Source organism: Quercus lobata, chromosome 3 (assembly GCF_001633185.2).
Source record: "Quercus lobata isolate SW786 chromosome 3, ValleyOak3.0 Primary Assembly, whole genome shotgun sequence".
NCBI classification, from domain to species: domain Eukaryota; kingdom Viridiplantae; phylum Streptophyta; class Magnoliopsida; order Fagales; family Fagaceae; genus Quercus; species Quercus lobata.
In genome coordinates, this window is record NC_044906.1 from 6183244 (window position 1) to 6327422 (window position 144179).

At 38.9% G+C, this 144179-nt stretch overlaps 4 protein-coding genes and 1 long non-coding RNA gene across 5 annotated transcripts; 3 read left to right on the forward strand and 2 right to left on the reverse strand.

Moving 5' to 3' along the window:
* The first annotated feature begins 13079 nt into the window (after positions 1-13079).
* LOC115979397 (alpha-crystallin domain-containing protein 22.3-like) lies at positions 13080-19629 on the forward strand. The gene is made up of 3 exons (XM_031101423.1): positions 13080-13216; positions 18375-18745; positions 19204-19629. Exons 1-3 carry the CDS (start codon positions 13200-13202, stop codon positions 19437-19439), a joined length of 624 nt encoding a protein of 207 aa, XP_030957283.1. The 5' UTR covers positions 13080-13199; the 3' UTR covers positions 19440-19629.
* A 29016-nt stretch (positions 19630-48645) lies between these two features.
* Positions 48646-74591, reverse strand: LOC115980194. The gene is made up of 2 exons (XM_031102472.1): positions 74405-74591; positions 48646-50684 (listed from the first exon to the last, which is right to left on the reverse strand). The coding sequence occupies exons 1-2, from the start codon at positions 74589-74591 to the stop codon at positions 48646-48648; spliced, it is 2226 nt and encodes a 741-aa protein (XP_030958332.1).
* An 11075-nt stretch (positions 74592-85666) lies between these two features.
* LOC115980195 lies at positions 85667-86194 on the forward strand. Its single transcript, XM_031102474.1, has one exon. The coding sequence runs from the start codon at positions 85667-85669 to the stop codon at positions 86192-86194; it is 528 nt and encodes a 175-aa protein (XP_030958334.1).
* Positions 86195-92231: 6037 nt separating this feature from the next.
* LOC115979820 lies at positions 92232-93320 on the reverse strand. Its single transcript, XR_004089203.1, has 4 exons — positions 93262-93320; positions 93074-93104; positions 92422-92471; positions 92232-92251 (listed from the first exon to the last, which is right to left on the reverse strand). It is a non-coding gene; the product is annotated as an uncharacterized LOC115979820 (long non-coding RNA).
* Positions 93321-108572: 15252 nt separating this feature from the next.
* LOC115980196 lies at positions 108573-109667 on the forward strand. The gene has a single exon (XM_031102475.1). The coding sequence runs from the start codon at positions 108573-108575 to the stop codon at positions 109665-109667; it is 1095 nt and encodes a 364-aa protein (XP_030958335.1).
* The last annotated feature ends 34512 nt before the right edge of the window (positions 109668-144179 follow it).

A 144179-nucleotide genomic window follows, 5' to 3' on the forward strand; every position in this document is an offset into this window, starting at 1 on the left:
TCTTTTTTGTCAATATTTCTAACTATTAAAATAACATTAAATATTAACATAGCTATAACTATGCAAAATTTTTAAACTTTTCCACATCTAAACAATTACTTATCTTGAAACAATGGGGAAAAAAAAATATGATCATGCATGTAGCACATATGATGAGACTAATTATTAATTACTTGAGTTATTTTATTATTTATACTACTATTTAAGGGTTTTTCTTCATTGGATCCTTACTTTTTAATGCTCAAAATATCATAAAATTCACATGTTTAAAAAGTTTAAATTGTAGGTGTAAGGTTGAAATTATTCAACCATCTAATTGGCTTTATTCCGTGCCAAATTTGCTTGTAATTCAGCATTTAATAACCCTGTATTTAGGTGGGTTTGATGTAAGGGTAGTGAGTGAGATATAGTGAAGTTTGCTCAAGAGTGTGCAAGAAAACAGAGTGTCGCGGCTGGGACTCGCGGGTGACTCGCGGCTGCAAGCCGCCAGAAGCTGCACACGTGCCAAGCATGCTGGAAGATGAACAGTCATGCTAGCTGGAGCACTACAGGACAAAACAGGACAACTGGCCATACGGTTATCTCGCGACTGGATCTCGCGACTAAGTCAAGCCGCGAGGTCAAGCCGCGAGCCACCCCTGTTTTGTAGAAAACCTGACGTTTCCCATTCCTCTCCACTCCAGTATAAATACCCCTATTACCCACGATTGAAAGAGAGCTTCCAGAGAGAATTTTGAGAGAGAAACCCTAAAGAAAACCTAGATTGATTCACACACAATCTATACCTTAGAGACTCTTCAAATTCCTCAACTCTCTTCCTCTCCATTGTCAAATCCTTGAGAGGCTTTATACCAAACCAGGTTCTCACTCTCATCATCATTGTGAGACTGCTGTTTGGATTTCTGGGAAGCAGTTAGGAAGGAGCCAATCTTCATTGGTTGATGCTACGGTCTAGTAGCGGAATCCGGGAAGCTAGAAAAGACAAAGGTTCGGCGCAACCTCGTTGGAGCAAGAAGCTTGGAGGGCTTAGGTGCACTAGGTAGATTAGGCTTGGAGGGTCTATTGCTGTCCTTGTATCCCAACTATATTTTCTAGTGGATTGATTACCGCTTGGAGGGCGGCGGAGAGGTTTTTCGCCGAGGGCTTCGGTTTCCTCTTCGATAACACATCGCGTGTTGTCTTTGTGTTTGCATCTTCCTTCCTCTCTATCTTTGCCTTTATATTTATCTGCTGTGGATTTTAATCTGTTATGGCTTAGATAGTATTTAATCAATTTCGTGTGATAGCATATGTTAAGTTTCCGCACACAAGTTGTTTGACATATTGCTTGAATTGATTAAGTTGTTATTTGGGGGTCTAAACGTTCAAAGGTGCTTTTACACGTTTTTGAACTTTCAATTGGTATCAAAGCAGGTACACTTGTTGTGGTTTTATTACCTAAGTGTGATCCTAGACCCCTGTGTTGTGTTTGATTGTTTTGGTTTATACCATGCTGAATTGTAGCTTAACTCTTTGTGAAAATGACTCGATGCATATGTCTGAAAGGTGTCTTACTGATGTGTTTGTAGAGTTGTTAAAAACTAAGAAACATGTTAGAGCTTTTCTTCACATGCTGAAAAGTCTTGAAAAACAGAATTATGCCTTACACAGTAGCATATCTGAATCTAAATCATTGATTAAGAAATATAAAAGAAAGAATAGAGTGTTGTGTGAGATGTTTGAGAATCTGAAAATGAAGAATCAAACTGAAAGAAGCATGAAAACAGATGATGAATATGTGCTTGAAGGTCAAGAATGTCTATCACATGTGAATCTATTCGTGCATACCTCATTGAAGGTGTTTAATGCGTGTTTGTGGTATCTTGACAGTGGGTGTTCTCGCCATATGACCGGGGATAAGTCTCTGTTCAAGACACTCAAAGAAAAGGTCGGTGACTATGTGACCTTTGGTGATGGAAGTCATGCTCAAGTCCTAGGCAAAGGAACCATTGAGATACCTGGTTTGCCGCTGTTGAAAGATGTGCTGTACATAAAAGGACTGAAGGCGAACTTGCTGAGCATCACTCAAATTTGTGATGATGATTTTCTGGTACAATTCTCTAAGAAGGGATGTTTGATCATCAATGAAGAGGGGATTCAGGTTTTGGAAGGAAATCGGACTACTGATAACTGTTATGGAATTGTTCCCACGGCACCAATATCGTGTAGAAGTGCTCGTGTGGATACGTTGGAGTTGTGGCATCACAGATTTGGGCATGCCAACTTCAAACAAGTAGCGAAAGTTTCAAAACTTGAAGCAGTCGAGGGACTTCCTAAGTTTGGAAAAGTGAAGAAGACCGTTTGTGGTGCGTGTCAAATTGGGAAGCAAACTAAGGCAAGTCATCACAAGGTGAATGTGATAGCCACCTCTCGGTGCTTGGAGTTACTTCATGTTGATCTTATGGGGCCTACCAGAACAGAAAGCCTAGGTGGTAAGAGATACATTATGGTTGTTGTGGACGACTACTCAAGATACACTTGGGTTGATTTCCTTAGAGAAAAATCAGAGGCTTGTGAGAGGTTGGTGATTTTGTGCAAGAAACTACAAAACGAAAAAGGGATTCCAATAGCCAAAGTTAGAAGTGATCATGGGAGGGAATTTGAGAATGCGAGATTCGAGTCCTTCTGTGAGAAGAATGGAATTAAGAGAGAATTTTCAGCTCCCAAAACTCCACAACAAAACGGAGTGGTAGAGAGAAAAAATCGTGTGATTCAAGAGATGGCAAGAGTCATGATGCTTAACAAGCAAATACCTCAAAGTTTTTGGGGAGAAGCTGTCAACACCTCGTGTCACATTGGCAATAGGATTTACTTTCGAGTTGGTACAAAGAAGACTGCCTATGAGATATGGAATGGGAAGAAGCCAAAAGTGAAGTATTTCCGGGTGTTTAGAAGTAAATGCTATATCCTAAATGATCGAGAGAATCTTGGGAAGTTTGATGCGAGAAGTGATGAGGGTATTTTTCTTGGCTACTCTACTACAAGTCGAGCGTATAGAGTGTTTAACAAGAGAACAAAAACTGTGATGGAGTCCATAAATGTCAAGATTGATGATGCCTTACCTAAAGTGGAAATGATTGATGATGTAGAAGGGCCGAGCACCAAAGAGGCAGAAGTTGAGGTAGAAGCTTTGGATATAGAAGGTGAAGAACCTATACCAGAAGTAGAATCGACTCCCGTCAACCCAAGAATGGAAACGAGATTGATGTCTAGAACATCAAGCCCTCTTACTCCTCCGGAAGTCCATCCTCCTATCTCTCGTAGTGATGAAGTTTCCACTTCAAAAAGGCCATCTTCAAGAGTTATCAAGAATCATCCGGAAAGTAATATCATAGGATCTCTTGATGACGGTCTTCGCCTCAGGAAAGGAAACGTTCTACTTGCCAATCATGTGACATATCACTGTTATCTTGCACAATTTGAACCAAAAAGAGTTGAAGAGGCTCTTCAAGATGAGAATTGGGTCGAGTCAATGCATGAAGAGCTGAATCAGTTTGTGAGGAATGATGTGTGGGAACTTGCTCCACGGCCCGAGAACGTTCATGTTATAGGCACAAAATGGATTTTTAAAAACAAAACTGATGAAGATGGAGAAATAATTCGAAACAAATCTCGGTTAGTAGCCCAAGGATATACTCAAGTTGAAGGAGTGGATTTTGATGAATCGTTTGCTCCGGTGGCAAGACTCGAATCCATTCGTATCCTCATGTCCATTGCGTGCACCTTGAATTTCAAACTTTATCAAATGGATGTAAAGTGCGCGTTCCTGAATGGATATCTAAATGAAGAAGTATTTGTTGAGCAACCAAAAGGATTTGAAGATCCTCATTTTCCAGATCATGTACTAAGATTGAAGAAAGCCCTTTATGGCTTAAAACAAGCGCCTAGAGCCTGGTACGATCGTCTTACACATTATCTTCTAGACAGAGGTTTCAAGAGAGGGTATGCAGATCGAACTCTGTTTGTCAAAAATGATGAAGATTATCTCCTTGTGGCACAAGTCTATGTTGATGACATAGTGTTTGGGGCAACCATCGAAGATCGTGCTACTGAATTTTCTGAAGAGATGAAGAAGGAGTTTGAGATGAGTATGGTGGGGGAGCTCACATTTTTCTTGGGTCTTCAAGTCAAACAACAGAAGGAGGGTATTTTTGTATCTCAAGAAAAGTATGCCAGAAACATTGTCAAGAAGTTTGGACTAGACTCCAAAAAACACGCCTCCACCCCCATGAGCTCTTCCACAAAACTGAATGTGGATTCGTCGGGAGTTGAAGTAAATCCTACATTGTATAGGAGCATCATAGGAAGTTTGCTCTACCTTACAGCCAGTAGACCGGACATAACCTTCAATGTAGGCGTATGTGCCAGGTACCAAGCTAATCCGAAGGAATCTCATCTTACTGCTGCTAAGAGAATCATTCGATATGTGAATGGTACTGCAAACTATGGTCTGTGGTATTCAAAAGACTCAAATGATTGTCTTGCTGGGTATTCAGATGCTGATTGGGCTGGCAGTGTAGACGATCGGAAAAGCACTTCAGGCGGATGTTTTTATCTTGGTAACAACCTTGTCTCGTGGATGAGCAAGAAGCAGAATTCAGTGTCTTTATCTACTGCAGAAGCAGAATACATCGCTGCTGGAAGTTGCTGCACTCAGCTTCTTTGGATGAAGAAATTACTTCATGACTATGGAATTCCTCAAGAAACGATGTGTGTCTTTTGTGACAACACCAGTGCCATCAATCTTTCCAAGAATCCTGTCCAGCATTCAAAGTCTAAACACATAGAGATACGCTATCATTTCATTCGTGATTTGGTAGAGGAAAAAGTTGTGTGTCTTGAGTTCATACATACCGACAATCAAAAGGCGGATATCTTCACCAAGCCTCTCGATGGTCCACGGTTTGAATCACTCCGTAAGACCATTGGTGTCGGTACAATTCCTTGACCCTCTTGTGTGTTGTGTGCTTCACATATTTATAATTTGATATGTTTGCTTGTGATGTGGCACACACTTCTTTGTTAGCCTTTGTGCTACTTGTTTATTGTTTGTATGTCCTTTTGTTAATACTGTTGGTTCTTTCTTTGATTGTTAAATCATTTATTTTGTGTCAAAAATCCAAAAAGCACATAAAAAATAGAAAATCAAAAAGCTTGATTGACTTTGTTGAGCTATTGTCTCAAAACTTGTTTTGCCTTGTACCTTTGTGCTAATGGCTTTGTGCATTTTCGAGCATTACTTGTTTTCATGCACCTATATCACTGTGGGAAAAATCTTGAAATCTTTGTGATTGTTGTAAATAGATCTTCAAACTTGTCATGGATGATTAGTGAATGGTTTTGTTGATCTTGAGACTTGCATAGACTTATGTCTATATATCTTCCCACTCTTTATTTTTTTGCTAAAAAGAGCTCACCAAATGTAAATCTCCAAATGAAAAGAGATATTGAGCTGCAAAAGCCTGTCGCACACTCTAGTATTTGACTAGGAAAAAGGGTAAGCGACCTTATATTGAAATGAATGTTTATTCAAAAAGGGCCAAAGGCTTATTCATTGTAGTGAAATTTCATACATCACTCTCACAATGAGAGGTGATTGACTCAAAAGATCAATTATGTTTGAAAATGGAGTCAAATGTAAAGCTCCAAATCAAGTTATCAAGTTTTGTGGGAGGTCATATATACATATTTCTATAATTGAGATGGGTCACATGATCTAGTGCTAATTGTGTATGCCTTGGTTGAATTGATCATTGAAGCTTCACATTAGACGAAGGACTATCTCATTGTTGATATCCACACACAACACACAAGTTTATGTTCAATAAATGCCATACTCATTTGTGTGATTGTACTTGATAAAATGTGTTTTCACATACTCAATCTTTGTTAATTCAAGCACAAAAAGATTTTTGAGTGTTTTAGGTGATTTTGGAAAGTATTTTGATTTAAAAATCTGAAAATTTCAAAATTCCAGTTTTGCCCTGTTTTGGCGGCTCAGTCGCGGGTATGGCAAGTCGCGAGACTCAGTCGCATCTTCGCTGGTCATTTTTGGAGACTTGTTCGCGAGTGGAAGGTCCAGTCGCGAGGTTCACTCAGAGATTTTCGCGACTCAGCTCGCGACTTACTCGCGGGTAGACCTTCCAGTCGCGAAAAACACTTAGAAAAATTTTTCAAATTTTCATCCTAGGGTGTTTTGGCGGCTTGATCTGGCGGCTTTTTGGCGACTCGTCACAGTCGCGAAAATCGCGTGTTTCAGACATACAGGGGCAGTTTTTAAACTTTTTGCTTTTTCCCTCGATCTTTTTGTGACTGTTCATTGTCTTTCTCATTTGATATTACCCTTTCTCACCGTGCCTCCATTTTCGATCTCCACTGTTTGTCTCTTGTCAGCTCAAAATCGTCGACTAACAGGTATGTTTGTTCTGTCTTGAACTCTTTTTACTTGTTGTTATGGTTTTCCCTCTGGAGTGTACTCAACTGTTTGTGATTTTGTGATGGGTTTTTGAGCTCAACATTTTCTCTTTGTCCATGTCTAGCCTTTGGAAGCTTGTGTTTCTGTTTTTGAGCTCAACATTTTCTGGGTGTTTTTTGGTTATTCATCTTGTACTTAGCTAGGATTAGCTAATTTTTGTCTGTTCTGCTGATTGATATCATTTTTTCACTATGACCTTGTGTGGTATCCTGTTGATGTGTTGTTGAATGTGGGTCCTTTTTCAGTTGATTATGTGGTCCCTTGTGGACTCCCTTTTCTGTGTAGTTCAATTTGAGAAATTTGTGTCCCTCATTGCTACTTTCTGACAATTTTCATCCAGCTTTTAGGGTTTCTTCATTGTCCCTATTTTTCCACTAACCCACTGCTACTAAAGTTTGTTGGATTGTGCTCTGTCGTTTCCCTTGATTCCCAATGCAGACTAGACATGTCGCCAGTCAAAACGGCTGCTGTAAAAGGAGGTAGTTCCAAAGGGAAGGAACCAGTAATAGATGTTGATGACTTCTCTCCTCAACCAAAAGGGACTCGATCTTCATCAAAGAGATTCGATCCCGACAAGTTCAGATCATATGCAGCTTATCAGTCTTATGAGAATTTCTTTCTTCATGCCAAACCATTACTAGAGAGAGCTGTGGATCAGCCATCACTTCATAACACTGACATTCCGAAGTGGTTTGCTCACAAGGATTGGAATTACCTTCTCTCCGATCCGGATGACGCATATGAAGAGTTGGTCAAAGAATTTTATGCCAACGCAATTGTGGAAGGAGATGAACTGAAGTGCTGGGTTCGGAAAAAGAGCTTCTCTGTCTCTCCGGCATATCTAGCAGAAATTCTTCACATCAACAGACCCATTTTCCGACATTCGCCGGTTTACGATGATCTCTGTCCTGATGAGGAGCTTCTTAAAGAAAGTCTTGGTCAAGATTTGGAGTTCTCGCCAAATGGCAAATCCATCAGTGTTTCCTCTCTCTCTCCAAAGCTGAGAGTGCTCACAATTGTAATGTTTCACAATTTGTACCCTTTGTCAAGCACCGGGTACATGAACCTTGGACGGGCTTTGTTTCTTCACGATCTGATCTCTGATGTGGAAATAGACATCTGTGCTCATATCTTTCATGTTCTGCGCAAAACGGTTCTTCGACATGAATCTCGGATATGCGTTCCTTTTTGCAGTCTCATTTCCCGGATCTTGAAGCTCAAGGGAATATATCCAATGGCTGATGAATCCCCTATGCCCAAACCAAGTCCAATCAACATGCGTACATTCAATGCAAGCATTGGACATAGTCGGAAGAGAGCCAAACCAGAAACTTCTGCATCTCACAATGACTCTCAGTTTAGCACCCTCTCCCTGGATGAGAAACTTGATCGTATTGTCTCCTCTGTCCACGAATTGAATACAAAAATGTCTGGAATCACAGCTTCTCTACATCATCACAACACTCGGTGGGATATGAAGTTTACTTCCCTTCAAACTCAACTGGATCAAATTCAGAGAAAGCTGGAAGAGGATGACTAGCCTATTCCATGACAAAAAGGGGGAGAGATAAGCATGATCAAAGGGGGAGTATCTTTATCTAAGGGGGAGTGTCTTTAGTCTTTACATTCTTCTTCTCTTTAAGTTGATATATTGTGTTTTGTAAACTGTTTTTTTTCAGGATATTTTGTGTTTTGTACCCCTTGTGCTTATGTAAGCTTTTAGGGTTTATGTTTATGCATAGTTTGTAGGCTTTATGGTATGTACCTTGCCTTGTGCAGCCTTTATGCTATGTTGAAATCAGTACTTTAATCTAAATGGTATGCATTTTGGTTTATGTACTGTCACTCTTGTGCCCTTGTAGGATTGTTCCTAGATGCATATGCCTTGTGTGCTATGCATTGGTTGAGTGTTGTGCATACAAGTGTCTTGCCTTGTGCTTGATAACTTGTATGTCCTTGTGTTCATTCCAAGTGTGAATGAGCACTGTGATCACTATCTTGTGATGGTCACTTGGTTGATCAAGCCATGGTTTGTTTCATAACTCCATCTATGCTTGATCACATATTGCCTGTTTCATATGCATTCTATAGTTTTCTGCTTACAATGATCATGGTGTATTGTTGTGTTTCAGGAGTATTATGTTCATATGATTCAAGTGCTACACAGCTTCTAGAGTTAGGTGTGAGTGAGTTTTGTTCAACTGTTCCCAACTCACATGTTAAGTCTAGAGTCTGTTTTAGGGTTTTGTCACGGAATAGCCAAAGGGGGAGATTGTAAGGTTGAAATTATTCAACCATCTAATTGGCTTTATTCCGTGCCAAATTTGCTTGTAATTCAGCATTTAATAACCCTGTATTTAGGTGGGTTTGATGTAAGGGTAGTGAGTGAGATAGAGTGAAGTTTGCTCAAGAGTGTGCAAGAAAACAGAGTGTCGCGGCTGGGACTCGCGGGTGACTCGCGGCTGCAAGCCGCCAGAAGCTGCACACGTGCCAAGCATGCTGGAAGATGAACAGTCATGCTAGCTGGAGCACTACAGGACAAAACAGGACAACTGGCCATACGGTTATCTCGCGACTGGATCTCGCGACTAAGTCAAGCCGCGAGGTCAAGCCGCGAGCCACCCCTGTTTTGTAGAAAACCTGACGTTTCCCATTCCTCTCCACTCCAGTATAAATACCCCTATTACCCACGATTGAAAGAGAGCTTCCAGAGAGAATTTTGAGAGAGAAACCCTAAAGAAAACCTAGATTGATTCACACACAATCTATACCTTAGAGACTCTTCAAATTCCTCAACTCTCTTCCTCTCCATTGTCAAATCCTTGAGAGGCTTTATACCAAACCAGGTTCTCACTCTCATCATCATTGTGAGACTGCTGTTTGGATTTCTGGGAAGCAGTTAGGAAGGAGCCAATCTTCATTGGTTGATGCTACGGTCTAGTAGCGGAATCCGGGAAGCTAGAAAAGACAAAGGTTCGGCGCAACCTCGTTGGAGCAAGAAGCTTGGAGGGCTTAGGTGCACTGGGTAGATTAGGCTTGGAGGGTCTATTGCTGTCCTTGTATCCCAACTATATTTTCTAGTGGATTGATTACCGCTTGGAGGGCGGCGGAGAGGTTTTTCGTCGAGGGCTTCGGTTTCCTCTTCGATAACACATCGCGTGTTGTCTTTGTGTTTGCATCTTCCTTCCTCTCTATCTTTGCCTTTATATTTATCTGCTGTGGATTTTAATCTGTTATGGCTTAGATAGTATTTAATCAATTTCGTGTGATAGCATATGTTAAGTTTCCGCACACAAGTTGTTTGACATATTGCTTGAATTGATTAAGTTGTTATTTGGGGGTCTAAACGTTCAAAGGTGTTTTTACACGTTTTTGAACTTTCAGTAGGGTTAAATATGTAAAATTACTGATTTTAAAACTCCAAAATTTTAGATAATTTGAAAAAATAGTTTTTCCATCCATGTTTCTCCTATCCACATTTCAAATTTAAATTCCTAAATTTTGGCCTCTTTTATATCTCCCTTTTTAATACTAAAATTTATGGGGTTTTTTTTCCCTAATTACCAAAACAAATTGGCCAAAAGTTTTGGTTAACTAATTAAAACTTGTTTTTTTTTTTTTTTTTTTAATAATTATAAACGGTTAGAAACAATTTTAAAGTGCCAATAACTACGTTTCACATATCTTTTTTCTAAAAATTAGTTCACCCCATCTCTATTTAGATATATTTCACACATTTCTTTACATACGCTTTTGGATTGCCTTAATATTTTACTCACTTCATCACCATCTCCAATTTCAAAAAGGTTTGTTTCCTTTTACATTGTTGAAATGATTGTTTTTTAAGTTTGTGTATTTTTTTTTCCGCAATTTTCTACTGATTTCACTTTTTTGAATCTCTTTCAACTTTTCCTTTGATTTCCTCAAATTTTATCTCACTTCGAAAAGTTATGACACTAATCTCAAAAAAAAAAAGAAAAAAAAAAAAGCCTTATTGCACGCGCTTGTGATGAGACTAGTATTGTCTAATAAGTTTAAAGCTATCTTACCTTTATCACCTTGTATTGAATTTCTTATTTTTGTTTTGGAAGATTTATATAAAAGAGTTTTTTTTTTTCTTTTTTTTTTTTTTTCTATATATAAATTTTTTGGGGTTAGAAGTTCTAATACTGCTACTCAAACCCTACTCCTCCTAATACCCCAAGCATTTATGTGCTCGAGAGGTAGCAATATGCCTAAGAGGTGGTTGGTTTAGATTTATTTAGAAGAGTTTGAAGACGCATTTCAATTTTACCTGTCACACTCTTTGGGCTGTCAAAAGCTCTTTAGTAGAGTTTGCCATGTTTAGCAATTTTGATAAAGGCATTAAACCATTTCAACTTTTAATAAAAATAATAAATTGAGCCAAGAGTTTTGTAACTCAATTGACATTTTTGAGTGTTTCAAACAAAAATGTTCATGGTTTAAATCTCTTCTCCCCTAACTATCAAATTATAAAAATATAAGAAAAAAGACTTAAACCTCCATTCTTATTTTCAAATTAACACACAACGTGTAACAAATTTTTAGAGAAAGAGTTAATAATACTATTAATTGATGATGCACAAGATTAATGACAACATGTTTTGCACTAACTCATGAGAACTTGCATGAGTAAATACTGTACCGCTCAAGATAGCATCATTGTGGTATTGGCTAAAACTTCTCCTTTTTTTATGAAAAGACAAGTAACTTTATTAAGATGGAAATAAATTCAATATATCTTGAGCCAAACCCAACTTAAGATGGATTCTCTTTTACCCAAGTTATAAAACTACCAATCCTAATGACATATTTTGCTAAAATATGCACTGGTTTATTACCTCCCCACTTAACATGTAACATTTGCATAGACCGAAAAACTTGTAATTTATGACAGATCCCATATACAATATTAGAAATGGCCACCGGTGGATTACTCAACTCTCGCACAGCATCAGAGAGTAAAAGTACCAACATTTCAAGCAAAATCAATAGATTTCTTAAATTAGCAATACAAATTTTTTCTTACTTGTAACTAGAAGTGTTTTAGGCGTGTCTTTCATACCTCTCAAATTCATCAGCCCGATAGTATTTGTAGGATTCCCACATGACCTTTGAGATTGCAACCACACAAATGATTTGATCATGGGGCATGTCAAAGATGTTGGAATCATGGACAAAATGTTCGGAAACATGCATATATAATGGTCTAGTGTAAATTCATGTGAATGTCAATCTGTTTCATGTATTAAGTTCCTGTGCTCTAAAAATCCCCTTTGAATTGGGGTCATCCATCCTTTCTACCAAGCATCCTGATGATATTAATAGTCTGCGCTGATTATGGATAAAGATACTTGATGACCTTATTTCCCATTAGTTGCACCCATTTCCGTTAGGGCATTTTGTAATTGCATGCAACCTCGAATTTCCAATCGTGACGTTTATTGTGAAGATGGTTCAACAACTGTTTTCGCCACATACTGTTTTCCTATTGGGTCCATGAATCACCTCATGTTGTTTCTCTAATGGAATTCACATGCCGTGAGAGGGTAGATACATGCACTTGTTGCATGATATACATTTACAAAAAAGGGGTTATATTGAATTGAAAGTATTTTCAAAAGGGTAAAACTAATATACAATATTTTAGATATCATTCCTTGAGTTTCTTGCTTAAATTTCAGTCATTTTTATTTGCTTTTTAGTGTTTTATATTTTGGCCTGTGAAAAAAGTCCAGTTGGGTATCTCTCCAACCCCGAGATTTTCTCACTAAAAATCTCAGAAGAAAGAAATTTGGCCTCAATTAAACTATAATTCAGATTTTCCTTCTCAAATCAATGTTGATCATAATTATAAAATAGTTCCATACTTTCATCTACAACTTTCTCACTATGCCATTCAAAAAGCAAGGCATCCCTTTGGCAAAATATTATAATGGGCTAGGTCAACCCATCAGGTGTGCAAACAAACTATGGCCTATGGTCACCATGATTTCCTTAGAAGAAATTTGGCTTAACCAACAATACACACTCCTTCTCTCTAAAATTTTCTCTCTTTAAAAGATTTCATTCTCGTTGTTATTTCTTTCTTCTTCTTCCCCACCCCACCCCCCTAAATTCGCCATTTAATATTGTTTGTTGAATTATATAATTCATATAGCTAGCTAAAATTTAAGAACACAACCTAAAGTACATTATCTAAGTTTTACTTTTTTCCAAATCACATTAGATATAATTATTAATTAGTATGATTTTAATAATTAATTTTAAAAAAGAAGAAGATAAGATTACTTTCTTTTTTAAACTCTAAAAATTAAATTAACATAACCAATCATTTAAAGAAATTTTTTAAAAATATTAAAAAAAAAACTTAAATACTAAAATCGAAATTTGTCCCTTTTTTTTTTCCTCCTAATCTCTCCAACTCTTTCTTCTCTCTTATTACACACACCCTTTAAACCCCAGGAGAATACGATACTTCTGAAGCACCCGATTCCACCCCCAAGGTCTACTCCATCTATATAAGACCTTGACCAAACAGTAAAGGAAAAAAAGAAAACAATAGCCATTTGATTTTCTCAGCCCAAAATCTTACAGAGCTCCCAAAAAACTCGCCTCTGCAACCACTCCCCACCAAAAAAAAACTCAGTTCTCTGCTCCAACTATGGCTTCCTCTATCAGGTAAATTAGTAAATACATTCATAAATATGTAAACATCTTCATCATACATGCATGCATAGATTCATATCTTTATTCATATATACAAACTTAGATTAATGCATGTCCTTTTGAATGCCCAACTTTCTTTGTGTAATTTGGTATTTGGTCTTTTTTGGGTCTTCTTGGTAAATGCCATGCTTTGTGATGTTGATACAGTAATGGGTATTTTTTTTTTTTTTCCTTTTAGAGTAATGATTGTCAATGCTTGATGTTAATTTTTGTTGTTTAATTAGACTCCATTTACTGTGTAATGGTTGTGAAGAAAGTTTCTTAATGTTACAAAGATCTCATTTTTATTATTGTTAATTGTTATTAGTGTTGGTCTTGTTGATTGCATAGAGCAATTTGCAAGGAAATGTAATGATTGGAAAAGAAAAAAGGAATTAGTTGGTGTTGTTTCTCTAAAGAGTTGTTCAGTTTAATGGTTGATTTTTGAATCTGATTTTTCCATTATAGTACAAGTAGTGGCTGATTTGTTTTGGGAGGGTTAGGGCCTGTTTGGTAGTGTGAATGAAAATTAGTTTTATTCAAGTATTGTTTTGTAACAGATGGGAATGAACTTCGTTTTTGTTTTATTGTTGTTTTTGGGTCTCATGCAGTAGTTAGTAGGGCGCAATCCTGCTAAAGAAATACAATCTTTAAATCCTGCTAAAGAAATACAATCTTTAAATGTCCTGAAAATTGCCTGTAATGTGGAAATTAATTTGGAAACAATTTTTGATGGTGTCTTACACTTACTAATTGGGTTTCCCGCGAATTTTTGAAGTCTTCTATTTGGGGAAACATTGAAAATTTTTGTTTTTTGACGCCAGATGGGCCGATAAAGATATGTTTCCCATCATTGGAAGCCTAAAATTGTTGTACTTTTGTTACCAAATGGACCACTCAATATATTCTCTTGCATTATCAAGAACGACACGTCATTACATATTTCTCTCCTAGTTTTGTAACCTATATTGGTAGTTTTTGTGACCAAACAGGTCAATTAGGATCCCTTTTTTTTCTTTGAATTATCATTTTGTCAGCAAATGCCCTGAAAAAGATTTGCTTTTGCTGTTGTAAAATTTTCATCATTTTAGTTTGGAAAAGATGATAGATTGTACAAAGTTGCTTAGGAAATATGAACCAAATAGGGAAGTCTGATTAAGTTTTGGGAAAAAAAAAAAAAAACCTCCACAGGGCAGTCAGCCCCGTTTCATTTAAGCCATTTCAATGACAACAAAACATAAGGCTATACATTGTGGGATTTCCCTACCACTAGGTGATAAGATGTTGAACAAACTCATAATTATTCTGTAGAAAATTAACTTAAGCATAAGATTGTAGGAACAGGTGTTCTCCATATTTGTATTTCCACAAAACTTTTTCGCAACTAATTAAAAAGTGCCAACCGAGGTCCTGTTTGGAAACATGAGTCACTTCCATGGCCTCCTAAGTTAAATATGCATTTAAAGGAAATTGCCACATCATGATCAAAGTGAAACCTTGAAGAAGAAAGCACTAGTTGCTTTTTGGTATAAGTTGAAAGGCTCCAACTCCATCTTAGGGATTGAAGGAATCATGTCCTTGGAGGTATATTTTCAGCACTATAGTTTTGAAGTCGTACTTCTCCTTATAAAGTTAATAAAAATGGGAATCATCTTATGATTTGACATTTTCCTTTTTTTCCTATAATTTTAGCTGTTTGGGGAGAGTGGAATGTAGGTTCTTTCCTTTGTGAATAGCGCATGTGCTCACAGGCATGCCAATGTGCTCTATCCCAAATGGCACCTCCTCCCTTGTAAGAGCAAATTGGAGGTGGAGGTTGTGGATTCAAGATCCACCGGGAGCATGTGTTCACATGCGGGCAGCAAAGACATGTACAAGAAAGTGGAGGTTCTTGCACCTACCTAGTCATTCATCTGTGCAAGAACACACTCCTCACACACATATCAACAACTTTAACTTCCAGACATGGATTATAGGCAATTACTGTCTATACACTTCTGGCTTCAATATGATTATCTGTCACTAATGTGAACGCTCTCCTAAATATTCATTACATAAATTGGCACTTCTGTTTTAGGAAAAAAATTCATCATCTGATCAGAAGGGTGAATTTGTGGAAAACAAATAAATGATGCATGAGTAATTTGGAAAGGAAATAGTAAGTTGAAGTGATCAGAAAATTGCCTCTTGATAACATGAATTGTTTTAAAGTCAAGCTTATAGGTTTTAGCCCTAGAAAACCTCTAGTCGATGTTAAATATACTTGGGCATAATTTGCCCAAGGAAAGCATATCTCACCTGCAATGGGAAATGTGATTGAATTGGGTTCTCAATATGCAAGAAGAAGATAGAGATGAAGATGAAGACTGTGAATTCATTAGGATAATGTGATTGAATCGGGTCTACAATTTACCAGAAAACCAGCCTTCCTGATTATGACCAGAAGGTGTTTTAGGTTTCGATGGGAAACCATCCTCTTGAAGTGTTTGTATGATACGCGATATTGTCAAATGATATTTCTTGTTGTGTGGTCTGCATGAGTAGTAAACTGAGTATCTCTGTGTGTGTGAAGGTTGATAAGGAACATCCTTTACAAAATAGATTGATTTTGTAATGCAGTACAACTTCAGTTGGATGATTTATCTTGTCGCAATATCACCTGGGTAGTTTTTTGGTTTATTTGTAGGTCTTTTAGGTTTTTGTCCATAAATAGTTCTCATTTTAAGATTTTCTATTGATGCATCGTTGAATGAGATAGATTTTGTCGGAGATATTAAAGAATCTCACTGTTTATAAATTAAGTGCATTACTCCAGGCAATTGTTTTTCATTCTTTAGTTTTTGTCCTAGGCACATATATTGTAAGAATTATCTTAAGTTGTGGAAAGTGACTTTAAGAATGTGGGGGAGGGTGAGGTTGTGGCATGAAGACCTACTAGGCATGTGTAACTTATCAAAAGAAAAAAAGGTGCTTTTTTTTTTTTTTGGATTCAGAAAAAATGTGATGTTTCAACAATGTGATTAGTAGAAATCATATATTTGGAAATGGAGGAAATCAATGTTCTTGATTTGCAGATATGGTATGTGATTTACATTAAAAGGAGAACATTCTGTTCTCTATGGAGAAATGGTTACTAAACAGAATTCACCATGTAACCAAAGATTTGGCACGGCACCATTAACTTATGTAGGGGATCTAAGACTATAAAAATAGCAAAGTTGTGGTGCCCATGAGTTATAACTTAAATGGAATCTCCTCGCCATGTAAGAGCAATGTGGAGGGTGAGGTTGTGGGTTTAAAATCCACTGGATGCTGGTGTAATTATCAATTTTTTTAAAAAATCCTAATTAAAATTCCAACTTCATTGAATCAGGACAAGGATCAGTATGAATATATACAATTAGTTAGTCATATTATAGTGGAAACATTTTTAGTAAACTGCCAGCACCAATTGTTCCGTTCCAAAGTTACCTTCCACTGTGAGCTGCTACACTAAACTGTTTGTCTGAATATGTTACAGCCAATTTCTCGATCTTTTTCCTCCATTATTGTATTATGTATATAAGGGTTTTTCGTTTTTGGCACGGTGAGTTGGTGACAGTAGTGTATACAGTGGGGGCCATCTTAAGGATGGAACTAATACCTCTCCCTTTATATGGATAGCCTTGTTCAGCTAATATAAGGTGATATCTTTTATTAATCAAGAAAGGAAAACATTATCCATATTACTTGCAGATAGTTAAGCTAGGACTTCAGTTAAATAGGCTGGTAGTGATCCACATTATCTGAATTAAGCCTCCACGAGGTGATCTTTGAAGGTGATTCAGAGGTAGTGATCCAAGCTATCAAAGCTGATACAGCAGACCAATCCATGTATGGGCATATTGTTGACGATATTCTTCATCAAACAGCCCAGTTGAGGTTCTCTGATTTTTGTCATGTTAAACATATTTGTAACAAAGTTGCTGATGCTTTGGCAAAAAAAGTCAATGTTGGTTTAGATTTTCAAGTGTGGTTAGAAGACATTCTGAGGGACATTATTCACTTGGCTCTTGCTGATGTTACTTAAGGTTTTTGTTGGTTTAATAAAAGCCCAGGCTGGGTTTCCAGTCTGGTTTCTCAAAAAAAAAATCTTCTTAGAGTTTTTTTTTTTAATCATCGAAGGGACATTATTAAAATCACTTCCACCTGCTGACATTGGGATGCAATTTTGTGCAAAATTTATTTGATATCTGTTATTTGAGAAAAGACTAAGACTTTTATATTTATGTAAACTGTCAATCGTATTGCAAACATATTATGGTACGAACTAAATTTTTTGAATTGTTTAATTTCAGTCTTTGGTGTTTATGCCAAGGTTAAATTGGTTGATGTGATATAAGAATTATTATGCGTGTTGCAAACTAAAGAGTCACAGATGATGCTGGTGGTTAACTTATTGATGCAGGGAACCAAGATTTTATGTTTTAATTTGCAATTAATTTTGTTTTTGAATTTAAATTTGGTTGTTAATGTTGACGGCTTTTAGGGATTTGATTAGATGTTTTCCATATTAGTATAATCCCTAAAAACTATTTAACTGGTACTCATGTAATCGTGAAAGACAATTAAATTTGAATAAAAATTAATTATGATGAGTTGAGAATGTCTTTTCCTTTGTCCCCTTTGTTTGGTGGTGATGCCAAATCCCCTTAGGTGGTGATGCCAAACCCCCTTAGGTGGTGAATGGTGATGCCTAGGGTTTGTTCTATTGCTCTTTTTGTTCCTCGTTTCTCTCTATTTTCCTATTTTGTGATGCATCACTTATTGCACAAGCTTATTTATTACAAGATAATGATACCAACTTGAACAAATCAGGGATTATTATTGACACAATTCAGGTAGGGATAACAAATACTGATAAATATAGTTATTCACTTATTCTAAAATGCAATTCCTATGTTAATTATTTTCAGAACTTAGGTTTATCTAGACAATTCATGTGATGTGAACATCATTGTTTCTGGAACACCAAAATTTTTTTAGCACAAAATTTGAAATTATTAATGCATTCTTAAATCATGCTACAATTTTAACGGGATCATATTACACCATATTTGCAATCCCTGATGGACTTAAGATCTTCTTGCAGGGGTGGGAGATCTAGAAGTGACAACATTGAGCCAGACCCTTTAAATCCTAGGCAAACTGTTCTTCATGTGGCACCTCTCAATAGTGTGCCATACATTGGTCCACCTACACCACACAGCTATACTGCTTCATCAACAACCAAAAAGAATAGTGAGACTGTGGAAAAAGTTGGGCCAGCTATGATATTTCTCCCTTCTCTTTCAACTCGAGAAGAGTGGAACAATGCTGTAGCTGCCACTAAAGTTGGGGTTGCACTGACTGGGAGTGCAGCTATGGGAAAGATAGGACCAGTTGTAGGACCAATGGACATTGGTGAATCTGATGATTCTTACTTTTTTCGTGTCTCCCTTCCGGGTGTAACAAGGGATGAGAGTAAGTTTCATTCAACCTGTAAACTATGTTCAATTATTGAATTTTGAAATTCTTGCTAATAAAATGTTGTTAAGGCAATTTTTATTTTTAAATAATGTTGTATGAACTTTAGTTTATTGTTTGGCCTTTTATGCGTTATTTTATATAGATGAGGAACACGGGTATTGATCGTGTGATATGGTCATTAGCTTGCTGGCATAACTGCATACCTCTTGACATTGGTTTGGTTTGGACTCGCTACAAATTAGAATTGTTCTTACATCTGATCTCTGTACATTAATTCATTTCTGTCTATAATCCTTTACTTTAGACTTTCACAAATTATCTAATTTACTTGTTCTGAACATTTGAGTTTCATATGCTTGGAAAATCATGATCGGGTTATCTCATTCCTACTGCTAGCTTCTAATATTCATCTTTCTGTGGTTATTGAGTCTGGCCATCATTTCTGACTGCAGAGGATTTCAGTTGTGAGGTTGAACCTGATGGAAAGATAGTTATAAAGGGAGTAACAACAACTGGTGAAAAAATAGTGTGCAAGAACTCCCAAATTTTTCAGATGCAATCACAGAATCTATGCCCACCAGGGCACTTCTCTATCTCATTCCAGCTGCCTGGTCCAGTTGACAACCAACAATTTTCTGGTTCTTTTGGAATTGATGGGATTTTGGAAGGTATTGTGAAGAAAAGGTGACTAAGAAGTCTTCAATTGTTGGTGAACATATATACCTACTGATTTTGAAGACCAATGAATTTATCCGTATGGACTAATCTAGTTTTAGTCGAGGGCTTAACATAGATAAGAGAAGCTCTAGGAAAAATGTGGTTCAGGTTGCTGTTTAGTGACTTTGCAGATATATGTTTCTATATATAACTGAATGGCAAAATATATCTCTGTAGATTGCTCCAAATAAATATATTTTAAGACTGTTGAGTTCAGTCAAGTCTATTCTAATTTTGGCAAGTTTAAAACTTGAAATTGCTTCTCGTTTGAGGGAATACTCTCTACCTTTTAAGATCCATTTTTAAGTAATTTTAGTCTGTTTGTGAAACATGTTCAGTTCTAAAATCTAAGATATGGTGCACATTTAGAAGAATGTTTTTGTTCATGAATTAAGACTGTTGCATATATCAGCCACATATTAATGCTGGAGCAGGGGCTTAAGGAACATTGAAAATGACTATGTAATTAAGGTTGGTGCAGGTTTTAATTGCTAAGATATGCACTTTTCTCCAACTGGTTTAGAATTTATGCTACAGAGTTGTGTCTTAGGACAAGGATCGTATTCTCTTCATATGTAGAAGAAATTTTCATCAGAAGCGAGAGTGCAAGTGAATCTGATTTCAATTATAGTCATAGATTTATGTTGTCCGCTAGGTTGCTTCAAAATCATTTAGAAGGATTCTCTAAAAAAAAAAAAACATATCATTTAGAAGGTTTTTCTACATTTTATGACTCAAATGACTCTTTGGGAAAGGCTGATACACAATTAAGACTAAGAGGCTTCAAATGAAGTCTTGGAATAGAAGACTTACAAAACCTTGACCTTATGTCTCAAACAGAGAAAAGTAATAAGAAAAATAACTCTTATAACTAGTGACCATTAAACCGCATATACTTTTTCTTACTCTGAAATCATTTATTGATAACCTATCATCGTTAAACAATTCATTTTCTCCCTTACACCTAAACTTACTCCCCTGGGTCATAAATTGGTCATAAATAAGACAATAAGTTATTATTATATATTATGCTTTAAATAATGAATTTTACAAATCATATTCTAGCTTTACTTTGTTTTAATTTTGATAGTTAAGATTTATTTTTAAGAAATAAAGTTTTATAAGAAGTGTTACAAATAGGGAAAAGAAAATCCAAATTACATACTAGATTATAATGAAACGGTAGATTCTTGGTCAGACGCATGTATTACTACATACTTATTAACAATACCTATTAAAGTGACTTTTGCCAAAGAAGTGTTCCAAAATAATCATATCTAAAAATCAATCAATTATGTAAGAAGAAATATTAAGAAAATTTTGTCATATTATTAAGACATCACAGCCCCTCTTTCCTTATTTTTTATTTTGCTTAGGGGAAAAAATGGTATATAAGCTGGATCCTTTATTTAACTACTAGGGGGAAAAGAAGTACATAAGCTGGATATATTTATTGAGTCATTTACCAACAATCAACTTTGTGCCGAAACGGGTCTCAACCCAAGACTCTCTCAAGCCAAATTGGGCCATCAATAACCAAACAAAAGTACGAAGCTCACCACCACGGCACCACTACTTAGTTGTTGGACATGGCCATTTCCTCTGCTACGACTTGCAACCACCAAGGAAAAAGTTCAGATTCATGATCATTCATTGACCCTCTTATGGAAGTTAATCACGTTCACTTGTGATGCTTGTGGCAAAGAAGGCAAGGACATGCCCTACTTATGTATCACATGTGCATTTTGGGTTCATCCAATATGTGCTTCTTTACATCACACCGTCAAACATGTATGTCACGAACACATTCTCAAACTCACTTATTCTCTTCAGGTCCAACCCGACCATCAGATTTGTCAACTTTGTGTTGAAAAGGTGGACACAAATTATGGGTTTTACTATTGCTCGAGCTGCACTTATGTTGCCCACCTCAATTACGCAGCAGATGGTGAAATCGAGGATAACATAAATGTGTTGAAAGATGAAGATAAGGAGTCCATTGAGCCAACAACTACGCTTAAACATGATAATCTTGAGTTCCATGAATCCACTGACTCAGTAGCTTATGAAGTTAAGAAGAAAATCATGGGAGAAGCAGGAATTGAAATAGCTACAGAAATTAAACATTTTTTTCATGAACATGAATTAACCCTCACCCATGAGCTCAAAAGCAACAAGAAGTGTGACGGGTGCATAAGGCCCATCTCGACTCCATTTTACAGTTGTACGCAATGTTGTGCCTTCAATCTCCATAAATTTTGTGTTGAGTTACCTACAAAGAAGTGGCACCCACTTCATCAACACCCACCCTCTCTGAGCCACCTTATTATGATAAAAAATTCTCGTTTAATGCTTGTGCTCGTTGGTGCAACGGCTTCGCCTATAATTGTCACAGATGCAACTTTGACCTTGATATCAACTGTAGTTTGACCTCAGATAAGTGGACCCATGGTGGTTATGGGCACGAACTTATCCTCTCCAATGCAACAATCACTGGGAATTGTAGTGTTTGTGATTCCAAAGGATATGTATTCCACTGTGCAAATCGTCCTTTTGCTCTACACTTTAAATGTGCTACACTACCAAGTAGCACAAGGTATGAACAACATGAGCATCTCTTTGCTCTCTAATACACTCTTGAAGATGACTCTGAAGAATATTATTGTGATATTTGTGAGGAAAAACGAAATCCAAAATATTGGTTTTATTATTGTGTAGATTGCAGTTATCCCGCTCATCCTGATTACATTCTTAGGGAAAAAATTTATCTGTAATTGAATACCCATCACTTTCATTGAGGAAAATAAATGCCACCCTCCATATCATAATTGTGGTGGTCCTTACAGAGAGTCCATGGATGCGTCCATTGAAATTTCAATTTCCACAACTGGCATTTGTGAAAGAGACAAATATGATTCTTTATTTTCTTTGGTTCTTCAATTTCCTACCGATATAGGTACAGTTTAATAGGAATTTCCTTTTTTTTTTTTTTTTTTTTTTTTTTTTTTTTTTTTTTTTTTTTTTTTTTTCTCTTTTCTCTTTTTTTTCCCTTCCCGTTTGTCATGTTTATTAAAGTTGGATTTCAGGCTACATGTAGCTTAATCAATTCTTCATTGTACACAAGCAATATGGCATAAATGTGATAGTTTTTTCGATTGACAAAATGACCCATGCCAATAAATGTTAATTACAAATTGTCCTAATTTAAAATTTCAAATCCTAACCTAGCCCCTCTATCTCTAGCAAAAATTTGAAACTCATGCCACAACCACATTGATCTCAAGTTCTGCCACGGTTTGCTTTAGGTGCATCCTTTCTGTTAGAGTTGCAATTATTTTCCCAATTGTCTTGCACTAGTTCACCACTTTGCCTACGAGATGGTCTCATGAGACTTCTCTTTCACACCATGTGTGGATCCCACTGCTAGTGATCATCAGCCCGTGTAGCTGTTTCAATTCAGTCATGGTTTTACATTTTTCTAATTGAAAAATTGAGAATGTAGTCATAGTGTCTCTTCATGTGCTTCTTTGCTGAGCAAAGTGATATCACATATAAGAATGGAAGGTCTTTGGGGTACTTGTTGTAAGTAACAGCTAGCTAGTCGAGCTAGCCCTTGAATTTCAATAAGGAACTAGGTAAAACCAAATAGATCGACTAAACCAATAAGACTATGTTCTGCATGGTTTGTAATGCTTTTAAACAGTTTAAATAAGGTCTACTAACATTTATGTAAACTAAATCGGCATATAGATTGAAGCACTAAAGGGACATACCAAGCAACATATTATAACATATACGACATATCCAGAAATAATGGAACCCCAAGAAACCACATCTCTCACAATCATCGAACACCTGCCTTGCAACCCCGAACGCACCGCTAGCTACCCATATCCTCGAAAGGTCACGAATTCCAATCAAAACCCACCTCAATAATCACGGAATGAACCACAACCCTTCAACCCTTGAAGTATTGAACATTTGAACATGTTAAGAATATAAAGTGAGAGAGAGAAAGATTGAATAGTCTGTATATTCTGTGTAAATAATAATGTACAATAGAGAGTCTTATATATGTTAAGTATGCGTGCAGTACAAGTAATATGAGTAAACTACAAGTAAAGTATACTGGGCTAAGCCCAATGGGCTAATCTAGTCTAAGCTATACACTAACATCCTCCCTCAAACTCAAGGTGGCAAGGAGGAAGCCAATTGAAGTTTGGATATAAGATCTTGAAGACGACCAAGTGGGTGAGACTTGGTGAAGATATCAGCAAGCTGGTCAGCAAAGGAGATGGAGAACAATTTGAGATTGCCTTTCTTGAGATGCTGGCGAGTGATGTGGCAGTTGACCTCAATGTGCTTGGTGCATTCATAGAAAACATCATTATGAGCAATGTAGATAGCACTACGATTGTCACAATAAAGAGGAGTGGCAGTGGGCTGTGGAGCATCCATGTCAGCCAAGAGCCGGCGAAGCCAGACAAGCTCGCAGGTGGTGTCAGTAAGGGCACGATACTCAGTCTCAGTATTGGAACGAGAAACCACATCCTGCTTCTTACTACGCCACAAGACAAGAGAGTATCCAATAGGAAACAGAAACCTGTGATAAAGCATCGATCTGTCGGATCACATGCCCAGTCCGCATCTGAATAAGCATGAAGCTCGAAAGAAGACAGAGAGGAGTAGTGGAGACCATGATAAAGTGTGCCCTTGACATATTTGAGAATCCGAAGAACGGCAGCTTAGTGGACAGAATGAGGGGCATCCATGAACTTATTAACCATATCCACGACATGTGAAATATCCGGATGAGTAACAGTGAGATGGATCAGACTACCAATTAATTGACGATAGTGAGTAGCGTCGAAGATAGGTTCACCATCCAAGGGTGTGAGCTTTGCATTGTATTCCAAGGGAGTGGAAACAGTCTTGTTGTCGGTGATACTGGCTTTGGAGAGAAGATCAGAAGCATATTTAGTTTGAGAAAGATAGTATCCATCATAGGATTAGGTAACCTCAAGCCCAAGAAAATAGCTGAGAATGCCTAGATCTTTCATCTCAAAATGCTGACTAAGGAAGTGGTGAAGAGAGCGGATACCTGCAGAATCATCTCCAGTAATAATCATATCATCAACATAAAGAAGAATAAGAGTGATACCAGCAGAGGATCTTCGGACAAAGAGAGCAGTGTCATGAGGACTCGAAGTGAAACCCTGTTGAGCAACAACTGAGCTAAACTTTTCAAACCAAGCTCAAGGAGCTTGCTTGAGGCCATAAAGAGCACGGCAAAGGTGACAAACTTGACTGCCTGAGTGTGGATAGCTGGGGGGTGGTTACAGGTACACTTCTTCTTGGAGGTCTCCATTGAGGAAAGCATTCTTCACATCTATTTGATAAAGAGGCCAACAGCAAATAGTAGCCACAGCAATAAGACATCTGACAGATGTAAGGCGAGCAACAGGAGCAAATGTTTCCTTATAGTCAATGCCATACTTTTGAGTAAAGCCCTTGGCAACGAGGCGAGCCTTGTATCATTCAACAGATCCATCAACCTTGGTCTTGATCTTGTAAACCCACCTACAACCTACTAAAGATTGACCAGGAGGCAAATCAACCATATCCCAAGTGTGATTCTTATGAAGGGCATTTAGTTCTTCGTTCATAGCTTGCTGCCAAAGAGGGTCAGTATGGGCCTTACGATAGGTGTGAGATTTATAGAGGGTGGCAAAAGCAAAAGAGCAGTGATAATCAGTGAGATAAGGGGGAGGAATGCTTACTTGAGTGGAACGACGAAGTTCAAGACCAACAAGAGACTCAGGAAAGGGTGGTGCCATAAGATCCAAGACAGGCGGGTCATATGCCGAGGACAGAATCGGAGACTAGTCGTCTGGAGAGGCAGCCGATGTAGAAGAATCCTCTACAATTTCAGGAAAGAGAGGGAGGAAAAGATCAATAAAAATGGGAGACTCTGAGGAAGAGGATGCAGGAAACTGCTAAAGACTCGTGAAAGGACGATGTTCCCAAAACTCAACATGACGGGAGACACGAAGGCGATGAGAAATGGGATCATAGTAGCGAAGCACCTTTTGAGATACACCATAACCAAGGAAACAACAGAGATAAGCACGAGGCTGGAGCTTTGTTTGTTCATGAGGAGGAAGAGAGAAAAAGTAAGCACAAACAAAAATTTGAAGAGAGGCGTAATCAGGGGTTTGACCATAGAGAAGCTCGAATGGTGATTTATTGTGTGTAGTTGGTGAAGGAATACGATTAATGGTGTACACAGCAGTGAGTGCGGCCTCACCCTAAAAGCACTCAAGAAGAGAGACAGAAATGAGAAGGGTGCGAACAACATCAAGAATGTGATGATGTTTTCGTTCTGCACGACCATTTTGTTGAGAGGTGTAAGGACAAGACCACTGAGGAAGGATACCATGACTGTCTAAAAAGGATAGGAAAGATTTATTATTATATTCTTGAGCATTATCTGATCGAAAGATTTTGACAGTGCGATTAAACTGTGTTTCAATCATTTTATGAAATGTTTGGTAAATAGACACAAGTTCAGACCTATGGTGAAGCAGATAAATCCAAGTATATCGAGAAAAATCATCCATAAATATGACAAAATATCTAAATCCCCCCTCAGTAGGAACAGGTGCAGGACCCCAAATATCAGAATATATAAGATTAAAAGGTGCAAAAGAAAATGAGTCACTATTATTAAAGAGCAATTTTGTTTGTTTGCCAAAATGACAAGAAGTACAATCAAAATTTTGGAATTGAACTGAACCTAAATGACATTAAGAAGCTAACAACTGAAGACGAGATAAGGATGGATGACCAAGACCAGCATACCATAGATTAGGTGAGGGGGTGGCAGTGGTAGTAGTTGCAGAAACAACTTGTGAAGGAATCTTCAAGTCATGAACCTCAAACATGCGACTAACTTTATGGCCTGTTCCAAGCACTTGACCCGTCCAGGGATCTTGCACGTCTACACCATGATAAGTAAATAGAAGATCTATGCTTAATTCATAAAGTTGACCAACAAAAAGCAAATTGAGGGATAACTTTGGGATATGAAAAGTGTCACTAAGGGATAAACAAGGAGAAGAGATTGTTCCTTTATGACTACTAGTCATAGGAGTTCCATCAGCAATGTAAATAGTGATGGGGTGTTCTAAGGGTGCCTTATCAGAAAATTGGGATTCATCAGGAGTTATATGGTTACAACATGCAGTATCAAAAAACCAAGGTTGTTTACCTGAGGTGACAGGAAGGGCAATGGAAGTTCGGGATAAAACTTGTTGAATTACTGCCTCAATATCACCTGTAGTAAGTGAGGAAGCCAAAGATGGACCTATAGGAATCGATAGATCTGAAGGACAAACAACAGCTGCTCGAGGAAGAGGAGCTTTATTCTACTCTTGCATAAATGTTTGCAGTTTGTGACAAACTGGGATGTCATGGCCTTTGGCACGGCAAAACTCGAAACGAGTACCTTTGGAAGACTGAGAGGTGGGACACCGAGAGTTTATTTGTGAAGGAGTAGTGAATGCAGCAATGGGAGGCTGTAGAGATGGTGTAGCCAATACATGATCAGATGATGACATGTGATGAGTAGGCCGATGGTTCTCCTCAGAAATGAGCTCTTTGACTGCAACTTCAAGAGAAGGAGTAGGAGACCGGCTAAGCAGAGAAGCCCTGGTAGGCTCAAAATCCTAAACCCATCATGAAGTGCATAAATTTACGGTGATCCCGATATTTGACAAAAAGCTCAATGTCCTTAAAACACACTAGTGGAGGATCTGTAGTAGACAGTTGTTCCCACATAGTAGAAGTCTGAGAATAAAATTCAGAAATAGACTGACCCTTCTCTTGGTGCATTTGATAAAGTTTTGATTCAATATGGAACTCCAGGCTTGAATCATTAGTGCAGTTATACCGATCGGCCAGAAATTTCCAAGCAGCCTCAATAGTCTCAAGATGAGGAAGAAGATTATGAATAGAGGGAATAGAGGTATTGATAAACCAAGACAAGATCTTACTCTAAATACTCTCCCATTCCTCTAGGTGTTCTTCATAATCATCCGTTGTAACAGTAGTCATAGAGGCATCTTCAGCAACTGGACGTAGGTTTTGGTACTGGCTTAGGAATTGAACCAGTCACATATCTCCACATCTTTAGCATTTTGAGACCATGCATGATAGCTAGTAGGACCATCAAACATAATGGTGATAGGACGTATGATATCTCGTTCGTTTTGTTGAGCCATAATGATGAAAATGACCAAAAAGAGGGATTTAGGGACCTCAAACGAAGAAACTAAACCCAAAAATGGAATCTATATGAAAAACTGAGCAAGATAAGCCCCTTTAAAAAATTTTGACCTCAGTCAACGATGGCAGTCAAGGTTAACATCGGTGGCAAAGTCAACGGTCAACAGATGCTGACGTCATTAAGGCTGACGTCATAGTGCTGAGGTGTGCAAATGTCACTAGGGCTGACGTGGCGACGCAGTAGTGAATGGCACATGGGGCGCGTGACAGCGTCTCTGGCGTATGAGATTGGGCGATGGCACATGTAGGCGCGTGGGCGAATGTTACTGCAAGACCGAACCTTCTAGTGGTGCATGGGAGCGCGTGTGATGCCAGATGGAGTTGATTTGTGTTGGGTTTTTCTCGAAATTGTGCGATCTATCAATCTGTGCTCTTAGGTTGGCAGGATGATGGATAGAAAGACTGGATCCGAGAGTTTTTGGTGTTGTGCGTTTGACGACGGTAACTTACTTCTGATAGTGGGTATTGGACGAAGGCCAGGGCAGCGGAAAGACGCCGTAGAAGACCATAGGTGCCAGAAAGTCAAAGCATTGGCTCTGATACCATGTTAAGAATATAAAGTGAGAGAGAGAAAGACTAAATAGTCTATATATTTTGTGTAAATAATAATATACAATAGAAAGCCTTATATAGGCTAGGTATGTGTGCAGTACAAGTAATATGAGTAAACTACAAGTATAATATACTGGGTTAAGCCCAATGGGCTAATCTAGTCTAAACTATACACTAACAGAACATAGGCCACAGGTTTTTAAAATAAAAGGGTACGTGAAATTTTCAAGTTCAACCCTAACTCTTTGAAGCTAACTCAGCTAAGAGAATAGCCTCACTGATTTGATTGGAAAATAGGGCTCTGGTTAAATGCTTTGATCATAGTATTCTACACAAAAGGTGCTGGACGAATGAGTATGGCATCTAAATACGAGAGGCTACCAAATATATGCTATTGGTGTGGGAAGCTCACGCACTTTGATAGGGAATGTCCTGTCTGGTTGAAGAGCAAGAAGGGTCTCAAAGAAGATGATACGCAATTCGGTCCATGGCTTCGGGCTTTCATGCCGAATTTATCCCAGAAAACAGTGGTACGGGTCTTAAGGTGCTGTGAGGAAGACAGTGGGGATGAGGATCAGAATTTCAGTGATTGGAATGCGAGGAACCGAGGCGATGACAATCAAGAAATTATTCCCACTACTAAGGAAGATGAGAGACGAGAGGGACTTGATGATGGAGTAGAGAGAGTTGAATTTATGGAGCATGTGATGGATAACGATAATGTCCTAAGGACTATGTCTATGCCTTCGGGTTTTCAGGATTGTGATGCACTTAGGATAGAAGTTAACTCTGTGATGGCAGGATCTCATGTCCAATCGGTTGAGGAGCAGTTGGCTGAGATTGATGCCGGGATTGCTAGGTTTGATGCTCCAAATGGTAGGGTTGGTAGAATTGAGTCTGAGATATCCAATAATTCTAGGCCCCAACCCTAGAATGCATTGGGCTTGCAAGGAAACATATCTGACCTGAGGCTACCCAGATTGGATGAGCTAGACGAGTCGATTGCAAATATCAGAGGCAAAGTTAGGAATGTGCGGAGGAAACCTAAGCAATTGGAACATGCATGCAACGTGGAGGATGAGTGACAGTTAAGAGGAGTAGGGTCTACTGTACTAACAAAAAGAAATAAGAGATACTTTGATGAGGGTTTGGAAGTTTCAGCTGGGGGTAAGAAGAGAAAGGGGTAGGCAGCATAGAATTTAGCGGTGGAGGCTGGGTCTTAGCCTCGCTGAAATCAATGAATCTTTTAGCATGGCACTGCCGGGGGCTTGGGAACCATCATGTAGTTGATGAGCTTGGGGATATTATCCAAGCACAAGATCCCACGATTGTGTTCTTTTCTGAGACTTGGTCGACAAAGGATTAGATGAAGCGCATTTGTGACAAGTTAGATTTTGAGGGATGTTTTACTGTCCCGAGTGATGGAAGGGGTGGTGGTTTGGCTCTTTTATGGAAAGCTAGTGAGAATGTTTGGTTGGATAGCTTCTTGAAGTACCATATTGATATGATTGTTCATGGTGGTTTGGAAGATGCCTGGCGACTAACTGGGTTTTATGGGGAACCCGAAACAAGTAAAAGAAGTGAAGGATGGGCTATGCTCTGGATGTTGAGCTCAAAACCGAAAATGCCTTGGTGTTGTTTTAGTGATTTTAATGAGTTACTGCAGGTCCAAGATAAACAAGGAGGGGTACCATGAGCACATAATCTCATGCAGGCTTTTCGAGATACTCTGGACTTCTGTGGGTTTGTTAACTTGGGTTATACAGGGCTGGATTTCACATGGCATGGACATTGAGGTGGGGAAATGGTTTGGGAGAGACTGGATCAAAGTGTTCACCATTTAAATAGTTTCACATCTGATCACCGCCCCATATTGGTGTCTCTTGTGTCAAATGGTGAGCGGCAGAGGTGGAGAAGAAAACCATTTCGATTTAAGGCCATGTGGTTGATAGAGCCATCTTGTAATGAAGTTGTTTCCAAAGCTTGGGAATGTAGTCCGGATGGTACACCAATGTATATGGCAATAAAAAAATTGAAAAGGTGCAAGACATTATTGAAAGCATGGAGTAGAGACCATTTTGGGAATGTAGTGCAAAAAATTAAATGGAAAAAAGAACTGTTGTGGGAAGTCGAGGAAGTAGCGGCCATGACTAGGAACTCGAATGATGTGGAAAGATTGAAATCGGAGCTGAGGTATTTGTATGATAAAGAAGAGAAGATGTGGCAAAAAAGATCACGCCTTTAGTGGTTACAAAGTGGAGACTAGAATACAAGGCTTTTCCACAGTACTGCTACCCAAAGGAAGCGAATAAATTTTATTAACGGGTTGAGGGATGAGAATAGGGTGTTGCAGGAGGATGAGATAGTGTTTTCAGGGATTTTGAATAGATTCTATGAGGAGCTCTTTACGTCCTCTAATACACATGGCTTGGACCAGATTTTGGATGGGGTTTAAGAGGTTGTCATTGAGGAGATGAGGATTGATCTGGCTAAACCATACACAGCTAAAGAAGTTGACTACGCTATAAAGGGGATGGCACCCCTAAAAGCACCTGGACCTGATGGTATGCCTCCTCTTTTCTATCAAACATATTGGACAGATGTAGGTATGGATGTCTCTCAAGCTGTTTTGTCCAGTTTAAATAATGGGTCACTTTTGAAATCTGTTAATCATACTTTTATTATTCTGATTCCCAAAGTTAAAAATCCTGAGAAAGTAACTGAGTTTAGACCTATTAGTCTTTGTAATGTGATTTATAAGATAGTTAGTAAAGTCATTGCTAATTGTCTTAAGCCTATACTAAACTCTATTACCTCAGAAACTTAAAGTGCTTTCGTTGCTGATAGATTGATTATAGATAATATTCTTATTGCTTTTGAAATTTTGCACCACATGAAGATTAGTTGTACGGGGAAGAAAGGCTTTATGGCACTAAAACTGGATATAAGTAAAGCATATGACAGGGTGGAATGAATTTTTCTTAAGAGTATTTTGTTGAAGATGGGATTTCAGGAGTCTTGGGTGGCTTTGATTATAGAATGTGTTAGTATAGTTTCGTATTCTATACTGGTTAATGGTGAGCCAAAAGGTTTGATCCAACCTACTAGGAGGTTGAGGCAAGGAGATCCTCTTTTGCCATATTTGTTTTTGTTTTGTGCAGAAGGTCTTAATGCCATTCTTAGGAATGCAGCCACACACGGGGACATTCAGGGTTTTTCTATATGCAGGAATGGACCTAAACTCACTCATCTCTTTTTTGCAGATGATTGTTTGTTATTTTGTAGAGCCACCTTGGAGGAGTGTGAGAAAATCCAAGATATCTTAGCTTGTTATGAAGCAGCTTCAGGTTAAGCTATCAACAAGGATAAAACTACCCTGTTCTTTAGCAAGAATACTGATGCTCAGCTGCAAGAGGCAATCAAATCTTCTCTAAATGTTCTAGTCATTCAACACTATGAGAAATATTTGGGGCTTCCTTCTTTTGTCGGTAGGGCAAAGAAAGCTTGTTTCACACAAATTAAAGAGAGAATATGGGCAAGAATGCAAGGGTGGAAAGAGAAGCTTCTCTCACAAGCTGGAAAGGAGGTCATGATCAAGGCAGTGGTTCAATCCATACCCACTAATTCCATGAGTGTTTTTAAATTGCCAGTAAGCCTGTGTAAAGATATAGAAGCCATGATTCATAAGTTTTGGTGGGGGCAAGGGGATTCGAGGAAGATTCACTGGGTTAATTGGAGCTCCTTGTGTTCCTCTAAATCTGTTGGAGGTATGGGGTTCAGAGATATTCAGAAATTTAATAATACTTTGTTGGCAAAACAGGTTTGGCGATTATTTCACAATAAGGACACTTTGCTCTACCGAGTTTTTAGTGCTAAATACTTCCCTCATGGTAATATTTTGGATGCTCCGGTCCACCTAAATTGCTCGTTTGCATGGAGAAGTATTTTACAAGCCTTGAGGTTATCAATAGAGGTGCTATATGGAGGGTGGGAAACAGATTATCTATTGATGGCTACCTGACCCTAGACAGAGCAAGATTGTTTCTCCACGACAAGATGCAGAGATCAGTAGAGTGTATGAATTATTCTATCCAGACACAATAGTGTGGGATCCGGGTTTGTTAGAGACGTGTTTTTAATCATGGGTGGTAGAGATGATTAAACTAATTTATGTGCATGAAGGGGGTGGGGATGATGTTTTGGTGTGGCACTTACCCCGGATGGTAATTACAGTGTAAGGAGTGCATATCCCATGTTGGCAGCTAAGGGGATTAATCAAAACCCAAGTTCATCTTCTTCATCAAAAGCTGAGAGAGTTTGGGAGGGCATTTGGAAGATCAAGACCGCTAATAAAATTCACCGTTTCATCTGGAGAGCTGCCAAGGATTCGCTGCTAGCTAAACAAAATTTGAAGGTCAGACATATTTCGTTGGATGATACCTGTGCGATGTGTGATGATCAACCTAAAACTTTACTGCATTGTCTCTGGTTTTGTCCCCATGCTTAATCGATATAGAGGTCAGATATCACCTTTGCTAATCTGTATAAAAGGAAGCATAGAAGTTTTTTCGAATTACTAGATGACGTGATGCAGAACAGCTCGGTTTATCGTGTGGCTCTGTTTTCCACCATTGTGTAAAGTTTGTGGTAGCGACGGAATCGACTTAGGGAAAATCAAGCGACTTAGCCACTGCATGAAGTTGGTGACTGAGCTAAGGCTTTGGTTGTGGAGTTTTTGGAAGCTAACAAACATATTAGCAACCCAGGCCCGAAATTGGTAGCACGATGGTCGCCTCCACTAGAGAATTGTTATAAAGTAAATTTCAACGCGACTCTTTTTGATCATTTGGGCTGTGCGGGCATTGGGGTGGTTGTTTGAGATCATAGAGGAGATGTTATGGCAGCCCTTTGCTAGAAAATTGCTCTCCCTCAGTCAGTTGCATTGGTAGAGGCTCGGGCAGCCCTTAGAGCAGTCATTTTTGCTCAGGAAATGTCTTTTTTTCGTATTCAGGTAGAAGGGGATTGTCTGGGGTTTATTCATGCTTTGCAATCCTAGGTACGATGCAATACCTTGTATGGACACATGGTTGATGATACTCGGAGATTAGGCTCTGCTTTACAATCTTGTTAGTTTTTTCATATTCGTAAGGAAGGAAATAAGTTAGCTCATGAATTAGCTAGAAGAGCAATTTAATTTGCAGATACTGATGTATGGGTAGAAGATTGTTGATGTCCATTTTAGAAATCCAAGTGGAAAGGAGAAGCCCAGCAACGCGGATAGAAAAGAGTTGGTAAATGGATAGAAAACCCATTAAGCCCAAGTGGCGGGAATAATGGATCACAGGCCCATGAGATAAACAAATGGGCCTTGAGGGGGTAAATGGCCTTAAAGGAGTCCGGAAAGAGAGAAAAAAGCAAACCATAGGCAGTATATGATGTGAAAAAGTGAGAATGGGCCACGGCAGGCTCAAAGTAATGAAAGCAAAGAAAGTAAGGGGTTGATGGTAAGCCCATGAGCCCCATGGATGAGGGATAATACATTGGGCTGGGGAAGCCCAAAGAACTCAATAAAATCCCATGGGAATGCAAAGATAAGAAAAGGGCCAAGGAAGCCCAAGGAAAGCAAATGGGCTAGGGATGCCTAAGAGAAAACAAATGGGACACAGGAGCTCGCCAGTGATGTAATAAAAGAACTAATGGCCGTACTAGGCCATTAGGAAAAGAATAAAACGACAGGCCCAAAGTGGCCCAGCAGGATTGAGGCAAACAATTTCGCAGCAGGAATGATAGAATGGTATGACAGGAGATGGTAGTAGAAAAAGGGTGGGCTAAAGAAAGGCAAAGCCCATTGTCAAGCAAGGCCCAGCCCCTAAGTGGGGTAAGCCACAAAAGAAAGGGAAACCAGAAAATAGTCAAAAAATGGACTACAGACTGTGCAGGCCAACCACGACAAGCGCATGAGCACTAGGCAGATTTTGGACATACATGGAAGAGAGGCATGCGCAAGGCCTAGACCTCACCAGCCTGTACCCAGCCAATACAGGACACGGTGAGGTCATGGGTCAGAGGTAAGAGGGCATGGTTTGGCGGTAGGGAGAGGGGAAAAATCTATTCTGAGGTTCCCGCTCGGGCTCTTTTGGAAGAAGTGTCTAGTTGGGATGACAGACCACCCAAAAGAAGCAAAGCTGAGTTGGAATCACTAGGTACATGCCATGAGGGATAGAAAGAGAAAAGGCACCCACACCATAGCAGGGAAGGGTGCTACGGCAGATAAACAAACAAAATAGTTTTCTTTTGTCTGGTGATGGGGAGTGGCACACAGACGGACCAGTGGTGGTCGGCAAGTATACCCAGATCAGACAAAGATGGTTAAGGGCTAAAATAGTAAAACCTAGTCACGGTAAGCACTATAAAAAGAGGCCCTTGCCGTGTATAGGGGGGGACACCAGCACCACGATATAGGAACTTGAAAAACTGGGGAATAGAAAACAAGTATTGAGAAAAAAGATAAGAAAAGGGAATATTAGAAGAGAAGGAAAGAAAAAGATAGAGAGTTAGAGCAGCAGGCATGCACCAATAGGTTGATTCCCTCTCTTCCTCTCAAAGTCTTGCTCTCTGCCAGAAACAGAGAATTCTCTTGTACACCAGCCATTTAGGTCTATTTCCCTCAAAGTGATTAATTTCCACGACAGGATTTCCCGGGGAGATTATTCACATTGAGAAGAGACGTTCTTCCCTTTCTGGTTTTGGTCGTGCAGATCAGATTTGATCTGATTTCTTTCTTCTTTTGATTAACCCATATACTACCCACTTATTCCCCTTACTTTTCTTTATAAAAAATAATTATTGATAAATTGTGATTATATTTTCTTGATTAGGGATTATCTATTAACTTTAATTAAGAAGTCAAAATACTTTCTTTCGTCTTATTATTATCATATCTGTCTACCACGACTCATCTAATACAGCTCTGCCTGCCGTAAGTGCGCTCTTGGCGAATGAGGCATAGCTTGCACACAAGCCAGACCAAATTGAGTTGCAGCTGGACCGGTCTCAACTCCCTTACTCAGAATATTTAGGCCTAGTACCACAGGAGGCAGCCTAGCCCAATATAACCAAAAAGGCCCACTACATTAAATTGGCGACTTCGCTTGGGAGTTGAGAAGCAAATAGGGACAGAAGCCCTCGCAAACAAATGCCTCCAAAGTCCAGAACAACGCGAAATATGAGTGTCGTGCCCTCACAAGCAGAATCCAGGCCAACAACGCCTCACCAACAGCAGCCTAACTAGGCGAAAGGTGCCAACGGAATAGGGGCTGAACCCCAGCCACAGCCAAGAATCCCTTCTGACAATGCCAACATCTTCATTGAAGTTTTACAGTCCTTGCAACACTCATAGCAACAAATGATGGAAGAAATCCGTCAGTTGAAAACAGACAAAACAAAGGAAAAGGAAGCCAGTATGACCTAGAACATGCAGCAGACAAAGAAGAGACACCAGCAGGAGGTGTCCCACGGAATGCGGAACAATGTTTCATCATTATGGCCGAAGTATCGGTTCTCCTGGAACAAGAGAGAGCCACAGCACCTAAGGAGAGATTTTATACACGAAGGCCTCCTTACCTACTAAGGGTACTTAGCAAATCGTACCCCGAGAGGTATGAGCCATGGGCCTTTGCATAGTACAATAGTAGGAAGGGAAGTGCAGTTGAGCACGTGAGCAAGTTCATTGATACTCTTGGCCCTTAAGTCACAGACGAAGACTTATGTCTTCGAGAGTTTTCCAAATCGCTATGCGACCCGGCATACACCTGGTACACCGACCTAAAGCCAAGATCAATCCCAACTTGGGATGACATGGTGAACGTATTTTGCACCAAGTACTTCCACGGAGAAGAAACAGTAACGCTTACAACCTTGCAAGCAACCAAGCAAAGGAATGGCGAAGATTTGATGGAATACATCAAAAGGTTCAGGGACATAGCACTTGATTGCTATGATCATTGTGAAGAAAGAACATTGGTGGAAATGTGTATGACAAACATCATTAGGGAGTATAGGGCAGTCTTGGCAAAAGGTCAGAAAGACTGCCCAGTTTGTGGAGCCAAGTTCGGAAAAAAGAAACGCTTCGCAAGTTATGACAGTATCTACTAGCGAACGGAGAAGGAAGACTGATGGGAGGGAATACGATACTCCCCCACCAATACCATGCACTCTAAAAGAATTAGATACGTTGCTAGACAAGTGGATAGTAGACGGAGTTTTCAAGCCTAATCAAGTTTCTAGAGAACCAAAGAAGAGGAGCGGAGGGACCCACGCTTCTGCCGTTTGCACAACTAAGTGCAACATCCTACCGTAGAGTGTTGGGCGCTCCGCAGATTGGTACACCGCAGGATCAAAGAAGGGACTCTAGAACTATCCCAGCAAGAGGTTCAAAGAAACCCACTCCCAAACCACAAAGGGAAGGGTATAGCAGTGGTAGTAATTTGCGCGGATCCAGGGGAAGACAAAGAAGAAAATCTAGCCTTGCTTGCCGCAGCAATTACCACTTTACAGTGAAGCTCCAAATTCAAAAAAAATTTTGACTAGCTGGGGCTCACAGCAAAGGAAAGAAAGATAGCCACGGAGGCTCTGGTGAGCATCGCCTCCGCGGCAGGAGTAGAATGCTTATCAGTAGAAATCCCAAATGACAGAGCCCTCTTACAGGAGTCGACTGAGATCACTTTTAGTAATGAGGATATAGAGATGGGATACCCAGATCACTGGAAGCCCTTCTACTTGGCGGCATCTATAAATCAAATCCTCATCAAGAGAGCCTTGGTAGATACAGGTGCTTCTGTAAATCTCATTCTATTGAGCACTTTACAAGCAGCAGGAATTTCAAAAAGAAAGATTCAAGGATGCCCAATGGAAGTGACAGGGTTTGGCAGAAGGGGCGAGTACACTGCAGGCCACATCCAGTCGCGGTTGAAAGTAGGCCCCATAACTTCTTTAGCTCGGTTCCATGTGGTGAAAACAGAGGTCTCCTATCATGTGCTTTTGGGGAGGCCATGGTTGCACAAACACCAATTGGTCCCGTCCACCTATCACCAGTGTGTGAAAGGAAGGTTGAATGGCAGAATGATATGCATAGTAGCAAACCCCTCGCCGTTCGAACAGGCAGAGGCTCATTTAGTAGAAACTATGTTTTATGACCAATGGGCTCCATCTGGGGAAAGCTCAGTATCAAAGCCATGAGGTACCTTCGTACCTAAGTGGGAAGACATCCAAGGTGACCTAGAGCCTGCTCTAAGGGAGTTGCTAGTACGAAAAAAGAAAAGAAAAGAAGCACCGGCCACAGAATCAGATGACACACCCCAATGTGTCAGGGTCCAAGGCCCTGATGGCAGGATTGTGTACAAATTATGAAGGCACACGGGGCCCACGAGTGAAATACAAGCGGGCCCCACCCAAGAATGGTAGTATGAGAGTTTGGTGTGTTGCGTGGCACAAGAAAGTTTAGGGAAATAAGGTAATAAAGAGAAAGATGAAAAAATCGCGGCAGAAAAGGAGGTGCAAGTTGTGACAGAAGAAGAGTTAGAGGAGGTTGACTTGGGGTCTGGTTCACAAGGACCAAGTCTCAATTAGTGCAAGTCTGACAGAAAAGAAAAAAGTGTTCAAAGAAGTCTTCGCATGGGATTACAGTGAAATGCTAGGATTAGACCTTGGGCTAGTGGCGCATACGCTAAATGTGGACCCAGAAGCCAAACCAGTGGCCCAGCCTGCCAGGATATTCCACACTGAAATAGAAGGGTAAATAGTTAAAGAAGTATAGAAATTGTTGGCCGCAAGATTCATCAAGCCTATTCAACACTCGCGCTGGCTATCCAACATAGTACCAGTAAAGAAGAAGAACGGACAGATAAGATGTTGTGTAGATTTCAGAAATCTCAACAGAGCCTTTCTGAAGGACGAGTTCCCATTGCCAAACATGGATTTACTAATAGATTCTAGCAGAAAGCGCCATGTTTGCATTCATAGATGGGTTCAGTGGATACAATCAGATCAGAATGGCACCAAGGGATGCGGAGAAAACTGATTTTAGAACACCTATGGGCAACTTCTACTACATTGTGATGCCCTTCGGGTTAAAAAACATAGGTGCAACTTATCAACAAGCGATGACGACCATATTTCATGACATGAATCATCAGGAACTAGAGGACTATGTGGATGACATAGTGGTTAAATCAAGGAGGAGAGAAGAGCACTTCCACGTGTTGAAAAGGGTATTTGAAAGGTGTAGAGCCTTCAAACTAAGAATGAACCCTCTTAAGTGCGCATTTGGAGTGTCCTCTGGGAAATTCCTAGGCTTCCTGGTTCACAGCAGGGGAATAAATATGGACCCGGCCAAAGCCATGGCCCTAGCCACTATGAGACCTCCGGTCATGGTAAAGAAGTTAAAGAGCTTCTTAAAGAAGGCCTCGTACATTCGGAGATTCATCCCTGGGTTTAGGGCTGTCCACGGGTCGGTCTGGGTCGGGTTTGTGCCTAACCCGGAACCAACCCGCCGGAATCGGGTGGGAAAAAAATGCACCCGCCGCCGACCCGCCAGAGTAATCGGGTTGGGCGGTTCAGACCATTAACGGGTGGCGGGCGGGTCGGTCGGAGTCATAGATTTGAGAAGACGACGAGAAAACGGTGAAAAAAACACAGATCCAGTGAAGAAACACAGATTCCGGCGATAGTTTTCCAGATTCTGGCGATAGTTTTCCCTTAGATCCGGTGAAATTTCGTCAGATCCGGCAAAAATCTCACTAGATTTGATGAGATTTCGCCAGATCCTGTCAAAATCTCACTGGATCTAAGGGAAATATCATCAAATTCTGAGTTTCTTCGCCGGATTCTAGAAAATTATCGCCAGATTCTGGGTTTCTTTGCCGGATTCTGGAAAATTATCGCTGAATTCTGGAAATTTTGCCGGAATCTGGAAATCTTTCGGTTGGTTCGGGTTTTTCGGGTTTTAGGGGAGGAAAACCGAAACCGACTCGTCAGAATTAGTTTCTGGTGGTGAAGACCCGCCGCCAACCCGCCGGAGCAGTCGGGTCAGCCGGGTTCGAGTTGGATCCGGTCGGTTCTTCGGGTGGGTCGGGTTGCCGAATCAATCCGGATAGCCCTACCTGGGTTGGCATCAATCACTTTTGCTTTTACCAAATTGCTCAAGAAAGGGCAAAGCTTTGAATGGGGAGAAACACAGTAGATGGCCTTCAAGAGATTACAACAGATTATGATGAACCTCCCTACGGTACAAGCCTCAGTCCATAGAAAGCCATTGCTACTCTACCTAGCCACCAACTCTTATGCCATTGGTGCATTAATCACCCAAAAGGATGGAGGTGGCATTGAGCAATCAGCATACTATATCAACCATGCCTTAAAAGATGTAGAAACTCGTTACCCAAGGGCAGAAAGGGCATGTCTGGCTATTGTGTATGTTTCGCAGAGGTTACACTATTATTTCTTGGCCTACGAAGTATGGCTGATGACCAAGTCCCATGCCATCAAAGTTTTGTTGCAGCAACCAATCCTCTCAGGCAGAATATCCTAGTGGTTGTTACAATTATCACAGTATGACTTGAGGAAAGTTATGTTGTGTTCATCAGTGAAGACTAGAGAAGCCCATTCGTGTAGTACTTGGTAGAAGGCATCCTGCCACAAAAGCACAGTGAAAGATACAAGCTTAAGAGGTTGGCAACGAGATACTTTTTGCATAATATGGTCATTTTCAAAAAAGGGCACGATGGGGACCCCTTAAGATGTTTGGGCCCTGAAGAAGCAAGAGAAATGATAAAAGAAGTGCATTCGGGAGAGTGTGGGGAGCACTAGGGGAAGAAAATGCTTTATAGATGCTTGTTGCAAATGGGTTACTACTGGCCAACCATGAAAAAGGATACGGCAGAATTTGTGAAAAAAAGCCACAGTTGCCAAATACAAGCCAACTTGATTCATACTCACTCGCAGAGCTTACATAGCATGGTCACCCCATGACCCTTCCACACTTGGGGGCTTGATTTGGTAGGACCAGTTAACGCACCATTGCGTGGATACATATGGATACTAATGGCTACGGAATACTTCACTAAGTGGGCAGAGGCAGTGCCATTCCAAAAAGCCACATGAGGAGCAGTGGCAAACTTCATCAAGGAAAACATAATTGTGAGGTTTGGAGTACCCCACAGGATTATCAACAACAATGGCACACCCTTTGTCAACAATGATGGAAGGAAGATGCTGGAGTTCTACCAAGTCAAGCACCATCGTTCATTGCCCTATTACCCTCAAGGAAATGGGCAAGCAGAGGCAACAAACAAGGTCCTCATAAAGATCATCAGTAAAAGGAGCTAAGAGTATACAGGAGGATGGGCAACGCACCTGCCAAACGCCCTTTGGGCTTACAGAAAATCACTAAAGTATGCCACAGGATTTTCACCATTTTCCTTGGTATACGGGACAGAGGTAGTGAGCCCAGCATAAGTGATGACTCCATCTCTGAGAGTTATGCAGATACAAGGGAAGGAAAAGAGGAAGAAGCCTTTACAGCAGAAAGGTGTGAAGATCTAGAAGGACTTGATGAAAGAAGGGAGGAAGCCCAAGAGTATAGCCGCAGATATAGAGAAAGGATGACAGAAGCCTATGGCAGGATGACTAAAGAAAGGGCGTTCGCGGAAGGACAACTTGTGCTAAAAGTGGCGGACTATGTCAGGCGAGGTATGGCAGGACCATCTAAGTTTGCACTAAAATGGGAGGGACACCTCGTAATAAGAGAAACACACCCAAGTGGGTATTATTGTCTAGCCCAGATGGATGGCAAGGACCTAATGGATCCCATTAATGGGAAATGGCTGAAGCATTATTATGCCTAAGTTAAGGTTATGTAGTTGTCCCTTTCATTCAATGAGTTTAAGGTTTACCTTTTGTTTTTTTTTTCCTTTAAGTGACCATGTCACGATACAAGTTTGTAACATGCTTTTATGAGTGCACAATGAAAAGACATGAAGTAGTATAAAAAGCATTCCATGTCATAAGTAATAGCATAAATAGCAACCAATTATAGCATCTTAAAAGTTACAAACCCAAATTGTGGCAACTATGTCAAATTAGCCAAATAAGTGCTATAAAGAGAAAATATGTAGGTGAAGTATGCTAGGTGGGGTAGTAAAAGAAGGAAAAGAACCAAAAAAAAAAAAAGGGGAAGGGAACTACATCAACGAAGCCCAGAGATAAGGGGCTGGTCTCCAAAGCGGTTGGACCTACCAATGCTAGTAAGAAGACGCTCATGAAGACCCTCCAAGCCTGCCACCTCCTTCTTCAAAGTCTCAATACGTGTGTCAATGGCATCTACCGCAGGCTGAACCTTTTTCATGAAAAAGGCTCGGGCAATCTCACGGAGATGGTCTAGGATGAATTCCACAACAAAGCCCACACTGATCAGCTCCTGAATCGCAGCTCTCCACTGTAGGATCCTCTTGGAAGAGACAGTATCAACGAAGTTATGCTCAATGTCATTCATTACGCTTCCTAGTAGTTTCAAGAAATGCTCCCTGGCAGAATGACCAAGGCAGAATCCTTGAATAAAGTCATCCCGACTACTGAAAACTGCCTCTAGGTGAGAAACGCAATCCTGGGGAACCCTGAAGCCATGGAAGTCCACATAAGGAGGGCTAGAACCCCAGAAATCTACAAGATTAAGGTCGTTAATCTCAGGCTGATCAAAATGCGCAAAGAAGGCTGTGGCCTCACCCACAGGGTCTGGAACCGTGGCAGAATTGCTGCCCACCTTAAACTGGGAAGGGACAGTAGGCAACAGACCTAACAAAGAGCATGAGACGTAACATGAGAAACCATGAGCTAGGAGCAATAAATTCGCAAGAAAGAAATGAGGGAGGAGAAGAGAAACTTACCACGACTCGTGAGCATGGGGGCTATGGGAACGACAGAAACAGGTACAGAAGGTACGGCAGAAACGAACGCTGTGGGAATGTCAGAAACGGGTGCTATGGGTGTGGCAGGAGCAGCGGCTGAAGGCATACCTACGTCTGCTGCGACCCTTGGCCCCTCAAAAGTCTTTGCAAACCATGAAAATAGGCATGCAAATAAAGGGAGGTTGTAGCAAAGGGGAGACACAAATACATACGTGTAAGGAAGAGATGACGAAAAAAGAAGAAGAAGGAAGAATGAACTTGGCAAAAAAAAAAGAAAAAAAAAGGCATATACCCATGAATTCGGTCTCGGGGGGAACACTTTCCTTATCGTCAGAATCAGAAATCCTCTTCTTTAAGACAGGTTCATCGTCCGGGTCCTCAAGGATGTCCTCAGACCCCTCAGAGGATAAGTCCGCATCAGGTCCACGTATGGCAGAGCTAGGAATGGAAGAAGGGGTAACTACTAAAGAAGAACCATCCTTCACAGCCTGAGATAGAACTGCGAAGGGGTCACGGGTGGAGATGACAAGGGGTGTGACAGGAGAAGCAACCTCAGTCTGAACAGTAACAGGAGGAGTGGCCACCTCTTGGGGAGTAAGTGTCTCGGCAGGAATGGGAGTGGCCTCACTAACCTTCCCAATTGAGTACCCTCATCTATGGGTACTGGCTCAGTGGGAAGGGTAGAAGCCTCAGCAGGAACTCCATGTGCAGCAGCAGAAGGGGCAGGTGTTGCAAATACTACGTCAGTCCCATAAAAAAAGCCTCCCATGGGTGCACCCATAGAGGCAAAAAGCTCTTCAGCTATGGGGTGATATATAGAAAGAGGCTCGGGCTCATCCTAGAAGATGTAAGGAAAAAGATATGAAGGTCAAAGGGACTTTTAGGCGGATGAGACAAACAAAAGCATGTGCCAAATGAAACACGTGCACAAAAAAAAAAAAAAAAAGAGAGGGAAGAAGAAAAGAAAGGAGATGTACCTCAAACTCAGGCTCATCAAGCAAAATGGGACGGGTGACTAATGTATCTTCCTTATGCTTAGACTGCAAAAAAAAAAGAAAAAAAAAAGGAACAAAAGATAAGGTTAAAGAGAGAAGTCAGCAAACATGTCAAGATTAGCTACAGGAAAGTCAAAAGTATATAAAAGACAAAGCAAAATTGGAGATAACTTACTCTCTGCTCAGCAGCAAACGTAGGGTGAAGGGTTGTCTTTCTCTTGCTACCTCGTGTTTTGTTGGAAGGGGGAGCATTTGTAGATGGTCGTGGCGTAGCAAGTTTGAACTTGCTTGCAGATTTAAGCTTGGCAGGACCCTTCTTACTCGACGCAGAAAGATTCGTAACTCAACTTTCTTCTCCCAACCCAGAGGATAATCATCGGCGTGCTAATGCCACCCTTTTTTCTCCTCATCCCACTCAAAGATAGCAGACCGATTCTGCTTCCTGGCATATGCTAACACAAACTTGGAGGGCAAATGCAACTGAGGATTAGCCGAGATAATTGCGCTAAGCCCATAAGGAGGAACGAGGGAGAAACTACGACTACCCACCAACTCTTGTTCAAACGAAGTCATCACCGCCTGCCGATATCCATGCATGGCAGGGGTACAAAGACCCTCCCTCAGTGAGCCCGAAATGGTAACTGCAGTAAAATGCTGACTCAAAAATTCAAAGGCAGTGGGCCGCAGAAAGGGTTGGACGGAAGTAGGGGACTCCATAAGAAAAGAAAGGTCATCAGGAATGTCCTGGTCTAGTCCGAACTGCCTTCTCACCCGGTTGGTAGGATAATGAACAAACCTAATTCCTTCGTCGGCCAAATAAGGCAACCACCCAGCATTGGTGGCCGTCAAGTAAGTAATCCCGGTCTCATCAAAATCGGTCAAGGGGATGGTAGTCCCGGCGGTGTCAACGAACAAACCCATAGCAGAATCTACACATGTATAACCCGTGCACAATTTTCTGTAAGCCCTCCAAGAAAATCCGACACCTTGATTAAATGATTCAATAGCAGAATGGTCAATTGGCTTCAAGCCGACCTAACGAAAAGCTAGTGGAAAGTCTGACTTAAATCTATCGCAAAAATCAGTAATGGCTTGCAGACACGACTGATACTTTTCTTTAGCGAAGAGAAGGGGCCTACACTTCGACAAATGCTTAGCACAACGCTCGTACAATAGGTGCTGCAAAATAGTACTATGAACTGAGGAGGTGACTATGTGGCAGGAGCCTGCCTGGCTCTCGTCGCTCTGCAGGATGTCTAATTGAACATACAAATACCCCAAGAACATAGGAGCCAATAGCAGACTAATCCTAACAGAAATCTTGATAGCTAAACAGAAATATAAAGGCTTCACGGCGTAATGGGGGTGAGACCTAAAAAAAAACTTGCAAAGCCAAAACACAACAAAGGCCGTATGACGGGCATCCATAGAGAATTTAGAAGAAGAACTAACCCAATAAGACAACTTGGCATTCTTGCTCATCCCCTTCTTCAACTCAGCCTCCACGGCCTCTTCCTCCGAGGAAAGCTCTATGGTAGCAGGATCAATGTTGCCAAGGATAGGCAAGAGTAACTGGTTGGCTACATCTTCTAAGGTCACGGTGACCTCACCGTAGGAGAAGAAGAAGGTATGGGTGGTCGTACACCACCGGCGGACCAAGTGACAAAGGTTGAAGAGGTCCCCAAAGTTGGATAAGCAGCGGGACAAAACGATGGCCTTCAAAACACTGGTTCGCTGTAACAACCCTATGAAGCCAGTGTCGGATAACTCATTGTCCACCCATTCCCTCCAACCCAAGGCGGTACCCGATCCAAACTCAAAATGAATAGGCATCGGGAGTGAAATGCCCTGGCGAATGACAAAATCGGGGATCGAAGAGGCTAACGGGACCCAAGAAACGTCCGTATTTTGCCTGCAAAGAGCGAGCCACACACGGCCCGATGGCAGCGGCGTATAATCGCAGGGAATCTTTAGGAAATGGGGATGGCTATCGTACCAGGGATTAATAAGTGGAGCGCACTCACTGTTCGGAGCACGCTGCGCTTCTTCCTTGTCGGAATGGTCCAACTCGGAGTACACGGCCTCCTCGCCTACGTTACGTGCGGCGGGAGGATTGGAGATAACTTCTTTTCGTTTATAGTGGGAGGAGCTTTGGCTTTTCACCGGCATCATGGTACAGGAATTTGATAGAAGAAAACAGATGGGGATGTTTGAGGAAGAGGAAGTGGTGAAGAAAGGGAAAACGGATAGAGATTTTTGGAAAGGAAGAAGGAGTTTGTGTTTGGGTTACGAAGGGATTCCCTCTTAAATACCCAGGTCATTAATGCCGGCACAAAAGGAGGTGACAGGTCAACCATCAAAAAGAGGATGAAATTAATGAAACGACGGCTGTGTTTCAAAATAACTGCTAAACTGGGAAATTCGAAGAGACAACACTATTCATGGCAGAAATATATATATATGTATATATATGTATGTGTAAGGTAGGGACCACTATTCAAAAGGCCCGCGAAGGAAAAGAAGATGGAAAGACAGAAAGGGCAGGGAAGTCTTTTATTCACATATGAACCGCAGGAACGCTTCATATGTTCAGGGGGCTAAATGTTGATGGTTATTTTGGAAATCCAAGTGGAAAGGAGAAGCCTAGCAACACGGACAAAAAAGAGTTGGTAAATGGATAGAAAACCCATTAAGCCCAAGCGGCGAGAATAATGGATCACAGGCCTATGAGATAGACAAATGGGCCTTGAAGGGGTAAATGAGTTTAAAAGAGCTCGGAAATAGAGAAAAAAAAAAACCATAGGCAGTATATGATGTGGAAAAGTGAGAATGGGTCACGGCAGGCCCAAAGTAATGAAAACAAAGAAAGTAAGGGGTTGATGGCAAGCCTATGAGCCCCAAGGATGAGGGATAATACATTGGGCCAGGGAAGCCCAAAGAATTCAGTAAAAGCCTAGGGGAATGCAAAGATAAGAAAAATGGCTAAGGAAGCCCAAGGAAAGCAAATGGGCCAAGGACGCCTAAGAGAAAACAAATGGGACACGGGAGCCCGCCAGTGATGTAATAAAATAACCAATGGTCGTACTAGGCCATTGGAAGAAGAATATAACGGCAGGCCCAAAGAGGCCCAACATGATTGAGGCAAATAACTTCGTAGTAGGAATGATAGAGTGGTATGGCAGGAGATGGTAGCAGAAAAAGGGTAGGCTGAAGAAAGGCAAAGCCTACCATCAAGCAAGGCCCAGCCCCTAAGTGGGGTAAGCCACAAAAGAAAGGGAAACCAGAAAATAGTCAAAAAAATAGAAGGTAGACTGTTTAGGCCAACCACGACAAGCATATGAGCAACAGGCAGATTTTGGACATACATGGAAGAGAGGCACATGCAGGGCCCAAACCTCACCAGCCTATGCCCAACCAATATAGGACACGGTGAGGTCATGGGTTAGAGGTAAGAGGGCATGGTTTGGGGTTGGGGAGAGGGGAAAAACCTATTCTAAGATTCCCACTCGGGCTTTTTTGGGGAAAGTGTCTTGCTGGGATGACAGACCACCCAAAAGAAGCAAAGCTGAGTTGGAATCACTAGGTGCATGCTATGAGGGATAGGGAGAGAGAAGACACCCACACCATAGGAAGAAAGGGTGCCACGGCAGATAAACAAACAAAATAGTTTTCTTTTGTCTGGTGATGGGGAGTGGCACACAGACGGACCAGTGGTAGTAGGCAAGTACACCCAGACCAGACAAAGGTAGTTAAGGGCTAAAATAGTAAAACCCGGTCACGACAGGTACTATAAAAAGAGGCCCTTGCCGTGTAAGGGGGGGACACTAGCACCACGATATAGGAACTTGAAAAACCAGAGAATAGAAAACAAGTATTGAGAAAAAAGATAAGAAAAGGGAATATTAGAAGAGAAGGAAAGAAAAAGAAAGAGAGTTAGAGTGGCAGACATACACCAATAGGTTGATTCCCTCTCTCCCTCCCAAAGTCCTGCTCTTTGCCAGAAACAAAGAATTCTCTTGTACACCAGCCATTCATGTCCGTTTCTCTCAAAGTGATTAATTTCCATGGCAGGATTTCCCAAGGAGATTATTCACGTTGAGAAGAGACGTTCTTCCCTCTCTGGTTTTGGTCCCGCGGATCAGATTTGATTTGATTTCTTTCTTCTTTTGATTAACCCATATACTACCCACTTATTCCCCTTACTTTTCTTTATAAAAAATAATTGTTGATAAACTGTGATTATCTTTTCTTGATTAGGGATTCACTATTAACTTTAATTAAGAAGTCAAAATACTTTCTTTCGTCTTATTATTATCATATCTGTCTACCACGACTCATCTAAAACAGCTCTACCTGCCGTAAGCACGCTCTTGGTGAACGAGGCATAATTTGTGCACAAACCGGACCAAATTGAGTTGCAGCTAGATCGGTCTCAACTCCCTTACTCAGAATATTTGGGTCCAGTATCACAGGAGGTAGCCTAGAATAATATAACCAAAAAGGCCCACTACAAAGATCTACCTTCTGATTTGGACGTTGTGTTCCGCTTTAATTTTTATTATTATTATTAAGTCAGAGTATAATGAAATGCAGAAATAGATTTGATGTAAGATTATTATATTAGTATTATACTATAAGATCAAAATTACGAGGCCTTTTTATTAATTTGGGCAATTTAGGCCCAAAAAAAGGTTGCCCCTCCTGAGTTTGTGGTCTTGTGGGACTTGATTCTTTTTGATGATTTGTTGGGCTAGAAAACCCAATACTATATAGTGTAGTCGATTGATCCCATTGGGCTTGGGGTTCCCATGGCATGTCCTATTTGCAGGATTGGGCTTTAGAGCCAATTTCATGAAGGCCCAAAACACGGTGTATCGAACAAGAATGCTTCAATGGAGGCATAAAATTTTTGGGCAAATTTTAATGTATGTTAATATCAAATAGGGTCGGTTTAAGGGTCACTTAAAAAAAATTTAATACTATTTTTATAGAAAATATAAAAAGTAGTCTAAAACTTAATTAGTATCTTTTCTTTTCTTATAATTTTTTTTTTTAAATTATTTCCTAAACTAATGTTTTAAGGTATTCGATAAATTTTTCCTATCAAAATATGCATATAGAGCTGCAAACTATAAATGAAAACCCCAATTCTCTCTGAAATTTTATTAATTATTATTTTTTAATGAATCAGAGAATAAATTCAATACCAAAGAAATAAGAACACAGTTTTCTACGTCCCTGGAGTGGTGCATATCAGCAGCACCATAGAAACCAAGCAGGGAATATTTATTTATCATTTAGTACATAAACTGCAAATATTTAATCATTTACCAACAATCAGCTTTGTGCGGATACGGGTCTCAACCCAAGACTCTCTCAAGCCAAGATGGGCCATCAATAACCAAACAAAAGTAAGAAGCTCACCCCCTTTACTTAGTTGTTGGACATGGCCATTTCCTCTGCTACGACTCGCAGCATATGACAACAATTCCACCCACACTTTGCTTGTTACCTCCCATTTCTGTGTGCCCAATTTTTTCAGCTCTTTTGCCAATGTGCTTGCATCAAACAGTGCAGACTTAGATATATTTCCCTTCACATGAGCAGGTTTGAAACGTGTGCCTACCTCAAGAATTTTTTCACAGTCCACTGCTAACGGTCTCCGTCCGCGTTGGCTAAAGAATCTTTGTGCTTCGGCCAATGTATCCCTGAACCTTTGTTTCGCAATGCCTGACACTTCCGACATCAAAACTGGTTGTTGATATAAAAGATACATCATGTAATCTGAGAGGCACTTACTCAACTTACGAGCATTATAATAGTCACAATCCAAAATTATGTGACTGTGTTCAACTTCATCGGTGTTGTAGCAGAGTTCAGTAGCAATGTGCCACAACAGAAGGCTTTCATCATAAGCAACATCCTTGACATAAGACATTAATTCACTGTACTCGTAGTAACAATCCTCGAGGACCCATGCACCTCTAGCTGAGCTTATTCTTTTGGCTTCTTCTGGATCATCCACATGTCTAGATTTCTCTAACAGCTCGTCGAAGATAAATTGCCATAGTTTCCGAGTCAATGGTTCGACACTCCCATTACACATCAGAATAATGTCAATTTTCTTCTGTTCTATAAAATCCTTAATGTGCATATATTTAAGTACCTTTGTGATCATAATTCTGAACTCACTTTCTGAACCACTTTCTTGGCAACAAAACTCTATAAAGTTGAATTGTGAGAGAGATTCAGACCACCTTTTAGATATTATTGGTGTACTTGCAATTTCCTCCCTCCTGTGATCTGATTGCATCCATCTTGACTTCTTCAGCTGAAGTAATATCTTCAAGACTCGAATGACATATCTCGTAGACTTAAAACAGGAACCAATAGTCCAGTCAGAGAACATCCATATGAGGTAAATAACCATATCCAGGCCTAAGACACCAAAGAACAAGGTGTAGGTCAGTCTCACATCGAAGCTCTTGAGACCATGCTTGTCTTCTTTATGGAAAAGTGACAAGGCTGCAACAACTAACCCAAAGGATATACACCGAACCAATTGTCCTAAGTTGGAATTTGCCACCACCACCTTGGTATGGAGAAGATCGTAAAATAAGTTGAGTTCGATCTCTAATATTCTCAACGTTTCGTTTGGATCCCTTCTGGAGAAGAAATTTCGACTCTCCCCATGCTCACGGGAGCTAAACATGAGATTGACAATCAATCCTCTATACATATTTGCAAACCTATGAGCATACAGCAGATATTCCATGTCAGTCAAAGCGCCCTCTTTGACATTACAAGCGAGGTAGTCCTGGGATTTCTTCTCATCGGAAAGTACAAATTGTACAGGAACATTGCTCGCTTCATAGTGCGAGTATGTTCTCATTAATCTCTCATAGTCGGGCCCCGGATTCGGTTCTTTAAGTACGGATGTTCCAAAACTATCCGAACTTGCAAGATACAACGCAATCGTCCTCTCAGAATACTTGATGGTTCCAGCAAGCAGCAAAAGAAGTGTTGGTATCCATAGTCTGTTTTGATGAACTGATTGAATAAACACAAAACCAGTGGTGGAGAGTTGGAGAATAAGCCAAATCAAGTGCCTAAGCCACAACTCATTATCCTGCACAGCGAAAGAAGTTATTCCATCCTGCCCACCAACCATTAATAATAGGAAAGGTGCCCATAACACCAGAAGAAAACCAGTATCGTCCACTTTGTCAGGCCCAGAATTATATTTCTCTTCACTGTCAAAGACTAGTCCAACAGCGAAGCTAGCAGCCCAGTCAGCCAGAAGGTAAGCTGTCCAGATTGTGAAAGTTACCCACTTTTTTGTTGTTTTCTTTCTCAGGGAAGCTGTAAAAAGCAAAAAAATCTGAAGAAAGAGGCTCAAGAGAACAAAGCTCCTGATATTCCATTTATCCCATAATTTCTTGATGTCTTTATAGCTAAGGATTATATTCTCCTTGTGGTTATTTCCCTGTATGTAAAGCAATCTTTGTTATTGCCCTCCACAAAACTAACTTAAAAATAAATTATTGTCAAAGTTTGCAGCACGATCTACAAATGCAAATTTTGTTAGTTTATATCTAATATCTAAAAAATTAATTAGAATACTTTTTTAGATATAAAAATGCAAAATTTTGTAGCACGATATACAAATGCAGAGTTTCTAAGTGCATTTTTTTTTAGTATCTAACTAGTAAAAGGGGAAAATTGAGAGAATATTCAATAAAATATCTCACATTATGGCAAATGGTGTAAGTTAAATTGAAAGAATATTTAAATTTTGCACAAATTTATAGTCCTACAACTAAAATCTTCTATTTTATTACTTAACTAAAATTTATTAAAATAATCTAATCTAATATATATTCTATTTTGAAAATATATTCTATTGTTTAATTTCAATTATATTAATAAAATTTTATTCTATACAATTTTTAGTTTTTACCTAATTGGTTCACCACTCGATCATGTAGCTAGATCCTTTTTTTAAGAATGTTTTTTTTTTTTTCAACAATGATCTTTATTTAACAATATTCATCTTACGTCTTTAAATTTTATTCCATGAATTTGTGTAATACTTGTGTTATATTTATTTTTATTTTTCATCCCTATTTTATTTAAGTTTTTCTAGCAATATTATTGGTATTTTCAAGAATAACTGAAACATATAAAATATTTCAAGTTTATATTGTGCAATGTTATTTTGGAGATAAAAATTTAATCATATATAATTTATAATAGTAAGTCAAAACTAAAAATCTCATATTGGTACAAACCTTATCAAACCAAAATTGAGTATCAATACCTTATTAGGCATTCATATATAGATTCCAAAACATTATGGGGGGTGTTTGGTAATATTGTTCTAGTAATGTTATTTGTATTTTTTGGAAATACGTGTGGGTGAAAAAGTGTGTGGAAATATATGTAATGTTGTTTAAATACTAAAAACTGTTGTTCCAGTTACATTACCAAACAGCAAGAATCTAAATTCTAGATAGCTTAGTGATTCCCTTCCAAATGGCATAATAGGATAACAAAAACAAAATTTATACTACTTGATAACTCTTTTTCTCAACAATATTTTGTTAAACCCACTATTTGATTAAGTGTTTTTTCATTTTATTTTATTTTTTATATTGCAATAGTTACAATAGGGGAGGGAAGAATTTAACTCTTATCTTAGTTGAAAATACTAAGAGGTGTCAATTGAATTATAAGGTTATTTGCACAATTTTTTTCATGTAATTAACTATTATGCTCACCAAATATTAAGTTGATTGTGCATTCAAAGCTCTCTTATCTATAAGTGTTGAAAATAATAGTTTTTTCAATTCTTAAATATGCTAAATTATCTATAAAAAATACAATATGCTATACAAATAAACTTATAGATTTAATAGTAAACAAAATTATAATATGAAAATTTTCGCTCTAGGAAACAACAAGTTGTAGACATTCTCTAGATTATATAGAGACATAATAAATTCTATTTGAGGGTTTTGATATTTTCTAATTTACATTCATGAACTTATATGTAAAGACATGTGACACAAACTAAGAGAGTAATAAGTGAAAGGACACTTAACATGAAATTAGAAGGATATATACTTGACACTAAATTGAAATGCAATTATAGTCTAATTTCAATTTTTTATTGCTCTTCCACTTTAATATATTATATAGAGATAAAATTATTGTTAAATTTGGTGCGTCCGAGTCACCTATCAATTAACCAAAAAAAAAAAAAGTTTGACAAAATAATGTTTTAATAAAAAATTAATCAAGTTGTGTAACTTTTATTATGGTCCAACAATGTAACTTGAACCAAACTGTTTGAAAATAATATATCACAAAAATATATTGTTAACTCAAGTGTGAATTTTATTAATTACCTTTAACTCAAGTGACATCTTTTCACCAAGAGTCTTGTAGTTTAATGGAAAAGTCCGTTCTCTTTGATTAAGAGAATTAGGGTTTGAAGCCCCTTTCTTAAAAATAAAAGCCAAAGGGTGACACCATGAGTTTAAAACTCACTAGTTGTGTGTAATTATCAATTAAAAAATGCAAATGCAAGTTAACAACTAAATAGCCCCAATAGTAATGCATTTAACATCTATATCACAATGTTGTGGAAGCGATAATCAATACTTACAGGTACAAGAATCCAATTCATTCTTTGAAACATCTCTAGTGAGTTTCTAAGTTAGCTTCAGTTTCTCAATTAACTTGGTGGGCATTTATAACTTCAACTATATATAAAACTACTAGAGGAATGTTACCTTTCTTGATTAAAAAAATGCCCCATTATTTTTATCAAATTATGGTTATGCCATTGTACATGCAAGAATATCTTCTCAAACACAAAATAAAAAGGAAAAGAAAAAGATAAGAAAGTGGGAAGGTATTTATGCTTGTAGTCCTAGATTGATATGCCATTGTATAAGAATTGGATAAATGTGTGAAGCGTAAGTGTCTGCCCAATCTCACATTAATTGTTTATACACTAAGTCAAAGAAGGTTATATATGTGATTATGTGTATTGAGCTATGTGAAACTCAGTCTGCATTTAATCCATATTATGACCTAATCTAATATAAAAGTGTTATGGTTTTTTAATGAGAGTTTTTTTTTAGGCTTAGTTCATGAGCGCTCCGACTTGTGTTGCAAATTTTTTGGCTTGTTTTAGGCCATTGTGAATTCACTATGTGGGATATATTTAGTTGATTTTTTTATTTTATTTTATTTTATTTTTTATATGTTATAAATTGATAGTTAAACAAGGGTAAGAGGGATTCACATTGGACATCTCCGTTGGAAATATGAGGAGATGCCAGTTGAGCTACAAAGATCTTGGCTAATTTATATTATCTTAGATTAAGTGGAATTTTAAAATATATTCTTAAACATATGATTTTAATGAGTAAGTCACTGGATATTTTGGTCATAGATTTACATATTTTAAGATAAACTATCTTAATAATTAATAAGATTGTATTTTGTTATTGCAAAAGGAAGTTAGCCATTTAGGACACCCTCGATTTTTAATGTTGTAAATAGTGGAAGCTCAATAAAGAGAAATAAGAAGAATTTTTTAAACTCTAAATTTTTTTTTTTGAAATTGAATAAATAATATTTGATTGATATTTAAAATATTTACATGAAAAAAAAACTACAAAAATAAATTGCATTGAAACGATCTTTTGTGATTGGTATTGAGGTTTGCGGGTAAACAGTAATCTACAACATGACCTGTTTACTTGCTCAATGCTGGTTGTTGGGTGATTGGAGTGTGTACTATGGTTTCTTTTCTATATTCTTCTGGCTTTATAGCTTTCCTACTAAAACCCACTCTTTTTCTTTTTCAATTTGCAAGCAATCGAGTATCTGTGCAAATTAAGATTTATTGTCCGGTAAAATATTCTTTACTTGCCATTTGGAGTTCTTGCCTGGATTTAGCTTTAGGTTTTTAATAATTGTTTCTCAAAAAAAAAAAAAAAAAAAAGCGTTAAGTTCTTAATTAAGTAGTAGACAGTGAACTATTAATAGCCTATTACACTCGACTAACCTAACCATCTGGCTTTATTTTTGCTCCTTGCTTTCCTACACGAAAGCTGAAATCTCACTTTTATTTTCTGTTCAATCTGCAATGCATCTCTTTTGTGCCGAGGACTGATGTCTACAGCTGTTCTTTACTCAGCACTTGAGGTTTGGAATCATTTGTTCAACTAAATCGTAATTTTTACGTTTGCTTTTAAATTTTTGTTCTAATGTAAATTTGATTGGTCCCACGTGATTAGTTTTTTTTTTTTTTTTTTTTGAGAGATTTTCAACTTATGGTGTCTGCTCTTAATGATAGTTCTTTATCATTAGGCTAAAATACCAATCGGTTTTTGGTGTAGGCGGATATTGAACTTTAGTTCTCTTATTTAACTATCAGAGATTTTACCAAGTGAGCTAATTAGAATCCACCAGGTGATTAGTTGAGTATATCAACTTGTTTATTTATTCTAACAAAAAAGAAAACAAAATCTAATACATCTAAGACCTACAAGCTCTAAAAGCTAGGCCCCTACCAGAGAGAAAAATATGTGAGTCAATAAATTTTTTCAACGTGAGCTGTTGATTTACCTCAACTTTTGAGAAGACCCAAAAAATTGAGTGATGTTAAAAATACTTTAAATTGTTGTGTCGCTAATCATAAAAAATAATTCAAATACTCATATTATTTTGTTAAAGTATCATTATTCATATTCATTTTTACATTAATTTGTACAATTTTTTTGTAATAACTTTTGCATATAAAAAAAGTAAATACTAATAGAAATTCAAATAATCATCTTTAAGTGAATGAAAAATTAAAAAAAATTTTACAAATTTTACTATTAAAAACTTATCTATGCGCCAAGAATATGATAAATATGATTATTATATGAGTATCAGAGCATTAGCATTGGAGAATGCTAATGCCATATCTAAGGGAAATTTGGCATTTGCAACCTTAAAATCATCTACATCAGAAAATTGTAAAGGCAAGTATTGTAAATTTTTTGCAATACTTTAGAATTGCACTATAGCTGTATTGTAAAATATATATATATATATATATATATATATATATATTTTATCTCTACTGTCTCTCCTCTGTCTCTCATCTCTCTCTTTTTTCTATTCTCTTCTCTCTCTTCCGTCTCTGCTTCTCCATCTGCTCTCTCGTCTCTGCTCTCCATCTGCTCTCTCATCTCTCTCATTTTTTTGAATGGGTTTGCTCCGGTGGCTCCGGTGATGATTTTTTTTGAATGGGTTTACTCAGGTGGCTTCGGTGATGATGTTTTTTAAATGGGTTTGAATAGGTTTGCTACGGTGATGATTTTTTCTGAATGGGTTTGCTCCGGTGATGATGTTTTTTGAATGGGTTTGCTCCGGTGGCGCCGGTGATGATTTTTTTTGAATGGGTTTGCTCCGGTGATGATTTTTTTTTTGAATGGATTTGAATGGGCTTGCTCCAGTGATGATTTTTTTTTGATCAGTGGCCTGGGTTTCAAATCGGCGGCGCGGGTTTCAGATCGGTGGCTTGGGTTTGCTGATTGGTGGCTTGGTTGGTGGGTGTGGTGGCCGTTGTTGGCTCCAACTGGTTTGATGGTTTGTGTGTGTGGCTCTGTTGATGGTTTGTGTTTGTGTGTGTGGGTGTGGTGATGGGTTTGGATAGGTTGATCAGTGTATCAATGGGTGTGTGTGTGTGTGTGTGTTGTGTGTTGAACCGGTATGTTGATCGGTGTATCAATGGGTGTGTGTGTGTGTGTTGTGTGTTGTGTGTTGAACCAGTAGGTTGATCGGTGTATCAATGGGTGTGTGTGTGTGTGTGTTGTGTGTTGAACCGGTGCTAGAGGTTGAGAGAGAGGAATAAAAATGGCTGTTGGAAAGTCCAGGAAAATGAGACTGAACGGTTGGAAAGAAATAATAAAGAATGGGTTAAAAAATAATATTTTAATAAAAATAGAGTTTTGGGATGTGAAGATATTGTAAAATGGTATGGTATATTGATAAAGTGGTGTTTTAGAATTGTAAAATAGAATAGCATTGGAATTTTCTAATACTAATGCTCTGATTATATACATTTAAGACCAAAATTATGAGGCCTTTTATTCATTTTTGGGCAATTTAGGCCAGGAAAAAAATTTAGGCCCGCCTGAGTTTGTAGACTTGTGTGGCTTTAATGATTACTATTTGATGATTCGTTGTGCTAGAAAACCCAATACCATGAAGTTGTGTAGCTCTTTGATCCCATTGGGCTTGGAGTTCCAATGGCGTCTCCCATTTGCAGGATTGGGTTTCAAGGCCGTCCATGAAGTCATCATTTTCGGGAGCCACTGTAACTGAAGCCATAAATGATTATGAAGTCACCATTTTCGAGAACCCAATCACCTCAATGAAAGAGACAATGCAGCCGTGTGCTCAATGTATTTGGTGCTGGTGGTTCCAGCAACGAGGAGTAGTGTTGGGATCCGTGGTTTGTTTCAATGAAGCAATTGAATAAACGCAAAAACCAGTGGTGAAAGACTCGGAGGATGAGCCAAATCAAGTGCGGTAACAAGAAGATAATAAGTAAATATTTGAATAAAGGGTATTAGTTGAATTGTTAAATTTTTTTTTTTTTATGGAAAAAGGAAAAAAAATTAATATTTTAACAGTTTTTTTTCTTTATTTTTCAAAAAAGTGATGTCAAAACTTTTTAAAAATGGATTGTTAACTAATGTCCTAAGAAAACTCGTTAACATTTCCCTTGAATAAAAAAAAAAAATGATGTTAAAGATATTATAAATTGGGGGTTTAGTTATAGCATGCCCTTAGTGCAATTGTTAATAAGTTATTTTAGGAATGTTTTGATGATACTTTCATGAGAAATATAAAAAGTCTTCAAAAAAATTAATTAATTTCTTTTTTCTTTTTCCATAAAAAATAAAAATATTTTCTAAATCAATGCTTTTATTAGCGTATTCGTTAACTCTTTCCTACATAAATTTTACAAAATAGAGCTTATAAAAATGTATCACCAATCACAAAAAATAATGCAAAAGTGCTTTTAATGGGTTGTTTGTTTGGTTTTTATTTTTTTATTTTTTATGAGCAAAGCTTTTAATGGGTCGTTGAAATCCACAAATCATAATAATTATCACTTCAATTTATAAAGGTTATGAAGTAAACTTTATAACAATTCTAGTATTTTCCTATATAAATTACTTATTGTGATTAGTATTTTTTTTGTTCCTCAAAAAAAAAAAAAACTTTTTTTTTTTCCATATCTGTAAAAAATATATTTTGAAAAAATAAATCAATTTTTGCCCCAAAATTTGGGGCCTTTCTCTAGTAGGGGCTTAGGCAATGGCCTAGGGTCGGCCCAGTGCCACTAAATTTGGGGTTGCACTGACTGGGAGTGTAGCTGGATCAAACCAGTTATAGGACCAATGGACATTGAAGAATCCGCCGATTCTTACTTTTTTGGTATCACCCTTCCAGGTGCGAGAGAAGTTTTATTCACCCAGTAAAATGTGATCAAATATTGAATCTTGAATTACTTGCAATAATTGTTGTTAGGACAATTTTTATTTCTAAATAATGTTGTATGAATTGTAGTTGTTTTTTTGGCCTTTTCTGTGTTAGTTTATATACATGAGGAACACCCGTATTGATCATTTGATATAGACATTAGCTTCTGGCGTAACTGCATACCCTTGACATTGGTTTGGTTTGGACTCGCTACAAATTAGAATTGTTCTTACACCTTTTCTCTGTACATTAATTCATTTATGTCTCTAATCCTTCACTTTAGACTTTCAAGAATTATCAAATTTACTTGTTCTGAACATTTGAGTTTGTATGCTTGGAAAATCATTATCGGGTTATCTCATTCCTACTGCCAGCTTCTAATATTCATCTTTCTGTGGTTATTGCGTCTGGCCATCATTTCTGACTGCAGAGGATTTCAGTTGTGAGGTTGAACCTGATGGAAAGACAGTAATAAAGGGTGTAACAACAACTGGTGAAAAAAATAGTGTGCAAGAACTCCCAAATTTTTCAGATGCAATCACAGAATCTATGCCCACCAGGGCACTTCTCTATCTCATTCCAGCTGCCTGGTCCAGTTGATAACCAACAATTTTCTGGTTCTTTCGGAATTGATGGGATTTCGGAAGGTGTTGTCAAGAAAAGGTTACTAAGAAGTCTTCAATTTTTGGTGAGCATTTACACCTACTGATTTTGAAGAACAATGAATTTATATGTATGGACTAATCTAGTTTTAGTTGAGGGCTTAACATATGGATAAGTGGAGCTCTAGGAAAAATGTGTTTGATGTTGCTGTTTAGTGACTTCGCAGAAATTTATTTCTAGATATAGCTGAATGGCAAAATATATCTGTAGATTGCCCCATATAAATATATTTTAAGATTGTTGAGTTGAGTTGAGTTGATTCAAGTCTATTCTAAGTTTGGTAAGTTTAGAATTTGAAATTGTTTATCATTTAAGGAAATACTCTTACCTTTTTAGTCCCATTTGTAAGTAATTTTAGTCTGTTTATGAAACGTGTTCAGTTCTAAAATCAAAGGTATGGTGCACATTTAGAAGAATGTTTTTGTTCATGAACTGAGACTTTTACTCATATCAGCCACATTTTTTTTTTTTTTTTTGAGGAAACAGCCAAATTTTTATGGTGGAGCAGGGGCTTAAGGAACATTAAAATGACTATGTAATTAAGGTTGGTGCAGGTTTTAATCGCTAAGCTATGCACTTTTTCTCCAACAAGTTTATGATGTATGCTACAGAGTTGTCTCAGTATGAGGATCAAATGTCTCTTCTTATGGAGAAGGAATTTTCATCAGAAGCGAAAGTGCAAGTGAACTGTGAACCTGATTTCAATTAGTCACGGGCGTTTGGGGGGGGGGGGAACTTTCAAATTTTTTTACTAATAATATTATAATGACCTAAAATGCCTTATTTGCCCTTGACAAAAGACCAAAAAAAAAAAAAAAAAAAAAAAATTAATCAATTCACGGTACCTTTTCTCAGTAGACTTCTCCTCCTACCACAATTTTAATATATAAAACCAATGGGTCTCACTTAGTAATGATTTAAAAAAAAAAAAAAAAAAAAAAAAAAACTCTACATTGAATAGGATAAGAGTCTGAACACACTAACACATTAGCTTAATGGACTTTTAAAAACAAAAACGTACAACTATAATATAAAACCATGTCCCACTTGGTAATGATTAAAAAAATAAAAAACATGTTTCATATCCATTAGTTTACTCAGACTTTGGTATTGATCTCACTAGTTGCAATAACTACGGTTGAAATAGCTTTTTCGGCAATGAACATAGTTAAAAATCGATTATGCAATCAAATAGGAGATCAGTGGATGAATAATTGCTTAGTCACATATATTGAGAAAAAAAATAGTCATTGAGTGTGAAGAAATTATGCAGCGGTTTTAAAATATGAAAAATAGTCAAGGAAAATTGAGTAAAATAAGCTAGGTGTAAAAAAATAAATTAAAGTTTACATTTTATGTTAGATTCTATATGACAATTACATTATCATATAGTAGTTATTTATTTTGTTATTAATATTGATTAATTTTTTTAGATGAATTTTTTACTTTCAATCTTGTCTTTTAATCTTGCCTTCCCTGACCTAAATTCCTGGCTCCGCCATTGATTATAGTCATAGATTTATATTGTCCACTAGGTTGCTTCAAAATCATTAGAAGGTTTCTCTCCAAAAAAAAAAAAAAAAAAAAAAAAAAAGAAAGAAGAAAGAAATCATTTTGAAGGTTTTTGCAACATTATATGACTCAAATGAATCTTTGTGAAATAGTGATAAACAATTAAGAGACTTCAAATGAAGTCTTGGAATAAAAAACTTGCACAACCTTGACCTTATGTCTCAAAAATAGAAGAGTAATACATAATAATGCACTGATCAGTAATAAATAAGAAAGGGGAATTATAGGAAATTTGTAAAATATAAATGGGCAATATGGGTGTGGGGCCGGGAAATTTGAGGTCCCAGCCCACTTTACATTCAGGGCCCAAGACCCAGGCTGAGGAGCCTAATTGCCGAGGATGCATGATGAAAGCCCCAAAAAAGCCCAAGGATGTGGTCGAGGACGACCTCATGCTCAACACCTCACAAAACGCCTGAAGAAAAGGAGAAACTCAGTACAGAGACAATACAAGGGAGAAAGCTGCCAACACCGTAATGCGGAGCCCTGCGTCTGACAAGCCCATACTTTAGACCATACTATTTAACTTTTCCCAACCACCCCCAACCACTCTAACGTATGGATTGATAGGACGAGTCAATACCCCAAAAAGGCAAAATTGACACGTAGACGAAAAACGAGAAGTAAACATTAGTATAAAAGGGAAAGAGAGCCAAGGGAGAAAAGGGGGGGAGGAAAAAAGATCCTATAAAAAGAAGAATGGGAAGAATGTGATGCTCCTCGGACTAAGTCCGAGGACTCAAACCTTTCAAGCGACATCGATGTAAGACTTAGCCATTCAGGCCAAACCTACCTCCGTATGAGCTCCCATAAAAATTACGACTAGACCGCTATCTAACGACCAAGGCCCAGCCTTTCTCGCCCATTCTCTATGAATTATATTATTCGGGCCCTTTACATGCGAGCCCAATGTCATCCTTGGGTCGTTAAAAATTGTGACCCTACAATTGGCGCCGTCTGTGGGGAAGGCTTGCGCGTTGGGGCAGGTGGCGGTGGAGTCAAGCCTCTATCAAGCAGGGGTCTGTGAAGGTTCCTCCATTTCCAGCGACATGCAGTTGTTGCTCCAACATAAATTTCCGCTAGGGGCTACGCCTCGGAGTGCCGATAGCACGGGTAGCTCTAGGGGCTTCCAACATCAAGCTAACTCTCCCCACCTTGGTCGAGGGGCTAACCTTCGAAATGTAAATAAATAAATAAATGAACACAAGTTTTGGACAGAACCAAGGCCTTGTATGGTCCTCGGACTCAAGCCTATGGGGAAACCGACTACTTAAAAGAAAAAATACAAGTTTTGGACAGAACCAAGGCCTTGTATGGTCCTCGGACTCAAGCCTATGGGAAAACCGACTACTTAAAAGAAAAAATACAAGTTTTGGACAGAACCAAGGTCTTGTATGGTCCTCGGACTCAAGCCTATGGGGAAACCAACTACTTAAAAGAAAAAAAATACAAGTTTTGGACAGAACCAAGGCCTTGTATGGTCCTCGGACTCAAGCTTATGGGGAAACCAACTACTTAAATAGAAAAAATACAAGTTTTGGACACAACCTGGTACAATCATACCTCAGTCCTCGGATCAGAGGCCAGGTGTTATCGAAAACACGGCCAAAATTCCACACTACTCGGCAGCCGTCTCGGATGGTTTATTTTAGGTTTCTCATTCTCGGGTAACTGCCTTACACGCGTCATGGTACACTCAGCTATTACCTCAGTTAGTCTCATAAGTTTAATCTGCTATTGATTGATATTATTATATTTGATAGTTTCAATAGGTTCAAATTAATGGCTTTTTGTTACAAGGCTTCCTGTCCTAAGTATTATTAAAGGAAAATACACATGTAGCATACCCATTCACAAAGTAATTGCCGCAGAAAAGAAAAGTATTTAGAGGGAAACAAATTCATCTTTTATTAGCACAAAGAAATAGTACAACGTACAATGAAAATGCTTGAATAAGCTTATACTAAAAGCTAACTACATAAGCGGAAAGAAAAGATAGAAGAGAGTGAAGAAAAAGCCGAAGAAGAGGTGCAGAGAAGAGGGATGCTGCCCTTCTGAAATGTTGTCTAAGGAGACCATTCCTCAATACTTTTACATGCCTATAACTCAGGCAGCAAAAGAACCCAACTTGGGGCTAGCACCGTTGAAGAAAAGGTGCAGGGAGCCCAACTTGAGGCTGGCACCGTTGAAGAAAAGGTGCAGGGAGCCGGAAGTTGATGAGCCTCCATGTTAGCCATGCCTGCAACCATAAAGTTTGGATAGCCTCGTGAAGGAGACATATTAATGGCACGCCTCGAACACTAAAACGTCAAAGGCGCCGTGTGAGAAAATCTAGAGGGATGTCTCACAATTTGGCGCGCCCCCCATGCAAATACAATAACCCCGACATTAATGAAGTGTGGAGCTGGGCAAGTCATGGTTTGGGCCTAACATTACCAAAACCCTCCTCCCCAACAATAAGGCCGGGCAGTAGGATTTTAAGGGGCTATTGTGAGGCAGGGAAATTTGAGGTCCCAGCCCACTTTACATTCAGGGCCCAAGACCCAGGCTGAGGAGCCTAATTGCCGAGGACGCATGATGAAAGCCCCAAAAAAGCCCAAGGATGTGGTCGAGGACGACCTCATGCTCAACACCTCACAAAACGCCTGAAGAAAAGGAGAAACTCAGTACAGGGACAGTACAAGGGAGAAAGCTGCCAACACCGTAATGTGGAGCCCTGCGTCTGACAAGCCCATACTTTAGACCATACTATTTAACTTTTCCCAACCACCCCCAACCACTCTAACGTATGGATTGATAGGACGAGTCAATACCCCAAAAAGGCAAAATTGACACGTAGACGAAAAACGGGAAGTAAACACTGGTATAAAAGGGAAAGAGAGCCAAAGGAGAAAAGGGGGGGGGGGGGGAGGAAAAAAGATCCTATAAAAAGAAGAATGGGAAGAATGTGATGCTCCTCGGACTAAGTCCGAGGACTCAAACCTTTCAAGCTACATCGATGTAAGGCTTAGCCATTCAGGCCAAACCTACCTCCGTATGAGCTCCCATAAAAATTACGACTAGAACGCCATCGAACGACCAAGGCCCAGCCTTTCTCGCCCATTCTCTATGAATTATATTATTCGGGCCCTTTACATGCGAGCCCAATGTCATCCTTGGGTCGTTAAAAATCGTGACCCTACAATGGGGATTTCAATCAAATTTTTCTTGAACTCCTTTCTATTTTCTCTAATTCTTCCCAATTTTGGAGAAAGAAAAATTGGATTTTTGATGAAAAAAGATTGAGTTCATTCCTAATCATTCCATTCATTCTTACTTAAACTTTCTACTATGGGAATGATATTTTTTCTACCATGGGAATAATATTTTTTCTCAAACTCCTAAACAAGAGAACAAAACAACTATTTTGAAAAGATTTTATGATTTTATCTATTCCATTTTTTCCCACCCTTTTCTCCTTTTAGTAAATTTTGGAATAATGAAAATTTGAAAATAGATTATAAAAATAAAAAATAGTGTAGTTCCTTGGAGTATCAAAAGACGCTTTTTGTGTAACAGGTCTTTAAACCCTTACAAGTTAGGTTTGTCTTGTCTGTAATTTGTTGAATATTAAATCAAGAAAGAATTTGAAAGGATGATAGAAAATCTTTTTTGATAAATGAATTAAGGGAATCAAGCTGCAGAAAAAAGAGAGTAGCATACTGTATTAAATTAGAGTTAGAAGCATTTGAATCCAGAAAGATGTCCATTGCTTTTTCTTTGGCTTTTACTTCTCCTTGTGCTCACGTATTTTGAATTTGCGTATACTAATATTATCATAATTTTATGAAAGACCATTGTGATAGTGTGGGTAATTGCATTTCTTTCCTTTCTTTTCCCAGAGCAATCTGATGGTCATGTTCTTTAAAGAGAAAAATTGAAAAGGGTACCTTGATTTCCAAATGAAATCCAATTGATAGATTTCCAAAATATTGAAGAAAAAGGAACTAGCAAGTCTATGGATTTGCTTAAAGTATAGCTTATAAATTGCAGATACAACTCTTTATCATAACCTCTCATAGATTCCGTAAAAGTGGAAGTTTTGTAAACTGAGCATAACATTTTTTTTCTATAGCTTATAAAGTTATAACCCCTTGAGGTTTCCATATCCATCAAATTGACCATTGAGACTAACTTTCGTTAACTCTTATAAACATAAAAATCACGTGACCATATGTAACCAGTAGAGCGAATCAGTTGGTGTGTCTTATTAATGTGGTCATTTGAATTTTTCATCCATAAGAGTTAACATACGTTAGTCTTAGGGGTCAATTTGGCAGATAAGATACTTTAGAGAGTTAAAAGTTGAAACTGAAGGGGGGGGGGGTGGTGGGATACTTTCGCCTAAAAATAATTAGGTCATCTTAACAAATGCTCTTAGGGCATTTGTTAACAAATAATTTAAGGAAAGTTTTGATACTACTTTCATGGGAAATATAAAAAGCAGTAAAAAAGTTAGTTACTTCTCTCTTTTCCTATCAAAAGTTTTTAAAAATATTTTCTAAATCAATCCATTAACTTTTCCCAAATATTTGTCTTACGTGCCTAGCTATTCAGCTCAATGAAATCTTAGGGTTCCAAATCTGACAAGACACAAGTCCCATTGAGAATGAGCTACAAGCACTCACCACAAAGAATCCAATGTTTATATTCCTTGAATCAAATTTAGTAATGTTTTGCAGTAACTAAATTATGAATTACAAACAAAATTTCCTACTTTCATAAGCTGAAGTAAGATGTTGAGTTAATGGTAGATGTCTACAAATATTTGAACAAGAATAATCACACAAAAATTTAAAATACAATTAAGCCCAATTGAAGTGTTAAGGTCTAGTAAATGTCTGTAAAAGTTCCCTAAAAAATAATTACGAGTCAAAATCAGGGATTGAGTCTGAATGAGATTGGTTTCGTAAGGATTTACTCCAAATGATATTGGGCTCATTTAATCTTAAATTACATTACAATCAAACATATAATTAATTTTAGAAGGACAAAATGGGTTTCTGCCCTTTTTGGGCAAAGTAATTAGCCTTTTGCCCTTCTTCCCAAACTAAATAGGGAAATGCCCTTCTTTTGAAAATCGAGTTTCTTAAAATCGAGTTAAAAAAAAAAAAATTTCTAGAGCCCTATAACGACATTTTCAAGGACCTATAGTGACGTTTATAAGGACCTATAGTGGCATTTTGTAACTTGATATCCATAAAATCGAGTTATAGGCAATTCTATTGCCTATAACTCGATTTTATGGATATCAAGTTACAAAACGCCATTATAGGTCCTTATAAACATCACTATAGGTCCTTGAAAACGTCGCTATAGGGCTTAAATCGATTTTGAAAAACTCGATTTTCAAAAGAGGGGCATTTCCCTATTTAGTTTGGGAAGAAGGGCAAAAGGCTGATTAGTTTTCCCAAAATGGGCATTTGGCAATTTTGTCCAATTTTAGAATAAAAATTCTAAACTTATCTTGTCGGATTATCAAGTGCCTGCAGGAACATGATAAGTCTTCTGAATCTCTGATTGAACTAATGAATACCAAGCATTGGGTTGATTTTAATTGGTTCGCCCAAGTCAAACTAAAATATTGTAATTCCATTCATTTTGATGCATTTTAAGACCATAGTCTAATCAATCAAAATTGATTTTTTCACAAAACCGTTCAAGAACTCCATTTCTCATTCAGAAAAATACTTTGTTGTCCTTGACCCCAAAATGTGATCATATTTTTTTACCTACATCAATTTTAGAATTTTTTTTAAAGCATGTAAATTGAAAATTTTTCCCTTTTCCAAATTTATTCAAAAAATAAAACTTCCAAAAGTTACAAAATAAGTCATATACAAGGATAAAAATTGTCTTAAAGATAGATTTTTATGGTACCTTAAAGCTAATAGTCTCTCCTTACTTTGCATTTCTTTAGGTCCAAGGGAGGAGTGGGATACATAGATGTTTGCCTTTTCTTTTAGAATACCATTTCTTAGTAGCCTACTTATATTCATTATTCTCTCCTTGTAAATGGAGGAAATAAAAGATTTAGTTTGCATTGCTTTAAGTCCAAGCGAAGAAAGGGATAGATAGATGTTTGCTTTGTCTTTTAGAATACCATTTTCTAATCGCCTACTTATATTCATTATTCTTTCCTTATAAATGGGGGAAATAAAAGATTTAGTTTGCATTGGTTTAGGTCCATGCGAAGAAGGGGACAGATAGATGTTTTCTTTATCTTTTAGAATAGTGAGAATCTTAGTTTGAATTGAATAAAAAAAGAATTTTATATATATATATATATATATATATAGAGAGAGAGAGAGAGAGAGAGAGAGAGAGATGAATTCTTTAAATAATGTAACACAAGTTTTTTTTTTTAAATTCAATGAGACTTTTGACAAATCCATCATTGTAGTACAACTTTAATAACAGATCTTTCATCCAAAAACTTCACACAAAATAATCACATTAAATAATCAAAATCAAAGTCCTAGTTTATCTAGGTAAAATCTTGATCAAACAACATTCCAACATCAAATCCACATAGTCAAAGCATAATTAATCCATGGAAATCATGAAGAAGGCTCATGAATTGACATTCTTAGAAGTACACATGACAGTGTCTAGAGTTTGCACTCATCAAAGGAGTTGCCAAATGAAGATTTGTTGCCATTAGTCATAAAAAGAGTCGTGCATGCAGTAATGGTTGTATTAATTAAAGAAATGGATAAAATACAAAAAATTGAACTTAAGGTTTGGGCTAATGCTAGATTCTTTTAAATATTATCCAATATGCTCTTTAAGCACAAACTACATTAAACACCATTCGAAAATTCCTTACTCTTTGTTTCTTCTTAGTATCTCTTACTGCATTTATCTACTATTGCCTACTTGGACACTAGTGCGCATATAAATTATGGGTGCAATTGCTTACCATAACCTCTCATAAATTCTGTAAAAGTGAAAGCTTTATGCACTAAGTGCAACATTTTTTTTTCTATAACTAATAACTTCTTGAGGTTTCCATATGTACCTTGTAGAGCGAATCAATTAGTGTGTCTTCTTAATATGGTCACATGATTATTTTCATCTATAAGAGCTAAGATAAGTTAGTCTTAGGGGTCAATTTGGCAGATAAGGAATCTTAGGGAGTTATAAGGATAAATTGAAAGTTAAAACCCTATGGGGTACTTTTGCCTAAAAATAATTAGGGTCCTGTTAACGGATGCTCTTAGGACATTTATTAATAGACAATTTTAGGAAAATTTTGATATCACTTTTATGAAAATATAAAAAGCTGTAAAAAAAAAGTTAGTTACTTTTCTCTTTTCTTGTAAAAAATTTTTAAAAAAAATTTCTAAACCAATATCCTCAAAGCATCTATTAACTTTTTCTAAATAATTAAGAAAATGATCGAGAAAAGCGGGCAAGATTCCAAATAATCTTTCACAAAATATATAAAACACATCCTGAATATGCTTAACTGAAGTGAGGATTATATTACTCCCAAAAGAATGTCAACAGCAAGGATAGAAAAGGAGGGCTTATTGAACAAATGAAAACCACGATTGTTATACATTGGACACCTCGCTTCTTTTTTCAAGAGCAACCCAATAGTCATGTTCTTGGAAAAAATTGGCCTTTGCCATTTTTAAAAAAACAATCCAGCATTTTGCTCTTTTTCCCAAACTAATTAGAGAAATGCCCATCTTTTGAAACTCGATTTTCTCAAAATCGAGTTTTAAAAAAAAAATAAAAATGGAGCCCTATAGTGGAGTTTTAAAGAGCCTATAGTAATGTTTTAAGGACCTATAGTGGCATTTTGTAACTTGAACTCCATGAACTCGAGTTACATGCAATTATTTTTTTTCTTTTTTTTTACCTATAACTCAAGTTTTAAAACGCTACTATAGGTTCTTAAAACGTAACTATAGGAACAAAGTTTCTCTCCAAACTAGTTTGGAGAGAAACCCTACAAACTCATCATGTATATTTATATTGAGTGTGAATTTTGAAAATCTAACCGTTGGATTACATGTTCTTATTACATCCTTAATGCTTACAAGATTTCAAGAAAATCAAAGATCAATTGTTATGTCATCAAATAAATGTTATAATTTCAAGTTTTTGTAATCTAAAATTGTATATAAAAAATAAGTTAATTGATCAAATAGTAAATAATATCCAATTTAAACGAAATTTGATATGCATGTTAAGAACATAAGGAACATGAAATCCAACGGTTAGATTTTCAAAATTCACACTCAATATAAATATATGTGATGAGTTTGTAGGGTTTCTCTCCAAACTAGTTTGAAGAGAAACTTTGTTCTTGTCCTAATTAGTTTAGGAAAGGGGACAAAATGCTAGATTTTTTTTTTTTTTTTTGAAAAGGGCATTTGCCCATCTTAGGTACTCATATTTGTCTTTGCAATTATTGTCTTACGTACATAGCTATACAGCTCAACGAAATCTTAGGGTTCCAAATCTGACAAGACACAAGTCCCATAGAGAATGAACTACAAGCACTCGCCACAAAGAATCCAATGTTTATATTCCTTGAATCAAATTTAGTAATGTTTTGCAGTAACTAAATTATGAATTACAAACAAAATTTCCTACTTTCTTAAGCTGAAGTAAGATGTTGAGTATTTTTTGAGAAGGAAGTAAGATGTAGAGTTAATGGTAGATGTCTACAAATATTTGAACAAGAATAATCACACAAAAATTTAAAATAAAATTAAGCTCAACTGAAATGCTAAGGTCTAATAAACGTCTGTAAAAGTTCCCTAAAAAATAATTATGAGTCAATATCAGGGATTGAGCCTGTATGAGATTGGTTTCCTAAGGATTTACTCCAAATGATATTGGGCTCAATTAATCTCAAGTTACATAACAATCAAACGTATAATTAATTTTAAAATAAAAATTCTAAACTTATCTTGTAGGATTATCAAGTGCCTGCAAGAAAATGATAAGTCTTGTGATTGAACTAATGAAAACCTAGCATTGGGTTGATTTTAATTGATTCGCCCAAGGCAAATTAAAATATTGTAATTTCATTCATTTTGATGCATTTTAAGACCATAATCTAATCAATCAAAATTAAGTTTTTCACAAGACCGTTCAAGAACTCCAATTCTTATTCAGAAAAATTCTTTGTTGTCCTTGACCCTAAATGTGACAATATGCGATTATATTTTTTTTTCCCTACATCAATTTTAGAATTTTTTTTAAAGCATGTAAATTGAAAAATTTTCCCTTTTCCAAATTTATTCAAAAAAATAAAATTTCCAAAGTTACAAAATAAGGCATATACAAGGATAAATATTGTCTTAAAGATAGACATTAATTTATTGTATCTTAAAGCTAATATTCTCTCCTTATAAATGGAGGAATAAAAGATTTACTTTGCATTGCTTTAGGTCCAAGGGAAGAATGGGATATATAGATGTTTGCTTTGTCTCTTAGAATACCATTTCCTAATAGCCTACTTATATTCATTATTCTCTCCTTATAAATGGAGGAATGAAAGATTTACTTTGCACTGTTTTAGGTCCAAGGGAAGAATAGGATATATAGATGTTTGCTTTGTCTTTTAGAATACCAGTTCCTAATAGCCTATTTAGTTTGCATTGCTTTAATTAGGTCCAAGTAAAGAAGGGATAGATAGGTGTTTGCCTTGTCTTTTTGAATAGTGAGAATCTCAATTTGAATTGAATAATATATATATATATATAGAGAGAGAGAGAGAGATGGGTTCTTTAAATAATGTTCAAAACTTTTTATTTTATTTTATTTGATGAGACTTTATGGTTGTATTAGTTAAAAAAATGGATAAAACACAAAAAATTATCCTTGAGGTTTAGGCTAATGCTAGATGCTTTTAAAAATTATTCAATGTGCTCTCTAAGCACAAATGTTATTTAATACCATTCAAAAATCCCTTACTCTTGTCTTCTTCTTAGTCTCTTACTGCATTTATTCACTATTGGCTACCTGGACTCTTGTGCATATAATTGTCATAATGTAGTCAAGATAAGCCGTTGAAAGAAAGTAGAAAACCTAGAGGAGTATGAAACTTTCAAATGGTATGAAGTGTCATTTGTACTTAAGTAACAAATTGGATATTTTTTTAAAAAAATTTAGTAGTACTTAATAATGGCATTAACCTAACTCTTAGGGTGATTTTTGTATTTTATCCTAAACAAATTTTACGCATATGTAGCACATAGGCGTAAGCATAGGACCACAGGTGGACTATTTCATATGGGTCTTGTGAAGCAATGTTATGAATACCGTTTCGAACCCCATTTCGGTTTGTTTAGTGGAACGGAATATTTCGGTACCGGTTAATTTCGGTGTACCATTTCAAGGTGTTTTGGGGTTCCAAAAAAATAATATCTATATATATATATATAATTTCATATCCTATTACTTTTTATATTTAAAAAAAAAAACATAAAAGTTATATTTTCATACATTTATAAAATTTGTTATTTTAAAGTTAATCTAATTAATTCATTTAAAATATTATTATTTTAATTAAAATACTAATTAATTTTTTTAATGTAAAGACAAATTTGAAATAAGCCTGAACAGTGGCTTCATAATTTGGCTAAAGCACACTACCCAAGCTAACTCTATTTACAACTTTTTATTATTATTATATTTTTCCTCACCCACCATATTTCACTTTCTTTCTATTTTTAATTTTTTTTCTATTGTTTTCTCTCATCCACACGTACACGTCTTCTATATCTAAGAGCATCCACACCAGCTCGTGTAAACTTATCATCTATTTTATACGGAAAAAGCTACTTTTTCTATTTTATACATCTATTTTTACAAAAGACCCACATCAGTTCATCTATTATACAATATATTTTATATAAATAATATTTTTATATTCTTTTTTTAATATTATTTAACCTACCCGTTTCTTTTTCCAATACCTCCTTTTCTTTCTTCTTTCTTTCTTTTTCCTTGTCTCTGCCATTTCCTCTTTCTTTTCTTCCGCTTCTTTCTTCTTCTTTCTCTCATGGTCAAAACCCAAAAGCACCAGAGCAAGAACTCCATCAACACCACAGCCATCACAAGCACCACAACGCCTCTCCAATCCACCGATCTCCATCTCTATACCCATTTCTGAATCAACTCTCCCTCTCGGTCTAATCCACACCATCTTGGTCATAAGCACCGGTCCACAGCTTCGATCAGGCAAGCACCGATCTCCACAGCTCCGATCCACAAGCACCGATCAGGCAAGACCCATACCCACGAGCTCCGATCATTCCAGTCAAGTACCGATCGTTCCGATAAGCACTGATCTCTCTTTGTTGTTTGTCCGTTTGGGTTTGTTTGTGTGTGGGTGTGTTTGTGTATCTTCGTGTTTTTTTTTTTTTTTTTTTTTTTTTTTTGAGAAAGTTTATCTCTGTGTAGATTTGTTTGTGTAGATGTGTTTGGGTTAATTTTTAGTTGATACTGGGTTGATTTTGGTTAATTTTCAGTAGATGTGTTTGGGTTAATTTTCAGTTGATTTTGGCACGCTGGGTTGTTGTAATGGTTGGGGAAGAGAAGTCGTTTGATAGAGGAGAGGGAAAATAAAATAAAAAAATCGTTTACACTGTGAACAGTAACCGTGTATATATACACGGTTACTGTTCATTTACACAGCCGGGTGTATATTTTGCACAACTTTACACCCACTGATGTGGGTGTTTTTTTGCTCAAAATGTGTAAAACTTGCACCTTTTTCTATTTTAGAAGAGTTTACATGAGCTGATGGGGATGCTCTAACCCCTTGATATTTACACTACTCACTTTTGAATTCTATCCCATCTTTATGAGATCTCTACACATTAACTGACACGCTATCTTATCTTTTCATGATTTCATCTTTCTTTTTATTTTTTTACTCTCACACGCAACTTATCTCAGTTTTCCTCTCAAGTCAATTCTCTCTTCTCTATTCTCTTCTCTCTCTCTCTCTCTTTCTGATGGGTATCCAAATTTGTTAAGCATGACTGCGTGAGCCACACCATTCCTCTAGTTCTGATACTGTTATTCTTCTACAAATCATCTTATGAAGCAAAAGACTACAATGTGTCTGAGGAAAGGAACGATGGGATTGATTTTGGTTTGTTCTGAAGATCCAAGGTCAACTTTATGTGCAACAAACTCATACTGGCCGAATCTTTTATTTCGGGTGAAATTAACCGAAACAGCCCGGAATTGCCGAAACACACCGAAACAAGCCGAAATCTTACCCCTAGGTGGAATAGAGGGGCTTGCCGTTCCAGTTTGCTTGCCGATACGAAATTTTTAGGCCATTCCGGCCAGAATGGAACGGTATCCATAACGTTGTTACGAAGTTGAAAGTGCCTGAAACTAAAGAAAAACAAGTTGGTTATTAGAAGGGTTGAACCTAGGGCCAATTTAATATAACTTTAGGCATAAGGCAATAACGCTTTTCCTTTCTGTTCGATCTAGACCATACGATGCTTATGTTTTTTCAAAGAGGAAGCAAAAAACAAAATAGAAAAACTAGATTAAGTGTTGTCCTGCTTTAGAGATATTACTCCCGACGAAACCCATACAGTTGTGAAGCAGAAGTATTATAGTACTAAAAGTTGAAGTGGCAAAGAGTCTTGTAATTTACTAGTGATAGGCCAAAAATGTAATGACCACTTGTGATAAATTAACCAATTAATTAGTCGAGTGAATTAATTAAGTCAATTTAACATGCAATGGCATGGTAGCACAAACAAATCACCAATTATACTAAATATGCAGCAGAAATTAAATTGACACTGTGATTTGTTTACGAATGGGGAAAACCTACACGGCAAAAATCCCACCGGATGATTTGAAGGTCACCACTTCCAAGAATCCACTATTATCAAAACAAGCGGTTACAAGTAAAGGAATCCTAGTACCTTATATTAACTTGCAGTTAAAACCTTACCCCAATACCCAATTGGACTTGTTCTGTAGTGACAATCTCTCCTTTTCAATGCACGGCTCTCAGTACGTGACTAACCAATTGCGCAGATCTCAATATGCGACTTAATCACCAACTTGAGAAGAATGTTGGCTACAAAGTTCTTCAGTTCATCACACCATGAAGATCAAGAAGCTCCTTAGTCACAAAACCATATGGTGTACAAACACAGCAACTTCTTCAAGAGAAAGATGAACCAGGGCAAATTTTGTCTCTGGTCACAATTTGCATGAACAAAACTTTACTCTACACTTATGCAACTTTGCGTAACCTTTGATGGCCCTTAAAATAATCTTTATATATGTTTAAGGCTGTAAGAAAGAAAGCCTAAACACATACTCATGGATTAGATGAAAAACAGCTCTGAAAAACTGAGTTTTATAAACCTCGATAGATAGCCATCTATCGAGCTAGTTGTCGAGTCACGAGTTTCAGCAGCTTTTAAACCTTGATAGATGCTAGCTGTCGAGCTTTAAAATCCAGCATTTTATTACTTGATTCTTGGACAAACTTGCATGGCTTTAACACTTGAACTTGAAACCTTGTTTTTTGAAGCATTAAACACATCTTAGATCTACCCAATTACAAGTAAAGTGCGTTTTGTCAAAGGATTAGCCAATTACATAAAATGTTGACATATGTTCCTAACATTGAATCACATATGTCCTAACAATCTCCCCATTTGGCAATTCGTGACAAAACCACAACAAACAAATGAACATATGAGAGAAGTTATAAATCACTCAACTCATACTCACTTGTTGAATACAATAAAATCTATCCTAACACAAACTCTTGAAAAACTTTGCAAGAAGAGAGTTTATGGCAAGTAGACTTTGATAACCTGTTTTTTTGAAACACTTTAAACAAAACTCATCAAGGCATCTTAGTGTGAAACAGAAATAATAGATTGAATACAATAAATAAAAAATATGTGTATAAAGAAAGAAAAGAAACAACACATGGAGAGATAGGTGAATAACATACATCTATATATATAAAAATCAAATATAAGTACAATGTATGTCAAAATGGTCACAAGACCCATGTACAAGAGATAATGTATCTAAAATAGAAAGAAAAGAAAAGATACAAAAATCCTCACTACATCCCTCAATGTACACTCCCTCTATCTCCTATACTAACCCTCCTCTTATGAGTATGACTACTCTTATCTCAAAACTACTTCCCTTTTTTGTCACGAGTGACAAAGGGCAAGTAAATCAAGTAGACATCTCATCATCACTAGGCGAGCCATCATCATCATCCTCAGCATCATCAGCATTGTTGGAGCCATCGTCACTCTCATCCTTAGATGCCTCGGGAGAAGGAGAGGAAGCCACTGTGAAACCACCCCTCATAGCTTGTCGACGTGCGATACGACTGACACAGGTGTTCACCTGACATAACTCATCGCTGAGAGTGTCAAGGCGAGCATCCATGCGCACAAGCTGTGCCATGATGGCCTCAAGTGTCACTCCACCCACTGATGAAGGAGCGGAGGTGGATGGAGCGGTAAACGCTGAAGGAGCTGCCGTCTGTGTTTGGGGCTGCCTCGGTCTCAACTATGTTATGCTCCGTCGAACTGTAGCTGCATTTGTGGCACACATATACTAGAAGTGGGGAGACTCAGGATAGAAGACAGAAAAATGGCGAAGGAGTCTCGTGATAGCGGAAGGAAAAATAAGCTTATCACGAGTCGTCATGTCCTTATAGACATCCATAAGGAGGAGTATAAAGTGTGAAGGGAAGTCAATAGAGAGATCTTCAATGGGGGATAACAAAAAGCGAGCACGAGGATCTGTGATAGTGTTATAGTGTGACAACGGATGAGGAATGAATGTCATCACCATGTTTAGGATTCTTAGACCTTTAGCAAAGGTTGAGCATGAGGTGTTTTGACGATCACCCCATGAAGAAGGTGTCTCACAAAATAGAGATGCGAGCTCATCTTTGGACACTGTCCTCAAATGCTCAGAACCAGGGTAGTTAGGATGCGCTACCCTAGGGACGTTTAGTACCTCAAATACAATATCCAGAGTAACTACCATATGTATACCCCGAATGCAAGTAGAAAACTGAGGTATAGAGTAATCAAATCTGTGCATATTGGAGTAGAATTCCTGTATGATCACGGAAGGGCACGTGACTGAGACGCCACAAAGTGACTCCCAACCGCTATTATGGATGATAGTAGGTAGGTCAATGTCAGAAAAATCTGACAGAACGACTTGGCATTTCGAATGAATGCCACGTCGTGAAAAGTTCTCCAAGAAGTTCGATTTGGCCTTCTTATCATGGAACCGGACATGAGAGGGAGTGAGGTCAGAAGGAGAAGAAGAAGTAGATGCCCCGGAACGAAGAGGGTTCCAGGACAAAGTAGACTTACGCTTAGGTGCCATAGAGCAGACTAACGTAAGAGGGAGAGAAAGAGAGGGAAAGAGAGACAAAATGTATGAACATGTGGCATGCTAAATTAAATGTATCATGGGCTCAGCCCAATCCAAAACTAACAGCACACAATCATTTCGACAAAGTAAACACACATCTAAATGCATGAAACATCATTATAATGCATATGTGATGCAATGCATAAAGTTTAAAGTTCATTTGAACAAAAACCCATCCAAAAATTTTAACAAAAAATCAAAAGTTTTGAAAAATCTCAAACAATTTCAAAAACCCCAAAAGTTAGGTCAAAGATCGTGTAAATACATGATAAAGAGGGAGAAAGAATCATACCAGATGAAGAATAAAGATCTTGAGACCGAAAATGAAGTGAGGAAGATAAAAGCTTGAGTTTTGGGTGTTTAGGAGTGAGAGAAGAGAGAAGCTATTGAGAGAGATCGAAGGAAAATGGATCTGAAATCGCGAGGCACATATTTATAGAAACTTCATAATCTTCGATCGATCGAGAGTTATCGAGCTTAAAAAAAGGCGAGTTTTAGCTATCGAATAGCTAACGAGGAGCTATTGAGGATCTGTCCAAAGGTTTCTACACAAAGGAAGCTCGATGGATCGAGATAGCTGTCGAGGAGCTATCGAGCAGATAGAAAGATCCTTGATGGATCGAGATAGCAATCAAGAGCTATTGAGAATGCGATAAAAAGCAGCTAAAGAGTCTTGATAGTTAGCCCAACTGTCGAGAGGTATCAAAAAGCTATCGAGATTGCTTAAAAATAGTTTTTCAAAGAGGAGAAAAACACAGATATGAATGCAATCAAGCATGCTACTCAGCCAAAGATCCAAACAACATTTTAAGCTCTCAAAATCATCTCTCAATCAAGAAAAATGTCAAGCATTTAGATCCAAAACACACACACACACACACACACACACACACACACACACAACAAGTCTAACCAATTTTATATTTCAAAAACAAGTTAAGACAGTTTAGTGAGTACATTAACACAAGTATTCCTTGTGATGACCAAATCCCATTGTACCTCTACATGTATCAAAAGTAGCAAAGAATATTGCGTGTTATGTGTGAAAAACATCGTAAGATTGCATAAGTGTCTACATGTTATGACGATTTGAGATATAAGAAAATCACTTTAACTTACACACAATCATAACTGTTTGATAGGGACTATCACCTTCGAGGTACATCCTATAACTCCCACATCTCCTAGAATACATGCTTGCAATCATATATAAATCATTTTGATCTTTTTGCTTTTATTTTTCTTTGCATATTTTTCTTTTAAGCAAACCATGCATGGAAATATATGAAAGAGAAAAGAAATACCCAATTATGTTAAGCATTTGACATTCCACTTTTGTTATACCGAAGCATATAAATGTCATTTCATGATTGGTGGGCAATAGTGGTGAGATGGTTATTTATGCCTTTCTTTTAGGATTTTCTAGTCCTTTCCATCAAAAAGAGTGATACGAGTGTTACGTACAAGAAATCACTTAATCTTACTCATCACAAACACGAGTTACAAAGCTCACTTGCTTAGTTGTGCATAGAGATGCTCATCTAAGTTACAAAAGATACAACATTTAGAAAATTTTGTTTCAATGACCATCCAAGGTACACAAGTACCGATGTACACAAATACACACTGTTTTTGTATTTTTCTAATTTTTCAATTTTTTTTTTTATTTTTATATGAAAAACAAAATAAAACAAAACTAAAAAGTAAACAAAAAAAAAACATGTTAAACAAAGTAATGCATAAAACTAAACTGACTCAAAACAGTAAAGCAAAACACACAAGTAATGCAAAACAAAAACACGAAGGGGAGAGAGATAAAAAAGTGACAGAATCACTTGGAACCCTTTTCCTTCCACACCTTGGAAGAACCTTTCCGTTTAGCGAACCCTTGATCCGGCAATGAGGGGGAAGAGTTAAAACTGTTCAAGTTCAAAAGGAACTTGAGGGCTTTAAGAAGATCTCCAAGAGGAGCAAAAGAGGATGGAAACTGATTCTGGTCTCACAACGTGATCATGCTGTTGCTCTTTTTAGTGGCTAACCACTTGTAGAAATTAGGCCGAGTATGTCCAACTACGCCACAGTGATAACAGAAATGCTGCTTTTTTCTACTTAGACTTTTGAGAGTTTCCCTTCTTAGCCCTAGGGTTCTTAATCTCTTTCTTATTAAGCTTACGGGGTGCTCCTAAGGTAGATTTACCATTGTCTACGTTCTCACTGGCTAATTCATTCTTAACATCATTGTTCTCAATTGCAAAATTATTAGCAGGAAGAACAAAACAGTAGTACTAGTAGAAGCAGATTTCTGAAGACTGAGCATCTCATCGAGCTTAGCACTTGAAACCCTCTCTAATTGAGCTCTGACTTGAAACAGCTTCGCTTCAAGTTTCTTGGTCTTTTCAGCCAAGAAATTGTTCTCAAATCTCAGTACTCCAATAGTCTGATTAGCTTCATCAAACTTTGTGGAAAGCTCTTCACGATCAAGCTCCACATCACTAAGCTTATTGGTGGCCAGCTTGTAAAGTTTCTTATGTTTCTCAGAAACCTTGTACAATTTCTCATAGGCTATATGGATATCTTGATCATCTATTTTCTCGAACTTAGAATCCACCAAGTCCTCTTCTTCATCCACATCTTCAACAATCCCTTCAGTAGGATTGACAGTGGCAGTGATTTTCTAAATCATCCTCAGGTTCGGTGTCACTCAATGTAGTAGCAAGTGCCTTGCTCTTCCCAATGCTCTTGAGATATGTCGGGAATTCCTGTTTCATATGTCCAAAACCTTGACACTTGAAGCACTTTGGTCCTGAGGGAACAATGTAAGGATCGCCATCCTTAGCATCTTTCTTCCTTTTGTCTTGGTTCTTGACCTGTGAGGAACTAGATTACCTACGGTTCTTGTCGAAACCCTTCCCATTGGCATTCTTCATGAACTTCTTGAATTGCCTTGTAATGTAGGACTTCATTTTAGAATCTTCATCGTCTGAAGACTCATCAGTATCACTGCTCTTGGCTTTCAAAGCCATGCTCTTGCTCTTGCTTGATTTCCCTATCCTTGTCAAACCCAACTCATAGGTTTGCAGATTTCCAACCAGCTCAGTCAAAGGAATTTTGTTGATGTCCTTTGATTCCTCAATGGCAGTGATCTTGGCATGGAATCTCTCGGGTAGAGATCTGAACACCTTTCTCACAATCTTGGGTTTAGGAATGATTTCCCCAAGATTAAATGCTGAGTTTACTATGTCCTTGAGCTTGGCATAGAACTCATCAAATGACTCATCCTCCTCCATCTTGATCTCTTCAAAGCTTGTAGTGAGCTTCTGAAGTTTTGAGTCCTTGACAGCCTTGGTTCCTTCATAGGTTGCCTGGAGAATGGTCTATGCTTCCTTAGCAGTTTCAGTAGAGGATATTTTCTTGAATTCCTTATTTGTAACTGCACTGAATAGAGCATTCAATCCACTGCTGTTGAAGTTTTCCACCTTGATCTTAACATCATCCCAGTCGGCCAAAGCTTCCGTAGGCTTGGTCTAGCCTATCTCCACAGCTTGCCACACTTTCTCATCTAAAGACTGCAAGAAAGCTCTCATGCGTACTTTCCAGTATGCATAGTTAGTGCCATCAAATAAAGGAGGTATTATAAGAGACTATCCTCTATCCATGACAAACAGGGGTTAATGGATCACACAGTAAAGATTAACCCTAATCAGAGTGTTCCTGCTCTGATACCACTTGATAGGCAAAAAATGTATTAACCCTTTGTGATAAATTAATCAATTAATTAGCTGGGTGAATTAATTAAGTCAATTTAACATGCAATGGGCATAAACAAATCACCAATTATACTATATATGCAACGGAAATTAAATTGACACAATGATTTGTTTACGAATAGGAAAAACCTACACGGCAAAAACCCCACTGGGTGATTTTAAGGTCACTACTCCTGAGAATCCACTACTATCAAAACAAGCGGTTACAAGTAAAGAGATCCGAGTACCTTATACCAACCTACAGTTGAACTCTTACCCTAATACCCAATTGGACTTGTTCTGTAGTGATAATCTTTCCTTTTCAATGCACGGCTCACAATACGTGACTAACCAATTGTGTGGATCTCAGTACTCAACTTAATCACCAATTTGAGAAGAATGTTGGCTGCAAAGTTTTTCAGTTTATCACACGATAATCTACTATTATCAAAACAAGCGGTTACAAGTAAAGAGATCCGAGTACCTTATACCAACCTACTGTTGAACTCTTACCCTAATACCTAATTGGACTTGTTCTGTAGTGACAATCTTTCCTTTTCAATGCACAGCTCCCAGTACGTGACTAACCAATTGTGTGGATCTTAGTACACGACTTAATCACCAATTTGAGAAGAATGTTGGTTGCAAAGTTTTTTAGTTTATCACACGATGGAGATCAAGAAGTTTCTTGGTCACAAAACCTTATGGTGTACAAACACAGTAGCTTCTTCAAGAGAAAGATGAACTAGGGAAAATTTTGTCTCTGGTCATGATTTGCATGATCAAGACTTTGCTCTACACCTTTGCGTAACCTTTGTCTGACCCTTAAAATAATCCTTATATATGTTTAGAGTTGTGAGAAAAGAAAGCCTAAACACATACTCATGGATTGGATGAAAAACATATTTGAAAAATTAAGTTTCATAAACCTTGATAGATAACCATCTATCAAGCTAGCTATCGAGCCACAGGTTTCAGCAACTTTTAAAACTCGATAGATGCTAGTTGTCGAGCTTTAAAATCCAGCGCTTCATTACTTGATTCTTGGATAGACTTGCATGACTTTAACACTTGAACTTGAAACCTTGTTTCTTGAAGCATTAAATACATCCTAAATCTACACAAGTAAAGTGCGTTTTGTCAACGGATTAGCAAATTACATAAAATTTTGACATATGTTCCCAACATTGAATCACATATGTCCTAACAATTGGTATCTTTTATCAGGAGAATTAAAGTTCAAATTCTTCTTTTCCCTAGTAGTTGAATTATTTTAAAAAAAAAAAAAATCAAGTTACCAATTCTCAACCATAAAGAAGGAAAGAAAAAGGCATAATTGCACTTTTGGTCCTACATTTTGGTCTCATTTTTATTTTGGTCCCTACTTTTCTATTTTACTGCTTTTAGTCCTCAAAATAAAAAAGTGAGTTATTTTGATCATTATCATTAGCCCACTAACAGAAATTGCTTATGTGGCAAACTGAGTACACTGTTGACACATTAAACACTGACATGGCCATTAAAAAAATATTTTAAAAAATAATTTTATATTTTTTAATAACCATGTTAGCATTTTAATTTTTTTTTTTTTGAAAATGAGCATTTTAATTAAAGAAACATCTCAAAAAATTTTGAAAAAAAATTAATTAAAAGCAAACATTAAAATTAATTAAATTAAAAAAAATTAATTAGTTTTTCTGAAGAACATGATTGGTCATGTTCATCTTATAAATTTTTTTTAGCTTTTCATTATTTTTTCGAGAAGAACATAAGAACCCAAATCCTGAACATCAACAATGTACCTCTCTTTCTCTCATGTTCAAACACATTCATGTTCAAACACATCAAAACTCATATAAATAGATACCATTTTACTAAACATTTTCTTGGCAACAAAACACACCTCCACCGCCTATGAACCCAGAAAACCCAACCACCTGCAAACCCAAAAAACCCCAACCAACACCACTGATCTGACCCAGCCACCACTACCTCCACCTCCACTGATCTGGCGCAACCATCAAACCCAACCAACCTAACCCTCTCTCTCTACCTTTGCCGCCAATCTCCAGTAATATGAGCCTATCTCTCCACTTCCACCACCACCTCCACCATTGATCTGAGCCCCTACATCAAACTCCACCACCAAAAACACCAAAACCCAAAGCCGATTCTCATCAATAAAATATACCAAAACACAATCCAATCCTCATCAATTTCAGATTTGGTCAGATCAAATCATGGTGACCCACTCAGCCACTACCAATCTTGGTTTAGAGAGAGAGAGAGAGAGAGGATAAGATTAGTTAGCCATGGGTTTCGACCATGGGTCTTGGGTCTTCAGCCATGGAAACACAAAATCAAATTTGCCACAAACCCACAAACCTAGATCAACAAAAATCACAACCCACATCGGAATCTTCCACCAGAGATCGCCATTGATCTAAGAGAGAGACCCCGATATGAGAGAGAAAAATAAAAAGAAACAAAGATAGAGACTTGTATTTGAAGATGAGTCAATGATGATTTGAGTTTTGTGTTTTGTGCGTTGATGGGATTTGAAAAAGAAAAAATTAAGGGGTTTGATAGGTTATGGGTCTCGAAAACAAAAAAGAAAAAGAAACAAAGAAAAAAGAAACACTGATCTGTGTTATGGGTTTTGTGCGTTGAAGGGAATTGATGATTTGGGTTGGCTCTGTTGAAAGGAATTTTTTCGTCTTTTACTGTTGAAGAACTCTGATGAAGAACATGACCAAAAACATAATGAAAAGAAAAGAATATTTTATTTAATTATTTTATTTTTTAAAATCATAAGTTTAGAAATTTGTTTTAATTGTTTTTTTTATGTGGCTTTTTTTAATATTTAAAATGCTAATGTGGCATTATTTTAAATACTAAATAATTTTTTAAATATTATTTTAATGGTTAGGTCAGCATTTACTGTGCCAACAATATAGTCCATTTGCCACATCAACAATTTCTGTTAGTGAGATGACGGTAGGGATCAAAATAGAATGCGTTTTTCATTTTAGGGACTAAAAGCGGTAAAATAGAAAAATAGGGATCAAAATAGAAATTGACCCAAAATATAGGAACCAAAAGTGCATTTATGCCAAAGAAAAAATGTTCAAGTTACCACCTATATATAGCTAGCCACAAGTGTACTTTTCAAGTTTAGAATAATCCATTTTTTATTGGAAATAATTGAATATATTTTAAGGGGAAAATTATTAGGTACTTTCGGAATATCATAAATGCGTACTCTCCCTTCTCACATAAATAGTAGGTCCCACTATGAATTTAATTAGTGGGACCCACCTCTCATGTGAAAGGAGGGAGTACACATTTATGATATTCCGGGAGTACACAATAATTTCCCATTCTAAGGAAAAATAGAAAGTATAGTTCCATAAATTCTCTTGAATTCTTAATTGCCATTTATTATTTTCTTTAAATCTATAGAGAATCACAAGAAAATACTAAGAAATATTGCCAGTGAAGGGAAATGTTATAGAAAGTAAGAATATAATAAAGAAAGGTAACGGATGATAAACAGAGAAGCATATGAATCTATAGGAGGTAAGGGTCAGGGTTTAAGTCTCTAGGAGTGAGCTTCACACACATATACACTTAGATTATGCTATAGTAGAATTTCTATCTTGTATAAAAAAAGAAAAAAAAGAATTCCCCAATAAAAAAAAATCCTTTATTTTACTTCTTTTTCTCCTCGTTGAATTTTCACATAATGGTGTAATTGGTGTTAATATATACTTAATGCTAAAAAAGAAGGCTCTGAAAAGTTCCTAAAATTTTAAAATTGATGGGATATTTAAATATATTAATTTAAATTTATATTGATTAGATAAGTATATCTAAAAAAATTAGAGGGGTTTTTTTTTTTTTTTGGCAATATTATATTGTTGTTGTGGTTATAATAACAATGGAAATGATGGTGACAATGACTTGATGACAGATGGTATGTATGATTATGTTAGTGGTTGCGATGTGGTCGACAAATAATGCCTATGAGCAGTGGTGGAGGTAGTGATGATAATATTGACTAGTGGTGGTGAAGGTGGCAACAACATTGACTTGACAATGGTGGTGGTGGTGGGTAGGGGTGGCAATTTTTATCCATATCCATGAACCCACTCATTACCCACCTTATTTGGATAAGTCTTAACCCAACCCATTTGAGTATTTGGGTTAAATGGATAAAGATCCATTTGGTTATTTAATTAGATGGGTTTAAATGGATAAATCCACTAATACCTACTAAACCCATCTAAAATTTAAAATTAAATAAATCCACTGATACTCACTCTCCCTCAGATTTTCTCAATAACCAAACACTTTCCCAAACACTTTAACCTCTATATTTCTAAGCCCAAACACTTTCTCTCAGATTTTCTTAGTAACCAAACAAAAGGAAATTCTAGAGAGAGAACGGGGATGGAATTGGAGTTCACCAGAGGTAGTGTATCGGCTTCTATAGATGCTGATCTAGACTGACAGCTTCAGATTGAGATTATGGGTGACCCGCTCGAGAACTGGCCCGATAACAAAGGTTGTACAAGTATCTGTAATAGTATCGCTGATTGGGCCTGATCGATTTTAACACACTGGAAGAGACGATGAGGATCAACTCAGTGAAGCCGATGGTGAAGTCTCAGCTAAAGAGGTTTTTTGATTTCTAGTTCCTGAGTGTTTTGAGGAATTCCATGGCTGCGCCAGAGAAGGTCTTGGCCGAGGAGCCGCATTTTCAGAAGGACTGCTTTAATGGATCGGTTGTGGTGGCGCTGGTGGTGGCCTCTAAGTTTGAGCCGAGTTTTATGAGTATTTGTTTGTTTGCTTAAAAGATTGTTTGATTAGCTAGGTATTGGTCTGGGTGAGGAGAAGTTCTGTTTGGTTTATGAGAAAGTTTGGGAAAATAAATGAAAATGAAGTGGTTGATGTTGTTATAAAGCTAAAAGATTTTAATCAGATTTTCAAGGGTCCTATTTGGTTTATGAGAAATTTTGTAGTTGCTAACTTAATGGGAAAATCTAGTAACAAGTTATTTATTTATTTGGGTCATATTGGGTTTGTACGGCCCATAACACCTAAGTCCATTTGGGCCTTGGGCCATGGATTAATAATATGGCCCGGGGATCTAACCTCCGCATCGCTAAGGATCCTGACCTAAGCCCACAATAACTACAAGTCTAAGCTGGGTGTTGTCCAAATACTTGAAAAGCGGATCGTGGATGCCCCGTTCATATACTGCTCGAACAGTCATCCCTGGACGATATGCACATGCTCGGTCACACCGCCCTTTGAGTGCTCGACAGAACCCTAGGAAACTCCGCCGCCGAACACACTTGTTGCAGTGGGAACCATTTCCAAAGCCACTCATACCTAAACATCCACTTAAATTTATCAACATTGGACCCCTCATTGCACTAGTTAAAAGATAATGATGATCCCCCCATTAACAATTGGCTATAAATAGGAGAAACTAAAGAATGGGAAGGGGATGCAATTTTGTGGGGAGAAAAGAGAGAGAAAGAAAGGGTCTGAGAGGAAGAAACATAGTGAAAGAGAGAAAAGTGATCTCATTGAGTCTCTAAACCTAGAACAACCCAAAGTAGGATACCCAGACCCACCATACAAATTAGTTGTGAACCCAAGTAGCGGTTTGGCCCAGCAAACCTGTCTTTGGTGCGCACAATTGGCGCCCACCGTGGGGCTCTCCTACAACACTGTGGTTCTAGAGGGACCCGAGCTCGGGAAAAATGTCTAAAAGGCATTCGGGGAGTTATGCGGAAAATGGATCAGTAGGATCTTCTCGGGGGTCTAGCTGGCGAAAGCGCAAACAGAAGGAACGAGAAGATAGGGAGCACGACCAAGGAAAAGAAATGTTCGGTACGGGAAAAGGATCGTACCAAACCCAACGAACAGTCTCTGGTGCTACGGGACCTAGGCAGAGGGAGGAACGAGATGAAGAGCTTGAACGGCTGCGCAAACTAGTCAGGGCTTTGGAGTTGAAGGTAAGGGGTAGGCGTTGGAGAAGAGATAGAGATGATCAACAACGGGAGGTCGGCAACGGGGAAATAGATATGGGGAGGGATCTAATCAGTCTGGATCTCGGCTACGACAAAGTCGTTCACATTCCCGAGAATCCCGTCAGTACCGAAACCGTTCACATTCGCGAGGATCTCGACGATATAGGAATCAGTCTCCCTCCCGGGAGTTGGGCAACGCCGAAATCGCTCACGTTCTCGGGAGAATCAAGTTAGGAACTCAGTCTCCCTGGAGGAGAGGCGACCTCGAAATGCCGCCATGGATGCTATGAGTCACGCTTTGCGAAAAGTAGCTCGGTCCCCGTTTTCGGACGAAATCGAGCAGGTCGGAATGCCAGATAGGTTTACCCCCCCACCGTTTAATTGCTACGACGGGAAAACTGATCCAGTAGAGCACATCAGTCATTATATTCAGATGATGTCTTTGCATACTCATAACGATGCGTTGATGTGTAAGGTATTTCCTTCGAGTCTGGGACCAACTGCTTTGAGGTGGTTTAATGGGTTACGGAAAGGATTCATTCGTAGTTTTTCCGAGCTAATTCAAGAGTTTAGTGTTCGATTTTTGACCTGTGCTCGAGTACCTCAGCCGATAGATGTGCTTTTGTCCATGAAAATGAGGGCGGGAGAGACCCTCCGTAGTTATGCCAGCCAGTATTGGGAGCTATACAATGAGATAGGTAGGGATAACGAAAGGGTCGTAGCAAGCACTTTTATGATGGGGTTGCCCGAGGATTCCGAGCTACGAGAGTCGTTGACCAAGAAGCCTGCCGAAAGCATGAGGTAGCTTATGAGACGCATTGAGGAATATAAATGATTAGAGGATGACCAGCTGCAAAGCAAAGGCAAAGCACCAATGATGAATCGTCCTCGGCAAACTAGTTTTTCGTTCAAATTTCGGGGGGGTCTGACGATTCAAGAGCCGACTGCATAGATGGGAGAAGTGAATGTGACGTTTAAGGAACTGGTACACAGTATTCTTGACCATATTAAACATGAGCCGTATTTTCGATGGCCGAACAAGATGGGAGGGGACCCATCCAGGAGGAATCAGAATTTGTATTGCACTTATCACCGAGACAAAGGTCACACTATTGAACACTGCCGGGTGTTGAAGGATCACCTTGGGCAATTAGTCAGGGCCGGGCTTTTAAAGGATTTCATGCTGGACTTGGGGGACAGAGTCGCGGGACAAGATACTCGGCAAAGGGGGAACCCTTTTCCACCCCCTGTAGGGATGATTGAAGTTATCCATGTTGCCTCGGAAAAGCTCATTGCAGGAAGAAGGAAATGAGTGTTGACAGTAGTACCAGTAGAGGGTAACCCGGACGTACAATCGCCAGGTAAGAAGATGAAGTTTGCACGGGAGCCTATGACATTCGACGATGACAATTTGGAAGGGATGATCCAACCACATGATGATGCATTAGTGGTCATGGCCCGGATAAGTGGCTTCTTAGTAAAAAGGGTAATGGTAGACCAAGGAAGTGGGGCTGACGTAATGTATCCGGATCTGTTCAAGGGACTCGGACTGAGGAAAGAGGACCTGATGAAGCACACTTCGCCTTTGGTTGGGTTCGATGGTAAAGTAGTGATTCTTGAAAGGCAAATTTCACTTCCCGTGATTATGGGAGGGAAGGAGGTGGCAGTGACATTTACAATAGTAACTTCATTTTCCCCATATACGGCCATCCTGGGAAGACCGTGGATCCATTCAATGGGGGCTGTCCCGTCTACCCTACATGTAAAGATCAAGTTTCCAACCGAGCAAGGTGTCACCGTGATAAGGGGAGACCAGCAAGTGGCCAGACAGTGTCTTATTGCCGTAGTTAATTGGAAGCGAGGGAATCAAGTCAATCAAGGAGAAACAATCGGACAACTAGTGAGAGACAAGGGGACTGGGCAGTCCGAACAGGAGCAGGTTGGGCGAGAAGATGCATCCCGGAAGGTCCCTTTATAGCAATCACAAGGGCCCCGAGAAGGAATGAGGGCTGGTTGCGCCGAGGAGCTAGTAAAGGTAAAGATATTATCAGAAACTAATAAATATTTTCAGGTTGGAGCGAGCATGAATGATTAGGATAGAGTTCAAGTATTGTTGTTTCTGACTCAAAACATAGATGTCTTCGCTTGGGACCCCTACGAAGTTCTCGGGGTTGATCCCAAGTTTATCGTCCACAAGCTTAATGTAGACCCCTCATATCCCCCGAAGAAGCAGAAGCCGAGAAGATCAGCCAAAGACCATTTTGAGGCGGAAAGACAGGAGGTAGAGAAGTTGAAGGAGGCCGAAGCGATAAAGGAGACCTTTTTCCCGGAGTGGTTGGCAAATACCGTGGTCGTTAGGAAGAACGGCAAATGGAGGGTCTGTGTGGATTTCACGTACTTAAACCGAGCATGCTCGAAGGATCCGTTTCCCATGCCAAAAATTAATCAATTGGTGGATGCTACTTACGGGCACCTGAGGATGAGTTTCCTGGATGCTTTTCAAGGATACCATTAGATTTCCCTGGCCGCCGAAGACCAGGAGAATATGGCATTCATATCCCCTGACGCTAATTATCATTACACCGTGATGCCCTTTGGGATAAAGAATGCTAGGGCGACATACCAGCAGGTGATGACGAGGATGTTTCGGGATAAAATTGGGCATTCGGTTGAAGTGTATATTGACGACATGGTGGTGAAGAGCAAGCAAGAGGCATGACACGTAGAGGATCTTCAGGGGGTGTTTGAGATATTGCGGAAACATAAATTGCGCCTTAACGCTGAAAAATGTGCCTTTGGAGTGGGGGCTGGCAAATTTTTGGTGTACTTGATCACCAGCCACGGGATAGAAGTTAATCCCGACCAGATAGAGGCTGTGAAGCATCTCAGATCGTCGAGCAATCTGAAAGAAGTGCAGGTGTTGACTGGGATGTTAGCCGCTTTTAATTGGTTCATCTCAAAATTCTCGGATCGCTGCCGTCCATTTTATTAGCTTTTAAAAAAATGGAAGGGATTTTGGTGGGATGATGAATGTGAAAAGGCTTTCCAGGATCTCAAGGAATACTTAACGCAGACACCGATGTTGACAGCATTAGAGCCTGGAGAAGAGCTGTTTATGTACCTCTCGGTATCTGACCATGTTGTAAGGGTTGTGCTTTTAAGAGACCGGGGAGTACAACAACCCATGTATTATATTAGCAAGACCCTAGTTGACGCAGAGACCAGATATTTATCTTTAGAGAAATTGGTATTGGCCTTAGTACATGCCACCAGGAAGTTGCCTAAGTACTTTTAGGCTCATACCGTGTATGTGTTGACCGAATACCCCCTACAGTCATTATAGAAAAGATCTGATTTCACGGGGCAAATAGCTAAGTGGGGGACACGGCTCGGGGCATTCGATGTAAGGTATAAGCCGAGAAGTTCAGTAAAAGGGCAGGTATTAGCTGATTTTGTGGCAGAATTCTCTCTTAAAGGGGAAATGGTCTGTCAGTTGGAGCATCGCCCGTGGAAGGTGCATGTGTACGGTGCTTCCAACGCCAAAAGGGCCGGAGCTAGGATCGTCATAATTACCCCGGAAGGCATTCTCTTGGAGCATTCGTTCAGGTCGGGGTTTAACGCCTCCAACAATGAGGCAGAGTACGAAGCTTTGCTTGCCAGATTGAAGGTAGTCTCAAGGTTAGAAGCCCGGGATATGGAAATTTATTCGGATTCATGGCTCGTAGTTAACCCGGTGCAGGGAAGTTTTGAGGCTCGAGATCCTCGAATGAAAGCATACTTAGAATTGGCAAAGTAGGCCATAAGTAACTTTTGTACGATGAAGGTGATCCAAGTGGCCCGAGCACAGAACAGACATGCTGCCTCCCTCGCCACGCTAGCATTGTCAATTGCCGAGGAAATTCCCCGACTAATCAGAGTGGAACTTGTCCCCGAGCCTAGTATTAAGGTGGTAGGAAATGAGGGGGCTACGAGGGTCGAAGTCACAATAGTCACAACACTTGAACTGTGCTAGATGAATCCCATCATTGACTTCTTAGCCGATGACTGAGTCCCGGACGATGAGAAGGAAGCCAACAAGATCCGCAGGGTAGCCGCCCAGTATTGGTTGTCCAAAGATCGGAAGCTCTATCGCAGGTCATTCGGAGGACCGTATCTTTTATTTTTGCACCCAGAGAAAGTAGGCCAACTCTTGGCTAAGTTGTATGAAGGGGTATGTGGTAGCCATGTAGGAGGACGATTATTGGCGCACTGAGCAATGACTCAGGGATTCTGGTGGCCCTAAATGCAGAAGGACGCCGTGGAATACGTTCGTAAGTATGAGCAATGTCAGAAGCATGCCCCTCTGATTCACTAGCCTACAGGCCATTTGAACCCAATTAATAGTCCTTGGCCCTTCGCACAATGGGGGCTGGATATCCTCGGACCATTTCCCCGAGCAACGGGCGATCGAAGATTCGTTTTGGTAGTCGTCGATTACTTCACCAAATGGGCGGAGGTGGAGGCTCTGGCTAATATCTGGGATGTGGATGTGAAGAAATTCGTATGGAAGAATATAATCACCAGGTTTGGGGTGCCGAACTCCCTTATATCGGATAATGGACTGCAATTCGACAGTTGAGCTTTCAGTGAATTTTGTAGCAACCTCGGTATCAGGAACAGATATTCCTCTCCGGCATATCCCCAAGGTAATGGCTAGGTTGAGGCCAGGTACAAGGTAATCGTGAACGGCTTGAAGAGAAGATTGGAAGGTGCAAAGGGTAACTGGGCCGAGGAATTACCCAATGTTTTGTGGGCATACCGGACAACTCCCCGTAGGTCTACGGGGAAGACCCCATTCTCTCTCACGTACGGGACGGAGGCCGTGATACCAGTCGAGGTCAATTTGTGTAGCGTACGAGTTTTAGAGTTCAACACGTCCCAGAATGAAGGTCAACTGATGGAGCATCTTGATTTACTTGAAGAATACCGGGATACAGCGACTATATGACTAGCTGAGTATCAGCAAAAGCTTGCCTGGCGTTATAACCAAGATGTAAGGGTGAGGGAATTCAATGCCAGAGACCTGGTACTGAGGAAAGCAGTAGGAAGCATGCGAGATACAAACGCCGGGAAGTTAGCCCAAACTTGGGAACACTACAATAAATTTAGGTTTAGACGACGTTTGTAAAACATCGCTAACAACCCAAAAAACGTCGCTACAAACTACAACGACGTTTTTTTGGTGACGTTTGAAAACGTCGCAATAGGCTGGTCGCTATAGGTCTATTGTGACGTTTCCAAAAACGTCGCCATATGTGAATATTTAATGGCGTTCAAAAACTTTTAGAAACGTCACTATATAATATAACATTCATATATAATTTAAGAAAATACACTTAGTGGCATTTTTAAAACGCCGCAAATAAGTAGTCCTATAGGGACGTTTTTAAAAACGTCGCTAAAAGTAATTTTCTTATAGTTTTAGCAACGTTTGTAAAACATCGCTAAAACTTGCTCATTATTTTTTAACATTAAAAATGCTACTATATAAACTTGCTCAAACTAACAAATGTCCAAACTGATGATTTGCCAAATACACAATATTCCACAATAACAACCTGATCATCAATATTCCACAATAAATGTCCAAAAATAAGAAATGTCCAAACTAACACAATAACGCATTAACCATAGATTCAAATAGATATATAACTATATATATTTAATTCCAATACACTTGTCTACCTACACACACACACACACACACACACACACACACACACACACACACAAAAAAACTACCACCTAAACTATGACAATATTATAAACAAAGTACAATACTTCTAAAATAAATGTGGTTGTAACATGACACTTGTCTACCTACACAAAAAGAACCACCACCCAAACTATTACAATATTATAAACAAAGTAGAATACTTCCAAAATAAATGTGGTTGTTCAAAACAACTTGGGATGGAGTCCTTATAAAACACTGCAACATTGCATTTACCGCTATGTGCTAGTTTCTTGATTGGATGAAGCTTGCGATCTATGAGGAGTTGGAGATTGATGATCTAAACTGAAACCACCCTAAATACAAATTAAAAGTATCTAATAAATTCATAAAGAAATCATTTTGAGTAACAAAATAATAGTTGCTATACTTAAAAAATTTAAACACCCAATACATTCTTAAAACATTAAAATCTAACACTCGTCTAGCTTCTGAAGAATGATTTAGCCTATTTTGCATTAGCTGCATCATTTGGGTTACTTGCTCCTCCAAGTTATCATAATGATTCACTTTCTACAAACTTAAGCAAAAACCATGAAAGTAGAATTACACATACACTTAAATATAGTACACAGTATATTCGAAACCACTTAGTTTCATAAACATGCAAATAGGATTACACATAATCTTAAATATAATAAACAAACCATATCAAGTCTATTAATATCCTCATTCACACAAACGGATTAAGCATTTAACCTCTTAAGAAATAAGCAAAAACCATCTAAAGAAGATTACACATAAACTTGTCCTATAGTATACAACAACTTCATAACCACTTATTTTCATAAACATGCAAATTAGATTACACAAGACAACTTTAAAACTCTTCACAAACAAAGCAAATAGGAATACACATGAAAATTTCCATCCAAATTTTCAAAAAATAATAAACACTTCCAATATGAATGTAAACAGCCTTATAGCACCATGCAAGCCACCCGCTTGCTCCAACTCAATAATCCACTCCAAGACAATTATCAACATCTCAAGTACAAAGTTTTAAGCAAAAATTACTTACTATGCTCAAGCCAAGCAAATACCTTTCCAAAAAAAATCCAAACTTATCACAATAAATGAGTGCTTAACCTGCAAGATAAAAGAGGACACTTAAATGATGTTTAAGGCAAATAAGGGTGCCATTGCAAAAAATTTTAATGAGTCATGGTGCATGAAAATTTAGTAACAATATATATATATATATATATATATATATATATATATAATATAAAGAAGAGCATTTAGTTGAGATTATATACTCATGACAAGAGTGAAACACCAACACCTAGGCCAATAACACCAAATGAACCTGCACACAAAAAAAAAAAAAAAAAAAAAGCCACTACTTTCTTAATTTTCCAAGATTATAAAGAAATTAATATAATTTCATATAAGTAATAATTGCAATTTCTAATACAATAACACACACACACAAACATAGCTCAATACCACTGATCAAGTAATAATTGTAATCCCATAACATAATTGTTAAAGAAAAAAAAAAGCTTAGTTTTAGAACTTTTAAATGAAATCATGAATACAGGGAGCTCATTATCAAAATTTTATTCCAATGGCTGCCATTGTGAATGTCATGGATAATACCTAGGTAGATAAGTCCAATTTTGAACATCCTAAGCAAATTAATTGTATAGGACTATATTAATTTCATAAACCATTCTATAAACATTTAAAAAAAAAAAAAAAAGATTGCAAAGTTAATACTAAAATTTTAAGGTGCAAATAGAACACAATCCTTACATACCTCCAATGGATTGTTAGGTTGTAAATAATTGTATAGGACTATATTAATTTCATAAAACATTCTATAAACATTAAAAAAAAAAAAAAAAAAAAGATTGCAAAGTTAATACTAAAATTTTAAGGTGCAAATAGAACACAATCCTTACATACCTCCAATGGATTGTTAGGTTGTAAATAATGCCTGAAGAAATGGTATTGAAAATAAAGTCTTAGATCCTTTTGCTAAACCACAAAACCAATAACAAAAAAAAAAAAAAAATTCGAAATCTACAATCTATAGAAAAATTAAGTAGAAAAAAAAAAAAATACAAGATTTACAAACTTGTAGATAAACTTACAATCATTCAGCCCTTGATTCTCAGGTCCTTTTGCTCAAATAGCCAAATCTGAATAAGAGCTTCCTGTACCAATTTCCAACAAAAAAAAAAAAAAAAAGAGCAAAAATTAGCACTAAAACTCCATGACCCATTAAAGAAAAACCAAATCAAAAGCAAACCCATAAGCCAAAAACAAAAACTTACACTCTAAAGAAACTTGAACAACAAAAACTTTCCAACCAAAACAGAAAAAGAGCAAAAATTAGTACAAAAGCTCCATACCCATTAAAGAAAAATCAAATCAAAGTAAACCCTTAAGCCAAAAACAAAGACTTACACTCTGAAGAAATGGTGGGTCAGCAGTGGCTTGGGGTTGCTACAGCGGTGGCTAGGGGTGGCAAGGGAGGAGAGAAAATGTGTGGAGGCTTGAGGGAGAAGAAGTGTGGCTACTTTGGAGATTAGAGACATGGGAGAAGAGAGACTGTAGAACCAAGAGAACTGAGAGTGTGGGACACGAAGTGAGCAAAAGAAAAATAAAGTGGAGGAAAAAAAGAAGAAGAAGAAGTGAACTGGGAGTGTGGGACACAGTGAACAAAAGAAAAGGAAGAAAAACAAAGTGAAAAAAAAAAGAAGAGGGAAAAAAGTGTGGGAAATGAAATTTTTCCAAAAGTTTGTGTGGAAAAGTCAAAAATGGGGGGCAAGATTTTTTTCTTTTGCACTTTGCTAGCAAAAGTTTGTGCAGAAAAGTCAAAAATGTGGGGCAAAAGTTTTTTTCTTTTGCACTTTGCTGGCAGTGTTCTTTAAACCTACAGTGACGTTTTCTTAAAACGTCGCTATAAACCAGAAAAACGCTACTAAAACTATACTTATTGTGGTGTTTTCAAAAACGTCGCTATTGTTTGAGTTGTAGCGACGTTTTCTAATAAACGTCGCTAAACACTCACTCTTTAGCGGCGTTTTACAAAAACGTCACAGTATACCACTTATAGCGGCGAATTAAAAAACGTCACTAAAAAAAACGCCGCCTAAACCCAAATTTCTTATAGTGGAAGGACCGTACAGAATTACAACTATTGCAGGTGTAGGAGTGTACTATCTAGAAGACATGAACGAGATACCGTTGCCTCGGCCTTGGAATGCTTATAATCTTAAGAAGTTTTATCAATGACCGTCCATGCAAGGAAAAATGTACTTTGTACTAACTAATATGATAATGATGTAACTAGTTCGTGCAGGTCCAACCAACTTTATTTATTTAAGTACCTCCGGTTGATAAACACAGAGGAAGGTGAGGAGATTCAAGCAATTAGTAAATTTCTAAGGACAGAAGCTTGCTTCTTGGTTCGATCCCTATCACTGAGCAGGCGAAAACCTTATTCAAAATTTCTAAGGATAGAAGCCTGCTTCTCGATTTGATCCCTATCACTGAACAGGTGGAAACCTTATTCAAAAAAAAAAAAAAAAAAAAACCCTAAGGACAGAAGCCTGCTTCTAATTTCGATTCCTATCACCGAGTAGATGGAAACCTTATTTAAAAATTTCTAAGGACAGAAGCCTGCTTCTCGGTTCAATCCCTATCACCGAGCAGGCAGAAATCTTATTCAAAAAACTCTAAGGACAAAAGCCTACTTCTCGGTTCAATCCCTATCACCGAGCAGGCGGAAACCTTATTCAAAAAATTCTAAAGACAGAAGCATGCTTCTTGGTTCGATCCCTATCACCGAGCAGGTGAAAACCCTATTATAAAATTTTTTTTAAAAAAAAAAAAAAAAAAAAAAAAAACTCTAAGGACAGAAGTTTGATTCTCGGTTCGATCCCTATCACCGAGCAGGCGGAAACCTTATTCAAAATTTCTAAGGACAGAAGCCTGCTTCTCGGTTCGACCCCTATCACCGAGCAGGTGGAAACCTTATTCAAAACATACTAAGGATAGAAGTATTACAAGAGAAAATATTATATTTCAGAGCGGAAACATGCCCTGTTCATTAGTAAAGCATGCATGCACGGAGACTCTGAAGTATTACAAAGAGGTTAGAATATAGATACATAATCATAAAAACGATTAAGGCAACTAGTCGGCAAATAAACCTTAGTCAAAACCAAACATGAAAAATCAATTACTTCGTCACCAAAACCCTGTGACATTAAGTTTAAACCCAGAAATTGAATAACTGTTTAGTAAAGAAACCAGAAATTAACTGTTTAGTCACCACAGCCCGACGACATGGGCAAACCAACTCAAAATAAAAGTTACTAAATAGAAGCGAATAAGGAATAAAGTAAAACAGGTTCGGCAATTAAGAAGTAAGACCCATAGGCTGCGTCTCAGATGCCATCTTGGTAGATTGGTGCTCGGATACAAAGGGTTGGAGATGAACATTTTCACCAGAAAGGTCGTCAGTGGGGGGGGGGGGGGTTACTGGTGGCTTCTGTCTCGATCATTTCCATATGAGCGTCAATCTGCTCCACCAGCTCCCTCAAACTGTCCTTCTCCTTCTCATCATTTGGTCCTGAAGGGTTTTGCGCGGCTAGGGTAGGGTTTGGAAAGGGAACCCAGCCAAGGTCCTTAAGAGGGGAGTCCTCAGGCACCCCTAAGGCCTGTAGGGCAGCCATCTAGTCCTCCTGAAAAAACAGCTGTCGAGCTTGCATTACGACCGGCTCCATGCCCTTCTCTGCATCAACAAATCCCTCATCATACCACTTACTCTCACAAGCTTCCAGGGCTGCTCGTAAATCAGCAACTTCCTAAGATAAGGTAGCGTTTAAACTTGTTGCTTTGGCCAACTGCACTTTCGTTTCATTTTGCTGCGTTACCAGCTCCACCGACCTTTTCTCAGCCGACGCCCAGGATTTCTCTACGGCAGCAGCCCTCTTTTCGACAGCCTCAGTAGTTGTCATTTTCTCTTTAGCCGTTTTGACAACCTCTTCCTTGCCGACCTTTTCCCGATCAACCTCCTCAGTAAGGTCCTTCACCCTCTCGTTCAGGATATGAGCTAGCTGGGTGGCTTGTTAGAGACGACATTACTCACGCACGGTGGCTTAAAGAAGCAACATATACGGCAATAATAAGAATGTGCGTAAAAAGCAAGTGTATGAAGAAATAGAAGTTACCGCGACAGTGTGCCATTGAAGTTTTCTCCCCATGGACTCATTGGTCCCATCTGCAAAGGCGCTCACGTCCTCGGGCAAAAGGAGACTGTGCATCAAGCTTTGGGCAACACGGCCCCCTTCTCCTTTCTCCCATGCTCATACACTGGCATTAGCCGGGAGGGGCGTGCCATCTAACTCAAATGTGGGTTGCCATAATTGCGCTGGTCTAGAGGATGAGGCCACGTTTGTCCCAACCTGGGCCGGGGGCTCCGAATAGTAACACCCCTGGACGGTTGGTGGGGAGTTTGAACTTAAGCGTCTCCCGGGCTAGTGGAGGTTAGGTCAGCGACTCGTTGTCTTTTACGAGTTCGCCCGGAAGGAGGAAAAGGTGGAGGATGAGCGGGAGGAGCTGGGACATGCCCTTGGGGTGGCTGCTGCTGAACGGCCTAATTTGCCCCAGGGATAAAACGACTAACTGTCAAAGTCTTACGGGTCACTATCTCTTCAGGAACAGAGTGCGTCCTGGAAGAGTCATTGGATTCTGTGGCTTCTTGTTCGACTACCTGAATAGGAGCCTCGGGTTCCGCAGGTACAACTTCGCGCTGGACGGCCTCGTGAGCACGTTCCCGGAGATATCTGGAGGCTACATCGGCTGATTCGTCCCTTATAGGCACGAGTTCATCCGAATAGGTGTATTGCGGGCCAATGTCTCGGGCTTCACCTACGGTAAAATTGGGAGGCAGAAAGTTCGTATGCCGAACGTCTATGTAGGAAAGGAGAGGACTGTCTACAATAAGGGCTTGGCTGAAGGCTTGCCAAGTGGAATACACAGGATCCACGTCGAAGATGAGGTGAGATGCACGGAGTTACCCGTCCCGGTGCACAAAAATTTCGGACCTGAGCACAAAGTTCAGCTCCCGAACGTGAACCGTTCTGATGTCCTGGCTAAACACTGAACCGTCTGCAGCAAAAGATAGCGAGTCAGAGTTAGGGTAAATAAAATAGTTACAAAAGGAAGGGATAGAATAAATTAAAGATTAGAACGAACCAACTTCGTGTCGAGATAAAGGGGGAGGGACACCATTGACAAACCAATTGCCGCGCACCCAGACATATTCCCCGGCAGAGTTTCTAATAGAGTCCTACAAACATGAAATTAGCCGTACCCTCATATTTTTAACCTTTAAATAGTAATTGGATTTCTTCTTTCCACATAGGTTGTACATGTGGTTTATGTCATGATGATCTAATTGCAAACCAAACATTTGGTTTAACCTACTCACACAACTCATTACCCGGTAAAAGTTGGGGGGAAGTTAGTCGGGACTCAATCCATAGTATCTAAGGGTATTAAGTAAAAGTGGGTCTATTGGAAATCTAACCCACCCTCTAGAATAGACATTAATGGGAAAAAGGCCGTGCCTTCCCCTCTGTGGAGAGTGATCTCGCTTTCATGGCAATATGCCACCTCCACATCATTAGGGATGCTATAGTTTTGCCTAAAAGCGGCTAAGGGCGCTCTGGCATTCAAAAGAAAAGCAAAACCCATCCTAAAGCCTAAGAATTAGAAAGAACTCTAGGAAAAGAAATAAAAGCAAAGGAAAGGGGAAGAAGACTTACTTTTGGCTCTAAGGGAGAGGAGGATTCTAGGTTTGTGGATAGGTACGCAGGTGAATGCTCGGCAGAGAGAAATTTCAGAGGACAAAGAATGAAAAGTGAGAAGATGGATTATGATGAACTATTTATAGGAACCAAGGGAAATGAGCATCAATTAATGAGCAACAATTGGTACTAATTAGCAATGATGAAGCAAAAAGAAGTGGCCTTAGAAATACCCAGAGCAACCAACATGCGCGCCTCGGTTTGTGAACCGACAGGTAATAATGATGGCTGAACTAGAAGGTCTGAAGCAACGCGCCTTTTGAGAAACGCATTAATGAATCTCTGTAACCGCCCAAAACACACCCATTGGGTTTCTCAGGCAAATTGTTGCCTCTCTAGCTCCTTGATTCGTCCTCAGGAGCCGAGAACGAATCAAGGGGGGGCTAATGTACGGCCCATAACACCCAAGTCCATTTGGGCCTTGGGCCATGGATTAATAATATGGCCTGGGGATCCAACCTCCGCATCGCTAAGGATCTCGACCTGAGCCCACAATAACTACAAGTCTAAGCTGGGTGTTGTCCGAATACTTGAAAAGTGGATTGTGGATGCCTCGCTCACATACTGCTCGGACAGTCATCCCCGGACAATATGCACATGCTTGGTCACACTGCCCTTTGAGTGCTCGATAGAACCCTAGGAAACTCCGCCGCCGAACACATTTGCTGCAGTGGGAACCATTTCCAAAACCACTCATACCTAAACATCCACTTAAATTTATCAACATTGGACCCCTCATTGCACTAGTTAAAAGATAATGATGATCCCCCCATTAACAATTGGCTATAAATAGGAGAAACCAAAGAATGGGAAAGGGATGCAATTTTGTGGGGAGAAAAGAGAGAGAAAAAGAGGGTCTGAGAGGAAGAAACATAGTGAAAGAGAGAAAAGTGATCTCATTGAGTCTCTCAACCTAGAACAACCCAAAGTAGGATACCCAGACCCACCATACAAATTAGTTGTGAGCCCAAGTAGCGGTTTGGCCCAGCAAACCTGTCTTTGGTGCGCACAGGGTTAAATGGGCAGGTTACTAATTAAATGGGTTAAGTGGGTAATGGATAATTAATTTATATATAAATGAATCATAAATGAATAAATGGTTAAATACACACCCAATCCATTTATGACCCAACCTGCTCATTTTCCACCCCTAGTGGTGGGGGACAATACTTTAAACTTTAAACAAAACAAGGGTTGAACTAGACTTTCAAGATTTGGGTCCTTAAGTAATAACTATTATTTAAACAAACTTAAGAGGGTCATAAGAGAAATAAGAAAATTTGGGGCACCAATATTCATGTTGCAAAATTAAACTGATATATAAGCTAAAATTTGACATTTTAAAAATATAAGTGCCCAAAAGCATTTATTTAGTTTTGCCCATAAGAGCATTAATTATGGATTGGTTGGTGGGATGACTATAGTAATGTTGGTAGAATTTTTTAAATGATGCATTCCTTTGTAGAATTTCAACTTCAAATTTATTAATTGAGAAGTACTATCATAAGTGGTAAGTTGTTATTGGTTATAATTTAAATTTGTCATTGAAATTACATTTTTGTCCACCAATAGCAATTCATAACAACTTGCCATGTATGATTTGTTGTAAAAATGTTATAAAATTGTTGTGAATATAGCAATTCTCAATTTGAATACATAGAAATCTTTAGTCTAAAATTTGTACAAAACAAATGAATTAATTTTTTGTTAACCTTAACAAAGGAAGTCAATAATGGAATTTTCAAATTACAATTTTGTGTAAATTCCACGTTAAGAATTCCTAATCCAAAATAAGATCAAGATAGAATCTTAGGTGTGTATCATAGTTCAATGGCATTGCTTACTCTCATTTCTAAAGAGAGCTAGAATTTGAATCTCATCTACTCCATTATTTTAAATACCAAATTATTTTTTTAAAAAAAACCCAAATAGATATATGTAAATAAATGAATAAATAAAATATTTATGTGGACATTTAAAAAAGAGATGTTAGTATGAAATTTGTACATGGATTAAAAAGTGATTGAAGAAAAGAGAAACATAATATAAATCTAAATTGGAAAGCATAAATACCTAGCTTATTAATTGCTTCTCTTTTCCTTTTGTGTTCAAGAATTTTTTTTTTGGCACAATGGCAAGATTATAATTTGATGAAATAATGAGGGCCATGTTTTATCCTCAAAAAGTAACACCCTTGAGTCCTATTTATACTAGAAGTTATGATCTTCAAAAGAACATAGTTTTAACAAAATTGAAACTAGGGCTAACTTAAAAGCTTCCCTTGGTATGTTTTGAAGGCAAAATTGAATTCTTATTATGGTAAGTAGTAATGGTTGCTTTCAAAACTTTGTTAATATGTGTGTATGTTTTTCTAATGCTATCCATAAACAATAGGCTGCTTTGCTTGCTTAAATTTTCCATATGGATGTTGAATGCAATAAATTTTGGGCCTATTTGATTGTTAATTTGCACTTGAATTTACAATACCTTTTACCCATTTCTCTCTCTCTTATGTGTGTGCATATTTGTTTCTAAAAAAGAAGAAGGTGATTGTTCCACATTATTTAATAGAGCATTTTGTGTTTAATATAACTTATTCTACCCTCCCTTAAAAGTTACCATGTCTTTTGTTGGAGACTAAAGTTGATTACTTTAAGTTTTTATAGGACTAAAAGTGATAATATTAAATTATAGGGATTAAAATCACTAAAGTGCTGATATCAACATTCAACAGTTTATTTTTTCCTATACTATTTGAAAAAAATGTATATTTATAGAAGGTTTTAGAATTTTTAACAAAATTTGAAAAAAATCAAGATTTTCCATTTTTGTTAAAAATTAGTAAATAGGAATATCAATGCTCTAACCGGATTAGATACAAGAAAGCTAACTTCCTATTTGGAATAGTCATTTTTCAGAAATAATTAAATCCATTTGGAGTAAAGATAAAATTATAGTTCCTTAATGTCTATTGGTTTCTTAATGTCATTTATCATGAAAAAATCACAAGGATTGGGAAAATCTTGTCAGTGAACGAAAATGTAATAATAATAAGGATATAGAAAAGCAAATGGGAGTAGCATCTGAATCCAAATTGCTTAGCAAGGCCTATTGCCTGTCTTTTAATATCTTTTTCCTCCTTTTTATCGTCAAAATGAAAAGAAACATTAAGACAATTAGAATATAGAAAAGGAAAACGTAACATATTAAGGGAGAAGCATAGGACCCTAGGTTGCATAGCAAGTCCTATTGCTTTTCTTTCACATTTTCTCCAGTCTTCTATATTTTCACTTGATGGTGTTATCTAGTACTTATGATATTGCCTTTTCTTTCACTTTTTCTCCGCTCATTTGACTGCCTTAAAATTAAACTATAAGGTTTTACTTGAGGCTAACAATAGGATATTCTTTACTCTTCTTTTGCCCCACCCGATTCTTCCTTTGTTTTTAGAGATAATAAATAGGTTCAAAGCAACGTATTAATAAGAAGATCGAAAATTTGAAGAGAGATGGAAAAAAGTCTCTTAAATGAATGAAAAAAAAATAAAATGTTAGTAAGAAAATATTAGGGGAAAAGGGAAATGTTATTTTGGAGTTCAAATAGGAGTACAATACAAAATAAAGTAAAGAGTTGGTAATAAAAGAGAAGATGAAACATAAATCTAAGTCGATGAGGATAAGTTCCATTTTCACTCGTTTCCTTTCTCTTTCTTTGTTTCGTTTCTTTTGTGTTTGAGAAGTTTTGTTGTTGTTGTTGTGAAGCCCAGCTTAAATTCTTATTCTTGTAAGTGTTGAATTTTGAGTTTGCAAGTTTGTTTGTACGTGTGTGTATGTGGTTTGCTATTACTATTTTTGTTTTTTTTTGGAAAGAGGTTTGCTATTATTATTTAGAAACAATGGAAGCTTTGCTTGCTTAAATATTAAATCCCAATAATTTTTGGGTTCATTTTAGTTGTTAATTTCATTGTAATTAACAATATATTTTTGACCACTGCTCAGTTGGCAAGTTGATAGCTTCCTAAGTCATACGAGCTTGTGAGGAGCAGAGGTAGTTGATTCGAGTTACTAGGGTCGCAACATATATATTATTTAAGTTTATCTAACCATTTAAAAAAAACAATATATTTTTGTAAAATGTATTAATGGCAAATTAATTAGGTTCTAGTTACATTTAATATATATTTTATAAAAGTTACATTACTCATTTATACTTTTAATAAAGTCCTATAAAAGTTACATTACTCATGTAATTTTTAGTTTTTAACATAATCCAATTGTTTGATTAATTATCTTCCATTGGTTAATTATGCACACAAAGTGTCACGTCAGGTGATTATCATGTATTATAAATCTATTTGCTTATTTTTTTTTAGTATATTTCAGAATATAAAAAACTAGTCGCTAACCCGTGCGATGCACGGGTTTAGGATTTATCTCTTCTTTGAGTAGTTTTTGCTAAGAAACATGTAAATTCAAGCTTATAGAACATGTTTTTAGCATCCATAAAACTGCCACTAAGAATCATTACATATCTGAAACACACGGGCATGTAATGTGGTTTGAGCTAATTAATACAAAGTTAGAACATCTATAAATCTATGTTTATAGATTATTCATGAACAAATAATTAGAAAGCTGGTATTACATTTTGAACATAAGATGATAGTAGTACATTTTTATCTTGTAAATTAATACAAATCAAACAATTTGAATCAAATAATTAATACATTTTCATCTTCCAAAGATAATCACATATTTGAATCATTTACTGAGTAGATAACTTGAAATTTTCTCACATCTTAATCCTCGTGTGCAGTACATTGCAACTCATTGAGGTACTTTCTCTACGTTCTCCCAAGGGTTTTGGTGCTTGCATTTGAAGCATTCAGTTTCTCCTTTGATTGCTCATCATCGAAATTAAATGCTCTAATTGATCCTTCACCCAAAATGGAAATTCCTACACACACTTTATCTATAGCACTGTGACTCACACACATACACACAAATACATATATAGAAATTCAAACTAAATGATATGCTTTTAAAATCTTAGCAATATTAAGTAAGGATCTAAGACACAAAAATCCATCTCCAAAATATGAATGCAAATTAATTTTGTGTTTCTAAGATCTTACTGACATCAAATTTGGGTCTAAGACACAAAAATTCATTTTTGAAATATGCATGCAAATGCTACAATCACATGACAGAGCCCCAATATTTACTTTTCCTTTATTATCTATGTGATGCGCAAATAAGCACATTATATGGCATTCAACCCAAGTACTAAAAGTCATAAAGTAAAACTAACCATGCCCAAAATTATGAAATTTGAATTAAGAACTTTTAGCACCATAAACAAACTACATAACCATCAACGATATAAATAAAACTACATTTTCATCTACGGAGAAGACCTTGATGGTAAATAAAACTATAATTCCATTGACTTTTGGGCTAAGCATCAGCTCCATTGTTAATATTGTTGTCAATATTAGAAAGATCCGAATGCCAAAGAAGTCATGATAATTTGAATTTTTATTCAGCACAGATTAGGTATATTCAAAAAAAAATCAAAAAAATTTGACTAAAGAATGGATTTTGACTAATTAGGAATTTTCAAAATGTCTTTATAACTTAATTTGATTAATGACTTGTGCATAAAAAAATTAAGGACTACAATATTCAACATTAGTTACATCGAAGTCATCAAGAAAAAGTAAGCCATAGAGTCATAATTTTAAGGAATCCACATAAAACCCAAAAGCTTTACTATTTTCTTTTCCTAGAGCAAGATAAAGGAATATTAGAACTAATCAATGAGGGAGATTGAGCAAGCAATAATGGCAAAATAAAAAGAAGGGATGAATATAAAATTTTAACATTGCTTTACTAACCTTTTCCTCCTCAAGTGTTGTATCCAAACAAATCCAATCTTTCTTAAACTCTATCAGATCAAAGGTCAAATCCTTTCTTGTACAATTAAGATACTGAAAAACTTCTTCAGGTTGTAAATTTTCCAACATGAAGCAAATTCTAATTTAGCACCAAATAAATAAGATAAAGTAATGGAAACTTCTTTGCATTTCCATCCTATTCATGCTTCTTGATTCTAGGCAAATCAAAGCTAATAACATTTATTATTCAAATATTTGCAACTATGAATTTTCACAAAAAAGAAGAAAAACTTATGCGAGTGCTTGAGGTCAACTGCACATCCAATTTCTATTGAAAATATCAATTACATCTTACATGAAATTCACCTCATGGAATTCACTTGAACTAAAAGCAGCCAAAACACCAAAAATTCTACAAAATCCTATTAAGCACCTACAAAGAACAAAAATAAGGAGCTAATTAATACTGGAACCTTCACTTGCTAACCCAACAACTTTTGAGTGTAAATATGCTTATTAACATAAACAAAGCAATACTAAAAAGCAACAGAAACAAAGCCCCATAAGCACAATTAGAAATTTTCTGAAAACCCCTATTTATCGATGGCAAACCAAAGCCCAACCACGCAGCCAAAGAAACCCACAGCCACAAACTAACAAAATTCTATGAATAATTGAAGAGGAGAGAAAGAGCAATATATAGAAAATAATAGCACAACTTATTATTGCTAGAACTACCAATATGGCAAAACTGAATTCTGTTACTCATAGTTTGGCTAGACACGCTACTAATATTCCAAACTTGTAGTGTGGATGGAGGATGTTCCACCACAACTTTTTTCTGTATTTTAGGCTGATTTAGCCGATCTTTTTTAATAATATTATTTAGCTTCTTTCTAAAAAAAAAAAAAAAAAAAAAAAAAAAAAAAAAAAAAACAGAACTGTGACACTAAATGAAAACAAACATAAAAAATACAACAATTTATTTATGTGTTTATGCCCCCAACAACATAGCTTTTCGTTTTTACCTCTGCCTAAGGTTGATCTTTTGTGTAGGTTGTATATGCCTGGAATCACTCACAATATTAAAAGACAACATAAAAACCCAAAATCCAATTTGTATTAAATTTTGGCAGGAAAATTTTGTGGGATATAAATTTAACTAAAGCAACAACTAAACCACAAACCCAAAAATTAATCATTCATATTCCAAATCCCATCAAGTTTCCTATCATGGGCTAACCACAATTCAAAGAACACCAACTAAGAAGCCCTGCAACCATAAATTCATTGACACAACTTTGATAAGTATAGTTTATAGCTTTTGTTATGTTAGAGAATGAATAGAGCATCCGATCAACAATTTTATCAACACAAATTAAGTTTGACTCAATGACATCTAAATTGTAATCAAATAGCACTAAGAAAAGAATTGGTCTAAGTCTGAAAACACTGACTAAATTTGAGAAAATATTATATGATAAAGAATTGAATACAAAACATTACCTTATGCAGCATCAACGACAGAAGCAAATTGAGAGTGGTGGTGGATTTGGCTGAGATTAGAGAGAGAGGATAGGGTCTGAGTTTGAGGCCTGAGAAAATAAAAGAGAAACAAATGAAACAAATCAGAGAGAGATTATAGGCACTGGTTAGCTACATCCTCTAATACTAAGGTGAAATTTCAAACATGATACAATATCTCTTTTAGGCATTTGCAATCCAAAATGAAGAGTGCAAAAGTCAACAATCATATAATGTATTAAGTTTGAAAGGATGATGTATTGTATCTATCATCTAATCCAGTGTTTTCAAAACAGATAATACACAATCATGGCTACGGTTTTTGGAACTGCCTTCCCAAAAAGACCCATCACAATTCGACTTGAAAAGAATTAAGATTTCATTGTGAAATAAGGTAGTAAACTCTATAAAGAGTCTTGTCCAATGGGAATGGGGGAAAATATTTTATAAACAGAGAAACATATATCCTAACAAACTCTCTTTGTTTTGGGAAAAAAAAAACTATGGCTCTTAAATGACCAAGAACAGTTTTCTAGATTTGGATTCAGCATGGGTTCTTAAACCAAATAGAAGACCAATTTGTTTAGTAAAATTAGGCCATCTCACATTGCACACAACCATGCATGATGCATAAATAAAAAAAAATGAAAGAAACATACACAAAACACACTAATACAACTGAATAAAGATGCATAGTTAGAAGAGTAATTTTTTCAAATAGTTGAACTGCAACTAAAAAGCGCATAAACCAATGTTCCTCCAAAGCAAATCCTCCCACTTTTCAAAGGCAACACAACAATGACAAATGATCCACTACTTATTAGATTCAATAATCAATATACCAGCTTGGATCATGGTGAAGTCCCACAAAATATGTTTCCAAAATAGATATGAAAGATGAAAAAATACAGCTCTCTACCTTTTTCCTTCACTTCCAAATCATGCACTTTTCTGTTGTTGGGATTTGCAAACAGCTTCTAAACTCTATATATTCAGTCCTCAGTAAAAAAAAAAAAAAGTTCAGTAGTAGCTAGTAGCAAGCCCTAAGTTTTTACTGTAAATCTGAAGCTTCCATGGCTCTATCAAAATTAAATATACAAACTTTACCATCACTAACAAATTAATTTGGCAGAGGGCGAAGCCAAGGTTGCTGAAGCAGGACATTGGAGAAGAAGCTTAGGTCTGCAACCAAACAAAGAACCAAACAAAACCCCTCAAAAAATCTATTTGGGTTTCTCATAAACAACCCTAAAAGCCCAATCTTGAATCTACAACAACACTCCACAACTCATGGTTTCTTTGCTTAGTTTGTGGTTCTTTAGGATTGTGAGAAACCAATCAGCAAAAGGAAAAAGTAGACTTACAATTATGATGCAAAATTAAGAACCACAGGAGCTATACCCTCTGCCACGGCTGGGACAGTAGTTTGTTCGGTGATGCCTTCTTCCTATCTTGGACCTAAGAGTGTGGGGATGGCTTCTTGGCAAGATTGATTTTCAGTGTTGGGTTTTGGGGAAGGAGAAGGTAGAGCATAGAGAAGAGAGAGGAACGGTAGAGCATGGGTTTGCGTTTTGGAGGAAGGATTAGGCAGAGGGCTGGTTTTGCGTTTATTAGGTTTTAGAAAAGGGTTTTTAAGCGCTTATGTTTTTTTTTTTTATTAGGTTTTAAAAAAGGGTTTTTAAGCGCTTATGTTTTTTTTTTAATTTTAATTTAAGTTTTTTTTTTTTAATATCATGCTGACGTGGAAAATTGTGAAAGCTTCAAAAGCTTCGGTTTTATATATATATACTGACTATCATTTAAAAATAATTATTATGCAATATAATATTTGTAAAAATTACCTTAAAAGTGTTATTCGAATATAATCCCTATTCAATATATATCATCTCTCATGTGAATAGCCTTAATTGAAATTACACAAAGTTTTAAAGAATTAATTAAATATTCTAACATTGAGTTTCCCTTTTGACTTTGCAAAATTGAAAATAAAAATAAAAATAAAAATAAAAACAATAATATCTTTTATGATAACTAAATTAAATAAAAATTATGATTTAAAAGAAAATGCGAACTATATTTTAGAGAGGTAAAAAATATTTTAGATTCTAAATATTTCACATGCGGTGGCAAAATATGCTCCCAGACTAAGGGGGTGTTTGGTTTGTGTTTATAAACAACCATTTTCAGTTTTTAAACAACATTTCACGCATTTCAACGCACTTTTTCACCGACACGTATTTCCATAAATGTTTTCAAACAACAATTTTCAGTTTTTAAACACATGTACCAAACGGGCCCTAAAAGACTTGATCACACCCAGATCATCGACTTCATTTCAAATTTCATAAGTGAGCCTCTCTCTATTTCTTTTTGAGAAATAATATGTTCACAATATTTTTACAACAAACCTTAAGTGGTAGGTTGTTACTGGTTGTTATTGTTGGAACAAAAAAATAATCTTGGTGTTAGGTTCAAATTTGAACCAATAACAACTAACCACCTATGATTTGTTGTAAAAATGTTGTGGACGTAACACATTTCTTTCTTTTTTGGTCATAATGCATGGCTGACCCTTAGTTTCCCATACCAATCCGCTAGCACCAGAGATTATTGGAGTCATTAAAGCGGGTTGCGACGCCATCTCAAATATAGACTGATCCTGTATAAAGGTATATAATTATATATCCTCTAATATTTCCTTATGTCCAAATTTGGATTCAGGGTACCACCCAATCTTGTTCTATAAAGTCTTTTTTTTTTTTTTTCCCTGAACAAATTAGATATTGTTTGTGCATGAAATACAGATGGAGGTTCAACATTTTTGCCACGAGCATCCGTTGGTCTACTATGAAAAGAAGACAAAAAGATTTTTTTGTTATTTGTGCCGGGAAAATATATTGGGTTCTAGCTACCGTTGTATAAAATGCGAATGGTTTTACCTTCATAAATCATGTTTCGAGCTATCCCGTGAGTTGCACCATCCCTTGCACCGAAAACATCCTCTTGTTCTTGCTGAAGATTCGGCCATATACTTATGCTCCCATATGCCATCTCTGCAAAAAATCTCTCCAGCTCCGATTCCTATTTCTCCTATAGTTGTTTAAGCTGCGACTTTAACCTCCATCTCGGATGTGCTTCATTACCTCCTTTACTACACACCATGGAAGTTGAAATTCATGATCTTTCATTGACCCTCTTACGGAAGTTAATCACGTTCACTTGTGATGCTTGTGGCATAGAAGGCAAGGGCACGCCCTACTTATGTCTCACATGCGCATTTTGTGTTCATCCAATATGTGCTTCTTTACATCGTACTGTCAAACATGTACGTCACCAACACACTCTCAATCTCACTTATTCTCTTCAAATCCAACCCGACTACCAGATTTGTCTACTTTGTGTTGAAAAGGTGGACACAAACTATGGGTTTTACTATTGCTCGAGGTGCACTTTTGTTGCCCACCTCAGTTGCGCAGCAGATGGTGATATCGAGGATAACATATATGTGCTGAAAGATGAAGATAATAAAGAGTCCATTGAGCCAATAACTGCACTGAGATATGGCAATCCTGAATCTGTTGACTCAGTATCTTACGTTGTCAAGAAGAAAATTATGGGAGAAGAAGGAATTGAAATAACTACAGAAATTGAACATTTTAGTCATCAACATGAATTAACACTCACCCACGAGCTAAAAAATAGAGACGAGCTAAAAAATAGAGACAAGTGTGATGCGTGCAAAAGGCCCATCTTGACTCCATTTTATAATTGTACGCAATGTCGTTTCGTTCTCCACAAATTCTGTGCTGAATTACCCAGAAAGAACTGGCACCCTCTTCATCAACACCTACTCACACTTACTAAGAATCCTTATGGTAGTGATTTCGGTGTCGATTGTAATGCCTGTACTTGTACCGACATTAACTTCTCATATAATTGTTACAAATGCGGCTTTCACCTTGATGTCAACTGTAGTTTGACCTCAGACAGGCTGACCCATGATAGTCACGAGCACCGCCGCCTCATCCTCTCCAATGCAGCAAGATTCGGGAAATGTAGTGTTTGTGATTCCGAAGGATATGTATTCCGCTGTGCTGATTGTGCATTTGCTCTGGACTTTAAATGTGCTACACTACCGAGTAGTGTAAGGTATGAACAACATGAGCATCTCTTTACTCTCCAATACACTCTTGAAGATAATTTTGGAGAATATTATTGTGATATTTGTGAAGAAAAACGACACCCAAAACATTGATTTTATTATTGTGCAGATTATAGTTATCCTACTCATCCTGATTGCATTCTTGGGGAAAAAATTTATCTGTAATTGAATACCAACAACTTTCATTGAGGAAAATAAACACCACCCTCCATATCATAGTTGTGGTGGTCCTTGCAAAGAGTCCATGATGCGTCCATTGAAATTTCAATTTCCACCACTGGCATTTGTGAATCCCCACAATTATGATTCTTTATTTTCTTTCGTTCTTCAGTTTAATAGGAATTTTTTATTTATTTTTCTCTTTTTTTCTCTCTCTCTTTTTTTTTTTTTTTCCTTCCCGGTTGTCATGTTTATTAAAGTTGGATTTCAGGGCTACAAGAGTACAAGTAGCTTAATCAATTCTTCATTGTACACAAGCAATATGGCATAATTACCATCTCATTCCACGAGACCAGCTTCGGTTTGTTGAAATTAATGTTTCTCATAATTTTGTTAAAGAAGAATCTATTCAAGTCATTACCAAAAGTGACAAGCTTCTCTTGGGAAAAAAAAGAAAGTATAAGAAACATTAATTTATTGATATTGTAGAAACCAAGTATAAGACTTCTGGACCTTAGAACACTTGGGCTTACAATTTATTTGTAGTGGGCTTGAGGATTTCCTACTATGGGTCGTTCTCGGCAGAGAGACTCAAAACAACGCCCAGTTGATTTTCGCTCCCTTGACTCTTTTCTCTCAAATTTTCTGAACCCTTTCTTCTCCCAACTTTCTTCTATTTATAGCCAAGGTTAGTGGGGAGATTATGATTACAGTCACCGTTTGTGCTATTGAAGGTCCAATATTATTTGATTTAAGTGGATGTTTAGGTGAGAGGGCGGTGCTGCATTTATGATCTTGGAATTTGATTTCTTCTGGACCGATTATGTTCGGCAACGCAGTCTCCCGTGCATACCACATTTTCCCGGGAATGATTCATACACTTGACCGGGAACATTTGACCGATCACCTCTTGGAACTCAATGCCCTACACTTGTCTGTGTATTTAAGGAAGCTACAAGAAGGGCGCAGGATAACTGGACCTTTCTATTGGGCCTGCGCCCAAAGCCAGTATGGGACTGGGCCCAGGGCCTGTATGGGCCTGGGATCTCGGTGCCGTACAATAGCCCCCCCTTGATTCATACTCGGTTGCCGAGAAGAATCAAGGAGCTGCCTGGGCCTTTTGACCTCGGGAATCTTTTAGTCTGGGACTTGTGACTGTTACTTCTTATTAATATTCATCTCAAAAGGCGCGCCGTTTCGCGGCGCCAGGCGCAGTCGTCATTATTGTCTGACGGTTCGTGAACCGAAGCGACGCGCGAACTGGTTACGCTTGGCATTCGCTGGGTTGCTTGTAAACTGTGCCCATTTATTGCTTGATTAAGCGCTTCTTCTTCCCCCATTTCTTTTTGGCTCTATAAATAGTCCCCCTCTGAACACCATTCCATTTTTCCTTCGCCTCTGATCTTTAGTGCTCACACTCTGCCGACCACATTTCTGTGCGCTTGCTTGCCCAGTGTTCTTTTCCTTCTTAGAACCCAAAGTAAGTTTTTCTTCCCCTTCCTGTTCCTTCAGCATTATTTCTTTGAGTTCACTTCTGTAGTTTTAGGCGTTATAGATGGGTTACTCTTACCTTCTAGAATCCCCGGCTGCTTTGGCCACCTTTAGGAATAAATTTAACATTCCCAATGACGTGGATGTGGCTTACTGCCATGAGAGTGATATGGAACTCCACCGAGGGCAGGGAACAGCCTTCTTTCCTTTGATGTCCATTTTAGAAGGTGGGGTCAGGTTCCCCGTAGATCCCCTCTTGATAAACACACTCACTTACTATGGGCTGTGCCCTGACCAGCTTCCCCCCAATTTTTACCGGGTAGTTAGTTGTGTCAGTAAGTTGAACCACACCTTTAACTTACAGTTAGACCACCATGACATTAACCAAATGTATAGCCTCTGTGGGAGCAAAGCCACCAATTATTACCTAAAGACAAGAGATGCCCGGGTACGGCTGATATCATGCCTACCTGATTCGAACAGGAACTCCGCCGGGGAGTACGTTAGGGTGCGCGGCAATTGGTTTGCCGAGGAGATCCCTTGCCCCCTTACACGGCGTGAAGTGGGTTCGTACCATCCCCTTCATATAATTGCTTTCTTTCACCTCTTCTTTTCTTCTCATTGGGGTAAAAAATTTTGTTATTAGAGACTAATGCGTCACCTGTTCTTTTGCAGACGGCAAAGTGTTTGTGCAGGACCTCAGAGCCGTCCATACCAAAGATTTAAACTTCGTCCTCCGCTCTGAAATATACGTGCATTGGGACGGGCAACTCCGTGCCTCGCACTTGATCCTCGGAGTGGAGCCGGTTTATTCTACTTGGCAGCCTTTCAAGCAGGCACTGATAGTTGACAGCCCCCTGCTATCGTACATAGACGTACGGTTCGTAAACTTTTTGCCGCCGAAGCTTACAACCGAGGAAGCAAGGGAATTTGGTCGGCGATTTACTTGCGCGGACGAGCTAGCCCCTTTGCGAGACGAATCCGCGGAACAAGCATCCCGGCACCTCAGGGAGATAGCCCACTAAGCCATACTGCAAGAAGGCCAAGTGCAAGAGCAACCCAATCCCGAGAATCCAGCCGCCGTACCTCAACAACAAGTGATAGAAGCGGCTGCCCTGTTAGCTGAAGCTATCCGACCTAGCGAAAGGATGGTATCCAGGAAGGTGATGACGATAGGCCGGTTCGTGCCAGGAGCCCGGCAACCCAATCAGCCCCCGCCTTCCCAGGGCCGTGGTCAGGCGTCTCAGCCCCCACCCTCCACGCAGGTCGGACGTGCCCGTAAGAAACAAAAGGTTACCGATCAACCTTCCACGGGCCCTGGAGATGCCGCCGTCCAGACTCCTCCCCGACCAACAGGTGGAATTGTCATCCGCGAGCCGCCAACTGAAGCTGGCACGGGGGGTACGTCCTCCTCCCAAGTGGCTCCAGCGTGGGAGCCAAAGTTTCTTTTGGACGGCAAGCCATTGCCCTCAACCGTCTCTGTTCGGATGTGGGATAAGGGCGAGGGCGGCCGCATTGCCCAAACTTTGGCTGGAGCTCTCCAACTTCCCGAGGACGTGCATGCCTTTGAGGAGGGATCCGAGGAGTCCGTGGGGCGCCGGTTAGAGTGGCATGCCATCGCGGTAATTCTTTTGTCTATCTACTCCTTCATATAGATTTCCTTTTGCTTCCTTTCTAACCTTTGCGCTTTCTAGGCCGCTCAAATGGCTCACATTGTGGCTGCCCGGGCACGGGAGCTTGCCGAGGAAAACGAGCGCGAGAAGGAGGCGCGGGAATCAGCGGTGAAAACGGCTAAGGAAAAGCTGAAAGCTGCTGAGAAAAAGGCTGCTGCTGCGGAGAAGAACCGGGCATTGGCCGAGAAAAGGTATGCGGAGCTTCTGACTCAGCAGAATGAGACGGAGGTCAAGCTAGCCCAAGCCATCAGCCTTAACACCTCCAACGCCGAGGAGATTGCCGACCTCCGGGCAGGCTTGGCGGCCACGGAGCAAAAATGGTACGATGTCGGTTTTGCTGATGCCGAAAACTCCGCAGAGCCGGTGGTGACTCGGGCTCGGAATATGGGTTTCGAGGCCGATTTGTTTGCCGCTCTCCAAGCAATGGGAGTTCCCGAGGATTCACATCTGAGAGACCCCGGCCAAATTCCATTCCCGAGCCCTGCTCCTGCCGCCCAGGATGCCCCGGTTGCTATTGATGAGGAGGAGACGGCCAGTATGAGGGAGCTGGTCGAACAAATCGATGCCCACGCCGAGCCCGAGGAAATGGAAGCCACCAGTATCCCGACTGTGCAGGAGCTTCTCGGCGAGGATCCGCCTTTCCAACTGACCGTCCAGCAGGAAGTGACACCGCCAACTCAGCCTCCCAGCTAATTTTATTTCTCTTTGCTAGCTTATTTTTATTGTCAGTTTTATTTGCCTATGTCACCGGGATGTGGTGACCGAACAATTGCCTTAATTTGTTGGTTTTATTTGCCCACGTCACCGGGATGTGGTGACTGAACAATTGCCTTTATTTGCTGAATTAATAGTCCGTTTTCTTTTTCCGTTTCAATTTGTTGAATGAATTTATATCTATTTATGTGTTTTGCTTGAATCATGCCAGTGCTATGGCCGTTTAATAGAATGGTATCCCCGGAAACCTGTTTGCGCGGCGCTTTGTGTAATTTTGAGAGCACTAATTGATTTAGTATTTGTAAAAGGGTTAGATTTTCATCAGGCTTTGGTTTAACCGAGAATCGTGCTTTCGTCCTTGGAGTATTCGCTTGTTAGGTTTCTACCTGTTCGGAGATTTGAGTTTAACCGAAAATCAGGTTTCTGTCCTTAGAGATTTATTTGTAAGGTTTCCACCTGCTCGGCGATATTGATCGAGCCGAGGGTCAGGTTTCTGTCCTTAGGGATTTATTTGTAAGGTTTCCACCTGCTCGGCGATATTGATCGAGCCGAGGGTCAGGTTTCTGTCCTTTGGGATTTATTTGTAAGGTTTCCACCTGCTCGGCGATATTGATCGAGCCGAGGGTCAGGTTTCTGTCCTTAGTGATTTATTTGTAAGGTTTCCACCTGCTCGGCGATATTGATCGAGCCGAGGGTCAGGTTTCTGTCCTTAGGGATTTATTTGTAAGGTTTCCACCTGCTCGGCGATATTGATCGAGCCGAGGGTCAGGTTTCTGTCCTTGAGGATTTATTTGTTAGGTTTCCACCTGCTCGGCGATATTGATCGAGCCGAGGGTCAGGTTTCTGTCCTTAGAGATTTATATGTAAGGTTTCCACCTGCTCGGCGATATTGATCGAGCCGAGGGTCAGGTTGGTGTGCGGTTACAGAGACAAAAACAGCATATACAAAAAAGTTCATCATGCTCTTAATTTTAATGGAATACAAGTTCTGGCTTACACCGATGATTATGCGTAGAATTTCTTCAAGTTGTTAGCGTTCCATGGTCGGGGGAGCGGCCTCTCGTCAAGGTCTTCCAAGTAGTAGGCTCCTGCACCCGCGATGGCTGTGACTCTGTATGGTCCCTCCCAACTCTGAGCAAGCTTCCCTGCAGCCATGTCCCGCATGTTCCCCACTACCCTTCTTAACACTAGCTCCCCGGCACTGAATTCCCTACTCTTCACGTTTCGGTTGTACCTTTAGGCCAGCTTCTGCTGATACTCGGCAAGCCGTACGGTGGCGGCCTCTCTGCATTCTTCTAGCCAATCCAAATGCTCCATCATCAGGTCGGCGTTCTGTACAGGGTCAAACCCGGCGACCCGTGCACTGCATAAGCTCACCTCGGTTGGTATCACTGCTTCTGCTCCGTATGTCAAAGAAAACGGGGTTTCCCCCGTGGATCTCCTGGGGGTTGTTTGGTAGGCCCATAATACACTGGGTAGCTCGTCTGCCCATCTTCCTTTCGCTCCATCCAACCTTCTCTTGAGCCCGTTCAAAATAGTCTTGTTTACTGCTTCAGCTTGGCCGTTGCTTTGTGGGTATGTCGGGGTTGAATACTTGTTCTTGATGCCGAGCTCTCTGCAAAAAGTCCGAAAACTGTAGCCCATTGTCTGTCACTAGCGAATTCGGCACCCCAAACCTCGTGACTATGTTTTTCCATACAAATTTTTTCACGTCAGTATCCCGGATATTAGCCAAGGCTTCAGCTTCAGCCCACTTTGTGAAGTAATCTACAGCCACCAACACAAAACGGCGGTTCCCCGTTGCTCGGGGGAAAGGCCCGAGGATGTCAAGTCCCCATTGTGCAAATGGCCACGGGCTGCTGACAGGATTAAGACGTCCTGCAGGCTGATGGATCATTGGGGCGTGTTTTTGACACTGTTCACAACTCCGAACGTATTCGGCGGCATCCTTCTGCATCTGTGGCCACCAAAACCCTTGTGTCATTGCTCTGTGTGCTAAAGATCGTCCTCCAGCATGCCCGCCGCACACTCCCTCATGCAGCTCGGTCAGAAGCTCTTTGACTTTCTCGGGATGTAGGCACAAGAGGTAAGGGCCTGCGAAGGACCTTCGGTACAACTTTCGGTCCGAAGACAGCCAATACCTGGGAGCCATTCGTCGAATCTTGTTGGCCTCGGCCTCATCCTCTGGAACTTTATCTTCGGCAAGGAAGTCTATGATCGGGTTCATCCAACATGGACCAGCCACTGCCACCTGCGCAATCTCTACTCCGGCCTGGTCGGGAACACTCTTCACAGAGATGCTTGGCTCCCTTACAAGTTCTATCATGATAAGCCTCGGTGTGTCCTCGGCAGCCGATGAGGCTAACGTGGCAAGAGAGTCAGCGTGCTTGTTTTGTGACCGGGATACCTGGGATATCTTTACCGTTCCAAACTGGCCGATAATCTACTTTGCCGTACTTAGATAAGCTTTCATTCGGGGATCCCGAGCCTCGAAGTCCCCTGTGATCTGATAGACAACCAGCCGAGAGTCCGAGTAGATCTCTACGTCCTTCGCGCCCAAATGCAACACTGCCCTTAACCCGGCCAGTAGGGCTTCATATTCGACTTCGTTGTTCGAGGCTTTGAACCCCAATCTGAAGGAGTGTTCCAGCCGTATCCCCTTAGGGGTGATTACGACAATGCCAGCCCCGGCCCCCATAGCATTTGATGCGCCGTCCACAAATAATCTCCACGGGCGAATCTCCGCACTACAGATCATTTTGCCTTCATTCCTGGGCGTAAATTCTGCGATGAAATCAGCGAGAACCTGTCCCTTCACCGAGCTTCTAGGTCGGTATCTTATATCAAATGATCCTAATCGAGTCCCCCATTTGGCAATCCGCCCTGTGAAGTCGGATCTTTTCAACAGTATCTGCAACGGATACTCGGTGAGGACGAACACTGTGTGTGCCTGGAAGTAATGTGGCAACTTCCTCGTGGCGTGCACCAGAGCCAAAACTAACTTCTCAAGAGGCAGGTACCTTGTCTCGGCATCGACCAAGGTTTTGCTCACGTAATACACCGGCATTTGCACTCCCCGGTCCCTTAGCAATACAGCACTTACGGCATGATCGGTGACTGCAAGATACATAAACAGATCCTCCCCGGGTTTCGGGGCCATTAACTTCGGCGCCTTTGCCAAATATTCCTTTAGTTCTCGAAAAGCTTCATCACAGCTCTCGTCCCATCGAAACCCCTTCCACTTTTTCAAAAGCTGATAAAACGGTCGGCAACGATCGGCAAACTTGGAGATAAATCGGTTCAGGGCGGCTAACATTCCAGTGAGCACTTGCACCTCTTTGGGATTGCTTGGTGGTTTGAGGTGGTTCACGGCTTCTATTTGGTCGGGGTTAGCTTCTATTCCCCGAGTAGAGATCAGATATCCCAGGAACTTACCAGCCCCCACTCCGAAAGTGCACTTCTCGGCATTCAGGCGCAATTTGTGCCGACGAAGTATCTCGAACACTCCCCCGGAGATCTTCGGTATGTTGTGACTCGATTCTGCTTTTTACCACCATGTCGTCGATATAAACTTCAACCGTGCATCCAATTTTTTCTCGGAACATTCTCGTCATCATTCACTGATACGTAGCCCCGGCATTCTTCAATCCGAACGGCATGACCTCGTAGTGATAGTTCGCATTCGGGGAGATAAATGCTCTCTTTTCTCGGTCTTCGGGTGCCAAGGCAATCTGGTGGTAGCCCTGGAAGGCATCTAGGAAGCTCATCCTCGGGTGCCCGTATGTTGCATCTACTAGCTGGTCAATCTTGGGCATCGGGAATGGGTCCTTGGGACATGCCTTGTTCAAGTCTGTGAAATCCACACAAACTCTCCATTTCCCGTTCTTCTTCTTCACCACGATAGTGTTTGCCAACCACTTCGGGAAGAATATCTCCTTTATGGCCCCGGCCTCCTTCAGCCGCTGTACCTCCAAGTTCACTGCATCAACGTGTTCTTTTGACGCTCTTCTCGGTTTCTGCTTCTTCGGGGGGAATAATGGATCCACGTTGAGCCTGTGGACAATGAACTCGGGATCTACGCCGGGCACTTCGTACGGACTCCATGCGAAAACATCTATGTTCTGTAACAGGAACAACAACATCTCTATCCTTTCCCGGTCATTCATGCTTGTACCTATCTGGAAATATCTGTCAGTATCTGGGAGAATTCTTACCTTCAGCACCTCCTCGGCAACGTCCGCCCCAGTTTCCCCTTGGGGTTTCTGTAATTGCTATGGATTGTCTTTCTCGTTTTCTTCAGCTCGACCGAGCTGCTCCTTCTCCCACCTGACCGCGGCGACAAGGCACTGCCTCGCCACCTGTTGGTTCCCCCTTACCACGGCAACTCCATCCTCAGTAGGAAATTTTACTTTCACGTGAAGGGTGGACGGAACAGCCCCCATGGCGTGAATCCAAGGCCTTCCCAGGATTGCAGTGTATGGTGCGAATGATCGGACTACTATAAATGTAACCATAACTCCCTTGCCTCCCATGTCCACTGGGAGAGAGATTTGCCCCTCGGGAATTACGACTCTCCCGTCGAACGAGACCAACGGCGTGTCATACTTTGCCAAATCCTGAGTCTTTAACCCGAGCCCTTCAAAGAGGTCCAGGTACATGACGTCAGCCCCACTTCCTTGATCAATCATTACCCTTTTCACTAGAAATCCGCCTATCCGGGCTGTCACCACCAAAGCATCGTCGTGGGGTTGGACCGTCCCTTCAAAATCGTCTTCTCCGAACGAGATGGACAGCCGTCCAACTTTTTTCTTCTTGGATGATTCTCCCTCCGCGCAGGCCACTGTCAACACCCTTTTTGCCGCTGCTGCCCTTCTTGGTGCGGCATGGATGACTTCGATTATCCCCAGGGGTGGTGGGAGGGGATTCCTTTTCTGTTGGGCGCCCTGCCCGGTTTCTCGGTCAATGGAATCTGCAACAAATTCTTTCAGGTACCCGGACCTTACTAGCTGTCCGAGATGATCTTTTAACACCCGACACTGCTCGGTGGTGTGCCCTTTGTCTCTGTGATAGGTGCAGTATAGGTTTTGGTTTCTCCGAGATGGGTCGCCCCCCATTTTGTTCGGTCACCTGAAGAATGGCTCATTTTTTATCCGTTCCAAGATCTTGTGCACAGGCTCCTTAAACACTACATTAACCGCGTCGATCTGCACCTCTGGTTCCTGCATTCTGAAGTCTCTTTTCGGTTTCGTCGGCAGAATGCTTTGCCGAGATCTCCCCACTAAAGGAGCTTTCCCCCTGCTTTGCAGCCGGTCATCCTCCAGGCGTTTGTACTCCTCTATACGTCTCATCAGTTGCCTCATATCCTCGGGGGGTCTTCTCGTCAGTGACTCCCGTAATTCAGAATCTTCAGGGAGCCCCATCCTGAAGGTGCTTGCTGCAATTTTCTCGTTTCCTCCCCCAATCTCGTTGTAGAGTTCCCAGTATCGGCTGGCATAACTCCGAAGAGTTTCCCCGACCCTCATCTTCATGGAAAGTAGTGCGTCAACCGGTTGCTGCACTCGGCTGCATGTCACGAACCTGCTGCCAAATTCTTGAATCAGCTTGGCGAAGCTGTGTATAGAACCCTTCCGCAGCCCATTGAACCATCTCAGTGCAGTAGAGCCGAGACTAGAGGGGAATACTTTACACATCAATGCATCGTTGTGCGCATGCAAAGACATCATGTGGATGTAATGGCTAACATGCTCCACGGGGTCTGTCCTCCCCTCGTACGAATTGAATGGTGGTCGTGTGAATCTGCTCGGCATTGGGGCCCGTTCAATTTCATCGGAGAATGGTGACCGGGCCGCCATCCGCAAGGCTCGGCTCATGGCGTCCATGGCGGCATTGTGGTGCTGTCGTTCCTCCGGAGATTCTGATCCTTGGTGATCGTAACCATGCGACCGTGAACGGTTCCGCCGATGACATGGTTCCCGTGGTTGCCGGTGTGACTCTTGGGAACGCGATCAGTCTCGGGGTCGCTGCGTACTAGATCGGCTAGGGGCCTCGCCCTGGTTTCTCCTTTGCTAGTGGTTGCGATTCCTTTCATGTCGCCGACCCCTTGCTTCTAGCTCTAAATCCATCACCAGTCTGCATAACCGCTCCAGCTCTCGGTCCCTTTCGTCATACTGCCGATGTGCCGAGACGTCTGAAATCGTCCGGTGTGTCTGAGCCAACCCCTCTCCCAATCCGGACATTTCCTCCCCTCTTGGCTGCTTCCTATCTTCCCGCCGTTTCTGCCTTCTCTCCCTCCACGTTGACCCCCGAGAAGATCCCATGGAGCCGCTCGGTGCACGCTCTCCTGAACGCTGCTCAGACATTTCTGTCGTTTGAGTCTCAGTCGAACCACTGCTTTGTAGGAGAGCCCCACGGTGGGCGCCAATTGTAGGAACCAAGTATAAGACTTCTGGGCCTTAGAACACTTGGGCTTACAATTTATTTGTAGTGGGCTTGAGGATTTCCTACTATGGGTCGTTCTCGGCAGAGAGACTCAAAACAACGCCCAGTTGATATTCGCTCCCTTAACTCTTTTCTCTCAAATTTTCTGAACCCTTTCTTCTCCCAACTTTCTTCTATTTATAGCCAAGGTTAGTGGGGAGATTATGATTACAGTCACCGTTTGTGCTATTGAATGTCCAATATTATTTGATTTAAGTGGATGTTTAGGTGAGAGGGCGGTGCTGCATTTATGATCTTGGAACTTGATTTCTTCTGGACCGATTATGTTCGGCAACGCAGTCTCCCGTGCATACCACATTTTCCCGGGAATGATTCATACACTTGACCGAGAACATTTGACCGATCACCTCTTGGAACTCAATGCCCTACACTTGTCTGTGTATTTAAGGAAGCTACAAGAAGGGCGCAGGATAACTGGACCTTTTTATTGGGCCTGCGCCCAAAGCCAGTATGGGACTGGGCCCAGGGCTTGTATGGGCCTGGGATCTCGGTGCCGTACAGATATGTAAACACTATTGCAAATCAAGCTAACTCCCGTCTAACAGTAAAAAGAATGACAATCAGGGCATTCTTCAATCCAAGCGTGTTTATATTCTCTTTGTATAGCATACTGAGCTAAAAATATTCCTGCCCTGTTGCTCTGATTTGGAATAACGCGCACTCCCGAGCTCCAATAAAACCTTAGCACACCACCTTCAAGTTTTCAACTATAATGAGATAATGATAAATATTACGGTCACATTACACATTACGGCCTTTGGTCCGTTTGTTTGCACACAACATTACGGTAATATAAAATTATTAAAACTTTCACATTACCATAAATTATGGTAATCTAAGCACCTTATTAAACAATAGTAATTGGTGGATTCCAGTTAACTTAACTAGTAAAGTTTTTTATGGCTGAATAAGAGATTTAATTTACATTAAAAACTTAATCGTGTGTAATCTTATACAGTAATACTTATTTATGGAAATGTGACAATTTTTTCGATTGACAAAATGACCCATGCCAATAAATGTTAATTACAAATTGTCCTAATTTAAAATTTCAAATCCTAACCTAGCCCCTCTATCTCTAGCAAAAATTTGAAATTCATGCCACAACCACATTGACCTCAAGTTCTGCCACGGTTTGCTTCAGGTGCATCCTCTCTGGTAGAGTTGCAATTATTTGCCCAATTGTCTTGCACTAGTTCACCACAATGCCTATGAGATGGTCTTATGAGACTTCTCTTTCACACCATGTGTGGATCCCACTGCTAGTGATCATCAGCCGGTGTAGCTGTTTCAATTCAGTCATGGTTTTACACTTTTCTAATTAACAAATTGAGAATGTTGTCATTGTGTCTCTTCATGTGCTGCTTTGCTGAGCAAGGTGATAGCAGTGCAACAAGAAAAGGGAAATGTAGCGCTTGTGATTCCAAAGGATATGTATTCCGTTATGCTAATTGTGCATTTGCTTTGGACTTTAAATGTGCTACACTACCTAGTAGTGCAAGGTATGAACAACATGAACATCCTTTTATTCTCCAATACACTCTTGAAGATGACTCTGGAGAATATTATTGTGATATTTGTGAGGAAAAACGACATCCAAAACATTGGTTTTATTACTGTGCAAGTTGTAGTTATCCTACTGATCCTGATTGCATTTTGGAAAAAAAATTTATCTGTAATTGAATACACATCACTTTCATTGAGGAAAATAAACACCACCCCTCCATATCATAGTTGGGGTGGTCCTTGCAAAGAGTCCACCGGTGTGTCCATTGAAATTTCAATTTCCACAACTGGCATTTGTAAGAGAGAGAGAGAGATATGTGTATATATATATTTTTTTTTTCTCCTTCCCGTTTGTCATGTTTATTAAAGTTGGATTCCAGAGCTACAAGTAGCTTAACCAATTCTTCATTGTACACAAGCAATATATGGCATAATTACCATCTCATTCCACAAAACCAGCTTCTGTTTGTTGAAATTAATGTTTCTCATAATTTTGTTAAAGAAGAATCTATTCAAGTTATAGGTATGATAGGCCTAGTAGTATATATCTATATATATGTTGGGCTGGGGGCCCAATCCGAGGACATCTAGTAGTCCGAAGACGGGTAAATGCTGTCATGGAAGTCCGCATTAGTGAATGAAGAAATGGGGTCTAGTCATGAGGATCCAGGAAAGTGGTCCGAGGAGGAATGCCTCATCGGCTGAGCAAAGCAAAGGTCAGAAGGTGTGGTTTGCCATCTAGAGCAACATTCTGGGAGATTCTATTAATAAAGATACATATCATGAAAGCACATGACAAAGAGGAACTATGAAATATCTAAGAGAAAGCGGCTACCACCGCATTGAATGCTTTGTAGCTAACTTTCTGGCCATATTAATGTGGAAGTGATACAGGAACAATAATTTTCAGCCTTACAGCTACTCCCAGAAACTTTAGGAAGGTGCTGATGGGATAGGAATCAACGCCAAAAACCTGGTCTACACGTGGAGGGTGGAGATGAAAGAAGGAAGACAGTATAAAAGAGAAAGAATACCCTGAAGAGGAGGGATCGAGAAATAAAAGGAAAAACATTGTAACAACAAGAACCAAACTTGTAATCAAATTCAAAAGAGATATATATATATATATATATATAAGAACACATCTCCTCGGATGGTGCTAAAGATGATTTTCTTTGAATAAAACCTATTTATCTTTGCTTTCAGGTTATCTAGACCTACCATAATTGTTGTCTAATTCATTATAGTCTAGTTTTCTGACTCACTCTCTACAAATTCATTGTATTGGGCCTTTTGGGCCAAAATCCTTTTGGCTTTTGGGCTTAGGACTCAAATTGGGTCCCTACAATTGGCGTCGTCTGTGGGAAATTCTTGTGTTGTAGTGAGTTTAACGTTTAGTTATGGTAGGTTCAGGTTCAAATCGAGAGGAATCTATGGGCTCCCAACGTCAATATCATTTTCTCACTCTTAAGCAAAGAAGGGACCGGAAAGTTAGTGTGCATACTCGAAAAGTTAGGATATATGGTCACTCATCTTGGAATTGAGGTCAACCCTAATCAGATTACAGTAATTAACAGTTTACAGCCACCTCAGAATCCTAAAGAAGTCCAGAGATTAACAGGAATGACTGCTGAATCGATTTATCTCTTGGTCAGCGGACAGGTGCAGACATTTCTTCTAGTTGTTAAATAAGTGGATGGGATTTGAGTGGACCGAGGAGTGCATCTTGGCCTTCCAGTAGCTTAAGGAATACCTTTCTCGGCTACTTGTTATGTGCAGGCCCGAGGTGGATGAGGTTTTGTTTGCTTACATTGCTGTGGCTTCCCATGCTGTGAGCTTGGTGTTGATACGGGTTTATAGTGGTGTGTAAAGGCCAGTTTACTATGTGAGCAAGTTGTTGTATGAAGCAGAAGTTCATTATTTACCACTGGAGAAGGCCATTTTGATAGTAGTACATGCTACACGTAAACTCCCTCACTACTTCCAAGCTCACATAATTATAGTTCTAACCTAACTCCCACTTCAGTCAATACTTCGGAAGGCTGACTACACAAGAAGGATTGCCAAATAGGGTACAATCTTAGGGGTTTTTGATATCAAGTATATACCTCACAACTTTATCAAGGGCCAAGTCCTTGTTGACTTAGTGGCCGAGTTTGCTGAATCCCCACTGGAAGAGGAGGGAGACAAGCAAAACATGGATGGAAAATCAGTTAGTGTGGTCTCCCAGTAAAGGCTTTTATCCTAGAGGGTATACGTTGATGGTGCGACTAATAAAAAAGGATCTAGAGTGGGGCTAGTTTTAATATCTCCTGAGAAGATCACTATTGAGAAATCCTTAAGATTGGGTTTCTCAGCCACAAACAATGAGGCCGAGTATGAGGCTTTATTGGTTGAAATGGCTATGGTTTAGAAAATGGGAGGAAGAACAGTGGAGGTTTTTTCAGATTTGAGGCTGGTTGTAGGTCAGGTGAAGGGAGAGTTGGAGGCCAGGGATATGAGAATGTAAGAATATTTAAGTCAGGTTAGGCACTTGCAATCAGGGTTTGAGTCTTTCAGCTTACTACAAATCCGTAGAAGCGGAAACACACATGTTGACTCTCTGGCCACTTTCGCAACCTCCTTAATGCAAAGCTTACCTTGGGTTATTCTTGTTGAAGACTTGTGCAAACCTATTGAGATGAAGAGAGAGATGGTCCATATTCATCAAATAAAGGTGGGATCTAGCTAGATGAACTTTATTGTGCTATTCCTTAAGGAGGATATCTTGCCCGAGGGGAAGTCCGAGGCTGACAAAGTGCAGAGAAAGGCTTCTTGGTTTTGGTTGTTTGAGGACCAAAAGTTGTACAAATGCTCTTTTTCTGGACCATATTTGCTATGCATACATCCTGAGGCAGTAGAGTTACTTCTATAAGAGTTACATAAAGGGATTTATGGAAGCCACATAGGAGGCAGATCCTTGTCTCATAGAGCCCTCACTTTGGGATATTGGTGGCCGAATATGTAAAATGAAGCACAAGAGTATGTAAATAAGTGTGACCAATGCCAAAGAATTGCCCCAAACATTCATTAACTAGGGGGTGTCCTCCATCCTCTGTTCAGCCTTTGGCCTTTTGTTCAATGGGGCTTGGATATTGTAGAGCCTTTCTCTAAGGCAGTAGGGAATAAGAGATGGCTGTTGGTTGGCACAGATTACTTCATCAAGTGGGTTGAAGCTGAACCATTGGCAAATATTAGGGACGTGGATGCCAAGAGATTTGTTTGGAAAAATATTGTCACTCGGTTTGGGATCCCTCATACCCTCATCTTAGACAATGGTCTTCAGTTTGATAGCAAAGCCTTCAAGAGGTACTGTTGTGACCTGGACATTATGAATAGGTATTCCACCCCGACTTATCCACAGGGGAATGAACAGGCCGAGGCTGTCAATAAGGTCATAGTGAATGAACTCAAGAAGAGGCTGGATGATGCAAAGGGAAAATGGGTTAAAGAGCTGTCACACGTCTTTTGAACATATCGGACTATACCTTGTAAATCAACAGGGGAGACACCCTTTTCAATGACTTATGGAGCCGAAACTGTGATCCTTCTAGAGACCAGATTCCTAACACTGAGGACGAGCTCTTTCACTCCGAGCAACAATGATGGTCTGTTAAAGAAGAGTTTAGATATAATTGAAGAGCGAAGAGAAAATGCCATGGTTCAGTTGGCATATTATCAACACAAACTCAAGTAAGGGTACGACGCCAACGTGAGGTTAATGCCATTAGCATCTGGAGACTTGGTATTAAGAAAGGCTTTGGGTACTGCAAAGAACCTAGCATGGAGAAAGTTAAGGCCTAACTGAGAAGGGCCATATCGTATCACCTTGGTGGTTGGAATAGGTGCGTACTACCTGGAAGATCTAGATGAAAAGGTTGTACCCTGCCTCTGGAATGTAATTAACCTGCGAAGGTATTATTATTAATGAAAGTCATTTCTGCCATATTTTATGTTTATGACATTATGCGTTACTCTTCATAATATTTTTCATGATTGGTTTAAGTATTAAACAGAACCTTAGTCACACTTGGCTCTTCGGACCACATATTTTGGGTAAATTAATACTTCATGTCATTTTTCTAAGTGTTAAACAAAACCTTGGTCATGCTTGGTTCTTCGGACCACATACCTTGGGTAAATTAATACTCTTCATAATTGGTTTAAGTATTAAACAGAATCTTAGTCACGCCTGGCTCTTCGGACCACATACTTTGGATAAATTAATATTTCATATCCTTTTTCTAAGTTTTAAATAGAACCTTGGTCATGCCTAGCTCCTCGGACCACATACCTTGATTTAATTAGTACTCTTCACAATTGGTTTAAGTATTAAATAGAACCTTAGTCATTCCTGGCTCTTCGGACCACATACTTTGGGTAAATTAATACTTCATATCATTCTTTATAGTGTTAAACAGAACCTTGGTCATGCCTGGCTCGTCGGACCACACATCTTGGGTAAATTAATACTCTTCATAATTGGTTTAAGTATTAAACAGAACTTTAGTCATGCTTGGCTCTTCAGACCACATACTTTGGGTAAATTAATACTTCATATAATTTTTCTAAGTGTTACACAGAACCTTAATCATGCCTAGCTCCTCGAACCATATACCTTGGGTAAATTAATACTCTTCATAATTGGTTTAAGTATTAAACAAAACTTTAGTCATGTCTGGCTCTTCGGACCACATACTTTGGGTAAATTAATACTTCATATCATTTTTCTAAGTGTTAAACAGAACCCTGGTCATATCTGGTTCCTCTGACCACATACTTTAGGTAAATTAATACTTCCTATTATTTGTCTAAGTGTTAAACAGAACTTTGGTTATGTCTGATTCCTCAGACCACGTGCCTTGGGTAAATTAATACTTTATATTATTTATTTAAGTATCAAATAGAACTAGCCATGTTGAATGGTAGAGATCTTCATTGTAGTGATTTGATCAAATGGGCACTCATGAGCATCACTTAAAGCATTTGTAAGATATCTATGATTTGTTTAAGAACTGATTATCACCTCCAATTCCTTAGACTTACTGATAAATGGAGGGTTAGGTGGGGCCCGACATGGATGAATGCTCTACCATTGTGTATGTTTTTGAAGTTAAGGGTATACTTTGTTGAGATGGTAGACTTAGTAGGTTTAACCTGTCCTATTGCTGATCATGTGGGATGTAGTAACTGTGCTACCACTTATGCAAATAACTAAATGGAGCTATATCTCATTGTCACATTGGTTAAGTGTTAAATGAAACAGAAACTATGTTAGGATTCATGTAAATACCACAAGTATGAAAAAAAGCTTATAATTGTCATTAAGCTGAGCCTTAGAAAAAGGCAAATAGATTACAAAAGGGTAAATTGATTACAAATCTTGGAAACAAAAACAACAGTTGAAAAAAAAAAAAAAAAAGAGACAACTCATGGCTTCATTTTTATTACAAGCTTGTCTTTTGGGGTCTTGGCGGGCTAGGCAGTTATTGCTGTTGAGGATGCTGGGCCTTTACCCTTGGGTTCTTCCTTTGCAGGAATGGGGAAAGTTGCCAAAACCAACTTGTGGTTTTGGGAAACCACCCCTCCCTCGGAAGAATCCTTAGGTGCAGCTGAGGGCTTTGTAATCTCAGAGGCGACCTCCTTGGGGTTTTCTTTCTCCTTATTAACTGCACTAGTTTGCTCTGCCCCTTTTGGAGGACTGTTGGGGGGAGGAAGGTCCTTAGTCAGAACCTCTACAATAGGGCCCGTACCTTTGGGGGCTGCATCATCCTGGGAGGTTGAGGAGCCTGGTGCCTTAATTGCAGGGGGGTAGTAAACATTCTCTACTCTCCTAAGTGCCGAGAAGGCCTCAACCCCGGCTAGGTTGAGGGCCTCATTTCACACCTAGAGGCAGTATGCTCTACATACCCCCAAGACCTTAGCCTTGAGGGCCTCCTCTGTCTCAACTACCCCATGTCATAGCCATCTCATTCGGCCTAGTCCCTAACCTTCTCAGCATCGTCCAGCTTCTTCTTCAGCACTTTTATTTGCTTCCTGATCGTAGCAAGCTCATCCTCGGTCTGGTGAAGTTGCTTGTGCTGAGTCTCATCCTGCCTCTCCGCCCCTTTCAGGGCCGCCTCAGTGCTTTTCTTCTCCCTCTCAACCTCGATGAGCTTGGCATTCAACTCCTTGACCCTCTTCTTGGCCACGTTAAAGGCCTCAACAGCAGCAATCCGCCTACCCTCTTCATCCTACATTTGTCGGTGAGTGATATTCACCAACTCGTCAGCCCTAAAAGTGGCTTGAACAGCCTGCAAAGGAAATGTAGCAATGAGCAAAGACAAAAGTAAAAAAATAAAAATAAATAATAGAAAAACAAAGAGAAAGGGAGCTTGGCTTGAAAGACTTACCATGGCGAGGTTTCTCTTCAGACCTAGAAACACCTCGTGTCTTTTCATGGTCCTCAGATTGGCCATGTCGTCGGGTAGTAGCAAGGCCTGCTTTACGGCGTTTGCTACGTACCCAGCCTTCCCTTGTTGGAAGTCCCTTATTGAGGAGTTCGCAGGAAGAGGGGATCCATCTAACACTAGAAGGGGATTCTAGTTTGGAACCCTGGTGTGAAGATCATGTCCCTTGTCTCCAAGTGCCCCATCACTCAAGGACCTCGTCTGGGTAGTTTTGGCTACCTTGGCCCCTTTTTGAGGCTCATTCTCTTTGGAAGGGACACCTCGGCCCTCTTCCATCACATCCTTTCCCTTTTGCTCCCGTTTCCTCTTTTTATCTGTAAGTTCGAGCTGAGGGTCATAAGGAGTGGGGAGAGAGGGGTGTTTAGCTTGACCAGCCGCCTCGGGTGCCTTGCCCGCAGCTTGAGACTTCATTATCTCTAGAAGACTAGCCTTGGGCTTGTGCTATATCCCCATAGCTTCTGGAATGGAGGAATCTCCTTGTGTCTGGCTTACTTGTGTTGAAGGTAGATGACTGAAGTCACCGATGGGAGCCTCTGGGGATTAAGGTTGGTTGAAGACCTCGAAATCATCCTTGGAATCAAGCACTTCAACTACTTCTTCCTTTTCTTCTTCTTCCTTTTTGGTGGCTGGCTATGAAGGGGTCACTTCGTCCTCGGCCTTATATTGAAGGAGTGGCTCTACCTTTAGTACACCTTGTGGTCTTGGACCTAGGTTGAGAAAGCCAGGCACAACAACTTTGATTAGGTGCAAGCGCGGGTCCTTTGCCTTTATCACGCACTTCGGCGCCTCGAAACTCGACGAAAGAGGGTTGTAGCTGAGGATGATGTGGGCCGCTTGTAACTAACCGTCACTATGAACAAAAACCTTGGCTTTAAGTATCTTGTCTAGGTTTGGCTGGTTGATGAGATTGAAATTCGAAACGGTGGTGTGCTTATTTGCAAAACCATTTGGAAAAAAAAAATCGTCAAAAAAAAAAATGGCACAAATCAAAGGAAAGTTCAATTACAAACAAAAATGGAGAAAAATGGGTACAGAATATGTCAAAGGGAAAAAAGGGTGAATTTGAAGTAATAAACCTAGACCTAAAAACCCCACCTGGTATCCCCTCTTTCGTCGGACAGTGGAGGCCATCGTGTCACTCCCTTGAAATGATTAGAAAGTCTTTGTTCATGCCTTTGTTCGATTCAGGGAGGCATGAGATAAGCCTAACCTCGAGGTACCTAGTTTTTAGGTAATATCCCTGCCCTTTTAAGTGGTGAAGGTTATAGACCCAGTTGACATCGTGATGGGTAAGGTTTAAGCCCATTTTCTCATTAAGGGTGCCTATGCTACCTAAAATCCTAAACATATTTGGGCCACATTGGGTGGAGGCTAATCTAATGAACCTTTAGGTAATCCCTAGTGACTGTGCCCATAGGGATTCTCATCTCTCCCTCTATAAAGGCAATCATCGGGATTACCACTTCTCCCTCCTGCCTCTGAGTGTGCCAGTCCCCTTCCTTACAGTATCTAATGGAGACTCCTGACGGGATTTTATATTGAGCTTTAAAGCTCTCTATACTCTCTGCGGAGTCTACCAAGTAAGCAAATCTACCCATATATGAAAGAGGGTTGAAGGTACTAAGATGGTAAAGGGAAATTAAGAGGGCCGAGGAGAAAAGGGCTCTGTGTAAAGAAAAGTAGAAGAGAAAGTAAATGAAAATGTTTAAAAAGACTTACACAAAGAAAGAAACTCTCCTCAGATTGGCTCTTGATATTTATGAGTGCAAAAGTGAAGTGAATGAAGTGTTCAAGCAATATTTGTATCAGAGAGAGAGAGAGACAAGCGGGAAAATTCCCACCCGAGTTCCAATAAAATCCCCAGCCTTTGGATCCGCATCGCACTGTAGAATGTGGGGAACATGGAGCCATAGAAATTTAATGAAGGCGCGTCTCGGATGCCAAAGCGTTAGGAGCATGCGTTGGGCAGTTAAAAAGGTACCTGCGTAGAAAGAGATGATGTATGATAAAAGCAGGGTAATTGTAGTAATATTGAAATCCTCCTTTCTTCCTGAGAAGTAAGAGAGGAGAATTTCAAGGGGCTATTGTAGGTATGATAGGCCTAGTAGTATATATCTATATATATGTTGGGCTAAGGGCCCAATCCGAGGACATCTAGCAGTCCAAGGACGGGTAAACGCTGTCATGGAAGTCCGCATTAGTGAATGAAGAAATGGGGTCTGGTCATGAGGATCCAGGAAGGTGGTCCAAGAAGAAATGCCTCATCGGCTAGGCAAAGCAGAGGTCAAAAGGTGTGCTCTGCCATCCAGAGTAACGTTCCGGGAGATTCTATTGATAATGATACATATCATGAAAGACAAGACAAAGAGAAACTATGAAATATCTAAGAGAAAGTTGCTACCACCGCATTAAATGCTTTGTAGCTAACTCTCTGGCCGCATTAATGTAGAAGTGATACCTAAATAGTAATTTTCCTCTTTACAGGTACTCCTAGAGACTTCAGGAACGTGCTGATGGGATAGGGATCAACGCCAGAAACCTGGTCTACACATGGAGGGTGGAGATGAAAGAAGGAAGACAGTATAAAAGAGAAAGAATACCCTGAGGAGGAGGGATTGAGAAATAAAAGGAAAAACACTGTAACAACAGGAACTAGAATTGTAATCAAATTCAAAAGAGATATATATAAGAACACATCTTCACGGATTGTGCTGAGGACGATTTTCTTTGGATAAAATTTGTTTATCTTTGCTTTCAGGTCATCTAGACCCACCATAATTGTTGTCCAATTCATTAGAGCCTAGTTTTCTAACCCTCTCTCTACAGATTCATTGTATTGGGCTCTTTGGGCCAAGATCCTTTTGACTCTTGGGCTTAGGACTCAAATTGGGTCTCTACACAAGTCATTAAGAAAAGTGACAAGCTTTTCTTAGAAAAAAAATTATGAGAAACATTAATTTATTGATATGTAAACACTATTGCAAAGCTAACTCCCATCTAACAATAAAAAGAATGAGAATCACAACATTCTTTAATCCAAGCAATGGCGGCTCCAAGTTTTTTTTTTTTTTTAGGAAGGTCAATAGTGTCTTAAGTTAAGATTTTGTTGTGGGGGGTGGAGGGAGTACAAAATAAAATGATTATTTCTTTTTGTATATATAATTGTCATATTACATACAACAATCTAACATAGTATTCTAAATAGTGAAAAATACAATTATATTGTACATTTATCTAAAAAAATTATTAATAGTTTAAAGATCGGTAAGATAACAACAATTGAATGCATAAATAAATATAAATAAATAAATAATCATAATATTTGTCAAATTAATAATAATTTATTATAATCATAAGTAATATGAATTAAATAAAAATATATGATAAAGAAGAATAGTAACACACCTAAGAGTAGTTCTGGGAGTAAATATGAAACTAAGAAAAAAAATAATAACTGATGTAAGATTTTGCTTTTAAAGTGTATGAATTTTTAACTACACATGTGGTCATTTTCTTGAAATTGGAGCAAGCACTAAAAGACTTTTTGGACTCGAAAATTGTAGAACACTTATCAAACTACTTGATTAGACAGAAAGAAAACATAGAAGGGAGAAAGAGAGAGCGAGAAAAAAAAATCATAGATGTAAATACAGATTAGTTTGTTGTATAGATGATGAAATGTTTTGCTGATGAAGAAGAAAAGTGCAGGAAAAAACTGTTTCATTCTACCATCAACAGTAAAGTAAGCCAAAGTCCACATTACAAGAAAAACAAGCTATTGCGGCGATTGCAAATTTATTTATTTATTTTTAGGAAAGCCGAAATGTATGAATTTTTTTTTTTTTTTTTTAATGAAGGAGCAATTTTACGAGTAGTGCTACTAACACAACATTTACATAATAAAATATAAGTGGCTAGTTGTTAAAGGTATGTAAAAATGTGATGTCAGTTATGGGCCAATTACAACTTATCACTTAACATTTATTATAAAAATATTGTGAAAATAGCACTAAGACGATCATATTTCAAATTTATTTTAGTTGGGTTTGAAAAGAATTTAAGGTGTGTTCAAAAGTTTATTTTAGGGATCAAAACAAAAACAAAAATTAAAAATTTATATACAATTTTTTTTTTTGGCCAGGCCAGGGGTTCATTAGAACCAACAGGCTAGCTGCGGAGCCACCCCTGAATCGAAGCGTGTTTATGTTCTCTTTGTATAGCATACTGAACTAAAAATATTCCTGCCTTGTTGCTCTGATTTGAAATAACGTGCACTCCCATGACCTTAGCATCACCTTCAAGTTTTTAACAATAATGTGATAATAATGATAAATATTACTGTCACATTACACATTATACTGTCTTTGGTCCGTTTATTTGCATACAACATTACGGTAATGTAAAATTACTAAAAATTTCACATTATCATAAATTAGGGTAATCTGAGTTCTTTATTAAACAACAGTAATTTGTAGGTTCTAGTTAGTTTAACTAGTAAAGTCTCTGATAATTGAATGAGAGATCTGACCTACACTAAAAACTGATTGATGTGTAATCTTTTAATACTTATTTATAGAAATGTGATAATTTTTTCGATTGACAAAATGACCCATGTCAATAAATTTTAATTACAAATTGTCCTAATTCAAAATTTCAAATCCTGACCTAGCCCTTTCTATCTCTGGCAAAAAATTGAAACTAATGCCACAATCAACATGAGCTTCTGTCCTGAACAATATCCTATACTTAGAGTTGCAATCATTTGCCTAATTGTCCTGCACCAGTTCACCACAATGCCTACACTAGAAAAAATTATTTCATAAGATGGTCTTATGAGACCTTTTTTTCTCACTATATGTGAATCCCATTGCAAGTGATCATTAACCCGTGTAATTATTTCAACTTAGTCATGATTTTACGTTCCTAATTAACAAAGAGAGTGTCGGACCGTGTGCCTTACCGATCCATCCAACGACCAATTGGTGAAGGATGAGGGGGCACAAATCTTTTATAACATTCGATCGTAGACTAAGCCCATTGGTATTGGAGCAAATTGTGAAATCCTTCACAATCCCTCCTTCACAATGCGGCTCCAACAACTCGAACCTATGACCAAGCTCTGATATCACTTGTACGTTTTTAGACTCCTTAAAACACAAGTTGTTTAACCTAGTTATTTATCCAAGTGATTACTTAGATAAATTATTCAGATCTAGGTTAACACAATCAAATCATTTCATGTAAGTAATGCGAAAATATAAATGACACATGATATGATAACCCAGGAAAACCAAACTGGTAAAAAACTTGGAGATGATTTAACCTAGCTATCCTCAAGATAAAAAAGATCCACTATGAAAGAATTGAAGTTTTTACAATAGAACTTAGACCACTAACATCCTATTGCTACCTCGTGTAGAAAACTTACTATCACGACCACGTGACAACTCTGAGTCCACGGACTACTTCTTTCCTTGATCCACTACAACCACATGTACTCCCACTTGTGACTTTGAGACTCCACTCAAACGTTTCAGATCTTCTTTAAGTTTTTTCTGCAACAACTGAAGCGATCACCAAGTTCTTGACATGAATCTTGATCTTGATAACTCTAAGTGTATGTGAAGGTAAACACCTCTAGATCTCACAAGAGATTCAATACAGCACATCAAAAAGACTTCTAAAACGTAACTAGGGTTTTTCCTTTTATACTTGGAGTAAAATATAAAACCATACAAATCAAACCGGGCTTGGGCTGAGTTGGAAAAAATCCGCAGAAAATTAATTTGCCCGAGGTTCGATCGATCGAGCCTAATTTTCGATCGATCGAGCCTTGCAGATTTAGCCAATAAATCCTGCAATTCACTTGATTCTAGCTTTACAAATGAACACACTTTGAGCAGCCTAAATCTAGACTCTAAGTTTTGATCATGGTTTGCCAACACATTATATATTGAATATTTAGTCTAAAGTCTTAGAACCTAATGGAAAGAATGTAGTCATAGTGTCTCTTCATATGCTTCTTTGTTGAGCAAAGTGATATCACATATAAGATTGGAAGGTCTTTGGGGTATTTCTTGTTGTAACTAACAGCTAGCTAGTTTAGCTAGCCCTTGAACTTCAAAAAGGAACTAGGTAAAACCAAATAGACTAAACCAATATGCCTATGTTCCATGTAGTGTGCCGAGAGACGTAAGCCACTTCCTGAAATTGTTTGGACCCCTGTTCATAGTGATCTCGGCCCCATTACGGCCCATATAGCCTGAAATTGAAAAGGGAGGAGCCGAGAACCCATATACGTTGAGAAGCCTAGACAATTCCTTGGGAGAGTCCGCTTGCCGAGTGTAAGTCTGGCCTCAGGCACAAGTTACTAGAGGGTCACTTCAACTGTAGAGAGTGGGTCATCTCTCTAATGCAAGATTTGATGTTGGGGAACAGTGGCCTAAACTGAAGAAGCCACTCATGCCACCTGAATAGTGGGCCCCACTGATAGACGGAATCTTCACTCATCATGACACCCCCACTCAAAGAAGAAGAGTATAAATAGGAAGAGAGTGGGAGAGGTAAGGGGTTGGAACAAAAATTGGGGAGTGACATGAGAGAGAGAGAGAGAGAGAGAGAGAGAGAGAGAGAGAACTTTGTTTTGGGGGAGGGAAAGTTCTGTCCGGACTTTGGAAAGGGAGCTCGGCTGTGTGATATACTCCACGGCCGGGTTGATTCTAAGGCAATCCAATATTGAAGTGCCATCATATAATAGCCAGTAATACCATCCAATGTTTGTTGGACCTCCTATTGTAGGATAAGCCCAACCCAATATATAAATAAATTGGGAGTCTAGGCCCAATCAGCCTAAGGTCATTGGGAATGGACTACCACATCCTGCATGGTTTGTAATGCTTTTAAGCAGTTCAAACAAGGTCGACTAATATTTATGTAAACTGAATCGGCATATAGATTGAAGCACTAAAAGGAAGATTACCCAAAAAAAAAAAGCACTAAAGGGACATACCAAGCAACATATACGATATATCCAGAAATAACGGAACCCAAAGAAACCACATCTCTCACAATCATCGAACACCTGCCTTGCAACCCCGAACGCACCGCTAATCGTGGAATGAACCACAACACCTTCAACCCTTGAAGTATTGAACACAGGCCACAGGTTTTTAAAATAAAAGGGTACGTGAAATTTTCAAGTTCAACCCCAACTCTTTGAAGCTGAGAGAACAGCCTCACTACTTCGATTGGAAAATAGGGCTCTTGTTAAATGCTTTGATCATAGTATTCCACGCAAAAAGTGCTGGACGAATGAGTACGGCAATTAATACTAAAAAGTAAAAAAATTATTCTGTGCACATGGCATTTGAAGAATTAGCATAGTTATGAGAACTCTGGCAAGCATTAAAGATAAATACGAAAGGATACCGAAACTTAAATTTAAATTTAAGATATAGAATATTATTGTTCAAAAATTTATTCAGATATGATGACGTTGAAAATTGTCACCAATAGGTCACACCGTACTCGCGACTCAATGCGAACCTGCGCAACAAGAACGATCGAAAGAAAACCTTTAGAGAGCACCGGTGTGGTGCCGGCCTAACACTCTCCGAAGGTCAAGTCAGAATTCGTCTTTTCACTTCTAGAGCGCTAGAGAGGGTCAATTAATCTTACCTCGATTTGCGAGAATGTTACTCCTTTTATAGTGGTGGAGAGTTGGCTTTTCCTCTTGAGTTCCAGATCTTTCCAATGTAGGACTCTAATACAAATTCTCCAAAGTGTGGTGAGCAAGGATTTCCCTTTCTGGATCTTAGGGTTTTTCTAGGCGATAGAGATTTCGGATCATGGGCCCTTACCATGTCTGCAAGCGATGGGCCTTCAAAGCGCGTGGGACCATCTTTACACAGGCCCAACAGTTCCAATCCGTCAGGCCCATTAAGGTAGGCCCATCAGGCTCTATATTTTACCATCTTCAAGATATATAATTTATTTTTCCACTAAATGACTAAAAATAGGACGCTTGAATAGGTGAATTGATGTCTTGACTACTTATTTCAAGTTTAAAAACAAACAAACTTAAAATCCCAGTAAAAAAACTAGACAATTTGAATAAAGCCATGTGTTTTGAGGATTTTTTTTTTTTTTTTTTCTAAAAAAACCATTGAATTTTTAATGGTTTAATCTCTTCTTTCTTTTTTTTTTTTTTTTTTTTGGTTGCAAATCTAGCATTTCTTTCATACCAATCCAAAATTTTGCATGGTTTATTGGTTTGACGGTCCAACCACTGGTTCAGTACAATTTGAATAACAGTGTTTTGTAAAAGCATCCATAGCAGTGGAGTTAAAAATTTAGCTTTTTAGCTTCACCAAAAGTTACTTTATCTATTATACCTACACACATACTGCAGCAGTGGATCTATTTTAGCTATCAACGTAATAAAATAATATAAACATCACAATAAAATAATATATCCCCTATAATAAAATAATATATCCTACTACCCAAAAAAACAAACCAGCACCATCTACAACCACCTCTACCGTCAGCCACAACCACCACTACCACCACCACCAGACACAACCAAACCCACAACCACACCCACAACCACCACAACAACCACCACCACAGCCACCAAACCCACAGGAAAAAAAAAAAAATCAAACACCGTACCACCAAACCATAGCCACAACAACCACCATCGCCACCACCACAGCCATCAAACCCACAGAAGAAAAAAAAAATCAAAAGTTTAAGAACCACAAAATTCAGAATCTAAACAAAGAAGAAGAATCAAAATTCTTCAGCAAAGACATGATTCGGCAACAAAGCCAAATAATGGAGAGACCCACACTGTCACACATGCCATTTTTGGGAAGGCATTGGTTCAAGTACATAATTTATCAATCCTACAGCCCCACAGCAAATTTCAACCAAAGATATCAATTAATGCATCAAAGAATTTGCCAAAGAACACTCTCAAAAAAAAAACCATTCACTTCTAACCTCTCTAGACCCAAAATTTCATAGTAAAAGATTTCACAATAAAAAATCAAAGCTAACTAAAGAGGGAGAAGTAATCTTACGACAAAGAACTCAAAAACAAAGAAAAGAGAAACAAAAATCTCTCAATCGAACCTCCAATGAAATTTTTGGTCCCTCAGTCAGAGACATCAAAATCTTCCAAAAACAACCTCCCCTCGATCTTGATACATACAAATATGAGTAGCAAAACTTCAGCTCTTATTGCTCCTCTGCTACTGTTTTTCTGGCTGGCCGGTGAGCTGAGGGATGAGGCGGCGGTGGGTCGAGCTTCGGCTGGGACGGCATCGGTCAGCTTGAGAGATGGTGAGAGTGAATCGGATAGTTTCAGAGAGGTGAGATGGAGAGATGGGAGCTTAAGAGTGATGAGAGAGAGGACGGTGAGATGAAGAATAAAATATTGAAAAAAAAATAAACAACCAAGTATTATTTTAATCAAGAATGATGAATAATTTTTTTTTTTTTTTTAGATGACTGCTACAGTGCACATCTATAGATAGATGTGCACTGTAGCAGTTCAGCTAAAAATTATTGCTATGCCTCCATTGCTGTGTGGCCCTTTTTGGTATTTTGGTGGAGCTAAAATAGCATTATAGCTATTTAGCTCCATTGCTACAAATGCTCTAAGATTGTAAATGAATTGAGAAATTCATGACTCAAGGAATTATTTTTATTTTTTATTTTTTATATTTGTTTATTTTAGCAAATGACTAACCTCAAGTCTAAATTTAGGTTTGACTATTAAACAAGTCAATATCAAACATATTAATGTGTTCATAAGCTAGTTCATAGATTTAGAGCTCAAATAATCGTATAAAATAGGGATAAGTTCAAGTTATATTTAATATAACTCTTTATAATGTTACACCTGTTTATAAATTTTTTCTAAGATTAATAATTTGAAAATCTAGCCATTAGAATACCTATTTTCATTGTTCTTAATAGACACACACACACATGGCTTTTTTTTTTTTCTTCTTTTTTTTTTAAAATAAAAAACATTTCAAATTTTGTGTTCATATTAATGCTATTAAGTTATTTACTATTTGATACAAACATATGTTTTATGTATAATTTCAAAATTTAAAAACAACTTGAAATTCAAAGCTATCGATCCACAATCATCTTGATGTTTTACTTACTTCAAACACGCTTTCAAGGATACACGTGACAAGGTTGCCTGGTTGTCTCATTACCAATCACTCAAAGTTTAATTTTCTCCCTCACTTGCCACAATCACATACCCCGTAGTCGATTTCAAACTATGTGAGCCTAGAACTAAGGAATTGATTGACTGTTTCAAATGAATTGGGCGAGTCTGAAAGACCCTGAAGCTTGGTTGTCCAAGCATTTGATTCTTTAGAGGTCCAAGTTTTTCTATGTATTCTATGTATACACGTATTCAACCATGAGACCTTAACTTAAATTTTTAGTTATATCTTTGTTTATTGCTATTTTCTAGTAAAAAAAAATTAATACTATATTTAACTAAACTTAACCTTTACGAGTAAAGATAAATTCACTTAAAATCAAATTAATAAAAGATTCCTTCATATCAATTGCATAGATAGAGTGTAAAACGAAAACAAAAATAAAATTTATTTATTTTAAATGTGACATGTGTAAATAAGTTTAAAGGTAAGCGAGAATAGTGGTTTGAGTAGGACTTATTACGAAGAGATGCTTTTTAAGATTGAAAAGAAGTGCATATATTTTATGATAACCAATTGCGGGAGCCAATTTTTGAATGAGAAAATGAGATTTGATTGAGAGATGGAATTAATCAAAAATTTCTTAAGTTAGAGATGAGAGCAAAAAAAAAGAAAAAGTCTACGGATATCTTTTAAAATTAGTTAAACATAGACCAACATCATTATCATAATTTATTATTATTATTAATATTAAGTATGGGTATAATGAAATACAGAAATAGATTTGATTTAAGATTATTATATTAGTACTAGCTTCATTACACATGCTTTACGCATGCAATGAGGGTTTTTTTTTATTATTATTATTATTATTTTTTTTTTATGATCTAGTGTCATAATTTCCTTTTAAAAAAAATAAATTAGATAAGTTTATTTTGAAAATATGGATTAGTAGGAGAGTCTTATTTTGTAAGCATTTTAAATGGAGTTAGAGATATATTTTCACCGGCTTGTTCTCAAATTTTTTGCTTGTTAAACATAAAGTTTAAGTGTGTATCTGAATTACATAAAAATTCAGTTAAAAGTGGGGATTCTTCTTATAAATAATAATCTAAATTATACTATAAGATCAAAATTACGAGGCCTTTTATTAATTTGGGCAATCTAGGCCCTAAGAAAAAAGTTGGCCCTTTGTGGTCTTGTGGGACTTGATTCTTTTTTATGATATGTTGGGCTAGAAAACCCAATACCATGTACTGTAGTCCATTGATCCCATTGGGCTTGGGGTTTCAATGGCATGTCCTATTTGTAGGATTGGGCTTTAGAGTCAAGTTCGTGAAGGCCCAAAAAAAAGATGTATCGAACTAGAATACTTCAATGGAGGGCCAAAATGGCCCATTAGCATTAATTTTTGAAATATTTAGCAACAGAGCACTGTTTCGGAAATAATTAGGGAAATACCACTTTTTCCGAAAACACCGATATAGGGCCCGAAAACGTCACTATAGGGCTTAAAAAACGCCACTATAGGGCCCCTTGAACCTGTTATGGGGACTTATTAAAAAAAATTTGCAGGAAAACGCCGCTATAGGGCTCAAAAACGTCACTATAGGGCTTAAAAACGCCACTATAGGGCCCCTTGAACCTGTTATGGGACTTATAAAAAAAATTTTGCAGGAAAACGCCACTATAGGGCCCAAACGTCACTATAGGGCTTAAAAACGCCACTATAGGGCCCCTTGAACCTGTTATGGGACTTGTAAAAAAATTTTGCAGGAAAACGCCGCTATAGGGCCCGAAAAAGTGGTATTTCCCTAATTATTTCCGAAACAGTGCTCTGTTGCTAAATATTTCAAAAATTAATGCTAATGGGCCATTTTGGCCTCAATGGAGGCATACAATTTTTGGGCAAATTTTGATGTATGTTAATATCGAATAGGGTCGGTTAAAGGGAGACTCAAAAAAAATTTAATATTACTTTTATGAAAAATATAAAAAATAGTCAAAAACTAGTATTTTTTTTTTCTATAAAAAATGTCTAAAATTATTTTTCAAACTAATATTTTAGAACATCTGTTAAATTTTTCCCATCAAAATATGCATATATAGCTGCAAACTATAAATCAAAACCCCAATTCTCTCTGAAATTTTATTAATTATTATTTTTTAATGAATCAGAGAATAAATTCAATGCCAAAGAAATAAGAACACAGTTTTCTACGTCCCTGGAGTGGTGCATATCAGCAGCACCATAGAAACCAAGCAAGGAATATTTATTTATCATTTAGTACATAAACTGCAAATATTTAATCATTTACCAACAATCAGCTTTGTGCGGATACGGGTCTCAACCCAAGACTCTCTCAAGCCAAGATGGGCCATCAATAACCAAACAAAAGTAAGAAGCTCACCACCTTTACTTAGTTGTTGGACATGGCCATTTCCTCTGCCACGACTCGCAGCATATGACAACAATTCCACCCACACTTTGCTCGTTACCTCCCATTTCTGTGTGCCCAATTTTTTCAGCTCTTTTGCCAATGTGCTTGCATCAAACAGTGCAGACTTAGATATATTTCCCTTCACATGAGCAGGTTTGATACTTGTGTCTACCTCAAGAATTTTTTTACAGTCCTCTGCTAACTGTCCCCGTCCGCGTTGGCTAAAGAATCTTTGTGCTTCGGCCAAGGTATCCCTGAACCTTTGTTTCGCAATGCCTGACACTTCCGACATCAAACTTGGTTGTTGATATAAAAGATACATCATGTAATCTGAGAGGCACTTACTCAACTCACAATCCAAAATTATGTGACTGTGTTCATCAGTAGTGTTGTAGCAGAGTTCGGTAGCAATGTGCCACAATAGAAGGCTTTCATCATAAGCAACATCCTTGACGTAAGGCATTAATCGACTTAACATACTGTCATCATCGTCAAAGAAGACACCATTCTCGAGAATCCAATCTCCTCTAGCTGAGCTTATTCTCTTGGCTTCTTCATCATCATGAGCAGATATGGATTTCTCTAACAGCTCGTCGAAGATAAATTCCCATAGCTTCTCAGGTAATGGCGGAGAGACCACGCTTCTCTTCAGAAAAAAAGTCATTTTTCTTCTGTTCTATAAAATCCTTAATGTGCATAGATTTAAGCATGTTTGTCATCTTAATTCTGAAAATACTTTCTGAACTACTTTCTTTTCAACAATATGATAAGAAGTTGAATTGTGAGAGAGTTTCAGACCACTTTTAAACATTATTGGTGTACTTGCCTCCCGCCAATTAATTTTTCGTGTTGCCTCTGTGGTTTCTTTCTCTGATTCCTTCGATTCTGGCTTCAACTTTTTAAATATTTTTGCTGTACATGCAACCCACCAGTGATTTTTTTGTGGTGCCGCGTTGGTTTCCTTCCATCTTGGCCTCTTCAGACTAAGCAATTCATTGAAGATTTTGGATTGGATCTTGGCAAGAGGGAAACATTTTGCATACTTACTGAAAGCTATCACAACTTTACAATTACTAAGAGAAGAAACAGTACTCCAGTCAGAAAACATCCATAGGAGGTGTGTAACCACATCCAGGCCTAAGACACCAAAGAACAAGATGTAGGTCAGTTTCAGATCGAAGCTCTTGAAATCATACTTGTCTTTTTAATGGAAAAGTACCAAGGCAGAGACAACAAACCCAAACGACATATACCGAACCATTTTTCCTAATTTGGAATTCGCCACCACCACCTTGGTATCGAGAAGATCATAAAATATGTTGAGCTCGATCTCTAATATTCTCAATGCATCCTCTGCTGTTCGTTTAGAGAAGAATTCTCGACTCTCCTTATGCTCACGGGAGCTGAACATGAGATTGACAATCAATCCCCTGTACATATTTGCAAAGCGATGAGCATACTGCACCAGTTCACTGTCACTCAAGTTGCCATAGTGAAGATGATAAAATATAGAGCCTGTTGGGCTTACCTTAATGGGCCTGACGGATTGGGACTGTTGGACCTGTGTGAAGATAGTCCCATGCGTTGTGAAAGCCCACCGCTCACAGGTGCAGTAAGGGCCCATGATCCGGAATCTCTATTGCCTAGAAAAAGCCCTAAGATCCAATAGGGGAAATAGTATCAGAGTCCCACATTGGAAAGGTCTGGAGGTCAAGAAGAAAAGCCAACTCTCTATTGCTATAAAAGGAGTAACATTCGCGCAAATCAAGGTACGAAAAATTGACCCTCCCTAACGTTCTAGAGTAAAGAATCGAATTCTGACTTAACCTTCGGAGAGTATTAGGCCGGCCCCACACCGGTGCTCTCTAAAGGTTTTCTTTCGATCGTTTCTGTCGTGCAGGTTCGATTTTGAGTCGCGAGTACGGTGTAACACATTGGTGACAATCTACAACGTCATCAGTTGGCGCCGTCTGTGGGGACGTGTGGCACTTCATCGCTTCCTAGACAAAAGAGTTACATGGTACTCACGCGCTCAATGGCAACCACGCATGACGGTCAAGAAGAAACCCCTACGACTGCCCTTGAGAAACAGGTCAGGACGCTCGCCGCAGTGGTGGAGCGCCTAACCAAACAAAACCACGACCTAGAAGAGCAACTGAACCAAAAGAATGCGGCGGTCAATAACCAAGGAGCGGATCAGGAAGGGACCAGCGCTGAAAGGAGAGATCAGGACGGACAACAGGAGAGTAACGCCCCGAGCAGACCGGTGCGACGGGACGTTAACATCCCTACCCCGACGGATACGACTCCCCAATCCATCATCGTGGAGATGCAGGAGATTAAGGAACAGATGGATGTAATGATGAACGCTCTCAAGGGTCGAGTGTCAAGTGATCTTGACGACCTTGTCAACAGGACTGACTCGCCCTTCACAACAGCCGTCAACTCCTTCCCCCTGCCGAATAAGTTCCGCATGCCGAGTATGGACAGTTATGACGGAGTCAAGGACCCCCTAGATCACCTAGAGACCTTCAAGACTCTGATGCACCTTCAGGGAGTGGCAGACGCGATTATGTGCAGGGCCTTCCCTACAACCCTAAAGGGCGCAGCACGGATTTGGTTCAGCCGACTAGCACCCAACTCCATCAGCACCTTCAAGGAACTAAGTGCTCAATTTACTACGCACTTCATCGGAGGACATCGGTATCGAAAATCCACGGCATGTTTAATGAACATAAAGCAGCGAGAGGAGGAGACGTTGCGGGCCTACATATCACGCTTCAATAAGGAAGCGCTCTCGATCGACGAAGCCGACGACAAGATATTGGTAGCAGCATTCACGAATGGGTTGAAGGGGGGTAAGTTTTTGTTCTCCCTATACAAGAACGACCCCAAGACCATGTCGGAGGTGCTTTACAGGGCCACCAAGTATATGAACGCTGAAGACGCACTGTTATCGCGAGAAGATAGACCCAAGAAAAGAGACAGACAAGAAGATCCCCGACAAGACCAGGGGCGGAAGAAAGGAAGGATGGGAGACCGAAGGGAGGACAGACGTCCAAAACCCACAGGCGGAAGGTTCACAAGTTTCACCCCGCTAACCGCACCGATTGACCAAGTCCTAATGCAGATTAAGGATGAAGGGTCCTTGACGTTCCCAGGAAAGCTGAAGAGTGATCCTAACAAAAGGCCCAGAGACAAATATTGCCGCTTTCATCGTGACCACGGCCACGACACAGCCGATTGCTACGACTTGAAGCAGCAAATCGAAGCCCTTATCCGACAAGGGAAGTTGCAGAAGTTCGTCAACAAGGGAAGAACGGACCAACCCCCGCTGGAACAACAACTCCGCCGAGAAAAAAACCGACCAAGACCCCCAATAGGAGACATAAGAATGATAATCGGAGGAACTACTGCGACCGGATCGTCAAAGAAGGCTCGC

What these genes read in the sequence shown, in the direction of transcription:
- LOC115980196 (XM_031102475.1), top strand. Translation starts at nt 108,573, where the DNA reads ATGGAAGTTGAAATTCATGATCTTTCATTGACCCTCTTACGGAAGTTA.
- LOC115980194 (XM_031102472.1), bottom strand. Translation starts at nt 74,591, where the DNA reads ATGGATGCTCGCCTTGACACTCTCAGCGATGAGTTATGTCAGGTGAAC. An exon ending in TGCTGAGGATGATGATGATG is followed by an intron (nt 50,685 to 74,404) that starts GCTCGCCTAGTG and finishes TGCTTTTTACAG; the next exon opens with CTTCCCTGAGAAAGAAAACA.
- LOC115979397 (XM_031101423.1), top strand. An exon ending in GGGTGTAACAAGGGATGAGA is followed by an intron (nt 18,746 to 19,203) that starts GTAAGTTTCATT and finishes TTCTGACTGCAG; the next exon opens with AGGATTTCAGTTGTGAGGTT.
- LOC115980195 (XM_031102474.1), top strand. Translation starts at nt 85,667, where the DNA reads ATGGATGCTATGAGTCACGCTTTGCGAAAAGTAGCTCGGTCCCCGTTT.